Raw genomic sequence first — 144,179 nt, 5'->3', positions numbered from 1 at the left:
CTGAGTATGTTCTTCGTGTAGATTGGTGTGTGATTGACCAATGTGCATGGTGGCACGTGTGTTCTTTTCTGTTGGCTATGTCGTCATGGCATCTCTAACAATGATGGTGTTGTGGTTGCTGTTTAATCGAACTGGTCCTTGAGGCTGATGTCAGCTCCACCTGAGGTTCCTGGACGTGGCTCCATTAGTGGACATGCTCCCTGGGCGTGTGGGGCGTGGCCACAGTGGATCTTGCCTTCTGGGGTAGAAGTGAGCGGGGCGAATTCCTCTCGCGTGGGGTGCTTGGGACGTCATGTTCTAGGCCATGGTTTAGATGAGAATGGGGGGTAAGGACTTTCCCATTTTCCCTCTTCACATTAGTATTGAGATATCAAACTACAGTTGAAATGAATGCAAACTGTTTATGTGACATCACTCTTCCTCACCAGTTGCACCAGTTTTCTTCATGATTTGAGGCTGTAGGATGAAAATGAGGAAAGATGCACGAGATTCCACTATGCCCCCATAGGTGGAAAATATTGAAATGGTGGAGATTACATCCTACTTGCAAAAACGTTCTTATAAAACTTTGGCGACAGGAAGGAATTATATCCATTAGCTGTACATCAGGGCGCCATCTTATTCCGAATATTTTAGACATGGGAGGAGATTATATTCGGCAACTTTAACTAAATGTGCCATCTTTTGTAAAGGATGAGAGAAAACACTAATTGTGATGAAAGTCTCAGAATTCATTGTAGGAAGGAGGACTTTATATTCACTGACCGTAACTGAGTCTGCCAGCTTTTTGAGGTATTTGGAATCAGGCATAGAATATATTCAGCGGTTGTATCTGAATGTACCACCTGTTTGTGACAAATTAGAGAAAATACTATTTGCACAAAAACTTCTTAGAATTATTTGGCATCAAGAGGATACATACAGTAGCTGTAATGGGTGTGCCACATATTCACGGCAGACAAGATAAATAATATTTTCAGAAAAAAAGGCCTAGACTTATTTGGAAGCAGGAGTGTACATCCCGTCCTTTCATTGGGTTTGCCAAGTATTTGTGATGGATACAATGAATCGCTAGTCATAGATAAAATATATTTGAAATTTCTGGGGGTGGAAAGTGTTATATTCACTTGATTTAACTAGGTGTGCCACACTTCTGTGACAGATAAGAGAAACAAACGCATTGCAGAAAAATATCTACTATCTTTGGTGGCAGGAGGAGGTTCTTTCAGTGGCTGCAAGTAAGTGTGTCATTTTTCGTAAAAATAAAAAATACTACTTGTGATTAAAATATCTTTGAATTCTTTTGAAGGCAGTATGACATTGTATTCAGTAGCTTCAATCGAGTCTGGCATGTTTTCGTGGGATGTAACGCACTCGAAATCTAATGACATTAGTGGAAGATAACATACAGTGGCTGTAAGAAAGAGTCACCCCTTTTTGTGATGGATGCGAGAATATGCTACTTGCAAAGTAACACTCTTGGAATTCCTTGGAGACAAGGGAACACATTCCGCGTATCAAGGATTATTTGACTTCTAAAGAACAGTTAGATATTAAAAGATAACACACTGGGATACTCTACACTTAGTGGTGGTATTGGGCAATATTATCTCGCTATTCTCTAATTTTTGAAGATTGAGTTAGAAATTGGGGGAAGACCTTATAGGCCACAATGTCTACGAACATTTTGGGGAAACTGACAGCAACAAAGGGTTAGATGACTCTCTTCCACAATTGTCGAGCTGAGCACCCCCTAGCAGATGTTTTATGGCTATTATAACAAATCTCAAAGGATATTGGCCTGATGACGTGTTTGCAAGTGCAGGATGACACCTGAAATTTGATTTTCTTCCTTAACTTTATCAGGGGAGCCGACAGATAAAAGGCTATAACAAAAGTATCTTAAGGGTGTAGCTATACCTAGATCAGAAGCTAGGAGAGAAATTCGAGATTTATAGTCATCTTTTACCTGGGGATGTCTGTAATCATGCTCAGATCCATGGATGAGCATTTCACTTCAGCCAGGGAAGTCACACACCTAATGATGCAGAGCATGGTGTCCCAAAACTGGTCAAAAATCATTAGAAACGTTGCCTTTAAAGGCCCACTGCTCTGGTAGATATAGATGTACAGATAATTACTGGTGTCAATAGTTCCAGGCTCTTGTCCAGGGCTGATAGAGAGGATTTATTGCTAAACATCAGACCAATACTACATCTGCCAGAGGTAGCAATGGAAATGAGACTTTGTTTAGTCCTTCAACCACTTGATGCTGGGAAAGAATTTAATAGAGCTCATTGTGGATTTCTGAACACGGTACTGATTAAGGTACGATTATTTGGCCCTAATTCTGTTAGATGGTTGATGGCCAACTATATAGCCCAAGCTGTGAGAATAAAAAAAAAAACTTTTTAATGGACAATCCCAGGAACATTAGACATAGAAAAAATACTATACATAGAATAACTGGAGAGGTTCTTGATAACGATGGGAATATGTATGGAGTGTAGCAGGATCGTTGACTCCATGTCTTTTTCAGCACTTGTGAACAATGTATGTCCTGCTACAGAGCAGATTAGACTCATGCAGGGCTCTAGACATATTTAGAAATTGCTTCAAAGGACCACCCTGATGCCATTTAAGAAGCTCTTCTTTTCTATTCCCAGAGGACGGGCGGTCCTTTCAAGCATTGATATTTGTTTTGCACTGCAGGAATGTCTGGATGCACAGAACACAGCCATTATGTTCAAATGCCAGTCTGCATTCTTTCCTCCTGTATGGCTTTTTTAGGTTCCCATTTGTTGGTTCGGCCGCCCCTCCAAACCCCTTCCCTGTTCTCACCCTCACCTTTTTACCTGATCTTCTGCCACTCCACACTCCAGACCACTGCTGCCATGTCCGACCGCCTGCCTCATGCTGGCACCTTTCTGCACACACCATGAAAATAAAAATAGGGCCTCCGCTCAGAGCCATAGCTCTTTTTTTCACAGTGGTTTTGTTTTATTTCTTTAAATGTAAATGCTGAGGTTGCACACTTGCCATGTCATGTTTTCATGCGCAATTGTGCCACATTCATTGCACCTTACCAGATGGTAACTATCTGGGGTCCTCATTAAAGAACTTTACCTCCCTCAGGCCTGTTATCTTGGCCCACTGGCCATTACCAGCCAGTTCAACCCTCAGAATATGGCACTATGGCTTAATAAGAAGTGATGTCTAACTTTTTAGAAATAGCATTTAAAAAGAAAATGTTGATGTGCAAATAAAAATAAAATGTTATTCAGCAATGATCAAATAAATTGGTGACTCCTGTTAAAGAGGTAAGTCACTGTAGGACTGTCACTATTTGTGTGTGTTTTAAAGTGCCTCCACAGAACCATTCAACATAGAAACATGTTTTTGTTAAATGGTGCAGACAGGTCCCAGAAAATTTTAAAACATAAATGGCTATCGCCTTGTGGAACCTTTCCTACCCTGCTAAGATGTTAATAATTGTAGAGGTTCTGAAAATGGTAATATTGGGGCTTTTGTGGCTGCACATTGCATATGATGGCAGCAGTTATAAGGATATTGCATATTGAAAAACGATTAAGCATACAGTGGTATTATTGAGGCATTTCATACTGCACTTGAAATATGATGCTCAACCTTCCTGCAGACTCCATTTGCCATTCGTCTGTATCTATGTACTAAGGGTTGGCTTTTTATGCTTTTTATGCAACAGTTGTATCCCTGGTTTGCCATTATTTGAATGTGTGACTATGAATACCATGTGTTTGCCCTCTGTGGGGGTCCTGCTGGTGTTCCTCTGGTATCCCTCTGCTTGTCTATTGCCAATTTGCATGCATTTATTTTTTACTCTGCCTCTTTTTGCCAGGTATCTGTTTGTAATCCTACTGTTCCTGGTTTTGGCGGACTCATGAACATTCATTGGAACCACTAACATGGCCCTCTGATTAAGGCTTTTATCATGTGTTTGTTTCTCTTTTGCTGGTTATAATTAAAGCCCTTATTGCAGCAAATGCCTATCATTCTAGGTGTGTTTTGCAAACATCTACTCCATTTCTAGGCGAGTTTTCTGTTAATCTGTTTCCAGTTATCTTGTTTGATCAGAGCTACACTGTTTTGTTTGCCCAACAGTAATGATATCACAAAAAAGTAGATCTTCGTAATGCATGCGCTAAGGATGGAAGAGATATTCAGATTTCCATTTTTATATTGATTTTCTTATCTTTTGCATTGATTAGAAAGAAGATTCTTTTTCAAATTCACAATGTTTGTCCAAAACAAAGTATTCTCTTGGAGTGTACTTTCTTAACATAAAGTTCTGTTGATACATCACATTTTCAAGAAGGCCCTGAAGTCCAAGGAAGTATCCCCTTCCTCTTCTGCTCTTGCTAAAACAACCGTCCAAAAAATGGAAGTTAAAAACACCTCAGATAAGAGCTCAATTTAAGGGATTATGCTGAGGCACATACAATCACATCAAGCTAAATCACCAGAAGGAACAATTCAAAATCACATAAAATATTACTTACCTCCTGAGGATCCACATTTAGTGGTGAATCACATTCCTATAATGTCTAATTTTGTCTGTGCTTCCTCTTTGCATTTCTATTTGGAGTTTTGTTCAGCATCAACTTGCATGACTACCACAGTGTAAGGGGGCAGGTGAATAGGCAGATCATACCCACTGCCCCTACTCAGATGAGTATGCAAGTACTGATTCCAACCGTTGCACCTCGCCAGTACCATACAGGTGAGAAACGATAACAGCTGAGACAGCCCTACCGCCTGAGAATCTAGGTAGTTGTTACTATCTATAAATATAGAGAGAGATAGAGAATGACCAGATGATTATACAAAGTACACATGGTCGACACCAGTACATAAAGACATGAAGAGCATGTAGGCATGAAGAATACTCACACATGGACATGCATGACATATGCACACAAACATGAAGGATATATGTTCGTAGACATGAAGAAAATAAACATGTGCATATGCAGCCCTAACAACATTAACATGTATGAGAAGCAAGGCACAACATGTTGAAGAATTAACCAAAGTGCAGCCATTTTCCTAAACACAAGCTGCAGCAAGTTTCAAAAGTAGCAAGGCCTCTGAAGTGCTGAATTTACAAATCATGTGCATTCGAGAATCTTGTGCAGAGCACAAGCAGTAGCTTACAATTAAATCCACAATCAGAAACTAGGAAGGGAGCAGTGGATGAACGAAAAGCAGGAACGAGATACTGGTTTCCATGACGAGCAGTGGTAGATTCCCTCATTTAATCAATTTTAATAAGAGCATAAACAAACCATTGGTGTCCAGGTGCATGAGAGCAGTAAGCCAAAACACCTTATAGAAAGTAATTGACTAGTACCATGAGTGGCCACAAAGAACACAACATGCACTTTAAATCTTAATAAATAGAAGGAAATCCACTCTCAAACACCCAAAATTTTGACCCAGATATGAAAAACACTAGCCATTCATTATGAGCCAAACACGGATAGGACACGTGTAGAACTCCCTCAGCATGCATACAGACACTAGATGGCACCCAAGGATAGGGAAGGCCTCATTGCCTCAGGAAGATTAGGAGTATTTTTTAATTGGAAATATGGCAGACTACAGAGTTCTCTTCCCCCACTATGTCTCACTCATATCTGGACATTTCGTCAAAGGTGGCCAAGGTTGGTAGGTTGGATTGTATCCGTATAATACTGCCTTGTTATGAATATTGGCCTAAGCCCATTCGGGTTGCACGGAAAACCGCGTTTGAAATGCTCTGATTTCTGATCAACTTCGCCACCATTTTAAGAATCATCCGCCATTTTGATTTTAACTCTTGCTTTGTGTCCTAAAATGGTGGATTGCGTTTTCAACTACAGCTGGGCAGAACGACCTTTGAGTTGTGTCAACATTGAGGCTGTTTGTTCTGTGCAAAGAAACCTTGTGACTCATATGAACTGCAATCCAAGTGTTGTCTGCACTCACAAGCCTCATCCTCATATAAATAGCGGAACAATGTAGAGCAAACTCAAACCGTGTGCTTTGGTTGTAAAATATTGTGTTCTTTATTGAAGCTAGGCTTACTATGTGCCGGAGACCCACCACTGCGATTGTATCTTCATGGACAAGCAAACTTGTGAAATATGTTAAACACTATTGTCATTTTAGTCATGTGAACTGGGCACGAACCCTAGCATGTAAATTATTAGTTTGGAGAGGGGCTGAACAATGATTGGAAAAATATGTAAAAGAGCCCACATTAAGATGTCCAGCACTCTCACCCCTCACTGTGTCTGCTGGTACACACTGCGAGGTGTTGAGAGCCAGATAGCTATCTGTTTTGCTTTGAAATCTATACAGAAATGAAGATACTTGTATCTTTCTACCCGTGATTGGCAAATTTCATTTTGTGGTACTAAGCCTCGATATTTCTTTGGTCTTTTAGATGGCGCCTGAATAGGGACCCTCAAGATTGATGTCTCCTCGCTGAAAAGAAGATGCGGCTATCGGACCGGGATCGGAGAGTGAGAAAAAGGGGGCCCCTTTGTATGAGACGTGACACTACGACAGTAATGCACGATCAGATCCCTGGACGGTGAGCAGGCGTTCGAGAGGGCATCTTGACGAGGGTCCCCATACCGAGGCGTGCTGTTTGCTGAAATCACCAATCATGAGGATCCTTTGTAATCCGATCGGACCTCCATAGTCTTTGAAATCAGGTGAGTCATGCCCCGATTCCTAAGAATCTTAATATTGGTTGCAGTTTTGCACTCGCGATTACAAACAACGCCAGGTAACACCAGTGATCTGACATGCCAGGGAAATTGTCTGCTTGTTTCAGGGGTTTATTCCGCAGAGACAGACAATCTTTGGGACGAGGTCAACCCGCGCCACCTGTTGGCTCACCAGCTTGTTTAATGTACTGTTAGGACAGCCTCAATAGTATTGTATTTAACGATATTTGGCACAGACAAACTAGACATGCTTCTGAATTTCAGTGGCCAGTTCATGATAGTTTTGAAATTGCCCGTATAGAGTACTTAGAGTCTATATTGTTGAAGAAAAAGGCTAGGCCTGCAGCATTTGATGTAATTAAGGAATGGAGAAAGGAAGCTATGCAGCAACTTAAGAATAAAGAGAAACATGCATGTCGACATATGTCTAATACTGAAAAAGCATTATTGTATGATCACCAGAAATTGTCAGAATCTGTTAGATGTATGGATAGGACTTTGCAACTTGGAGTACAGAAAATACATCCGTCTCAGGATTTTCATACCTCAGACGAGCTAATTAATAAGCTATTGAATGAGCGTAGGTCTGTTGCCATTGCACCACCTCCTTATGTGACTCTCCCTATCGTTTTACCTCTTCCCACTGTTGCACCTCCTCCCATTGTTGTTCCTTTTCCTCTCATTGTTGCTCCTCCTCTAGTTGTTGCTCCTCTTCCTGTTGCTGTTTCTCCTGCATCCTCACCCTTACTGACAGTTGCTGTTCCCTTAATTCCGTCTTTACCGCCAGCAGTAGTGTCTCCACTACCTATTGTACAAGATTTGTCTAAATGTTCTTTTCCAAGTGGTTCTGCTCCACGTGTAGCGATTGAAGGAGCGAGTGCTGATTCAAGAACAGTGACTCGTAGTACAGTATCTAAAACTAGACAAAGAGAATTTTATGCATGGGCTAAGAAATGTATAGTAGAAGGTGAAAAATCAGCTGTCTTAACTGCTATTTCTGACCAAGAAAGTATTCCCGAACAAAATATTTTGATAGAGGGGATGGGAATGCATTTGGTTGATATTTGGAGTGATTTGAGGGACATGAATGTCCCACAGGGGTTGAGGGATTTGAATGCCCTAGCTCGCTCAAGGGACACTGCAGAGAAAGTGCATGAGCATGTTGAGAATGTATTTGAGTTTAAGCGGGGGTTAGATCGGTTACAGAATGATGAAACAGATGATAATAGAGTGGAAGCCTCATATGTGCAGAAACGATTTCTTCCTTCATGTAAACCAATGAGTGAAGAGACGCGTATTAGCACAAGAGACGCGCTTACATGGATTTCGGATGTTTCAATTTCTCCCATTGAAGTATATGACAAGTTTAGTCAGTATGCTATGGCTATGCAAAGGAAAGTGTTACAGGTAATGGTAGAGTACCTTACAGGATGAGTTTATGAATAAAAAGGTTTGTTGTCCCGCAGATTTGATGGTCATTTATAAGAGAGCATTTTCGCCCGATACTGCTTTGGCTACTTTGTCACTTGATTTAGCCTTCTTACTTAATGAATGTTCAGAATTGCCTACTTATCAATTGCCAATGAGGGAGGTTCCTCCGACATTTGTTCCCAAAGTAGAAATTCCAGCTAATGCCGCAGCAGGCACAACAGCCCCTACTATTGAAGCTCATTATGTCTCACAGTTTGCTCATGCCTCATTTTCTAGACAGGAAGTGAATACCATTAGACAAACGATTCCAGATATCAGGAAAAATCCAACAGGATTTTACAAAGAAATTTAATCTCTCTTGCATTTGTCAGTTTACACGCTGGGTGATATAGATTTGATGTTCCCTGTGATCCTACCTGCTAATTTATGGAAACAGATTAGAACTGTAGATGATCAGGCTTGCAAGGAGGGCACCGTGTTGCTGCTTATCCATCTAGCAGAACATGGACATAAGGCTTCATTAAAAAAGTGTTTCAATATTGTCTACAGGAGGTCGCCTATCTAGGCTATCTCCTGTCAAAAGAGGGGAGAAGACTGACACCTGAATGGATACAAAGCATCTCTAGCATGTCTGTCCCCAATACACTGAAAGAGGTCAGAGCCTTAATAGGCATGGCTTCATACTGTAGACAGTGGCTCCCTAACTTTTCATTAATGATAAAACCAATGTTGGCATTGACAAAGAAGGGCATTTCTTTGCCTTTACCGTGGAACATGGATTGCCAGAAATCTTTTGATCTGCTCATGGCTGCGTTGTGTTCAGCACCAGTTTTGGGTACACCAAAATATGACAAGGCCTTTATTTTGTATATGCATGAATGTGATGGATGCTCTTTGGCTGTGTTAATGCTGGAGTATGGGCGAAAGAATAGACTGTGCGGTTGTTTTTCCTCCACGCTTGATCCTGTTGCATGCACTTTGCCAAGATGTTTGAGAGCTGTTGCTGCTGCCGCTGCATCTGTAAAACAAAGTGAGGGTATGATTCTGGGTCACTCCTTAACCGTGATGGTACCTCACTCTGTAGACGTCCTATTAAACAGAACACAGACGCAACATCTCACATCAGCACGATATCCAAATTAAGAGATGTTGCTCCTTAAATCTGGCCGAACTATTGCCTCTTCCGCAAGAAATTGATTGCAGTGACAAAATGTCACATGGCTGCCTCTATACCACAGACAGACTAATGGCAGAATTGCTCTAAGTTATACACCATTAAACGATCCACAAGGGGAGCTGTTTTGCAATGGCTCCTGCTTCAAACTCCCGGATGGTACATCCACTGCTGCTGACGCAATCTCTACATTAAGCACTATTGTGGAAACCAAAAGAATTCTGCGTAACTCCGCGCAGGCCGCAGAGATTATTGCATTGACTCGAGCTTGTGAACATTCCGAAGGGCTTAGTGTGAATATATTTATGGACAGTCAGTATGCCTTTGGGGTGGTTCACAACTTCGGTCGATTATGGGCAGACAGAGGTTTCTTGACCTCGCATGGAACTAAGATATAACATGGTGCTCTGATATTTCGGCTACTTTCAGCACTTGCGCTTCCTACTCAGTTAGCAATAATGAAGTGCGCAGCACACCAGAAAGTAACAGATGATGTGGGGAAAGGAAACGCTTTTGCTGACAGAATAGCCAAACAGACTGCCACCGATTTGCATTCCAAAATGTATATAACGAAAGAGGTCACTAACACTTGTGTGATAGACGTAGGAATTGGTTGTATAAAAGACATTCAGGCTGATGCCACTCCAGACGAACTTAAACAGTGGGCTGAGGGTTCAGTTTAGATGATGAAGGTTGTTGGGTAGATAATGGAAAACAAAAATTGATGCTTCCAGATGCTTACGTCACCGCTATGGTTACGATGGCTCATGGTCCAACTCACATATGTGCTAAAAAGATTTGTAAATTGTTAGAACCTGTCTGGGTTAATGTGAATATTTCAAAAACTGCTGAGCGTTTTGTTCAAAATGTCATGGTATGCTTACAGCATAATGTTGGGAAGGGTACATCGACACTGAATGGTAGTTTTGGTCCCCCTCTATGCATTTGAGGTTATACACTTTGATTTTATTGAAATGGAGCACTGTCAGAATTATAAATATGTTCTAGTAATTATTTGCACTTTCAGTAAATGGGTCGAAGCTTTTCCTCTAAAAGATGCCACAGCAATGACATCGGCGAAAACCATGCTGAAGGTATATTTTCCTAGGTTTGGTTTGCCGAGTGTCCTTTGGTCGGACAATGGTCCACATTTTATCACTGCAGTTATCCTGCAAGTATGCGCGGGATTGCAGATCGATAAACTGGTCCATTCGCCCAGACACGCTCAGAGTGCTGGACTTGTAGAACACCACAACGGTATATTAAAGAATAAGATTGCTAAAATCTATGCAAATAGCAATTTGAAATGGCCAGATGCCTTACTGATAGCTTTATTGTCCATGCGGACGACCGCACAGTCTAAGACAGGGTTCTCTCCCTATGAGATAATCTTGGGGAGACCAGCCAATATTTGGAATGTACCTAAACCCAATCGGCTAAAAGGTGTAGAGCATTTGCTCCTTTCTGAGAACTGTGACCAGTTAACTCAAAACTTGCATTTGATTTATCAACAGGTGCGAGCAGCCCTCCCAGTAAAGTACCCGAGTCCAGGCCATCGACTCCGACCTGGGGACTGGGTGCTCATAAAATCCTGTCTCGCACCTCGCTGGAGAGGACCGCACCAAGTCCTCTTGTCCACAAAGACTGCTGTACGAGTGGAAAGGAAACGACACTGGATCCACGCAACGCACATCAAGAACACACCTTTTCCTCTCCCCCACAGAAAAGGGGAAGAGAAGGAAATTGTTCACTTTGATGCTCACCACGATCCTGTTTTGTCTACGGAAATCCTTCCTGAGCCCGTAGGGCCTGGGGAGACTGCTGCATTGCCTACAAGTTCTTGTGTGTCTCTTTCTTCACCTTCAGGAAGTGACGACACAATGCTCGTAGATCACACCGTACCTGCAGTCTTGAGGTACGATCTGCGTCCAAGACACTGGACATACAGCACAGCATCGGCTGTGCCCACAAGGAATCATTGTGAGCCAGTCCCTTGTCACTCCTTTGCTGAAAAATAAATAAGAGGCAGGCACCGGCAAAGTTACCTTCAAGCAAGATAGGCCACGTGGTCAGGAGCCACTGACGGATGAACTAAAAGAGCCCAACGGAGAGGCTTCTAAACGGATTCTGAGAAACAATGTCCTTCCCTAAATCCACTATTGGATCTAAGCTATTGGTCTTGTGGCTGATAAAGAATCTGTTCACTGAGAATCATGGTCCCTGTGGACCTACTGTTTTTAATCATAGTACTGGTCTGTTTTTATAGTTGTATTTACACCAGGGTTCTGGTACACTTTGTCTCCACCTTTCGTGCATCTGCACATTCTTCCTCCTTGAGACTGCCAACATAGACAGGGTTATCACAATAATACTCTCCTAATGATCATGAATGCGACCCATGCAATTCTGAACAGAACAAATTGCTGGGTGTGTTCACACTTGCCACAACACGGGGGAAAGGGACTGGGCTGGTATATTCATCCTCTTCCTCTAACTACTGCATGCTATGCCTCGCTTAGGGCACTAGTCTTTGGTCATTGGAATGAGAGTATTTCTGGGAACTTCGATGGGACTAATCTGAATGAATTCAAAAGGCGAGTCTTAACACCTTTGGAATGTTCACTCTTTGCAAATAGAAGCAAACTCAATGTTGCGTATATTAGGCCTTCTGATAGACTCTCTAGACCTTTTCAGTCATTGATTTCCTTCAAGATGGCTCCCGTAGGCAACCGGGATGCCATGCCTCCTTCCTATATTATTAATCATAGCCCCAACTCTGTTTCTTTCTGTATACTAAGGGAAGGTTCTCAGCCAATGGGTACATTCTAGGGTTGTACTAACATTTTGAATCTAACCAGTGAGGACAGACCTCTGTATGTAGGAGATCCTGTTTAGTTTGTTTGTGGCAATGAGGCCTATCCTCGGTTACCAAGAGATTGGCAGGGTACTTGTTATTTGGGTATCTTGTTACCAGGGGTATATGTGGCTACCACCACTGAAGTCTCTAGAGCTCGTCCAAGACGGGATGAGAAGGGTGACACTCCTTCACAAGTCATGGCTGATGTAGGAAAATCCTTTGTGCCATTTTGGGGACAGATAATGAATTCTGAGGATATTAGACCAGCAAGGGTACTGGAAAAGACCATTAATAGGACCACTGATATTCTGTATAACATGACGCTGGAGCAAAAGGCAATTAGATTAGTGGCCCTCCAAAATAGGATGGTGTTAGACGTCCTCTTAGCTGGGCGTGGTGGGGTATGCAAATTGGTGGGATCCGCGTGTTGTGTTTTCGTACCTGACTCCTCCCATACCATATTCAAGGCAATACAAAATCTACATACCTTGAGTACTGAAGTACATGTCCCAGAGGGAAACTGGGATCTTAGTGCTTGGTTCTGGGACTTACTACGATCGTGGGGTTGGAAACTCTTTGCAGTTCTAATGATGGTTCTTGGTATTCCACTGTTTTGTTGTTGTTGTGTACAATGTCTCCCTGCCATATGTTCGATGTTAGGAGGATGTTGTGCACAAACGATAGGTACACTAGGACCAAAGGTGCATACGCCCAAGAAAACTATGAATGCTTTAGTAATGAATGATATTACTATCAAGTAACTCATGGCGATCAATATCTCTGAAGAATGTGATTCAGGATGTCCAGACACTGAGGCTTGGGTTTTTGAATAAAGCAAATGTTTGAATAATGCTGTTGGCTTAGGCCAAAAGGAGGGTTTGTTAAACTGTATTCGTTTAATACTGCCTTGTTATGAATATTGGCCTAAGCCCATTGGTGTTGTACGGAAAACCGCGCTTAAAATGCTCCGATTTCTGATCAACTTCGCAGCCATTTTAAAAATCATCAGCCATTTTGATTTTAACTCTTGCTTTGTGTCCTAAAATGGTGGACTGTGTTTTCAACTACAGCCAAGACGTATGACCTTTAAGTTGTGTCAACATTTAGGCTGACTGACAGCAGACTGTTTGTTCTATGCAAAGAAACCTTGTGACTCATATGAACGGCAATCCAAGTGTTGTCTATAAAGAGCGGAACAATGTAGAGCAAACTCAAACCGTGTGCTTTGGTTGTAATATATTGTGTTCTTACTTGAAACTAGTCTTACTATGAGCCGGAGACCCAACACTGCCATTGTATCTTCATGGACAAGCAAACTTGTGAAATATGTTAAACAATATTGTCATATTTATCATGTGAACTGGGCACGAACCCTAGCATGTAAATGATTAGTTTGGAGCGGGGCTGGACAATGATTGGAAAAATGTATAAAAGAGTCCACATTAAGATGTCCAGCACTCTCACCCCTCACTGTGTCTGCTGGTACACACTGTGAGGTGTTGGAAGCCAGATAGGTATCTGTTTTGCTTTGAAATCTGTACAGAAATAAAGATACTTGCATCTTTCGCCCCGTGATTGGCGAATTTCATTTTGTGGTACTAAGCCTCGATATTTCTTTGGTCTTTCAGGATGCCAACCAATGAAAAGTTCCCCTGCCACACCAACTATCCCAGATAGAGTTGGCCAATTGGCTGGCCTTATAATGATGAAATAGAAATACTGGTTGTAGTAGGATGGGCCCAGGTGAAGCCATAAGATGGGTATCCAATTGAGTTACTAAACCTTATGTATCATGTACATAGTTTGAGCCATTAACCAACCCATTTCTCCCATTAACCAACGTACATTTTGTAAAATGATACATTCAATGAGATGTCATTTCTGATGTAATTCTGTAACAAATCTCACTTGTAATTGTAAGAAAGATGAGAGCTACAAGAGAAAATGCTTGAGTGCTGCCCTGGCTTGGAATCATTGTTTGAATAAAGCTGGGGTTTGATGTGCACCTGAGTCCTCCATCATTGAGTATTTTTCCTGACTGATTGGTGATCCTCGGCAACCCCTTAACAACTGTAAAGCACATAGACAAGTCTACAGATCTTGGGGCATATTGCAAACAATACAGGGTTACATAGTGTACAATTGGGTATTCACGTGCAGCAAGTTATGAAATGAAGGTGCACATGACGGTGCACAGACAACATTAGGATACAAAGCTTTAAAACACAGATTAATGGCTCCGAACCCTTACTACACTGGATCATAAATAGGGAACACGCAGAGAACAATGATTATTATGGACTTAATCAGAGAGAGACTTGAAGATCTGGGATTCCACGAGGGCTGCTGAAAGGGGATGATCCTTGTCCAGAAGGGGGCAAAAAGAGGAGGGAACCTGAGGCAGGTCTCAATTCAAGGAAGCTGGGCAGAATGTGCCTAGCTGACTGGGAGATTATGGCCCATGCTCACCCCAGGAAACTACTGAAAGTAGTATTCCAAAGTGAGTATGAGAATCCCCCAACTGAATTTATATATGTTCTTTGTAACCATTTTTATGTTAAATACCAGGTGTGGGAGGTCTGAAAGGGTGCCACTAAAATACGCCTTGCATTCACACTGTATTTAAAACTGAATCAGATTTAATTTCAATCCAAACGAAAAGAGATTTCTGAGCTTAGTGCACAGTGTAAATCTAACAGAACTACTGTGCAGCCTAAGAACAGTTCTTTGTAAATTAAAATCATATTCAATTGTACCCCAAAGACTTTCACAGACATAGTCAACATAGGGCTGTGGTTCGAATGCAGACACACCACAGCCTAGAGAAGAAATGCTACATAAATGTGAGATCTGTGAAAGCCATATATCCTTTAAAAATAATTGAGAATGAGATGGAGTTTAGTGTGTCACTTCCACTCCCATAGAAAATTAAGCTATTGTACATTGTATTCAACCCTCATTTTCCGTGCACAGTGTGACACATTTTGTGAAGTGTAAGGGGTGTGGTACTCATTCTTGCATCAAACAATCCCAAAACATTTTCCTAGGTTCAGTGATTGAATCAATAGTCTTTATGTTTTGAATTGATAGCCTTCCTTCCCTTACCCAACACCTGCAGAATTCTGATTCAATTATACTACACTTAAATTGCATACTCATATTAGCAACAGACAATACTTTATTTACCTGGGGGGATTGATTTGTATTGAGTTTGCATACTGTGGCTTATGTATCCCTTCTCTTATAACTAAACATGTTCAGAATATTGGTGAAAGCAAAGTGCCTAACATGTTGTCATTAGATATTGTGGGATGTTTTTACCCATGCATCTAAGCCCTACCATAAAACTGTGCAGAACTGGCATGGAAAACATCATGATGGCCAGAACTCCCCAGAGAGTGCACAGGGAAAACATGAAGAATAGGCTGCCACCCATTTTTGCCTATGTTGTGAGCACAGGAGGGCACTGCCTAAAACCACCATTGGGCTACACACACAGTAGCCTGAAACCATTGGGAATGGCAATGCTGATTGCCAAAAAACAACTCAGAACTGTGGGGAATTAATTTTCTTAATCCCAAAAATGGTTGCAATACCGGTACTCACCACTATCAGAAAGCCGGCGTTTTAAAACCACCAGACTTTTGTGTAAAAATGAACAAATGAACCGAAACCAGGCCAAGGAAAGACTTGCTAAGAGGTGGATACAATGTAAAACTATATTCTGAAATGACTTGAAGGAAGTAATTATTTAATGTATAGGTAAAAATTGTAAGTTTGATTTAAACTGGGAACTAAAGTGACATTTAGCTGAATTCTGCCTGACAACTACCCCCAACAGGAGAAACCTGCTCAGCCACTCTTCCCAGGCCTAGCTGCATCCTGTTGCCCCACCAAAAGGAGATGACCCCTCGCTGATTAGATTAGGGCAGAGACACAGAACAATGCACTGTCCTGGGCTCAGGCAAATGTTATATTGGGGGGGTCGTAAAATAGCTACCTCTTGGGAGAAGTGGGAGGAGAAGTGCCTCTGCTAGCAGCTGAGCTTGGGGGAAGTGGATAAACCAGTTATTCCACCATGTGATGTGGGAAGCCACACCCCTTTTTGACCAGGACATAAGTTAAAAAGATGGATAATTCATAGTACGGATTTGTCAGAATTATATAAGTAATATTATTATTCTTGTGATTTTTCTGTGCACGTTTTAAGAGGTGTTAGGACCCTGTGGTGTATTCTGGGGGGTTGCTAGCGGAAAATAGGGTCTTACTCCAAATGCCTGCATGTTAAAAATCTGACACTTCATCAATTAATGTCCATACTCCTTGCGCACATGTGTGTAATTTTTGGTAAATGTCCGATATTGGTAAACCAGTCAAAAAGTGCAAAATGTTGTCATTTTTGAATGCAAGCCCCCAGGAAGATCAGAGGCGGACAAGCATGGACCATAAGGAATATATGATGTGTACATGTAATGTCAACCACTTGTGTATCTGGGAATATGTATTTGAATCAAATATAGATTTGTGGGCAAATTGACCAGGGGAGGATCCTCTGACCCATAAACAGACCTCATCACTCTGACTCACAACCCAATTCCCCCAATCATGGGAGAGGGGAGAATTGGGCCAATGACAAGTAGAGAGGGGCAGGCTCAGTTATGCCAGGCACACATCCATTTCCAAAACACATAAAAAGAGACTGCTGGGACAGGTAGAGAGATTCAATTCCATTTTCTGCGGGACGCTCTGCCGGGAGACTCCAGACTTCACATCCATCAATCTTCAGAGACCAGAAATTTACTTCAGAACTTAAAGCAAGGGCCTAAACCCACAAACTGAGAACTCTTCTCAGCAGGCCTCAGCATCCTTAAAATCATCTACAAACTATTGCACAGCCGGGCGAGCTGTTTGAATTCTGTGCCAAGAACTTTTGCCAGAACCGCAGACCAGACCCAGACCGCTGTGAGCAGAACCAGAGATCCGGATCGCTGTGAGCAGAACCAGTGCCTGATTGACCCGCCGAGCAGAGAGAACCGCCGCCGGACGTGTTGACCAGATCCGTGACGAGGCCTAGTTCAAATTTATATTGTGAGTACCTAGCAGAACTGTGCAGAACCAATCTCTTAGTTAAAATAATCTAATTCAAGCTATTGTAACCTAAGTAGAACTGCCTCCTAGAAATTGTGTCATCTGTCATTTTTAAAGCTGCACAACTGTCACCTGTCAATTCTGCAGCTGCAAGCTGTCACCTGTCTTTTTGAGTTTTACTTTAAATCCGAAAATCTACCTTTATTAAATCGTCCGTATCTCTGGAACCGTTTGGGCTAGGAACGCGAAATTTACCGCGATTTGCGATGTTGGCTCAATTTCTCCACTTGTCAAAATAGCAGCTCCATTCTTTCCTTTGTTAAAATCTGTTTGCAACCTGGTAATAACTCATAGAGCATTGCTAAAGTGAGCCTGAACTTATACCAACAAGCATCTCTCACTCACCCTGAATCTCCAGAGGGAATTAAAATCAGTTAGCACATTTTCCCATCCATTGCCATCACATTTAAAAGCATTTTGGGCCTGTGTTTCAAACTTCTACCTGTTTCCTCTAAGCTTGCTGGGGGGGAACTGAGTTCCGTATTGTATTTGATTGTATTCCTGAAGACTGTGAGGGTAATTCATAGAAATTCGCACAAAAGTGGCGCACGCAGCTGGCGCACAGCGTGCCCGTGCGAATGTCTGCGCCAGCCGCATGCGCTAAAATCGATTTCCGCGCACAGCGTATTCATGGATTTTCGCATCCAAAACCAGCCGTGGCGCAGCGTGGTGCAGTGACACTGCAGCAGCGCCAGTTACGCCCCCAAGAACGCCCTCGCGCAAGGAAAAGCCTTCAAAATCCCCAAATAATCGCACAGGGCTGCGCTAACCCTGGACCAGTTCACAGGGCTGGCAAACAGCAAACGCCAAGCGGGGAACGTGTATTTCAGTGGTTCGCGGGAAGTTCCACACGCAATTGTCCTGTGTATGTGTGCATCAGGGGTGCGTGGGAAGTAACACACGCAAAAGCAGCAGGGTACGTGTATCTCAGGGGTGCGCAGGAAGTATCACATGCGATTCCATCAGGGTACATGTATTCCAGGGCTGCGCAGGAAGTATCACACGCAAAAACAGCAGGGTACGTGTATTTCAGGGGTGCACAGGAAGTATCACACGCAAAAGCAGCAGGCTACGTGTATCTTAGGGGTGCGCGGGAAGTATCATACGCGATTCCATCAGGGTACGTGTATTCCAGGGGTGCGCGGGAAGTATCACACGCAAAAACAGCAGGGTACGTGTATTCCAGGGTTGCACTGGAAGTATCATACGCAAAAGCAGCAGGGTACGTGTATTTCAGGGGTGCGCGGGAAGTATCACACGCAAAATCAGCAGGGTAAGTGTATTTCAGGGTTGCACAGGAAGTATCACACGCGATTCCATCAGGGTACGTGTATTACAGGGGTGAGCGGGGAGCACCACACGTGAATTGTACATGTGGATCCTCCCAGGAGTTCCCTCTACACCCTCCACGGCCCCTGCAGGTGGCCCACACCACAGGGGCCTACCCTGCACATGTCCTGCAGGCACCCCATACACCATGGCCATGCCCCCCAGCCAACCCACATGTCACCTTGCACTACTGCCCACCAACGCATGTCCCCCTGCACCCCCAGCCACCAGGGGCAGCCTCCACCAGGCCCCCACCCATGTATCCCATCACCCCCACCCCCCAGCCACCAGGGGCAGCCTCCACCAGGCCCCCACTCATGTCTCCCATCACCCCCACCCCCCAGGCCCCCACTCATGTCTCCCATCACCCCCACCCCCCAGCCACCAGGGGCAGCCTCCACCAGGCCCCCACCCATGTCTACCACCACCACCACCCCCCAGCAGTGCAGGGGCAGCCTCCACCAGTCCCCCACTCATGTCTCCCACCACCCCCACCCCCCAGCAGTGCAGGGGCAGCCTCCACCAGGCCCCCACTCATGTCTCCCACCGCCCCCACCCCCCAGCCACCAGGGGCAGCCTCCACCAGGCCCCCACCCATGTCTACCACCACCCCCACCCACCAGCAGTGCAGGGGCAGCCTTCACCAGGCCCCCACTCATGTCTCCCACCACCCCCACCCCCCAGCCACCAGGGGCAGCCCCACCAGGCCCCCACCCATGTCTACCACCACCCCACCCCCAGCAGTGCAGGGGCAGCCTCCACCAGGCCCCCACTCATGTCCCCTATCACCCCCACGCCCCAGCCACCAGGAGCAGCCTCCACCAGGCCCCCACTCATGTCCCCTATCACCCCCACCTCCCAGCCACCAGGGGCAGCCTCCACCAGGCCCCCACCCATGTCTACCACCACCCCTACCGCCCCAGCAGTGCAGGGGCAGCCTCCACCAGGCCCACACCCATGTCTCCCACCACCCCCACCCCCCAGCAGTGCAGGGGCAACCTCCACCATGCCCCCACTCATGTCTCCCACCACCCCCAACCCCCAGCCACCAGGGGCAGCCTCCACCAGGCCCCCACTCATGTCCAACTCATGTCTCCCTGCACCCCTACCCCCCAGCAGTGCAGGGGCAGCCTCCACCAGGCCCCCACCCATGTCTCCCACCACCCCCACCCCCAGCAGTGCAGGGGCAGCCTCCACCAGGCCCCCACTCATGTCTCCCACCACCCCAACCCCCAGCCACCAGGGGCAGCCTCCACCAGGCCCTCATTCATGTCCAACTCATGTCTCCCTGCACCCCCACCCCCCAGCCACCAGGGGCAGCCTCCACCAGACCCCCACCCATGTCTACCACCACCCCCACCCCCCAGCAGTGCAGGGGCAGCCTCCACCAGGCCCCCACTCATGTCTCCCACCACCCCCACCCCCCAGCCACCAGGGGCAGCCTCCACCAGGCCCCCACCCATGTCTACCACTACCCCTACCCCCCAGCAGTGCAGGGGCAGCCTCCACCAGGCCCCTACTCATGTCTACCACCACCCCCACCCCCAGCAGTGCACGGGCAGCCTCCACCAGGCCCCCACTCATGTCCCCTATCACCCGCACCCCCCAGCAGTGCAGGGGCAGCCTCCACCAGGCCCCGACCCATGTCTACCACCAACCCCACCCCCCAGCAGTGCAGGGGCAGCCTCCACCAGGCCCCCACCCATGTCTCCCACCACCCCCACCCCCCAGCAGTGCAGGGGCAGCCTCGACCAGGCCCCCACTCATGTCCCCTATCACCTCCACCCCCCGCAGTGCAGGGGCAGCCTCCACCAGGCCCCCACTCATGTCTCCTACCACCCCCACCCCCGAGCAGTGCAGGGGCAGCCTCCACCAGGCCCCCACTCATGTCTACCACCATACCCACCCCCAGCCACCAGGGGCAGCCTCCACCAGGCCCCCACCCATGTCTACCACCACCCCCACCCCCCAGCAGTGCAGGGGCAGCCTCCACCAGGCCCCCACCCATGTCTCCCACCACCCCCATCCCCCAGCAGTGCAGGGGCAGCCTGCACCAGGCCCCCACTCATGTCTCCCACCACCCCCACCCCCCAGCCACCAGGGGCAGCCTCCACCATGCCCCCACTCATGTCCAACTCATGTCTCCCTGCACCCCCACCCCCCAGCCACCAGGGGCAGCCTCCACCAGACCCCCACCCATGTCTACCACCACCCCACCCCCCAGCAGTGCAGGGGCAGCCTCCACCAGGCCCCCACTCATGTCTCCCACCACCCCCACCCCCCAGCCACCAGGGGCAGCCTCCACCAGGCCCCCACCCATGTCTACCACCACCCCAAACCCAAGCAATGAAAGGGGCTGCCTCCACCAGGCCCCCACTCATGTCTACCACCACCCCCACCACCAGCAGTGCAGGGGAAGCCTCCACCAGGCCCCCACTCATGTCCCCTATCACCCCCACGCCCCAGCCACCAGGAGCAGCCTCCACCAGGCCCCCACTCATGTCCCCTATCACCCCCACCTCCCAGCCACCAGGGGCAGCCTCCACCAGGCCCCCACCCATGTCTACCACCACCCCTACCGCCCCAGCAGTGCAGGGGCAGCCTCCACCAGGCCCACACCCATGTCTCCCACCACCCCCACCCCCCAGCAGTGCAGGGGCAACCTGCACCATGCCCCCACTCATGTCTCCCACCACCCCCAACCCCCAGCCACCAGGGGCAGCCTCCACCAGGCCCCCACTCATGTCCAACTCATGTCTCCCTGCACCCCTACCCCCCAGCCACCAGGGGCAGCCTCCACCAGGCCCCCACCCATGTCTACCACCACCCCCACCCCCCAGCAGTGCAGGGGCAGCCTCCACCAGGCCCCCATTAATGTCTCCCACCCCCCAGGGGCAGCCTCCACCAGGCCCCCACCCATGTCTACCACCACCCCCACCACCAGCAGTGCAGGGGCAGCCTCCACCAGGCCCCCACTCATGTCTACCACCACCTCCACCCCCCAGCAGTGCAGGGGCAGCCTCCACCAGGCCCCCACTCATGTCTCCCTGCACCCCCACCCCCCAGCCACCAGGGGCAGCCTCAACCAGGCCCCTACCCATGTCTACCACCACCCCCACCCCCCAGCAGTGCAGGGGCAGCCTCCACCAGGCCCCCACTCATGTCTCCCACCACCCCCACCCCGCAGCAGTGCAGGGGCAGCCTCCACCAGGCCCCCACTCATGTCTCCCACCACCCCCACCCCCAAGCCACCAGGGGCAGCCTCCACCAGGCCCCCACTCATGTCCCCTATCACCCCCACCCCCCAGCCACCAGGGGCAGCCTCCACCAGGCCCCCACTCATGCCTCCCTGCACCCCCACCCCCCAGCAGTGCAGGGGCAGCCCCCACCATACCCCCACACATGTCGGCCACCCCCCACCCCCCAGCAGTGCAGGGGCAGCCTTCACCAGGCCCCCACTCATGTCCCCTATAACCCCCACCCCCCAGCAATGCAGGGGCAGCCTCCACCAGGCCCCCACTCATGTCTCCCACCACCCCCACCCCCCAGCAGTGCAGGGGTAGCCTCCACCAGGCCCCCATTCATGTTCCCTATCACCCCCAGCAGTGCAGGGGCAGCCTCCACCAGGCCCCCACTCATGTCTCCCATCACCCCCACCCCCCAGCCACCAGGGGCAGCCTCCACCAGGCCCCCACTCATGTCCAACTCATGTCTCCCTGCACCCCCACCCCCCAGCTACCAGGGGCAGCCTCCACCAGGCCCCCACCATGTCTACCACCACCCCCACCCCCCAGCAGTGCAGGGGCAGCCTCCACCAGACCCCCACCCATGTCTACCACCACCCCACCCCCCAGCAGTGCAGGGGCAGCCTCCACCAGGCCCCCACTCATGTCTCCCACCACCCCCACCCCCCAGCCACCAGGGGCAGCCTCCACCAGGCCCCCACCTATGTCTACCACCACCCCAAACCCAAGCAATGAAAGGGGCTGCCTCCACCAGGCCCCCACTCATGTCTACCACCAACCCCACCACCAGCAGTGCAGGGGCAGCCTCCACCAGGCCCCCACCCATGTCTACCACCACCCCCACCCCCCAGCAGCGCAGGAGCAGCCTCCACCAGGCCCCCACCCATGTCCCCCACCACCCCCACCCCCCAGCAGTGCAGGGGCAGCCTCCACCAGGCCCCCACTCATGTCCCCTATCACCCCCACCCCCCAGCAGTGCTGGGGCAGCCTCCACCAGGCCCCCACCCATGTCTACCACCACCCCCACCCCCCAGCAGTGCAGGGGCAGCCTCCACCAGGCCCCCACCCATGTCTCCCACCACCCCCACCCCCCAGCAGTGTAGGGGCAGCCTCCACCAGGCCCCCACTCATGTCCCCTATCACCCCCACCCCCCGCAGTGCAGGGGCAGCCTCCACCAGGCCCCCACTCATGTCTCCCACCACCCCCAGCCCCCAGCAGTGCAGGGGCAGCCTCCACCAGGGCCCCACTCATGTCTCCCTGCACCCCAAACCCCAGCCACCAGGGGCAGCCTCCACCAGGCCCCCACTCATGTCTCCCAGCCAGCATGTCACCACAATGTAGATCCCTGGCCCTTATGGTCAGCCTTCAAATGGCAAACACCCACCCGAGTATTGCATCCACCCACTTAGAAATGGCAAAAACATGATAGAAGCCCAATTGTAAGTTTGGAAATGAACACATGTCCGTCACACACACACAATGGGTGTCAGTGAATGTCAAAACCCATATCATGATATGCATGAAACCAATGATACTACACATTGAAGTTTGAAGAAAAAATATGTTTAAAAGCAATATAAATTGAATCAAAAATAAACAAACAATAATAGAAATTTTTTAAAAAAACCAGCAGGTCTGTGAAATAATGCCAAACCACAAATCATAATGCAAAGGAAAGGTGTCCAAAGTCACAGTCCACAAAAGTAAATCCAATGGAAAATTAAAATCGAAAACCATTGCTCCATGGCGAAATCATAATAAAAATTGAAAATCCAAAAGTCAACTATGTACAGATAAACAATCCAGGGTCCATGATCCAAACCGAAGAAATGAAACCTATCTAATAACACTACCTAAAAAAAATAACTATATACAAAAATGTGGCCCATTGTCCAAAAGGTCCAAAAAAATGCTAAACCAAAGGAAACCTAACACTAACTATGTAACTATTTACAAGGGCAGCGGGATAGTCCGACGGGTCACTTCGGGATGTTCCAGGCAAGGGCATCATCGAACTCCTGCTCAATGTCGCGGAGGCACTCCTCCTCCATGGCCCCGAGGGTCCGCAGGGCCGTCCACATGTTCCCCCCAAACTCCCTGCGGATTGCCTTGAGACACTCGGCACGCCTCAGGGCCCTCCGCATGGAGTTCTCCGCCCTGACCATCGTGAGTCGTGCCTCTTCCGCCCGCTGCCGCTCCGCATCTATGGCGTGGCCCAACCGCTGCCACACGGAAGACACTTCCCGTCCTGGGTCCTACTGCACTCCGGCCGATGCCTGCCCCTCCGATGTGGAAGGCCCCGAGCCATCATGGCTCCCACCACGTTGCTGCTGCTGCTGCTGCGCCTCTGCCCGTGCACTGCCTCCTGCTGCCTGCACATCCTCCGCTGGCTGGGGTGCAGTCGTTGATGTGGCCACCCCTGCTGGACGTCCGACTCCTGACTGTGTCAGGGATGCCTCCTCCACCAGCCTGGCCGCACCGTCAGAGGCAGCTCCACAGGGCACCCAGGTGACTGATGGGTGGGAAGATGGCACGGAGGACGACTGGCGCATAGGGGGTTCAGTTGAGGAGGGGGTCGTAGCAAGCCCCATCAAACGGAGGAATCCGGCCTGGGTGACCTGTCCCAGTAGGCCGACGCGGTCAACGAGCCATTCGAGATGACGTGCAGTCTCCTCATGAAAAGACTGCAGGTCACCTCGCATGGCCCGTTGACGCAACGCCACACCAGTCAGGACAGGCTCAACCCGGACCCGGATAGCCACGTCCACAGGCAGAGGAAGGCCAGTTGTCGTGAGCTCATCCCCTGCCTGAAAACGGGTCTGGACGTAGGCATCCCTGCTGGTGCAAGATGATGTAGTGACAGGATCAGGGACAGGATTGCACACAGGCACCTCCGCGGCGACCTGTGCTGCCTCCTGCCCTTGGTCCTGCACTGCACCACTAGCACCAGTGGAATCCCCACCTCCAGACCCCGTCTCTGTTGCTTGCACGGCCTCCTCCTCCACCAAACCCCCCACCAACCTGGATGACTCCGTGCCATCTTCACCCCGTTGGGCCCTGTGGGGTCCCAGCCACCCCTTCTGCTGCTGAGGATTCCAACTCCGACCTCTGCCCGGCAGCTGCGGCCTGGGACGCGGCACCGGACTCCTCACTCCCCGACGAGATCACAACCTGGGAGGGGAGCCGGGCCTTGCGTTTCTGGCTGGCGGTGCGATCCCCACCGCTGTGCTCCACAGCACCTTCTCCGCCCTCTTCATCAGTTGACGCTGCAGACAGGGAGAAATAAAACACAGGCATCAGGGCACTGTACAATGGACACATACACACATGACAGTTGCACATGAGTGGCATTGGCAAACCTCAGACATGGCATCACAACCGGCAACACACATGTCATTTCAACTTGCACACATGAGCCATACCACAGCCACATCGCAACTGCCAGCACCATCCATACACACACAACAGCATGAGCAGGCAAAGGTGAGCCAGACATCACATGCAACACAGGGAGTGCACTACACATGCACGCTCACCACCACACTTGCATGCATGTGTACACCTCAGCCAACTGTTGCAGTGTTCCGATGGGCATCCATGTCACATCTGCCAATCAGGCTTCCACTTCCCGCTGTCACATGCATCCATGTTGCCTCACTGTTGCACCCTTGTCAAATACACACACATGCACATGTACACAGTGCTGATACATGCAGCTGAAAACAACATACATGCGTGACATCACAAAAATGCGCACTTACATACACATTCATCCAAACATGTGTGCCCACACAACTGCATTTGGCATGCAAGCCTACACACACAAGCCCAATCCATGTCTCACACAGGACAGCCCTCGCATGTGTTAGCCTCACGGTCCTGTACACCCCCACCCATACTCGGCCCCATACAAACAGATGTGCAACCGGAACACTCCTGGCACATCATCACACGCACAGCTTACAATCATGATGCATGTACACTTACCGCTCGACTCCAGACGCGTCTGCCTCTCAAGGACCTGGACGTGGAGCGCTGGGGATATGCGTTCCAGGACCCTTATCTGATCTTCCGACAAGTGGCCCCGGCGCCCCTTAGCATCCGCTGCCTTCAAGAGGTGCCGGGCCTTGTTCAGGGTCCTGGACCTGAAGTCCTCCTGCGCTTCTTGACATGTTGGAAGTCGCGGACTGCCACCCCCTCCGCGTAGATGGCAGTCACGATGTCCGTCCAGATCCGAGTCCGTCCTTCCTTGTCGGTGGGCACACTTCCGTAGAGGGCATCATACTGCCCCAGGACTTGCTCCACCAGGACACCAACTTCCCTGGCACTGAAGCTGGTGCCCCTCTGCCTCTCTGGCCGGGGGTTGTCAGTGGTGCCAGATGTTGCAGTGCCCGACATGACAACCCCAGAGGCAGGAGTGGGTGGGCAACTGGGTCCTGGGGCTGGGCTGTGGAGCGATGGAATCCCAGTCGGGAGTCTTCGGTTCCAGCAGGGGTGGTCACAGCAACAGCACCCCTGGCTGATGTGCATGCAGCAAATGGCAGGGCACGTGGGCAGCAGGCAGTCAGGCAGCAGCAGATGACAGGTGGGAGCGTGCTCGGGGCTCTTGGGGGCAGTAATTCGGCCTTGTGGGCAGGAGTGTGGTCTTCCGTGTGCTTACGCGTGGCCAGCTTGATACGGAGTGATTTGGCACGTGAAAATCCTGCACGTCTGCGTGTAAATCGAGGAAAGGCCCTTAGCGCGTATGCACGTCAGCACGCATATGCAATTTCATTGGACCAAAGGCCCTTAGCGTGTAAGCGCGTCTGTGACGTGACGTGCGCGGGTGTTTCCCTCATTACACGTGATGACAGAGCACACGTGGATTTCAACCAATCGTGTGTGAAACTTCCTGCGCACCCCAGAAATACACATACCCAGGCCAATCGCGTGTACGCTCACTTCCCTCCGATTACACGCGATGACACTCTGACGTGCAGTTTTACCACGTGTGCTCGCATATGCGATTTCATTGGCCCAAAGGCCACCATGCGCAGCTGTGACGTCACGCGCATGGCCGTAGAGAATGGCGCGTGTAAAAAAAAGAGATACGCGTCCGAGTGTCAAAGCGCGTAATTGGTGGAAATGGCCTCATCGTGTATGCGCGTCTGTGACGTGTGTATAAAACGTACGCGTAGAACGCCATTTCCTTGTACGTGCTTTTCGTGGAGAGCGAGTGGGTGAAATCTGTACTTCTTGTCGGTTCACACGCGATTTACTTCACAGCGTTTCCAGTTCGTACTCTCTGTTACCTCTGACAGCTTTTTCTCTTTTCCTCTTTTTCCTGGGCCTGTTTCCTCAAACAGCGTTCCCTTCTACTGTTGTCCTGTCTCCTCAGACAGCGTACAAATCTTCTTTTGGCGGGGGTGTTGCCAACGCGCACACGTGCGTATTTTTCACGCTTTTGTTCCTGGCAGACAGTGAGTCGCTCACGTATTTAACATCTGTGCTTGCCCCGTGTGTTGCGTACCCCTTCAGAGGTCATTCTAGGCTGCGTGTGACACACATACGTTCATTCTTGTGTTTCTAGGCGCCACAGCGTAGTGCAGGTTTATTTTTCCACGCACGTGGTCTAGGAGGGGTTGCGTGCACCTTCCTTCCCTTTTTTGGGGTGCCTGTGCGTTGCGTGACCCGTCATCTTTTCCCAGGGGTGACATACAGCCTTGCTAGAGCACTAGGGTACGATTACCATCTGGTACCCAACCCCTTTGACCCCCAATTGCCCAGGACAATAGTTCACATCGACTCCCATTCGCACAATAACATCAGTGCCATAGCTGGGAGGTGACCAAGCCGTAAGGGTGGCAAAGGTGGCCGAGCCCCAAGTGGTGGCCATGGTGGATCCGGTAGGGGACGTGGCCGTGACTTGCAGGGTGCCCCTAGCCCCCCATGTGTGGAGGAGCAGTCAGGGACACCCATGCCACCCCCCTGGTTGAGGTTAACGTGGCTGACACATTCCATGCTCAGCCCTTGTTGGACCAGCCCACTGTAGAATCAGACCTGGCACAGGGTGACTCCATGGCTGACTTCCAGGTCAGCAGGTCTAGGCCACGTGCGCCGGTGAACGTTGGTGTCATCAGGCCACGTGGATCAGGGGCAGCTAGGTCATCTGCTGCCCCGCGTAGGCAGGTTGGGGAGGCTGCAGGGGCAGCTGCGGCTCCATCCACCCCACCTCTCACACACCCAGCCAGGACAGTGTCGGTCCAAGTCCATCATGCTGACATTCCCCCTGACACCATCTCACTTGAGCTAATGCCTGCACCAACTCCCATGCTGAGTGTGCAATCCCACGCTCCTGCCGCTAGTGTCCAGAGCGGCGTAGGACACTCAGGATTCCCACCACCTTCCAAGCGGAAGAGGAAGAGTGCTCGTCCAGTAGAGGCTGATGCCCCAGACACGGCTACACAGTCCGGCCCGTCAAGGAAGCCCAGCTTCAATGAGGCCGAACTGAATGCACTTGTAGAGTATGTGTCCGCACATGACCGCAAAATGGTGATTGTTGCAGGATCCAAGACCACACCTGCACAACGTCAGGCACACTGGCAGACCATTGCGGACATCATAAGTGCCCTTGGAATCGTGAGGCGCACAGCTAATGAATGCTACAAGCGCTGGAATGACCTGAAGCGCAGGGCAAAGAATAAGCTGGCCTCAAGTCATGCCGCAACTCTAGTGACTGGAGGTGGGTCTCCAGCAGACGACATAGAACTCACTCCACATGAGCAGGTTGCTGGGACCTACGTCACGGAGGAACAGATCCAAGGCGTGGGAGAACTGGCAGATTACGAGGCATTGTCCGGTGAGTGCACATGCATGTGTGTGTCATCCATGTGCATGGTGTGTGTGGGAGGGCTTCTGTTTGGGTGCCAGGTGAGGGTGTGTGTGCCTGAGTGGTTCGGGTCACCCATGTGCCTCTTCCTATACATTCTTGGCACCAGCATTTGGGTAGAGCAGCATCCCTTCTGCCAACATTAGACATCCAGCCCAACACCACGCCAGTTGCCCTTGGAGTGTCATCTTGCCACAACATTGTTGCTTATTTACCTCTGTTTATTCAGGCAGATTGTTTGCATACCACCACTTTTACTCGGGATTTCTCAGTCCTATTGTCACATGTCTGACATGGCTATGGTACAGTGGACTGGCTTAGATTCCTGGACATGATTAGTTTAGACATGTCCCTGTGCTATAGGACCATTTTGGGCTGGCAGCTGCAGGTTAAACATTTGAACCATTTCAATGAAAAAATCAATTATATCAGCAAACTGGACTGAATGAACAATTGGTGACCTCCTCTCCCTCTTCACTTCATGGCTAGGGTACATTCCATCTGTGTGATGGCATGTGTATTTGACCTGCCAATCACTGGCCAATGTGTGATGCCACTGCTAGGCAGCATGCAGCAAATGTGTTCATCTTCCATCTTGGTGTCATCAATGTGTGCCATCTGCCTCCCCATCACACGCAGTGACGGTGCATGCATGGGAGGGTTTTAGTCATGTGGGACATGTGTCAATCAAGTACTGTTTCTGTAGCCTCTCAGCCCTAATTGTGTGCCATGGTGCTAATGCCTGTTTCCATTTGTTTTCTTTTATGTCTTTGCAGGGGATGACGCACTTGATACTGCTGGGGTTGTGGAGATGGTGCAGACCCAGGAGGGGTCTGAGGGCCGACCGACCACCAGTGAGGGACGTGGTGTGGTGGTGGGTGAGAACCCACAACTGCTGCAGGTCGTGCTCTCAAGGGGTGTCTCTGGCTGCACCTCCCCCGAGCTGTATTCAGGTGTCGATTCGGATGATGAGACCTATGTGCCGTCGCAGGTGAGTGTTCCTGGGAGGGATTCTGTTCTGTCCGACCCACCTGCACCAGGGTTAGAACCCTCAATGGGGATGTCAGTGTTGGCAGGTACGCCTTTGGTGGTTACGGATGCAGGGTCACACTCCGCGACATCTGATCCTATTCCTGGGCCAGCAGATCAGAGGGGGAATGCAGTCCTGCAGCCTCAGGCAGTGCCGGCACAGCAAGGCGCAGTTTGCCTTGCCCCAGACAGGTGTGGTGCCCGCCGACGTGGTGGCCGTCAGCCACCTGGCAATACCGCGTGGGAGCAATCCATATACGGTATGGCAACCCAACAGGCAGCATCATCAGAGATGATGGCTCAGGCCATGGATAGGGTGGCCACTTCCATTGTCCCTCCCGAAAGGCTGATGGAGCGACTACAGCAGGCAACCGACTCCATCTGCCAGTCACACAGGGAGGACATGTTGGCATCTGACAGGGACAGGCGGGCGGCACTGGCGACTCTGCAGGAAGCCATTTCCACAGAGTTCCAGGGCCACAGGGAAGCCCTGAGGGTGGAACTCCTTCACCTCAGGACGACTCTTGTTGAGCTTGAGGCTTCAACAAACAGAAGGACAGAACAGCAGCTGGAGCGTCTCACACGTACGCTCTCAGCTGAGATGCAGGCAACTAGGGCGGAGGTCCGGGCATCCCGTGAGTTGTTGCATGGGGACCTCCGCACACTTATCCTCCAGAACGAGACCTACCACACCTGCATGCTTGCAGCCATGGAGGAACAGACTAGGGCTTTGCGTGGGCTGCCTCCCATAGTGCCACCACCTCCTGGTGCAGCTGCAGAGGGTGAGGAGAGCGACAGCAGTGATACTCCCACAATAGGGTAGCCGTGTAGGCCATGAGCCCATGGAGGTGTTTTTTTTCCGCAACATCCACACAGGTGGGTTTTGGTGTGCACCCTGTCCTCGGACCTCCTGGGTGGCCTCCCCCACCCCCCCAGGCCCATTAATGGCCATTTTTGATTTTTGTTTTGGTTTTTTATTTATTTTTTTTTGGGGGGGGACAGTGTGCTGCCTTGTGTGGCTCCCGTGGGCATACGCTGCATTGTGGCTGGGCACATGCAGGCTTGTCATGAATTTGGTTCAGATGCTTGGGTTTTTGTGACACACACCCCTCCTCCTTCCTGTTTCCATGGGCTTGCAAAGGGTGTGCCCAAGTGACATTGACGTACATGGTGACATTGGACTCCCATGAGCTGTGTGGGCAGTCTGTAGTCAATACTGTGTATACAGTCATAGAGCATATTGTTGTTGTATTGTACACTGCATGGCGTATTGATATGTGCCTCTGCATCCATCTCATCCTCCTAATTTGCAGGTCCATTCCTCATGTCTTCACAATGCGGTCCACCTTGGAACTGGAGTCCATGTTGTAAGCAGTGCACCTACACTCTTGCGTGGCGCTAACACTGTATACTTGGAAGTGTTCGGAGGGCTGGCATCATCAGGTAGTGATGCTAGCAAATGTTTAAGTCTGTAATGTCATGTTTAAGGTAGGTTGGATGTTGTGTAGGTGATTGGTATTCTTGGTAAGTATTTGGTAATGTGTGTTGTAGGTCCTGCATTACCGTAGTACACGTACCCAGGCCAATCGCGTGTGGAACTTCCCGCGCACCCCGAAGTACACGTACCCAGGCCAATCGCATGTGGAACTTCCCGCGCACCCCGTAGTACACGTACCCACGCCAATCGCGTGTTGAACTTCCCGCGCACCCCGAAGTACACGTACCCAGGCAAATCGCATGGCTGGGGGGTGGGGGTGATGGGAGACTTGAGTGGGGGCCTGGTGGAGGCTGCCCCTGCACTGCTGGGGGGTGGGGGTGGTTGGAGACATGGGTTGGGGCCTGGTGGAGGCTGCCCCTGCACTGCTGGGGGGTGGGGGTGGTGGGAGACATGAGTGGGGGCCTGGTGGAGGCAGCCCCTGCACTGCTGGGGTGTGGGGTTGGTGGTAGACATGGGTGGGGGCCTGGTGGAGGCTGCCCCTGGTGGCTGGGGGGTGGGGTGCAGGGGGACATGAGTGGGGGCCTGGTGGAGGCTGCCCCTGCACTGCTGGGGGTTCGGGATGATGGGAGACATGAGTGGGGGCCTGGTGGAGGCTGCCCTTGGTGGCTGGGGGGTGGGGGTGGTGTTAGACATGGGTAGGGGCCTGGTGGAGGCTGCCCCTGCACTGCTGGGGGGTGGAGGTGAAGGGGACATGTGTGGGAGCCTGGTGGAGGCTGCCCCTGCACTGCTGGGGGGTAGGGGTGATGGGAGACATGAGTGGGGGCCTGGTGGAGGCTGCCCCTGGTGGCTGGGGGGTGGGGGTGCAGGGGGACATGTGTGGGAGCCTGGTGGAGGCTGCCCCTGCACTGCTGGGGGGTGGGGGTGCAAGGGGACATGTGTGGGAGCCTGGTGGAGGCTGCCCCTGGTGGCTGGGGGGTGGGGGTGGTGGTAGACATGGGTGGGGGCCTGGTGGAGTCTGCCCCTGCACTGCTGGGGGGTGGGGGTGGTGGGAGACATGATTGGGGCCTGGTGGAGGCTGCCCCTGCACTGCTGGGGGGTGGGGGTGCAAGGGGACATGTGTGGGAGCCTGGTGGAGGCTGCCCCTGGTGGCTGGGGGGTGGGGGTGGTGGTAGACATGGGTGGGGGCCTGGTGGAGTCTGCCCCTGCACTGCTGGGGGGTAGGGGTGCAGGGGGATATGTGTGGGAGCTTGGTGGAGGCTGCCCCTGCACTGCTGTGGGGTGGGGGTGATGGGATACATGAGTGGGGGCCTGGTGGAGGCTGCCCCTGGTGGCTGGGGGGTGGGGGTGCAGGGGGACATGTGTGGGAGCCTGGTGGAGGCTGCCCCTGGTGGCTGGGGGGTAGGGGTGGTGGTAGAAATGGGTGGGGGCCTGGTGGAGGCTGCCCCTGCACTGCTGGGGGGTGGGGGTGCCGGGGGACATGTGTGGGAGCCTGGTGGAGGCTGCCCCTGGTGGCTGAGGGGTGGGGGTGATGGGAGACATGAGTGGGGGCCTGGTGGAGGCTGCCCCTGCACTGCTGAGGGGTGGGGGTGATGGGAGACATGAGTGGGGGCCTGGTGCAGGCTGCCCCTGCACTGCCGGGGGGTGGGGGTGGTGGGAGACATAAGTGGGGGCCTGGTGGAGGCTACCCCTGCACTGCTGGGGGGTGGGGGTGATGGGAGACATGAGTGGGGGCCTGGTGGAGGCTGTCCCTGCACCGCTGGGGGGTGGGGGTGGTGGGGGACATGAGTGGGGGCCTGGTGGAGGCTGCCCCTGCACTGCTGGGGGGTGGGGGTGATGGTATATATGGGTGGGGGCCAGGTGGAGGCTGCATCTTGTGGCTGGGGGGTGGGGGCGTAGGGAGACATGAGTGGGGGCCTGGTGGAGGCTGCCCCTGCACTGCTGGTGGGTGGGGGTGGTGGGAGACATGAGTGGGGGCCTGGTGGAGGCTGCCCCTGCACTGCTGGGGGGTGGGGGTGTTGGGAGACATCAGTGGGGGCCTGGTGGAGGCTGCCCCTGCACTGCTGGGGGGTGGGGGTGTTGGGAGACATGAGTGGGGGCCTGGTGGAGGCTACCCCTGCACTGCTGTGGGGTGGGGGTGGTGGTAGACATGGGTGGGGGCCTGGTGGAGGCTGCCCCTGGTGGCTGGGGGGTGGGGGTGCAGGGGGACAATAGTGGGGGCCTGGTGGAGGCTGCCCCTGCACTGCTGGTGGGTGGGGGTGGTGGGAGACATGAGTGGGAGCCTGGTGGAGGCTGCGCCTGCACTGCTGGGGGGTGGGGGTGGTGGGAGACATGAGTGGGGGCCTGCCCCTGGTGGCCAGGGGGTGGGGTGCAGGGGGACATGAGTGGGGGCCTGGTGGAGGCTGCCCCTGCACTGCTGGGGGGTGGGGTGGTGGTAGACATTGGTGGGGGCCTGGTGGAGGCTGCCCCTGGTGGCTGGGGGTGGGGATGATAGGGGACATGAGTGGGGGCCTGGTGGAGGCTGCCCCTGCACTGTTGGGGGGTGGGGGTGGTGGGAGACATGAGTGGGGGCCTGGTGGAGGCTGCCCCTGGTGGCTGGGGGTGGGGGTGGTGGCAGACATGGGTGGGGGCCTGGTGGAGGCTGCCCCTGCACGTCTGGGGGGTGGGGGTGATGGGAGACAAGAGTGGGGGCCTGGTGGAGGCTGCCCCTGCACTGCTGGGGGGGTGGGGGTGAAGGGAGACATGAGTGGGGGGCTAGTGGAGGCTGCCCCTGGTGGCTGGGGGGTGGTGGTGGTGGTAGACATGGGTGGGGGCCTGGTGGAGGCTGTCCCTGCACTGCTGGGGGGGTGGGGGTGGTGGTAGACATGGGTGGGGGTCTGGTGGAGGCTTCCCCCGGTGGCTGGGGGGTGAGGGTGCAGGGGGACATGTGTGGGAGACTGGTGGAGGCTGCCCCCGGTGGCTGGGGGTGGGGGTGGTGGTAGACATGGGTGGGGGCCTGGTGGAGCTGCCCCTGCACTGCTGGGGGGTGGGGGTGCAGGGGGACATGTGTGGGAGCCTGGTGGAGGCTGCCCCTTGTAGCTGGGGGGTGGGGGTGATGGGAGACATGAGTGGGGGCCTGGTGGAGGCTGCCCCTGCACTGCTGGGGGGTGGGGGTGATGGGAAACATGAGTGGGGGCCTGGTGGAGGCTGCCCCTGCACTGCTGGGGGGTGGGGGTGTTGGGAGACATGAGTGGGGGCCTGGTGGAGGCTGCCCCTGCACTGCTGGGGGGTGGGGGTGGTGGGAGACATGGGTGGGGGCCTGGTAGAGGCTGCCCCTGCACTGCTGGGGGGTGGGGGTGGTGGGAGACATGAGTGGGGGCCTGGTGGAGGCTGCCCCTGCACTGCTGGGGGGTGGGGGTGGTGGTAGACATGGGTGGGGGCCTGGTGGAGGCTGCCCCTGGTGGCTGGGGGGTGGGGGTGCAGGGGGACATGAGTGGGTGCCAGGAGGAGGCTGCCCCTGCACTGCCTTGGGGTGGGGGCGATGGGAGACATGAGTGGGGGCCTGGTGGAGGCTGCCCCTGCACTGCTGGGGGGTGGGGGTGATGGGAGACATGAGTGGGGGCCTGGTGGAGGCTGCCCCTGGTGGCTGGGGGTGGGGGTGGTGGTAGACATGGGTGGGGGCCTGGTTTAGGCTGCCCCTGCACTGCTGGGGGGTGGGGGTGGTGGTAGACATGGGTGGGGGCCTGGTGGAGGCTGCCCCTGGTGGTTGGGGGGTGAGGGTGCAGGGGGACATGTGTGGGAGCCTGGTGGAGGCTGCCCCTGGTGGCTGGGGGGTGGGGGTGGGGGTGGTGGTGGTGGTAGACATGGGTGGGGGCCTGGTGGAGGCTGCCCCTGGTGGCTGGGGGGTGGGGGTGCAGGGAGACATGAGTTGGACATGAGTGGGGGCCTGGTGGAGGCTGCCCCTGGTGGATGGGGGGTGGGGGTTGTGGGAGACATGAGTGGGGGCCTGGTGGAGGCTGCCCCTGCACTGCTGGGGGGTGGGGGTGGTGGTAGACATGGGTGGGGGCCTGGTGGAGGCTGCCCCTGGTGGCTGGGGTGTGGGGGTGCAGGGGGACATGTGTGGGAGCCTGGTGGAGGCTGCTCCTGGTGGCTGGGGGGTGGGGGTGGTGGTAGACATGGGTGGGGCCTGGTGGAGGCTGCCCCTGCACTGCTGGGGGGTGGGGGTGCAGGGGGACATGTGTGAGAGCCTGGTGGAGGCTGCCCCTGGTGGCTGGGGGGTGGGGGTGATGGGAGACATGAGTGGGGGCCTGGTGGAGGCTGCCCCTGGTGGCTGGGGGGTGGGGGTGGTGGTAGACATGGGTGCGGGCCTGGTGGAGGCTGCCCCTGCACTGCTGGGGGGTGGGGGTGGTGGGAGACATGAGTGGGGGCCTGGTGGAGGCTGCCACTGCACTGCTGGGTGGTGGGGGTGGTGGTAGAAATGGGTGGGGGCCTGGTGGAGGCTGCCCCTGGTGGCTGGGGGGTGGGGGTACAAAGAGACATGAGTTGGACATGAGTGGGGGCCTGGTGGAGGGTGCCCCTGGTGGCTGGGGGGTGAGGGTAGTGGAAGACATGAGTGGGGGCCTGGTGGAGTTGCCCCTGCACTGCTGGGGGGTGGGGGTGTAGGGGGACATGTGTGGGAGCCTAGTGGAGGCTGCCCCTGGTGGCTGGGGGGTGAGGGTGGTGGTAGACATGGGTGGGGGCCTGGTGGAGCTGCCCCTGCACTGCTGGGGGGTGGGGGTGCAGGGGGACATGTGTGGGAGCCTGGTGGAGGCTGCCCCTTGTGGCTGTGGGGTGGGGGTGATGGGAGACATGAGTGGGGGCCTGGTGGAGGCTGCCCCTGCACTGCTGGGGGGTGGGGGTGATGGGAGACACGAGTGGGGGCCTGGTGGAGGCTGCCCCTGCACTGCTGGGGGGTGGGGGTGGTGGGAGACATGAGTGGGGGCCTGGTGGAGGCTGCCCCTGGTGGCTGGGGGGTGGGGGTTGTGGGAGACACGAGTGGAGGCCTGGTGGAGGCTGCCCCTGCACTGCTGGGGGGTGGGGGTGGTGGTAGACATGGGTGGGGGCCTGGTGGAGGCTGCCCCTGGTGGCTGGGGTGTGGGGGTGCAGGGGGACATGTGTGGGAGCCTGGTGGAGGCTGCTCCTGGTGGCTGGGGGGTGGGGGTGGTGGTAGACATGGGTGGGAGCCTGGTGGAGGCTGCCCCTGCACTGCTGGGGGGTGGGGGTGCAGGGGGACATGTGTGAGAGCCTGGTGGAGGCTGCCCCTGGTGGCTGGGGGGTGGGGGTGATGGGAGACATGAGTGGGGGCCTGGTGGAGGCTGCCCCTGGTGGCTGGGGGGTGGGGTGGTGGTAGACATGGGTGGGGGCCTGATGGAGGCTGCCCCTGCACTGCTGGGGGGTGGGGGTGGTGGGAGACATGAGTGGGGGCCTGGTGGAGGCTGCCCCTGCACTGCTGGGTGGTGGGGGTGGTGGTAGAAATGGGTGGGGGCCTGGTGGAGGCTGCCCCTGGTGGCTGGGGGGTGGGGGTGCAAAGAGACATGAGTTGGACATGAGTGGGGGCCTGGTGGAGGGTGCCCCTGGTGGCTGGGGGGTGAGGGTAGTGGAAGACATGAGTGGGGGCCTGGTGGAGCTGCCCCTGCACTGCTGGGGGGTGGGGGTGCAGGGGGACATGTGTGGGAGCCTGGTGGAGGCTGCCCCTGGTGGCTGGGGGTGAGGGTGGTGGTAGACATGGGTGGGGGCCTGGTGGAGCTGCCCCTGCACTGCTGGGGGGTGGGGGTGCAGGGGGACATGTGTGGGAGCCTGGTGGAGGCTGCCCCTTGTGGCTGGGGGGTGGGGGTGATGGGAGACATGAGTGGGGGCCTGGCGGAGGCTGCCCCTGCACTGCTGGGGGGTGGGGGTGATGGGAGACATGAGTGAGGGCCTGGTGGAGGCTGCCCCTGCACTGCTGGGGGGTGGGGGTGGTGGGAGACATGAGTGGGGGCCTGGTGGAGGCTGCTCCTGCAATGCTGGGGGTGGGGGCCTGCTAGAGGCTGCCCCTGCACTGCTGGGGGGTGGGGTGGTGGGAGACATGAGTGGGGGCCTGGTGGAGGCTGCCCCTGCACTGCTGGGGGGTGGGGGTGGTGGTAGACATGGGTGGGGGCCTGGTGGAGGCTGCCCCTGGTGGCTGGGGGATGGGGGTACAGGGGGACATGAGTGGGGGCCAGGTGGAGGCTGCCCTTGCACTGCCTGGGGGTGGGGGCGATGGGAGACATGAGTGGGGGCCTGGTGGAAGCTGCCCCTGCACTGCTGGGGGGTGGGGGTGATGGGAGACATGATTGGGGGCCTGGTGGAGGCTGCCCCTGGTGGCTGGCGGTGGGGGTGGTGGTAAACATGGGTGGGGGCCTGGTGGAAGCTGCCCCTGCACTGCTGGGGGGTGGGGGTGGTGGTAGACATGGCTGGGGGCCTGGTGGAGGCTGCCCCTGGTGGCTGGGGGGTGAGGATGCAGGGGGACATGTGTGGGAGCCTGGTGGAGGCTGCCCCTGGTGGCTGGGGGGTGGGGGTGGTGGTAGACATGGATGGGGGTCTGGTGGAGGCTGCCCCTGGTGGCTGGGGGGTGGGGGTGCAGGGAGACATGAGTTGGACATGAGTGGGGGCCTGGTGGAGGCTGCCCCTGTACTGCTGGTGGGTGGGGGTGGTGGTAGACATGGGTGGGGGCCTGCTGGAGGCTGCCCCTGGTGGCCGGGGGGTGGTAGACATGGGTGGGGGCCTGGTGGAGGCTGCCCCTGCACTGCTGGGGTGTGGGGGTGGTGGTAGACATGGGTGGGGGCCTGGTGGAGGCTGCCCCTGGTGGCTGGGGGGTGGGGGTGCATGGAGACATGAGTTGGACATGAGTGGGGGCCTGGTGAAGGCTGCCCCTGGTGGCTGGGGGGTGAGGGTGGTGGAAGACATGAGTGGGGGCCTGGTGGAGCTGCCCCTGCACTGCTGGGGGGTGGGGGTGCAGGGGGACATGTGTGGGAGCCTGGTGGAGGCTGCCCCTGGTGGCTGGGGGGTGAGGGTGGTGGTAGACATGGGTGGGGGCCTGGTGGAGCTGCCCCTGCACTGCTGGGTGGTGGGGGTGCAGGGGGACATGTGTGGGAGCCTGGTGGAGGCTGCCCCTTGTGGCTGGGGGGTGGGGGTGATGGGAGACATGAGTGGGGGCCTGGTGGAGGCTGCCCCTGCACTGCTGGGGGGTGGGGGTGATGGGAGACATGAGTGGGGCCTGGTGGAGGCTGCCCCTGCACTGCTGGGGGGTGGGGGTGGTGGGAGACATGAGTGGGGGCCTGGTGGAGGCTGCTCCTGCAATGCTGGGGGGTGGGGGTGGTGGGAGACATGGGTGGGGGCCTGGTAGAGGCTGCCCCTGCACTGCTGGGGGGTGGGGGTGGTGGGAGACATGAGTGGGGGCCTGGTGGAGGCTGCCCCTGCACTGGTGGGGGGTGGGGGTGGTGATAGACATGGGTGGGGGCCTGGTGGAGGCTGCCCCTGGTGGCTGGGGGGTGGGGGTGCAGGGGGACATGAGTGGGGGGCAGGTGGAGGCTGCCCCTGCACTGCCTGGGGGTGGGGGCGATGGGAGACATGAGTGGGGGCCTGGTGGAAGCTGCCCCTGCACTGCTGGGGGGTGGGGGTGATGGGAGACATGAGTGGGGGCCTGGTGGAGGCTGCCCCTGGTGGCTGGGGGTGGGGGTGGTGGTAAACATGGGTGGGGGCCTGGTGGAGGCTGCCCCTGCACTGCTGGGGGGTGGGGGTGGTGGTAGACAATGGTGGGGGCCTGGTGGAGGCTGCCCCTGGTGGCTGGGGGGTGAGGGTGCAGGGGGACTTGTGTGGGAGCCTGGTGGAGGCTGCCCCTGGTGGCTGGGGGGTGGGGGTGGGGGTGGTGGTAGACATGGGTGGGGGCCTGGTGGAGGCTGTCCCTGGTGGCTGGGGGGTGGGGGTGCAGGGAGACATGAGTTGGACATGAGTGGGGGCCTGGTGGAGGCTGCCCCTGGTGGCTGGGGGGTGGGGGTTGTGGGAGACATGAGTGGGGGCCTGGTGGAGGCTGCCCCTGCACTGCTGGGGGGTGGGGCTGGTGGTAGACATTGGTGGGGGCCTGGTGGAGGCTGCCCCTGGTGGCTGGGGGGTGAGGGTGCAGGGGGACATGTGTGGGAGCCTGGTGGAGGCTGCCCCTGGTGGCTGGAGGGTGGGGGTGGTGGTAGACATGGGTGGGGCCTGGTGGAGGCTGCCCCTGGTGGCTGGGGGGTGGGGGTGCAGGGAGACATGAGTTGGACATGAGTGGGGGCCTGGTGGAGGCTGCCCCTGGTGGCTGGGGGGTGGGGGTTGTGGGAGACATGAGTGGGGGCCTGGTGGAGGCTGCCCCTGCACTGCTGGGGGGTGGGGGTGGTGGTAGACATGTGTGGGAGCCTGGTGGAGGCTGCCCCTTGTGGCTGGGGGGTGGGGGTGATGGGAGACATGAGTGGGGGCCTGGTGGAGGCTGCCCCTGCACTGCTGGGGGGTGGGGGTGATGGGAGACATGAGTGGGGGCCTGGTGGAGGCTGCCCCTGCACTGCTGGGGGTGGGGGTGGTGGGAGACTTGAGTGGGGGCCTGGTGGAGGCTGCTCCTGCAATGCTGGGGGGTGGGGGTGGTGGGAGACATGGGTGGGGGCCTGCTAGAGGCTGCCCCTGCACTGCTGGGGGGTGGGGTGGTGGGAGACATGAGTGGGGGCCTGGTGGAGGCTGCCCCTGCACTGCTGGGGGTGGGGGTGGTGGTAGACATGAGTGGGGGCCTGGTGGAGCTGCCCCTGGTGGCTGGGGGGTGGGGTGCAGGGAGACATGAGTTGGACATGAGTGGGGGCCTGGTGGAGGCTACCCCTGGTGGCTGGGGGGTGGGGGTGGTGGAAGACATGAGTGGGGGCCTGGTGGAGCTGCCCCTGCACTGCTTGGGGGTGGGGGTGCAGGGGGACATGTGTGGGAGCCTGGTGGAGGCTGCCCCTGGTGGCTGGGGGGTGAGGGTGGTGGTAGACATGGGTGGGGGCCTGGTGGAGCTGCCCCTGCACTGCTGGGGGGTGGGGTGCAGGGGGACATGTTTGGGAGCCTGGTGGAGGCTGCCCCTTGTGGCTGGGGGGTGGGGGTGATGGGAGACATGAGTGGGGGCCTGGTGGAGGCTGCCCCTGCACTGCTGGGGGGTGGGGGTGATGGGAGACATGAGTGGGGGCCTGGTGGAGGCTGCCCCTGCACTGCTGGGGGGTGGGGGTGGTGGGAGACATGAGTGGGGGCCTGGTGGAGGCTGCTCCTGCAATGCTGGGGGGTGGGGGTGGTGGGAGACATGGGTGGGGGCCTGGTAGAGGCTGCCCCTGCACTGCTGGGGGTGGGGGTGGTGGGAGACATGAGTGGGGGCCTGGTGGAGGCTGCCCCTGCACTGCTGGGGGGTGGGGGTGGTGGTAGACATGGGTGGGGGCCTGTTGGAGGCTGCCCCTGGTGGCTGGGGGGTGGGGGTGCAGGGGGACATGAGTGGGGCCAGGTGGAGGCTGCCCCTGCACTGCCTGGGGGTTGGGGCGATGGGAGACATGAGTGGGGGCCTGGTGGAAGCTGCTCCTGCACTGCTGGGGGGTGGGGGTGATGGGAGACATGAGTGGGGGCCTGGTGGAGGCTGCCCCTGGTGGCTGGGGGTGGGGGTGGTGGTAAACATGGGTGGGGGCCTGGTGGAGGCTACCCCTGCACTGCCGGGGGGTGGGGGTGGTGGTAGACATGGGTGGGGGCCTGGTGGAGGCTGCCCCTGGTGGCTGGGGGGTGAGGGTGCAGGGGGACATGTGTGGGAGCCTGGTGGAGGCTGCCCCTGGTGGCTGGGGGGTGGGGGTGCAGGGAGACATGAGTTGGACATGAGTGGGGGCCTGGTGGAGGCTGCCCCTGGTGGCTGGGGGGTGGGGGTTGTGGGAGAAATGAGTGGGGGCCTGGTGGAGGCTGCCCCTGCACTGCTGGGGGGTGGGGGTGGTGGTAGACATTGGTGGGGGGCCTGGTGGAGTCTGCCCCTGGTGGCTGGGGGGTGAGGGTGCAGGGGGACATGTGTGGGAGCCTGGTGGAGGCTGCCCCTGGTGGCTGGGGGGTGGGGGTGGGGGTGGTGGTAGACATGGGTGGGGGCCTGGTGGAGGCTGCCCCTGGTGGCTGGGGGTGCAGGGAGACATGAGTTGGACATGAGTGGGGGCCTGGTGGAGGCTGCCCCTGGTGGCTGGGGGGTGGGGGTTGTGGGAGACATGAGTGGGGGCCTGGTGGAGGCTGCCCCTGCACTGCTGGGGGGTGGGGGTGGTGGTAGACATGTGCGGGAGCCTGGTGGAGGCTGCCCCTTGTGGCTGGGGGGTGGGGGTGATGGGAGACATGAGTGGGGGCCTGGTGGAGGCTGCTCCTGCAATGCTGGGGGTGGGGGTGGTGGGAGACATGGGTGGGGGCCTGGTAGAGGCTGCCCCTGCACTGCTGCGGGGTGGGGTGGTGGGAGACATGAGTGGGGGCCTGGTGGAGGCTGCCCCTGCACTGCTGGGGGGTGGGGGTGGTGGTAGACATGGGTGGGGGCCTGGTGGAGGCTGCCCCTGGTGGCTGGGGGGTGGGGGTGATGGGAGACATGAGTGGGGGCCCGGTGGAGGCTGCCCCTGGTGGCTGGGGGGGTGGGGGTGCAGGGAGACATGAGTTGGACATGCGTGGGGGCCTGGTGGAGGCTGCCCCTGGTGGCTGGGGGGTGGGGGTTGTGGGAGACATGAGTGGGGGCCTGGTGGAGGCTGCCCCTGCACTGCTGGGGGGTGGGGGTCGTGGTAGACATGGGTGGGGGCCTGGTGGAGGCTGTCCCTGGTGGCTGGGGGGTGGTAGACATGGGTGGGGGCCTGGTGGAGGCTGCCCCTGCACTGCTGGGGGGTGGGGGTGGTGGTAGACATGGGTGGGGGCCTGGTGGAGGCTGCCCCTGGTGGCTGGGGGGTGGGGGTGATGGGAGACATGAGTGGGGGCCTGGTGGAGGCTGCCCTGGTGGCTGGGGGGTGGGGGTGGTGGTAGACATGGGTGGGGGCCTGGTGGAAGCTGCCCCTGCACTGCTGGGGGGTGGGGGTGGTGTAGACATGGGTGGGGGCCTGGTGGAGGCTGCCCCTGGTGGCTGGGGGTTGGGGGTGATGGGAGACATGAGTGGGGGCATGGTGGAGGCTGCCGCTGGTGGCTGGGGGGTGGGGGTGGTGGTAGACATGGGTGGGGGCCTGGTGGAGGCTGCCTCTGCACTGCTGGGGGTGGGGGTGGTGGGAGACATGAGTGGGGGCCTGGTGGAGGCTGCCCCTGCACTGCTGGGTGGTGGGGGTGTAGGTAGACATGGGTGGGGGCCTGGTGGAGGCTGCCCCTGGTGGCTGGGGAGTGGGGGTGCAGGGAGACATGAGTTGGACATGAGTGGGGGCCTGGTGGAGGCTGCCCCTGGTGGCTGGGGGGTGAGGGTGGTGGAAGACATGGATGGGGGCCTGGTGGAGGCTGCCCCTGCACTGCTGGGGGGTGTGGGTGGTGGTAGACATGGGTGGGGGCCTGCTGGAGGCTGCCCCTGGTGGCTGGGTGGTGGGGGTGCAGGGAGACATGAGTGGGGGCCTGGTGGAGGCTGCCCTTGCACTACTGGGGGGTGGGGGTGGTGGGAGACATGAGTGGGGGCCTGGTGGAGGCTGCCCCTGTGGGGTGGGGGTGCAGGGGGACATGTGTGGGGGCCTGGTGGAGGCTGCCCCTGCACTGCTAGGGGGTGGGGGTGATGGGAGACATGAGTGGGGGCCTGGTCGAGGCTGCCCCTGCACTGCTGGGGGGTGGGGGTGATAGGAGACATGAGTGGGGGCCTGGTGGAGGCTGCCCCTGGTGGCTGGGGGGTGGGGGTGGTGTAGACATGGGTGGGGGCCTGGTGGAGGCTGCACCTGGTGGCTGGGGGGTGGGGGTTCAGGGAGACATGAGTTGGACATGAGTGGGGGCCTGGTTGAGGCTGCCCCTGGTGGCTGGGGGATGGGGGTGGTGGGAGACATGAGTGGGGGCCTGGTGGAGGCTGCCCCTGCACTGCTGGAGGGTGGGGGTGGTGGTAGACATGGGTGGGGGCCTGGTGGAGGCTGCCCCTGGTGGCTGGGGGGTGGGGGTGCAGGGAGACATGAGTGGGGGCCTGGTGGAGGCTGCCCCTGCACTGCTGGGGGGTGGGTGTGGTGGGAGACATGAGTGGGGGCCTGGTGGAGGCTGCCCCTGCACTGCTGGGGGGTGTGGGTGGTGGGAGACATGAGTGGGGGCCTGGTGGAGGCTGCCCCTGCACTGCTGGGGGGTGGGGGTGGTGGGAGACATGAGTGGGGGCCTGGTGGAGGCTGCCCCTGCACTGCTGGGGGGTCGGGGTGGTGGTAGACATGGGTGGGGGCCTGGTGGAGGCTGCCCCTGGTGGCCGGGGGGTGGGGGTGCAGGGGGGCATGAGTGGGGGCCTGGTGGAGGCTGCCCCTGCACTGCTGGGGGGTGGGGTGGTGGTAGACATTGGTGGGGGCCTGGTGGAGGCTGCCCCTGGTGGCTGGGGGGTGGGGATGATAGGGGACATGAGTGGGGCCCTGGTGGGGGCTGCCCCTGCACTGTTGGGGGGTGGGGGTAGTGGGAGACATGAGTGGGGGCCTGGTGGAGGCTGCCCCTGCACTGCTGAGGGGTGGGGATGGTGGGATACATGAGTGGGGGCCTGGTGGAGGCTGCCCCTGCACTGCTCGGCGGTGGGGGTGGTGGTAGACATGGGTGGGGGCCTGGTGGAGGCTGCCCCTGGCGGGTGGCGGGTGGGGGTTCAGGGGGACATGAGTGGGGGCCTGGTGGAGGCTGCCCCTGCACTGCTGGGGGGTGGGGGTGGGGGTGGTGGTAGACATGGGTGGGGGCCTGGTGGAGGCTGCCCCTGGTGGCTGGGGGTTGGGGGTGATAGGGGACATGAGTGGGGGCCTGGTGGAGGCTGCCCCTGCACTGCCGGGGGGTGGGGGTGGTGGGAGACATGAGTGGGGGCCTGGTGGAGGCTGCCGCTGGTGGCTGGGGGGTGGGGGTGATGGGAGACATGTGTTGGTGATCAGTAGTGCAAGGTGACATGTGGGTTGGCTGGTGGGCATGGCCATGGTGCATGGGTTGCCTGTGGGACAGGGCAGGAGTGCAGGGTAGTACCCTGTGGTGTGGGCTGCCTGCAGGAGCCGTGGAGGGTGTAGAGGGAACACCTGGGAGAAACCACATGGCCAAATCACATGTAGCATTCCCCGGCACCACCGAAATACACGTACCCTGCTGAAATCGCGTGTGAATCTTCCCGCGCACCTCGGAATACACGTACCCAGGCCAATCGCGTGTGGAACTTCCCGCCCACCCCAAAGTACACGTATCCAGGCCAATCGCGTGTGGAACTTCCTGCGCACCCCGAAGTACACCTACCCAGGCCAATCGCGTGTGGAACTTCCCGCGCACCCAGGAACACGCACACACTCTATTTTTCACACAGCGGGTGTCAGTGTTTGTCGGTGCCCCTTTGCACCTCATTTGTCCTAGAGGGCCACTGTATGGCCCATTCATCATGGCTGTATATGGGTGCTTTTTGTTAGCGCACATTTTGGCGCACATTTTTTTCAGTCGCAGGGGCGCTACCGCCTGCTTTCTTGTGGCGTACTTGTTTGGCCCTGTGCGCGTCTTTGACCGTGGGCTGGTTTGCCCTATTCGATTCCATGAATACGGGTTGTAGGCGTGAGTGTGGGCGTTCCGCGCACTTGCCTCCTGTACTTCCCCCGTGACACCCATATTTTCACATGTTGTTCCCCATTCCGAGTGTTACACCCCGTGTTCCGCCTACTTTTGTGATGTGCGCCGCGCTATGTGCGATTTCGCAGTGGCCGTGGCGCACGCTGTTCGATGACCTGTGCGCCGGCGTGCGCAGCACACATTTTTAGCACACATCCAATGTTTTTCTCGCGCACAGACTTCCATGAATCGATGTGCGGTGGTTTCCCTGCGATTTTCGCACTTGCACTGCGATTTTCGCACTTGCACTGCGATTCGCAGGTTTTGGCACCTCTGCATGGGAATTTTCGGCGCACATTATTTCCATGAATCGACCCTTGTGTGTGTTACTTCCATCTCCTTGCATTGCATATAGGGGGGGCGAATTGCCACCAGGGGAAAAGTGAACATATTATCTCTTGTGAAACCATATCAGTTTATTTTCTGTACTGCATTTATTCCACCTTGCATTACCTTGAAACCATCAAGCATTTTCATCTACCTCATCCTCTACACTACTCCTAAGTAACCAAATCAGTGTACCCCTGTAACATTATCCATTGTTGATCACGGTCATATTCTGAAGTGTGATATCAGTTATCAATTTATTTAGAAAGTGTGATAGATATATATTGTTGAATTGTCCAAATAAACCTTTTAAATTTGCAAAACAAACCTACTTCTTGGCTCAGCGGGGTCAGGCGGATTCTAAGAGAGGGGTGTTATACAAGGGTTGTCATCCAGAGTACTGAACTGGATATAAAAATACATCAATAAGGGTTTTCCTCAGCATCCCAGACTAGGCATTGACTTAGCTGTAGTGTTGATTGAATATCGCTTACAATATCAAGTGAAATGCATTTTTTTTGCATTAAGAAATAGCTTTGAAAATATTCATCAATAAGTGGTAGAGTTGTCATTGAATTGAGGATGCTGCATAGAGCTGTTATTGTATTTTGTTGGGTAAGAAATGTTAAAAATATATTTCATAGGTGTTACTGCATATGTGCATTACATCAGAGCAAGACTGTCACAGGCAGGCTAACAATAAATGTGTATGTACGTTTTCAACAGTCATGCATACGATTGTGGCGTCTTCCCCTGAACCTTTATTTAAAGGGGACCACCTTTGATTTCTATTTAAATAAATTCAGCCTTCGCTCATACAGCTTGTCTTTTGTAGCAGAATTGTGGGTTGGGTGTGTATTCCTGGGAATATTAGATTCACAGTTGCCACTTAGTGAAAAGAGTGACATATCAAAAAAATATCTCTACAAGTGGGAAGACTAATATGCCTTTGTATTGGACAACTTTAGAAAAGAGTTCAATTAATAGGAAGAAAATAACAAGGGTTTTGCTAATTCTGCAATCATATGAGGGTGAACGTTCTTGAACATCTTAAAAAGGCAAATATGGGTTGTAATGATTCATATGAATTTGCAACACCCTTATTAACTGTAGTGTGTCTTTATCAATACTATTGCGGATCATTGATAAAAAAAATGGCAAAAAATGATACTACTTTTTTCCCCTGAATTTCTGTTTTGTATAATTTCAACCCTCGTAACCTCATTTTTGTAGATTCCTGATACCTTACTAATAACACTGATGAATTTGAATCTCCACTTTTCCATCTTCTGCATTTTCCAAAGGTTATTTTGCAATTCCCTTCCTATTTGTCGTTTGTGGTTAATATCTCAATTACTTTAGCATATCTATCCACCCAGGTGGAACCTTTCTTATCCTGTTTTTACCAATCCACTGATGATCTTTGAATATTTATCGTCTCCTTATCCTGCTTTACAGTAATTTCAACTGGAGCTGCCAGGATGTGCCTTCTCATTGAATTTATTTCATACTGTGGGGGCTGCTCTACCAATTCTGACACCCTCCTGTACCACTTATAATGTTTCCCTCCCTTGCATAGATCCACCTGTTCTTGAAATAGCAGTGTGTGATAGCTTCCTGTGAATTATGTGTGCATTCCAGATCTCTTGTCTAGAGCAATGTGTTGATCTATTCTCTGACCTAACCCCAGTAAACATACTTGGGATTACTCACCAGTGAATCAGAACCCTTTCCACAGAGTGCCCAGTGTTACTGTGGGTGCATTCTTTGTTGAATACTTGGGCATGCAAATATTCACGTGAATGTGCTCATTCAGAATATCGTCCAAATCATTTGATTTTGCATCTTTATCTTTCAATTGTACTGTGCCACTATTATATTTAATGATCATTGCGATCTGAGTGAACACTAGTTTCTCCTGCTCCATCATGACTGAGCATATGCCATCTTGCCCTATCCTTCTGTGGCAGGTTTACATCCCTTTTATTTGATTCAATGCATCTTATCCTTAACTTATTTGTACCTTATTACATCTTTGCCTCAAAGTGTCTATCCTTCTTGCATCTTTAACTTTAGTATGCCTATTCCTTAGGGTGCCTTGGCATGCAATCTGCAGCAATACATCTTGCTAATAAAGATACAAGCAAAATAAGGTAAAGCCAAGATTTACTTTTCATTCTTAAATAGCTGAGGCATCCATGTTTTGGTATTCAGTGTATGTGTGGTGAACTCCTCATTCTCAAAGGACTGGGGTATTCTTCATCATCATCAACCAGATGTGTTTCTGTATACTTGATACCATAAAATTACATACATTAAAAATCCGTAAATCATTAAGAAACTCTTTCTAAATCTTCCTGCCACTACTCTTCGACTTTTACAATTTATCCAGCACAGGATTGCAAGACGTGTCCTTGGCCTCAAGCCCAGGGATCATATCTCTCCAGCTCTGAAATCTCTTCACTGGCTCCCCGTGGCTGCAAGGATCAACTTCAAGACCCTCTGCATTGTCCACAAGGCTTTCTGAGGCCTGGACTGCTCTACCTACAATTTTCTCTTCCAAAACAGCTTCCTTCTCAAGCTCTCCGCTCATCCACCTACAACTCTCTAAGGGTCAGACACATCTCCAAGGAAAATCTATCTCCTTAGCTTGGGCCTACCTTTGGAACAGCCTCCCCGCCTCTCTCAAACTTGAGCAGAACCACCTCCGGTTCCGGAAGCAACTCAAGACCTTCCTTTTCGCTTCCCCTTTCTCTCTTCCTCTCCCCGGCTGATGCACCTGACAGCTCTGCACACTGGTCACCCTCTGAACTCGGGCCCAGGCTGTGTACTGGTGTAGCATTCAATGTTAATAATACTGCCATTTATAGGAATAGCATAGGTTTTTGCAGCATTCATTCATTGCAGGTGTGTACATATGAGGGGGCAGCCAACTCCCCAAGCTTGATTGCAGTGTTTTTCTTTCCCTTTTTATTATTATTTTTGTCTGTCATGGTGCATTGTAATAAAGTAGAACAGGTGTGGACCGTTGCCTGGTAATAATGGGAATGCGACCCTGGGAGGATAGCCTTGCTGCAAAGGCTAATAGGGAGCTCATGATGGAGTGACAACATGTTGCAAATACCATTTGGCAAGCCTTTAGTGTGCTTGGGTTTGCTGCATGAGAATGATCCTGCAGGGGAACTTTGCAGAGGGTCATAAAATAAATGGCAGGTCACTGATAAAAGGGAATGCTTGAACCCTCCCAAAACTGACCTGCGGTATGGGATTGCTCCCCTTGGTTCTCAAAGTGGGATTCAAGTCACACTGCCAAACCTTGAGATCGAGACCTAAGATAGGTTTTCAACCAGGCCACCAGAGGTCTTGATGAATCCTAAAACATACTTAATAGACCTTAAAAGAGCTCACTTGTATCCTGCTTTTTTGTGGTTTTGTTTGGCTGTCGAGAGAGGAGTGGCAGAACAGTCCCACATATTGTTTGTTTTGAAGCGGTTTTGGGGTGAATTTTGTGGGTTTAATAGAATGTTCAGGCATTCTGAAGCCATTTATTAGTTGTTTGTAGTGTTTGCAGTGTTTGCTGATCACTGCCTGAACCCCTTTTCTCTGTTTGTAGTTGCGTGTGGTACTTATGTTGCTTGCTAATCACACTTTTATCCTTTCTTGCCTGTTTAGTGTTATGTAGGCCCCCTTGCTAATGGTCCTGTTTTACGAGTACTGCCTTAAAAAATTCAAAAAAGTACTCTTGTACTTCCCTGCTCCTCTTCCTCTTTGTTTCACCCTCACAAATAAAACAAATGAATAATGGTTCCTTAATACCGTTTTTGTCCTTGGTGAATAATTTTTGTGAACCCAAGGAGTATTTATGTCCTGTGTGTATTAATCAGCCACTCTACCTACAGTTTGTGTGTTCCAAAAACGCTTCTCACTGTATAAGTCTTCCATAAATCTCTTTGTGTGCTTTCATCACTTGTTTTCCACAATGACACCTTTGGAAAGATGCACTTCTATTTGCAGGGAATGATGTGGGAATAGATGAGGAACTTGACTACTCCTCAACCTCTATTATAGATGTGTTGGTATTCAGACAGGAGGGTAGGTGGAGGTTCAGGAATGGAAAACGGTGGTATTGGACGATGAGGAGGAGGAGCACTACTCCTTTGGAGTGTGTCTTGTCAGTGCAGGGAGACCATGGGCCGGACTCTGGTTGGAGGACCAGGTGAGTGTCAAGGGGAGAATTCAACTACCAATGAGGAAGAGGTTGGTAGCTCCTGTGGTAGCTTCAGGGTCACTTTGCGAGCAACCCCAGAATGTGGGTGAGTACTTTAACCTTGGATTTGTCATTGGGAAAGTGGTATCCCAACAGCTGCATGGAGAGGTAGCCAGTAGAGTAGCAGGGGGATAATGGGCACAGGGGAGAGCAGGAGGTGGTTCTGCCACAGAAGACAAAAGATCACCAGGCAGAAGAGCCAGACATCGGCTCCCAGGGGTGGCTCTGGAGGAAGACACTAGGGCCACTGAAACATTGCCTGCCCATAGGCCAAAGCAGGCTGAGGCTTGTCTTAGAGGTTAAAAGTGCATCAGAAGGCATCTACACACATGACATCACCACACATGGGTTCATGGGTTTGGCATTACTCCAGCTTACCTAATGGTGTGACTCTCAGTAGGGTGAGGCAGATATTGTAATGTGCAACCTCTTCAAGAAGACATTCAGCAGGGCATCCAAATCAAGAACATCTTAGCCACATGCTTGATGATTAAGCACTGTAGACTGTGGTACAATGATGTGTACAGAACCCACTTCTGCAGCACCCTCCTTCAGCAGTGACAGCGTACAGAAGGGAGTGTCAAATGACACTCCAGTTCATCACAGGTTATGTTCTAAACAGGGAGTTCCATTATCCCCTGACTTCTGTGGGCAAGACCAAACATCTTCCTGCCCCCCTACCCATGGCCAAGGACAGCCTGACACATTGGTTACCAACAACTAGAAGGGCTGTTTACCATCATTAGCAACACGTGCCCGTGACGCCATTCTGACAGAAGAGCAGATATACAAAATGCCTGAAAGGCCTTTTTGTTCCTGTCAGTCGCGCAGAGCTGGATCACATGGCGGTGTACCTGTTCCCATGTAAGTTAATGAGCAATAAGGTAGTAAAAGGGTAGACATGGAAAACTGAGAGAATCAAGTAAAAGAAGAAGAGTCGCTCTGCTGGTTAGTGGAGCAACATAGATTGAGGCAGAACGACCACTGAACGCAATGCTAGTGTAAACCAGACTGAAGAAGACAGAAACATAACACTGTGGATAAGTTGTTGTCTACCTCTGCCGGGGGGCAGGGTATTACCAAGTAAATGGAGGCAGAACCCCTACTGAAGCCAATGTTAGCATTTAAGTACTGTAGAAGACAATGTTGTGACACTATGTAGGGGAAAACCAAAGAGAAATGGATGGTGTGCAGTTTGATTTATAATGAAAAGGGTGTAGCTGCACGAGGAAGGTAGTTACTTACTTCCATCAGAGACAGCCCCTGACAAATTCCACAGAGTTTGACACACCAGGAACAATTTCACTGCTTGAAACCTGCAACCAGAATTGCAGAACATTATAGTAGAGTAAAACTGCTTTCAGTCATTTAAAGTGGTGCTTTATCACATTGGAACATCAAACTAAAGATAACCAGTGCCAGTTTCTACAACCTGAAAAACATAATTAATGTTGAAATCAACACCAGCGTATGCATTCATCTGATAAGTCATAACTTAAAAATGTTTGTATGAGTTCCCGAGGAAGCCGAACAAGTTGAACACAAAGGAATGAAGTCATTACAATGCTATTAGATATGATATGATATGATATGATAAGGCATTTGTAACGCTCCTATACACAAGTGTTTCAAGGCGCGACGAGGCGGGGGGGGGAACAAGGGGAGACAGACAACGATCTTACTAGGCCAGGTGTCATTCAGATCGCGCAAGTGTAAGGGTAGAGGGGAAGGGAAAAGTGCATGGGGGAAAGGGAGAGGGGAAAGTGCAGTACAGGGTTATAAGCATACAGCATACAGGATAAATAACAAGGGCCAGCTGGTGGCAAGTGCGAGGTAAGTGCAGACAAGTGCTGGGAAGGGGGGCTGTATGGATAAAGAACCAGTCCCGTAGTGCAGGGGTTGCCGTGGAGGCAGTGCAGGGGAGAGTGGCTGGGCCGAGAACGGTGAATGGCCCAGTTGCAGATTCAGTGCAGTTTCAGTAGTATTAGCAGGGGAGAGGGGGAGAGCAAGAATGGCTTACATTTGGAGGGCATGGCTACCTTCGGTCCAAGATGGATGCAATTCCCTGAGCTCTGCTTGCGAAGGTCAAGGAGCCCTGTCATGATTGGATGTTGAATGGCAGGAAACCACCTCAATGCATGGATTGCAAGGAGTAATGCCCAGGTGCTGGGCAGGATGAGTGCAGAACTGCAAGATAGGCCAGTGGGAGAGAATGCCTGAGCATCGTGCGGAGAAGTGTCTGGGCCCGCAGGCCTCTGTGTCTGTGGTTGTGCCGACCACTCCTCCCTTCACTCAGCAAAGAGGGACAAAGGAAACAACTACGTTAAGTCCCGCGAGATGCACAGCGGAGATGAACAGGCCTCTACAGGCAGAAATGGACAAAAAGCTGTTAAGAAGCTTATGTATGTGAATATGTAGAAAACAAAAGAGGACTAAGGGCAAAAACGATGGCCATCTTGGTAAGGGAATTACAATGAAACTGAACACCTAAACAAAAGGCCTTATGACATCAGAGACATTCAGTAGCAGAGCCAAATATAATTGTCTGCACAAAGGACGAGATCACATATTATTCCAACGGCAACAAGCAAGTCAGCCCCTTCACAAGCCCTTAGCAGGGCACACTCCTGTGGTCAAAACACAGGACATAAAAGAATCCTGTAAAGCAGTATACCAGACACCCTATAGTAGCAATGGCTGGTGTAGTGTTGAATGAGACCATGATGCCCATAGAAACACTTCCTGTAGAGTGCAAGCAGAGAGTGAGACAATAAACATGACCGCTGCCCTGGCAGAGATCCTCCATCAGATGCAGGGGTCAAGTCCTAAAAAGAGATGTGGGGGACTCATTAATAAACACAATTGGATGCGACATCACCAGAAATTGGCATATCAAGGTGAAACATGCACAATTCGTAAAATTGGCTTTGCATAACCACCGAAATTGCACGAGACAAATAGCATTTGCTTTTCGTAAAATCAACACACACACACAAAACCAAGAGAGAATATTTTCCTCTAATAGTGATTTTTGAAAACGTTGAAAGATGTGCATGTTTTGAACTCCAAGAACCAATATCAATGCTTTCCCTGGAACATGCAGTACCGAAATGGGACATATCACCTTTAGTTGTTTGTTATTTTGCATATAGTGCAGTGGTGAAGTATCTGCCCTGCAAACCTAAAGACCATGGTGCGAGCCTCGAGGTTGGTGTTAATTCTGAAATTCAAAGAAGACACTGGGTCTCATTACAACCCTGGCGGTAGCCGTGCCTGTGGAACAGGCATGGCTGCCGCCGGAGTTGCATTTTTCCCAGGCGCCCAGAAATGGGAAATTACCAGGTCATTACTGCCTTGCCGGACCTGGTATTTGCCCATTCCTGGACGCCGGGAAAAATTCTTCCCCATTCCCATTTGAGCCCCACAAGGCACAGGTACCATTATCAACGGTGTCTGTGCATCTGAAATGCTGTGCTCGCGGGTGCATTTCATTCCACCATGTCAGACCTAGCAGAATGAAAGGCACCCACGAGCACAAATCGGAGTTTACCGGTCTGGGTACAACGGTACCCAGACCGGCAAACTCGTAATGAGGCCTGGCTGGGGCGGACTGGGTCAAACTTCTGAAAAAAGTGGGTGGACTCCCTCCACTCGCATGTACCCTCGACTACAGCCCTGATCAGATGTCTGATCCCATGGTCACAATGGACTCGATCAATACCTGCACCTCTGCTACCCATACAGAAGTAGTCCTCTCAGAGGAACTTAAACAATAGGCAGTGGAAAACAAGATGGAAGGTATGGTGCACATGCAAGACGAAGAGAGCCCAATAAGGATCCTGAAGACCGCAGTAGTTGGGACAACATATTTCTTCATGGCATCCGTAGGAAATTAGAGGGGAAAGACCCAATCACATTTCTAGTACAATGACTACTGAAACTGTTGCACATGGACTTTACCCCACCATTAAAGGTGCAAAGAGCACACAGGATTAGGCCAAAAACACAAACCTAGATGTGTTTTCAACGCCATTAATCGCATGCCTTCTAAGACGTAAAAATACCAGACAAATACTACAGCAAGCTAAGAAACAACATCAATTTTTGTTTGAATGCTACAAAATATATATAACAGCAGATTACTCCAAACACACCCTCGACAAGAGAAAATGCTTTATAAATCTAAGGAAGAGCCTTAAAAAAATGGGACCTCAGATATGGACTGCTGGGCCCTGAGAAGAGGATTGTTACAAAAAATGACAAAACAAAAGGATATACAGATGCTGAAAAGTTGCAAGACTTCCTTGTATCTATGGATCAAGAAACTATGGAGGTCTCAATCACATAAAAAAAAGATGAGGAGCGAATAAATGTCTCTTTCTACCAGATGTAAACAACATGAAAACACAAAGCACCTAAACAAGACAATAGTTTTGCAGTTTTTCACCCTTTGTTCCACTTTCAAACCATTGACATACCTCACATCTCATCTGTTCTTTTGGAACAGAATCAGCCTGTCAGATTAATAAAATATCCCAAATATACACATTAACATCTATCTATCATAAACATCTAATGTTAAACCGGAAGCTGGTGTATGGACACCTATCACAGTATACGTCAATACTCACATCAAAACTCATTGGTTGGGGAAATAAAGTGAGCCATTATTCCAAAGATGTATTTGTTTCCAGTTTGTTGGCACATTATTTTCACTTAAAGACACAAAGCATTGGTCTCGACTTTCACATGTTTGATTAATACATGTTTTTGGCCATTCTCTTATAGCTCAGTCTCCATTTCATTTGGCCAATCCCTATTTTTGCAAACCACACTGTGTCCAGACACATCCCCGCCCTCTGTGTTCCTCATCTCACACCTTTTCTAGTTTATGGTGCAATGTATTTAAAACAAAACCAAAACAAAAAAATCACAGCTAGTGGTTTCACAACCCGGAACTCCCAACAACCAAAGAAGGCAGGAGAACAGGTGGGGGAAATTTCGCACAAAAGACAAGAAGGCCTGCTGTTTTGCAACGCAACACTACCATCTGCTGCAACAGAGGACCATGTGAAAGACAAATTGTGCTCACCATGAAGAACGCAGAAAGAATCCTGAAAGGGAGTGAGACATAGTGACATAGACAAGGAAGGGAAATATGCTGAATGGCAAACTAGTCAGCGTCCAATGGGGAGGGGAAATTAGAGAAGATCTGTTTGAAATGCACCTTCTGCGCTGAAGAAAAGGAAAAGAAAAAGAAAATACTCAGACAAGTGGGCCTATCAATCTAAAAACAACTGCCCTCGGGGAATGAGGAAGCAAAACAGAGAAAAAAGGTTCGGGGAAATGCTTCTAAGCAAGAAGCCATCGATTACAAAAAAACATAGGGCCTCATTACACGGTAGGCGGAGGACCAAGGTGCTATTAGCACCTTGGTCCATGCCGGTAAAATACCGGCACCGCTTTTGAGGAAATGTTTAGATCTCCAAATGGGTAAAGACACATGCATCATATATTGTTATTTTGGATGTCTGAGCAGAAATAATTGGTACCCATTATTAAAGAAGAGGTATGTCCAGCAAACAGTGGAAACTTCACTATTGAAACACTGGCAAATATTCTTGTAATTGCCACTTTGTATGTGAGTCATTAAGATACTGTCAAATATGAGGCACAACTAGGAACCATTTGGACATAGCACCTTGGAAGCTCAGGGAATATGTATGTATTACTTTCAAAATATACATACAAGTAGGCCTAAGCAACTCAGGTTAACCTATTTGCACTTAGCACAGCATGGAGGCTGCAGAAACATGCAGCCACCTCTGACCACATTGTAGTCCCCACAAAATGATGCACACTGTTTTTCTTAGTCAGCTGGGGCATTACAACCACTGCAAGCAATCATTCTGCTCTGACTGCCAGGAACATGCTTGTAATTTGTTATAAGCAAAAAATGTGAGCCTGCTTATAACACTGAAAATGGATACCACGGTACATGTGAACAATATTACTGCGCAGGGAAGGTATGAACAAGCATATCCTATTCCTTCCCAACCTGTGTGCCTTTGAAACTAACATTTTGGAATCTGTTTACAATATCATTACTGTTTTTTCATGCTGTGTTCCACTCATTGGACACTACATGTTAAAACATTTGAACACATTCCCAACTGCAAAACATTTGCTTTAAATGTAACTTCTCAGTGAGGGAAACTGCCTCTCAGTGTTTGAGCATGTGTCTAGTTTTCGTTTCCAATTTATAGCCCTTCAGATAAAGGGGACTTGCAGGACTGAATTCCTGGCATATTTTATTCTGCAGCCAATGGAGTTTAAAGTGGGAGAATGCCTTGCTTTTTCCCCATGTAAAGGTCATGTCCAGGTCTACATGTTTTCTTTTGTTTCCCATTTGTCTTGTAACACTATATGATTAAGAGGTCTCCGGGACATCGAAAACATATAGAACCATCATCTCAGCACAATATTTAATTAGTCCAATAAAAGGTTTCAAAACTGGGATTTTGCTTTATGGACATATAAGAAATCCACAAACCCACAATCACACAGGGGGTGAACTGATGTAAATATGTGGATATAAATGCAATTTTTCTCTGGAACCTTTCTCCAGTATCAATATTGTTTTTTGATACTGGAGGATATGCAATTTTCTAAATGTGGTGATTCATTATGTGATGTATGAGTATTTGAATACTGACCAGTAAACTGCATCGTTGTCATAGAATTGAGAATGCATCTTAGAAGTGGACTTGTATTATTTAGGACCAGCAAAAGGTACCCCTGAGTGAGTTCTGTAGACAGACATGATAAAACTCTCATCAATTGTTGAAAATCAATGATCCTGTAGGCCGCTGTTCCAATTCGCTTATTGATTGATGTGCTTTACACCCTGAAATAAACTGGACTGAGAATGGGAGAATGTGGCTGGCTGACATACCCCAAAGCGGATGTTGGGGGCAGGTGAGAGTTGGTGTGCTGCTGCATACTGGGACCTCTGTGCTCTCTCCCCACCTGTCACCTCACCCTGGTGCGGGACAGTTTGTTGTGGTGCATTGCGGTGCAAATATCCCAGAAACGGTGTATCCTAGGGCCTTGAAACATGGTTGCTCGTGTCGAGACCGGTCCTACTACGACCACATTGAAGTTTCACCAATTTCAGGCAGCCGTCTCATGTGTGAAGGTGCTGAACTCCGGGGAAAGTGGTGGTATTTCCAAATGTCATGTAGCCAGTAATGTCCGGAGGGTCCTCCCAGGTAACTATGCAAGAGTTGGTGCAGATTGGGGAAACACTGTGGAATTGCATAAGGAACAACGCTTCGCCAAGCCACAAACCCACAAACAAATTTTGACTTTTGCTGAAATCCAGGGAACGGGGTAGGGTGTCCAAATGTCATTAAATCAGTATTGGCCCGAGAGTCCTAATAGGTATCTATGCAAAATCTGGGGCAGATTGGTGAAACAGTGTGGAATTGTGTAAGGGACACCAATTCACCAAGCCACAAACCCCGCCACAAAACAATAAATATACACTTTTATAAATATAGATAGTATAGAAATGTTTGACATATATTTCATAGATATCATGTGGCTGCATATGTGTGCTAATTCTAATTATGTAAACAAATCATCATAGTTTATGTAACTTATAGTGGAGACTTCCACTGCATAAAGTAAGAATACCACCTTTGACTTACTTTGCTCAAATAAATTCAGGTTTTGATCACAAATAGTCTGTTTATTGTCCCAGAATAGTGGGGAAGGGCTGTATACTAGGTTATAGTTGATTAGTGATTGCCACTTTGTGAAAAGAAAGACATATCAATGCATATATACAACTATTCAGAGCCATGTGTGGCCCTCTGGTTGTTAGAGCCAAATAAATTGAGGCAGAACCTCTAGGTTGTGTGTGCAGTAGTAGGACTTAGTCAGTGGCTCAGCTGGTTGATATACTAGGTTTAGGAAGAACCTCAACCTGAAGTAATAGGATTAGAAAGTGGCTCCGCTGGTGGTAGAGTCAATTAGTTTAAGGCAGAACATGCTGTTAGTGTATAAGTTACTAGGACTTAGAAAATGCTCTGAACTAAGAATGCAAGATGTAGCTCTACCCCCTGCCTCACATGTGCCCTCACTACTCTGATTACAGTTATGCACTCATCTTGGTGGAGCCAAATAGACTGAGCTTGTGAGGATGATACAAGGACAAACATGTAAACTATGTATAGAATATTGTGTGGCTCCATGGTTGGTGGTGTCAAATACATTGAGGCATACCCTCCACTATTTCCAAAGTTGGTGTGAACCAGACTAGAAAAGAGAAGAGGGATTGTACTATATAGGGGATGTTGTTTGGCTCAGCTTTTTGGTAGAGCCATGTAGTTTGAAGCAGAACCTTCATTTTTGGAGGGAAGTACCATAACGTAGACAAATGCTCCTCTGGTTGGTAGAGCCAAATGGATTGATGTTGAAACTCCACTTTGTGAGTGTGGTAGGAGGACTTAGACAATGGCTCTGCTGGGTGGTACTGACAAACAAATAATTGTCCTCTGAGTGTGTTAATCACTGTACTAAAAAACAATAATGATCATAGTACTGTTCAATGTTTTTTATACTATATTTTACCTGTTTAGATGTAACTGTTTTCCTCTTTTTGTAGAGCCATGTATATTGAGGCATACTTTCCAATTTGGAAGCATGGTACTAGGTGTTGGACAGTGGCTATGCTGGTTGGTAAAGACAAATAAATTGTCCTCATAGCTGACAGAATGTTGCACTAAAATGAGAACGGGAATTATAGTACGTCCAAAGTCATTTCATAATGAATGTCATCTGACTAGATGACATTATTTCTACTTTTGGTAGAGCCGAATAGATCAAGGTAGAAACTCCAGTTTGTGAGCAAAATATTAGCAATTTGACAGTGGCTATGCTGGTTTGTACCTGGTAGAGCCAAATAGAATGAGGATGAAGGAAAACATAAACATTTGCCTGTGATATTCCCTCAGGTGACTGAGAGTCACTGAATAAATTAATTAAGTGTTGCCTGATTATGAACATTTGCATTGCCAACACTACAGCTACTGCACAGTTGAAGTCACAAACAACTTTCCCATTGACACCCGATTAACATGACTGTATATGGTTTGCACACAAATCTTTATCATCCGAAGAGTCTGTTTTGCGGTGTACCAAGTGATGGCCTTGATGCTTCTTTCCACCGTAGTCTTCGGCAATATGGTGGTCATTTATTTTCATGAAAGTAAGCACTATATCATGGTCTGAGCCCAGCCCAGGCAATGCTAAATATCAGTGCACACTGCAGCTTGGGGCGGTTTAGGCATTCCAAAGCTTCTTGAACTGGGTACAGATTCTTGAACTCCAGAATCCCAGTGGATTGTCCTCACTGTATATTCAAAGGCATCAACCATTTGGTCTACATTTGGCCCTCAAAGTTATCATGGGTACCCCCAATGCATGTGGCAAGCCCTTGGAGAAAAGGGGTCTCTAAGTATGGCTCTTATGTTTTTCATTGTATGAAAGGTCATCGTGCTGCTCCTCAACTAATGTCAGATGTTAAAGAAATTGAGGGTGCACTGTCTAATGACCTTCTTTGCAGCAGTGGGATCCTGCACATTGTTGGTGATCTCTGACCTTTGGATGTCTCTTCTTGTTTGATCCAGGCTTTCAAATACTGTTTTAGTGCACCCTTAAACATGTATAATGCCTCATCTTGTGAATGACAACCCCCAGTGTTTTATGCATTCTACCCCCTCACATGCACTTTTGAAATTTACAATATCAACTTCAAACTATGGGTCGCCAAAAGAGGCCAACAGACCCAACAGCATTCATCACAACCATGCATGGATTACATGCCCCTAAAACTACTTTGCCATACTCCCCCACCTACATAATTCATGTGAACCTAAGAATGCTTTAGTGTACTCCCACACCTGCACATTTGGTTCTCCTCGCTTTGGCCTTCTCCTGATTTGTTGTGTTCACCCGGCACCCACAAATCAAGTGCCTGATCGCCCTACAAAGTTCTTCTCTTTTTGCCAACTCTACCTAGGTTATTTCTCTATTTAACTACTCTGACCTACATTATACCTATTCCTAACATCCCCAAACTGCACAAAATCTGATCCTTAACCATCCAGAACTCCATAGTATTGCTCTTGCGTCTTCAAATATCAGTCACGATCTGTCCAGATGTTGCACCTGTTGGCCTTTATCTAGACATGAGTTTGAACCGAGTCGATCCACTTTTCTCAAATTTCAGGAAAACCTGAAAAGTTCTGTCTAGTCAAACGTGTAGAAGTACTAGGGGTTTCAATTGTACATGAACCATGCCATCCATACTTACTTGTGAGTCATGCAGGATTCCCACAGAATGCAAGGCAGGCAACTGAGCAGTGGAATGCTGCAGCACTGCAGGATTGGGGAACAGCAGCTCACAAGGTATGCAACGGACTGTGCACTATATAGCAGCTTAGTGGTGAGCAGTTATATTGGCCTGGGCAATCATCAGACAAGTATCATCTAGGGTAGAGGTGCACTGAATAATTTCAATAGCTCAATAGTTCAAATATTTGAGTAAATAATATATTTATTTATTTATTTATTTATTTATTTATTTATTATTAATGTGTTACAGTTTATAGATAAACTTTTCACATAAAAACATAAATATGTATGCATATTCCAATAACAAAAATGAAAAATCAAGATAAATAATATATATGTATATAGCGTTTACCCTATAAGGGTGAGACAATTTAGGTGCTCTTGCTGAGATCTTGGCTACAAGATCATGAAATAGTGAAAAGAAATGGTCCTCCGTGGGCATCAGAGGGCAGACAGTAGGGAACGCTTTTAACCGTAATATCTGGTGGATTGGAAAGGTTATGGTCCCGAGGATAGATCCTGGGAACCTCTGTCTAACATTCATGCTCCTGCTTTATTAAGGCGATTTCACTCGAAAAGGGGAGAGGCTGCTCCTTTGGGGTGTGGCACTGTCATGCCTGCTGGACATATCTCTGGACCAGGAACGACCTCTCAATACAGGATGAGTTAGGCCCATAGAACCACTAGACCATTCGACTCGAAATGGAGGTTGTTCGATGCATTGCCCGGAAAACGACGTCTGCATTTTTCACGTCGTTAAAATTCACGGGACTTAGTTCCGTCACGTGTATCACGGCAGTGCATACGTAAGCAGCGTGGAAACGCCGATCGCTGCTTCTGATTAAGTCAATTTTGGCGTTTTGTAGCTGAACTCTGGACCTGCGTTCTCGCATTCCCTTCAGCAACTTCTTTGGCCTTTTTTGAGTGTGTTTTCCTCCACATGCTAATTCCTGGAGCCTTGTATCCTATTCGCGTGCCAAATCTCCAAGCGGACGCTGTCTGCAAGCGCGGCTGTCTTGAGCTGCGTGTATCCTGTTCGCGTGCCAAATCTCCACGCGGACGCTGCCTGCAAGCGTGGCTGTCCTGAGCTGCGTGTATCCTGTTTGCGTGCCAAATCTCCACGCGGACACTGTCTGCAAGCGCGGCTGTCCTGAGCTGCGTGTATCCTGTTCGCGTGCCAAATCTCCACGCGGACGCTGTCTGCAAGCGCGGCTGTCCTGAGCTGCGTGTATCCTGTTCGTGTGCCAAATCTCCACGCAGACGCTGTCTGCAAGCGCGGCTGTCCTGAGCTGCGTGTATCCTGTTTGCGTGCCAAATCTCCACGCGGACGCTGTCTGCAAGCACGGCTGTCCTGAGCTGCGTGTATCCTGTTCGCGTGCCAAATATCCACGCGGACGCTGTCTGCAAGCGCGGCAGTCCTGAGCTGCGTGTATCCTGTTTGCGTGCCAAATCTCCACACGCGGACGCTGTTTTCAAGCGCGGCTGCCCTGGGCTGCGTGTATCCTGTTTGCTTGCTAAATCTGATAAAATTGATTGCTGATCAATTTGCAACCAAACATAAATTGTTCAAATTCCAGAGGGGAAAAACATCAAAAACATTTATTTGACTGATTTGTAGAAAAATAAAGTTAAATTAATCAAGAAAAAACAGTCAAAATATGACATACATTTTGTTTTCTGAAAGTAATATAAATCACAAGCATAAGAGCTTTTAGATATAAAAAGTAAACTTCACATAGATATGAAGATCACATGTATTAACAATGATTCATCTTGTCAGTAACAATTGGGTTTGTTGATTTTTCTAGCAATAAGATATCACAATAGGCTCAGGTCTTTACAGTTCTTGAAGAGAGCAGTTCTCTCAGGCAAACCTTGCCTATTTGTTTTCTTTTTTTATTGCGTTATAGTTCAAAAGAAATGTTCACAAATCATATAAAGGAAAAAATATGAATAAACCTCACCTATATGTTTTACTATGGGTTTCCCTTCTTCAGGTACGGATATATGATGGTATATTTGAATTTCTAGAAATAAGGATGAATATGTATAAGGATCATGTAAATCATTATCTCTTCAACATAGTAAAAAATTTACTATTACAGATGAGTTAAACGTTCTCACTGACCACATGGTGCATGTGGCCATAGTTAGTTGTGTGCTGCATACATTTTCGGCAGTCCAATCGCTGTGTCTGGCAGTGAAAATTAAAAAGACATAAGTATTTTGAAGTATGACGTCTATGACACTTTTGTGTGGGATAAGTCGCTAAAACAGCGCTAGGTCCCACATAGAGAGTGGAAGACGTCAGCTGACTGGTTTGTCTTAATGTCCTCACACTCTGAATTGTGAACTCACCTATATTACAGGATCCTTGTTTTAATGGTTGAATTTGGTAGTCCTTTTTGTCTGGTAAGCATCCGAATCATCTGCTATTTGACTTTCTCTAGCAGCATTGGAATGTGTCTGTGGTCAAACACGTGAATAATTCTAATGATTGCCATCTCTAAGATACTTTCCTTGCATTCTATACCTGTGGCGAATGCGGCTGCTAGTAGAAACATTAATTGCGGATGGTTTGTGCTCCGTACTCACCAATGTCTGGTAGTTGTCATGGACGTTGCATCGAGCGGATTGTGGATTGGGATTCGAGCTCTGTGGCGTGTTACAAGGAGCGATCGGGACCAATTATCCCTAAAAGTCAAGATATTCAGGTGTAAATCTATGTTTGACGTGCCAGACAAGAACACAAAGTTGCATGAGTGTCATGCCTGCTGGACATATCTCTGGACCAGGAACGACCTCTCCATACAAGATGAGTTACGCCCATAGAACCACTAGACCATTCTACTCGAAATGGAGGTTGTTCGATGCATTGCCCGGAAAATGACGTCTGCATTTTTCACGTCGTTAAAATTCACGTGACTTAGTTCTGTCACGTGTATCACGGCAGTGCGTACATAAGCAGCGTGGAAACGCCGTTCGCTGCTTCTGATTAAGTCAATTTTGGCATTTTGTAGCTGAACTCCGGACCTGCGTTCTTGCATTCCCTTCAGCAACTTCTTTGGTCTTTTTTGAGCGTGTTTTCCTCCACACGCTAATTCCTGGAGCCTTGTATCCTGTTCGCGTGCCAAATCTTCACGCGGACGCTGTCTGCAAGCGCGGCTGTCTTGAGCTGCGTGTATCCTGTTCGCGTGCCAAATCTCCACGCGGACGCTGTCTGCAAGCGCAGCTGTCCTGAGCTGCGTGTATCCTGTTTGCGTGCCAAATCTCCATGCGGACACTGTCTGCAAGCGCGGCTGTCCTGAGCTGCGTGTATCCTGTTCGCGTGCCAAATCTCCACGCGGACGCTGTCTGCAAGTGCGGCTGTCCTGAGCTGCGTGTATCCTGTTTGCGTGCCAAATCCCCACACGGACGCTGTCTGCAAGCGCGGCTGTCCTGAGCTGCGTGTATCCTGTTCGCGTACCAAATCTCCACGCGGATGCTGTCTGCAAGCGCGGCTGTCCTGAGCTGTGTGTATCCTGTTCGCGTGCCAAATCTCCACGCGGATGCTGTCTGCAAGCGCGGCGGTCCTGAGCTGCGTGTATCCTGTTCGCGTGCCAAATCTCCACACGCGGACGCTGTTTTCAAGCGCGGCTGCCCTGGGCTGCATGTATCCTGTTTGCTTCCTAAATCTTCACGCGGAAACGCTGTCTCCAAGCACGGCTGGCCTGGCTGCGTGTACGCTGTCGCGTGCAATCCTGCACGTGGTTTTCTGAACTTCTTCAAACCTTTGGTGCCTGTGATAGTTAACAGGTGAACATCTAATTTTGTTCTTCGTGGGAAAGAAAGTATTTCATGAACTATTGGAAGGTGATTGTGCACAGTACTTTGGACGCTATCCTGTGGTGCACCAACCCGGTATCTAGCGTGAGCCTCGTGCCTAATCTTCCCCTCCTTATCGTTGTTTCAACTCCTGGTTTTCTTCAAGAGACTTTCGTTGAATTCTTCAGTTTGGCCATAAGGTTAGTGTTTTGAATTAATGCTAATACTGTGCTATCATAGTGATTTGAGTTTGTAGAATAGGACTTAACGTAGACCTTCGTGGATACGAGTTTCTTATGATACTTTATCTATCCTAGGCATATCTTACGATACAATACCCACGCCCTTTCCAGTGATCCATCTCTCTGCCTGTTTTATCAGTCAGAGAGTTGTATCATTTGGAAGGTCTTATTTGACCTACCTACAATCAAGTCGTGTGAAAAAGGATCCAGAAGAGCCCTTCCAATTGTATCCTTTTTTGGTTACCGTATCCTTTTCAATTGATAAATTGGTGATTTATGACAGAATCAGAAGCCATGGAGGGTACGGATCCTTTAACTGTTTTGGCTCAGTTAATCACTGACTTGAGAAATGAAATGATTACGGCACAGGACATGCTACGGCATCGAATGGATGTTATGCAAGATGCCATGCATGCCTCTCCTCAGGGAGCACAAGTCCCAGTAGCCACTGCATCTGGATCTGGGACTACGACACCATCATTATCACAGGAAACTCTTAAAGTGGTTATGCCCACACAGTTTCCCTTGGCTCCCCCGGAAAGGTTCACAGGTGATCCTAAAACCTATAGAACTTTTGTTAATCAGTGCCGACTTCATTTCCTTTGCCGGCCTAATTTGTTTCCCGATCTAACTACTAAAGCAGCATTCGTGCTTTCCCATTTGGGGGGTACAGCTGCTGCTTGGGCAAATCCTTTATTGGAATCAAATAGCCCTTTGTTGTACGATTGCGATGATCTTTTGGCTGCTATGAACAAAGTTTTTGATATGTGCTACGCTACTCAAGCCACAGATCTGGAGTTGCTGAATCTACAACAAGGCACTCAACCTTTGTTGGCTTACATCGCATGATTCAACCAATTAATAGCCAAAACCCAATGGCCAGGAGACAAGAAGACGGCTGTTTTCTACAAGGGTCTTTCAGAAGAATTCAAAGATGCCTTGTCCACGGTCCCAGTGGTTCCTACAGGTTTTTCAGAATCTCTTGATTTAATTTTACAAATTGATGCTTGAAGAAATGCCCGCAAAGGAGAGAGAAAACCTTTCCTTCATGCACCGGTTCATTCTGATACACCGGCAGCTTCTTCGAATGATCCTGAACCAATGCAAATTGGTGCGGTGAGAGGCCGGTTGTCTAGAGCAGAAAGAGAGAACCGAAGAAAAAATAATTTATGTATGTATTGCGGTTCATCTGAGCATTTACTAGTGGCATGTCCTAAAAAACCAGTTAAGCCTTCGGGAAACGCCAAAACTCGACAGTAGCAGGAGTCCCAGTGTCGAGTGTTACATCGGACTCCATTACATTTCCAGCACATGCACCTATAGCTGTTGAGATGACTTTACGTTTTGATGATCAAGAATTGGTTTCCAAGGCTATGGTTGATTCTGGAGCCACTAATAATTACATCGATATCACATATGCCAAGAAATGTTCTATACCCCTTGTAGACAAGAACAAACCTGAAACTGTTAATACTGTGGATGGATAAGTCTTGATTTCCGGTATGGTAACTCAGGAGACTGTACCTATTCAGATGACTTTATCAAATGGTCATTCAGAGGAAATAGTCTTCGATGTCATTGCGGCTCCTCAGTACAAAATATTACTTGGACTTAATTGGTTGACTCTTCATAATCCCGCCATTGACTGGGTTACGGGATTGATCCAATATCCTTCCGTTTATTGCAATGTACATTGCTTTACCAGTCAGGTGGTGTCAAATAAATCACATATTTTGGCCTCTATGGATGGAATTTCGACTATTAGTGTGGTACATCAGAGCGGTACACATATACCAAGTGAATATGCAGATTTTGCTGATGTGTTTGACAAAGGTCAGGCAGAACAGCTGCCTCCACATAGGCAGTATGATTGCCCAATTGAACTAATTCCTGGAGCTAAAATCCCTACTGGTCGAGTTTATTCTTTAACTCCCAAAGAAGATGTTGTCTTGAAAGAATACATCGATAAAGCTCTTGATATGGGATTTATACGGCCATCTCAATCGCCGGCTGCCTCTCCTTTATTCATTGTTCCAAAGAAGGAAGGAGATCTAAGGCCTTGCATTGATTACAGGGCTATTAACGACATCACCATAAAGAATCAGTACCCTTTACCACTGATTAATGTTCTGTTAGATCAATTAGGAACTTCCAAGACTTCTCTAAATTGGACTTGCGCGGTGCTTACAATCTGGTTCGCATTCGCGAAGGAGACGAATGGAAGACCGCTTTTAAGACGCGGTATGGCCTTTATGAATATTTAGTGATGCCTTTTGGTCTTTGTAACGCTCCCGCCACATTTCAGTTCTTCATGAACGATATCTTCAGAGATATGATGGACCAATTCGTGGTGATTTACTTGGATGACATTTTGATATATTCATCGTCTTTTCCAGAACATGTTAAACACGTGTTAGCTGTCTTACAAAGACTGAGAGAGAACAAACTTTTTGTTAAAGCCGAGAAATGTGTCTTTCATACACAAGAAGTGGAATTTCTGGGTTACGACATTACCAATCAAGGTGTTTGAATGAGTCGTTCCAAAGTGAAGGCCATATTGAATTGGCCTGTTCTACACAATGTCAAGTCATTACAGTCATTCCTAGGTTTTACAAATTTTTATCGCAGATTTATTCGTTCTTTCTCAAAACAGTGGCCCCATTGACAGCTTTAACTAGTTCCAAAGTTCCATTCTCTTGGAACCAGAATGCACAAGCTTCTTTTGAGAGGTTAAAGGAAGCATTTACCACTGCACCTGTACTTCAGCATCCTGATCCGGATTGTCAGTTTATCGTTGAAGCAGATGCTTCCAGTGTCGCTACAGGAGCTGTACTTTCACAAGTTTGTGCAGAAACCAAGGAGGAGCATCCAGTTGCTTTCTTCTCACGTAAGCTACCTCATATGAACAAAACTATACTGTCACTGAGCATGAATTACTTGCAATCAAGGATGCTTGCCAAGAATGGCGACATCATCTTCTTGGGGCCAAACATCAAGTGCTGGTGTATTCGGATCATAGAAATCTTCAGGCATTCAAAACTATGAAATGTCTTACAGCTAGACAGGCCAGATGGCATGTCTTGTTTGCTCAATACGATTTTCGAATTACTTATCGCCCTGCCAGACAACATGTCAAGTCGGATGCTTTGTCTCGCATCGGTGAAGAGGTGAAGGAAGAACCATTGGTGCAAAATAAGTTGTTGGCAGATCACGTGATATGTAGTTGTTCTGCCCAACCTTCCCTAAAAAACGAGTTACAGGAGTGTGTGAAACTAAATCCACAATTAATTCAGGAATTGAATATTGATATATACAATGTTTTGCCTTTCAAACAAGGAGTACTCTATCTACCAACTGGTCCCACTCGGAACAAGGCCCTCAGTTGGGGTCATGATTCCTTGATTGCCGCCCATACTGGACAGAAGAAGACCCTAGAGTTGCTGAAAAGATGGTGTTGGTGGCCGTCTATAACACAAGATGTTATAAATTATGTTTCAACATGTTCTGTATGCAGTCAATGCAAGAACACTCCTGGCAAACCAGTGGGTTTACTCCAGTCCCTACCTGTTCTTAAAAAACCATGGGACATGATATCAATGGATTTTGTGGTAGAACTTCCAAGAAATAAAGGCTACGATACCATATGGGTGGTGGTGGACTACTTTACAAAACTGGCGCTTTTTATCCCCTGTATTGGTGTACCAACAGCTGCTGGTCTGGCTGATCTATTCATCCGGCATATATTCCGTTTTTTTGGCCTACCTTCAGTGATAATCACTGACAGGGCTCACAATTTGCATCACGTTTTTGGAGAGCACTAAATTCGGCATTACTAATTGATGACAGGTTGTCTAGTGCTTATCACCCTCAAACGGATGGACAGACTGAGAGAGTCAATAGCACTGTGGAACAATATCTGCAATGTTTGTGCCTGCAGTTTCACTCAGATTGGCTCAATGTTCTGCCGGCAGCGGAATTCGCCTATAATAATTCCTACCATAGTGCCATAGGTAATTCGCCTTTCTATGCTTTGTATGGGCAACACCCACGATCCATTCCTTTGGATTCCAGTTTGTCTTTGGATACTCCTGCAGCAGGACGTAATATTAGAGATCTAAAGAGTCTACAGACGAAAGTTAAGCAGCAATTGGAGCAAGCTAAAAAACGAGATAAGACCTAGGCCGATGCTCATAGAATCCCTGCACCTGTCTACAAAGCGGGTATGAAGGTATGGCTGTCCACAAAAAACTTGAGGATACCCGGTAAAAAGAAATTGTTGCCTAAATACATCGGGCCATATGAAGTGCTCCACGTTATAAATCTGGCTGCTGTCCATCTGGCATTGCCACAACGGTGGCGATTGCATCCTGTATTCCACGTGTCACTCATCAAACCGTGCTCGGATGCTACTAGATTGCCTATACGGCCTGTTGCTATTTCTGTGAAAGGGTCAGACGAATATGAAGTACAAGACATACTGGACATGAGGCTACGGTCTGGGTGTAACGCTAACCTGATTCCCGTAGAGGCGCCGGTCTTGACTGGGCGTATACCGTATCTTCAAAGGTGATGTGTAACACACGGCTGGCTCTTTGGGCTGGACCTCTGTGCACTGTATGTCTGACTTGAAGGGTAAGATGTCTGCAGATAGAAAATATGGGATTAAGGAACTGGGTTATTGAATGTCTCTCTCTTCTTCCCTTTCTCTTCTCCTGTAGAACCCCAAAGGTTAACGCTCTCACCTTAGGTAAGTGAACGCCGTGCTCTCCATCTGCCTCGGGGCAGGGTGCTGTAACCAGTTTCTTCACTGGATAAGGGGAGCAGGCCTCTTGACTTCAGAGGACTGCTGTCCGTCGTTCACTGCACGAACGGTAAGTTTCGAGTAATTCTAATGTCTTTAAAGTCTTTAGTAATGATGTTTCTTGTTTTGCAGGGTTCCGGCGATGGCGGATGACGGGCTGAAGTGAGTTGAAGATGGAGCCCGTGTGATGAATAGAAGCGCCTGGAAGCACGTAAGTAAGCGCTTGTTGCCTGCTTCACGATGCGCTCTAACTGTCTTTTTATTTTGCAGGTACAAGTTCGGAGCGGCTGCAGGGTGCCGGAATACCCACTGGGTTAGATGTGGAAAGGAGTAATGGCACGTGAGTATTAAAGTTCCCCAATGTCTTTAAACGCACCTTGTTTTGTCTTTCAGATGCGGGATGCAGCGCCGAAGGCCTCCGGAGCGTGCAAAGAGTTGGTAAGCTTTTGTCTTTCAGATGCCGGAATGCAGTGTGAAGACCTCCGGAGCGCACGAAGAGTAGGTAAGCCTTTGTCTTTCAGATGCCGGAATGCAGCACGAGGCGTTGGTGACAGCCGATGGACCAGGTAAGTGAAGAGCTGTCACTGAAGACCGTAATGCTAACCTGTTCTTTCTTGTCTTTATAGGTGTTGCTGAAGACTGGATTCAGGATGGTAAGCCTTTTTCCTTAGGCCCAGGATCAGATGCAGAAGACACGATGAGCGTTCTGCTGCAGAGGATGCAGAATAATGCAAAGCAAGATTCATCCATCGGGTGTGGTTTAAATAGCCTCCTGTAGTGCTTAGGTGTCTCCTTCCACAGCCACGCCTAGGTAAGAAAAGAGTTCCTGCTTTCCAGAAGAGTTCCAGTGTTCTGAATCTAGGGAGTGGCTCCTGCCCCACCCAACAGGAAAAGTAGTTCCAAACAGAAGAGGATCAGAGGCTCAACTGGCAGGCAAGTAAGCAGCATGGTCTGCTGCAGGTAAGTCCACCCAAGCATTATGAGCCCGGCGCTTCCAGCGCTGGGACTGGGCATATTTATGAGCCTGGTGCCACTGGCGCCAGGACTGGGTCCAAAAGGTCCCAATTGGGACTGGTTGGCACTCGGAACCTGGGTTATGGATCTGCTTCCAAGGGAGTTGGGAAAACCCTGACCTTTTGGAAGCAGAGATCATGACACTGGGAAACCGTATTATCTGGTGGATTGGAAAGGTTACGGTCCCGAGGATAGATCCTGGGAACCTCTGTCTAACATTCATGCTCCTGCTTTATTAAGGCGATTTCACTCGAAAAGGGGAGAGTCTGCTCCTTTGGGGGGTGGCACTGTCATGCCTGCTGGACATATCTCTGGACCAGGAACGACCTCTCAATACAAGATGAGTTACGCCAATAGAACCACTAGACCATTCTACTCGAAATGGAGGTTGTTCGATGCATTGCCCGGAAAACGACGTCTGCATTTTTCACGTCGTTAAAATTCACGTGACTTAGTTCCGTCACGTGTATCACGGCAGTGCGTACATAAGCAGCGTGGAAACGCCGATCGCTGCTTCTGATTAAGTCAATTTTGGCGTTTTGTAGCTGAACTCCGGACCTGCGTTCTCGCATTCCCTTCAGCAACTTCTTTGGCCTATTTTGAGTGTGTTTTCCTCCACACGCTAATTCCTGGAGCCTTGTATCCTGTTCGTGTGCCAAATCTCCATGCGGACGCTGTCTGCAAGCGCGGCTGTCTTGAGCTGCGTGTATCCTGTTCGCGTGCCAAATCTCCACGCGGACGCTGTCTGCAAGTGCGGCTGTCCTGAGCTGCGTGTATCCTGTTCGCGTGCTAAAACTCCACGCGGATGCTGTCTGCAAGCGCAGCTGTCCTGAGCTGCGTGTATCCTGTTCGCATGCCAAATCTTCACGTGGACGCTGTCTGCAAGCGCGGCTGTCCTGAGCTGCGTGTATCCTGTTCGCGTGCCAAATCTCCACGCGGACGCTGTCTGCAAGCGCGGCTGTCCTGAGCTGCGTGTATCCTGTTCGCGTGCCAAATATCCACACGGATGCTGTCTGCAAGCGCGGCGGTCCTGAGCTGCGTGTATCCTGTTCGCGTGCCAAATCTCCACAAGTGGACGCTGTTTTCAAGCGCGGCTGCCCTGGGCAGCGTGTTTCCTGTTTGCTTGCTAAATCTGATAAAATTGATTGCTGATCAATTTGCAACCAAACATAAATTGTTCAAATTCCAGAGGGGAAAAACATCAAAAACATTTATTTGACTGATTTGTAGAAAAATAAAGTTAAATTAATCAAGAAAAAAGGTCAAAATATGACATACATTTTGTTTTCTGAAAGTAATATAAATCACAAGCATAAGAGCTTTTAGACATAAAAAGTAAACTTCACATAGATATGAAGATCACATGTATTAACAATGATTCATCTGGTCAGTAACAATTGGGTTTGTTGATTTTTCTAGCAATCAGATATCACAATAGGCTCAAGTCTTTACAGTTCTTGAAGAGAGCAATTCTCTCAGGCAAACCTTGCCTATTTGTTTTCTTTTTTTAATGTGTTCAAAAGAAATGTTCACAAATCATATAAAGGAAAAAATATGAATAAACCTCACCTATATGTTTTACTATGGGTTTCCCTTCTTCAGGTACGGATATATGATGGTATATTTGAATTTCTAGAAATAAGGATGAATATGTATAAGGATCATGTAAATCATTATCTCTTCAACATAGTAAGAAATTAACTAAAACAGATGAGTTAAACGTTCTCACTGACCACGAGGTGTATGTGGCCATAGTTAGTTGTGTGCTGCATACATTTTCGGCAGTCCAATCGCTGTGTCTGGCAGTGAAAATTAAAAAGACATAAGTATTTTGAAGTATGACGTCTATGACACTCTTGTGTGGGATAAGTCGCTAAAACAGCGCTGGGTCCCACATAGAGAGTGGAAGACGTCAGCTGACTGGTTTGTCTTAATGTCCTCACACTCTGAATTGTGAACTCACCTATATTACAGGATCCTTGTTTTAATGGTTGAACTTGGTAGTCCTTTTTGTCTGGTAAGCATCCAAATCATCTGCTATTTGACTTTCTCTAGCAGCATTGGAATGTGTCTGTGGTCAAACACGTGAATAATTCTAATGATTGCCATCTCTAAGATACTTTCCTTGCATTCTATACCTGTGGCGAATGCGGCTGCTAGTAGAAACATTAATTGCGGATGGTTTGTGCTCCGTACTCACCAATGTCTGGTAGTTGTCATGGACGCCGCATCGAGCGGATTGTAGATTGGGATTCAAGCTCTGTGGCGTGTTACAAGGAGCGTTCGGGACCAATTATCCCTAAAAGTCAAGATATTCAGGTGTAAATCTATGTTTGACGTGCCAGACAAGAACACAAAGTTGCATGAGTGTCATGCCTGCTGGACATATCTCTGGACCAGGAACAACCTCTCCATACAAGATGAGTTACGCCCATAGAACCACTAGACCATTCTACTCGAAATGGAGGTTGTTCGTCGCATTACCCGGAAAACGACGTCTGCATTTTTCACGTCGTTAAAATTCACGTGACTTAGTTCCGTCACATGTATCACGGCAGTGCGTACATAAGCAGCGTGGAAACGCTGATCGCTGCTTCTGATTAAGTCAATTTTGGCGTTTTGTAGCTGAACTCCGGACCTGCGTTCTCGCATTCCCTTCAGCAACATCTTTGGCCTTTTTTGAGCGTGTTTTCCTCCACACGCTAATTCCTGGAGCCTTGTATCCTGTTCGCGTGCCAAATCTCCACGCGGACGCTGTCTGCAAGCGCGGCTGTCTTGAGCTGCGTGTATCCTGTTCGCGTGCCAAATCTCCACGCGGACGCTGTCTGCAAGCGCGGCTGTCCTGAGCTGCATGCATCCTGTTCGCGTGCCAAATCTCCACACGGACACTGTCTGCAAGCGCGGCTGTCCTGAGCTGCGTGTATCCTGTTCGCGTGCCAAATCTCCACGCGGACACTGTCTGCAAGCGTGACTGTCCTGAGCTGCGTGTATCCTGTTCGCGTGCCAAATCTCCACGCGGACGCTGTCTGCAAGCACGGCTGTCCTGAGCTGCGTGTATCCTGTTCGTGTGCCAAATCTCCACGCGGACGCTGTCTGCAAGCGCGGCTGTCTTGAGCTGCGTGTATCCTGTTCGCGTGCCAAATCTCCATGCGAATGCTGTCTGCAAGCGCGGCGGTCCTGAGCTGCGTGTATCCTGTTTGCGTGCCAAATCTCCACACGCGGACGCTGTTTTCAAGCGCAGCTGCCCTTGGCTGCGTGTATCCTGTTTGCTTGCTAAACCTTCACGCGGAAACGCTGTCTCTAAGTGCGGCTGGCCTGGCTGCATGTACGCTGTCGCGTGCAATCCTGCACGTGGTTTTCTGAACTTCTTCAAACCTTTGGTGTCTGTGATAGTTAACAGGTGAAAATCTAATTTTGTTCTTCGTGGGAAAGAAAGTATTTCATGAACTATTGGAAGGTTATTGTGCACAGTACTTTGGACGCTATCCTGTGGTGCACCAACCTGGTATCTGATTTGAGTTTGGGACAGTTTCTTATGATACTTTATCTATCCTAGGCATATCTTACGATACAATACCCACGCCCTTTCCAGTGATGCATCTCTCTGCCTGTTTTATCAGTCAGAGAGTTGTATCATTTGGAAGGTCTAATTTGACCTACCTACAATCAAGTCGTGTGAAAAAGGATCCGAAAGAGCCCTACCAATTGTATCCTTTTTTGGTTACCGTATCCTTTTCAATTGATAAATTGGTGATTTATGACAATGAGAGCAGGTGAGCACTCACTGCAGACGGTTCAAATTTCTCAAGCATGAGAAGCCAGTTAAGATCTGCTGTAGGAGCCCAAATAGTAAATGACGCTTGAAGGTTTGGCTACTGGGAAAATTAGTTGGAGGCAGGAGCTCATCACAAGTTGAACACAGACTCTTAGAAGGCAACATACTTTAATGCCAATAGCAAGCCCCTACTCTCATGCCCCAGTGTAACTGACTTGAAACACATTGCTGCTACTGCAAGACATTCCCTGGTGAGATCACACACTTCCGGACTCCATAATGTGGGGGAGGAGGTAGATGGGGCAGTAATAGGAAGGAGTCTTATCATCTGTCCATGGTTCCCTGCATTGCCAAGAGTGCAGTTGCCACCTAACTCTCCACCTTCCATTGGACCTCTTAGCCGATGCATTTCTCATCTCTATAGATGCCTTTCTTGTATGTCGGTGTTTGGTAACTTTTAATAAGACTAGTCTAATATTTTGAATAGAAACTAGTAACAAATTAATTCAAGCTCCACTATTTCAGGACCAAGTGATTATGCATCTGGTGCGTTGAGTCTAAGTTTACCCATCATTGTTTTAAACTACTTTCCTAAGTGCTCTGTGGTGGTATGCCCTGCTGAGTACAAGTTCCTACAGTGAAGTCACATCCACGAAACAGCTTAAACAAGATAAATGAGCAAACGTTCTGTACATTGCATAGTTTATCAAACAAACGAGGTTATTACAGTCCCTGCGCTGTCAAACAAAGCCTCTGCTGCGTTGCTTTTGTTCTTAAATAACACGCAATTATAGCAGTTTTTCTCTTTTAAAATACAGTTTCTTTGAAGCTCTGATCTTCCTTCACCCCAAGCGAGTCTGTTTTCTTAATGTTGGCCAATCCCCCAGCAGATTGTTTTGAGCACGATAAGAGTATCTGCTGGACGAGAGTTTGTATAATCAATAGAACGTGCAAAGGACGGCAATAATGAGTGTTTCCCAAGCAGGAAGCGTTCTTGACTTCAGCTCAAGCACAGTCACGAAAATCACTCGGCTCTAATAATTCTTGTCCAAACAGATGAAGCCCGAAGCCGGTGCAGCAGCGGTGAGTCATCTGCCAGGGTTCACATTACAAGCTCGGCCGGTCCCAGGGTATGAAGTGAGGACAACCGCACGAGCGCAGAAAGGACACGAGGTTGCAAAACGCCTGCCATTTAGAGCGAATTGCAGCTAAGCAAAAATGTCACAGATCTTCATATAATCATTGGCATTTTCCACACATGCCCTGTTGAGAAGTAATCCCCAGGATGGCTGCGCGCAGGAGCAAAATAACAGAGACCCTATTCCCAATCAGCTGTCAAACTTCCTTTTATAGCCTACATGTTCTTGGATGGCTGTCTTTGTGGAAATATGATTTTTCGATTGAGCAAAGTACAATTACAATCTAAACAAAGCGCGGAGACCAAAGGGAATAATTGAGCCATATAAGGTTTGAGGAAAGTTTCCTCTTTTAAATGTTTTTTCAGCTGCAGTTCTAGCCCACACGGCACCGCACAGCACATGTCATGAACGGTTCGCCATCCGGACACTTTGCGGGCAACAGAGATGCGAGTGCAAATTCGACTTTTAAAGCCACATATGTCCTTCAATGATGCGATTAAAAGGCGTTCTAATTGACTAGAAGGAGAACAGTTAAGATTAAGAGAATGCACAGAAACAAGCACACGTTTTCATTGTTAGTTGTGTAAGAGTTGTATTTAACACCTCTCGGTGGGACTTACTAGATGTAGCTTCATCACGAAATGGTGCAAATAATAAAAACATATTATTTTTAATATCACTTAAATAAATAATTTACCTAATGTTGTAATTCATATACAGCACATGCAACCCCAACTTAAAAAATGGCAGTATTTATAAAACGTGGGTACTGAAAATACTATGTTTTACTATTACCACGATATTCATTCGCTAATGCGGCCCACATGTGTGCTGCAGAGTGCACAGGCTGGATTACATAAACTGCGTTTGGGGGTGCAAGTCAATGTTGTTGAGTTTTATTCCATTTTTGTGTTATTTTTCTATAATATTGCCAAAAGGCAAAGGAAAATATTGTAATGTCGTGGTGTAGCAGATACATTTTGACTTGTTTTACTAAGTGGCTTTTCCTGATAGAATGCCCCCCGACAGACAATGCCATCCCACAATTCTGGAGACAATAAAAGCTCTAATTTATAGATCAATAGTTTGTTTTATTAAAATAAATGCTATTCAATGCAAAGGGGGTCCCCTTAGTTTATGCAGGGCAAGTCGCCACAAGAAATCAGATATCGATTACATGGGCTTAATTACCCAGTTAAACTTGGCCCACCCGTACAAATCTCACTAAATACAATATATGGATTTAGTCACAAAACAGAACTATTAAGAAGGTTTCTATTTATAATCCTAAATATTGCAAGGCCACCTCTAAACAAATGCATCTTATTGGCCAGTATATTAAAGCTCTTTTCAAGTCACATTCACAAGATCAGTTGAATCAATAGATGACCAGTTCAACATATTATATTTTCTCCAGTATGAAAAACAAGCAATGGTACCAGAGAAAGGTTGCATAGAAAAATAGCATATATATACATATATATACATTAATACGCCGCCGTTGCAAATGTGGCATTATGAGTTTCGAAACCATGTGTGCATGATTGCCATGCATGCTAAAATTATTTGCATAAGAATTCTGCAATTCTGGGTCTGAAAATCAATGCTATCAATTTAGAATGCACAGGATGTCAATGCACTCACCCATGATAGGAAAACGGTTTTGTGATTTTATAATACAAGGATGAGAACGACGCTCATGCCCTTTTTGCTGTGCAATATCAAGTGTGAAAGGAGGGCATTTTATATTGGGGCTATTTCCCATGGGAATGGCCTTAGGATGGATTACTCCCAATCAATTAACCCATCACTTCTTTATATCTATCTGGTCCAGAGATCACACACTATCAAGCATTTTCTAATTAGGCTATGGCACAGGCATCTTCATATCACAGCATAATGTAACTATATCTTTGAGAACTCTTTAGCTACTCTTTAACTTCTCTTACAAAATGCTAGAGAGTCTGGTGCAGGGTGCCGTTGCCAGTTCCTTCACTGGTGAAACATAGGCCTCTTGACGTCAGAGGATCGCTACCGTCGTTAACTGCACGAGCGGTGAGTTTCTGGACACCTTTTTAGTCCTTTTAGTCTTTAGGTGCGCTGGCACGTTAATATAGAACAGGACTCTGTATAATGCTTTTTCCTATTTGTCTTGTAGGGCTCTTGAGATAGGAGATGGAGTGAAGAGAGCCGAAGTTGGAGCCAGAGCCTTGGAATGAAGCGCTTGGAAATGCGTAAGTAAATGCAAGCGCTCTAACTGTCTCTTTTCCCTTGCAGCTGTGAGTTCGTGCTGAAGAGATGCTGGAAAACGCCGGAGTATTTGCAGGCGTTCTACTGTGGCGAGAGCGATGGACGTGAGTAAATACCTGTCTAATGTCTCTTTGTTTGTCTTTCAGATGCTGGGTTGCAGCGTTGAAGAAGTCCGGAATTCGCGGAGTGCCGGTAAGCAATAACAATGCTTTTTTCTTCACAGGCGGAGGTGCAGCGTGAAGAAATGTTCGCTGCCGATGGATCAGGTGAGGAAAGCGCTGCATGTAAAGGTTGCAGTGCTAACCTGTTGTTTCTTGTCTTTGCAGGTGCTGCTGAATACTGGATACAGGAGTGGTAAGTATTGTTCTTGCAGGTTCAGGATCGGAAGGAAGAAAGGCTGGAACAGACTCGGTGAGCGTTCTGCTGCAGATGCAGAATAACGCAAAGCACGTTTGTTCAATCGGGTGTGGTTTAAATAGCCTTGGAGTGATGAGGCATCTTCCTCCACGGCCCCGCCTAGGTAAGAAAAGAGTTCCAGTTGTATCCAGGGAGTGGAGCTTGCCCCACCCAGGTAAGAAAGTAGTTCCTGTTCACAGAGGATTCCTGTGTGGCTGGTAAGTAAGCAGCATGGTCTGCTGCAGGTAAGTCCACCCAAGCATCTTCATACATATTATGAGCCCGGCGCTTCCAGTGCCGGGACCGATGGCTTTGATGAGCCTGGTGCCACCAGCGCCAGGACAAGGTCCAAAAGGTCCCAGTGGGGACCGGCTGGTGCCTAAGATAACGGTTAGGGGCCTGCTTCCAAGGACGTTGGGCTGTTCCTGACTCCTTGGAAGCAGTGATCATGACAGGTATGGTCCACCAGGTCGAAGGCGGCTGAGAGGTCGAGTAGCATCAGCAGAGATGCTTCCTGTTTATCCAGTCACGCAAGGAGCTTGGATTTAAGCTCTCTGAGAGCCGTCGCAGTGCCGAAGCCCACTTGAAAACCCAACTGATGGTCATGTAGAACTGAGTATTTATTAAGATGAATAGCTCTTTGATCATAGGCTACACGGTCCAGAATTTTTAGAAGAAAGCTGGTGTTAGCAATAGGCCTATAATTTTTAGCGATATTCACACCGAGGCCAGGTTTTTTTTATAATCGGCATAACCCAGGTGTCTTTCAATTCCTGAAGGACACTCCAGGTAGCCAAGGAAGCATTGATGAACATGCAAATCACATTAAGTAGTGTGGGTGGGCATGTTTTAATCATCATGGCTGTGTGGATATCGTTTTTACATTTAGTAGTTTTGAGGTGATTCATTATTTTAGCCAATTCCAGTGTGGTAATTGGTGAAAAAACAAAGACGGGGATATCAGGACATCTTGTGTGGGGCTCCTGAATTTCTATGGTGGTATTGTTTAAATTGGATTTTTTCATATTTAGGTCCTTAAGAATATTATCAAGTTTGTCTTGCATAGCATTTTGCATGGTATTACACCAGGCATTGTCCTTGTTAATCAGATCTTCATTCATGCGATCCGTACTTTCCTGCTCCTTCAATATTCTAAAGAATTTGTTTAGAGACTGATTGGGCGTGTGTTATTCTATTGTTAAAAGACTCTTTTTTTGCCTCAATAATGGCAGCTCTATATTTTTTGGCTGCTGTTTTATAATTTATTAGGGAGACTTGAGTTCGAGTGGATTTCCAGAGATGGAAACATTTGAGAGTGTGTGATTTTAAACTTTGGAGTTCATTAGAAAACCATGAGTTATGTTTAATGCCTTCCTTCCGTTTTTTTGTTTTTGATGGTACTAAAATGTTGGCAGCTATGCCCAGATTGTCTGATATAGCTTTAGCCAATGCTTCTAGGGTATCCTATAATAACTATAGGGAGTTGATTTAATTATATTGGGGAGTTTTCACACTCACTTTGAAAAGTTATTTTGTGGGGCTGAGACAAAATGTGCCATTAGGAGTTCCCACAAAAGAATTCCCACGCAAGCTATCTTCCATCTTGGAAATCAAATCTGCTGCAGGTACTGTTTTCCCCACAGATAAGACCAACATCTCCAGTTCATGTCCAGGTTCTGCACTCATCTATTTGGAACAGGTGTTTTCGCTCTTTGCCGATTTTAATTCCAGAGTCAGAATCCCCTTCACTCTCTGTTTCTGCCTTTTTAAAACCTTATGATGCTTATGTCAAACTATTTGATTGGTCAAATATTTCCATTGGCATGCCTCATAGTTTGACACTCCTACCAAATACACACACCAAAACGTCATTAGTTGAATTTAATTTCTGGACATATGAAAAGAAAAAGGATGGGACAACGTCTGCTCTTAATATTCTAAAATGAAAAATACATGTTATTCCATAATTCATAGTAGCATCCTGTCACCTCAATGAAGCGTGGATTACTGTATTCCCTCCAGCCTAAATGTGTGTCTGGATATGCAGTATAACTATTTGGCATACTTATTTATTAAGGCATGAATATTGATACATTTGAATACTTTTTAAGGTAATAAATTGAAATGTATACTGATTATATTGAGGAGAATGTCACAGGAATAATGCACCGAGCCTCATGTTCCGAAGTTATGTGGCTGCAATGTTATTAGCCACATTCTTTTGGGTATGTAAAATATATCATTGCAAATCATAGATGCATTTAAACTGTAAACAGGGTCTCATGTTTTCTATGATGAGTTATGTAGCAGCTTTACCGAAGGCTCTGTGTGACGCCATTAGTCAATGATGGATAGGGGCATTATGACAGGCCCCTTTGTTCTCCTGCCATTAGGCACAGACCACCTTCATGCATTCATGGAAACAGAGTTCAGAGGGTGTCCAATTAATGCAAGGATTCTGTTTATGGGTTGGCTATAAACCTGACTCTGTGGTCACTCCAAATATGAATCTCTGTGAAGAGCTTACATTTCATTTTCATGGTATTTTAGATAGTATTTTGTAAGAATATCCTCCCTAGATCAACTTGCAAAGGTGGCTACTGCTCATTAACTCAGAAGGCCTGTTCATAGCGACTTAAATCCTGTGGATTTAACGAGTTTCCCTTTGTATGTGATGGATAAGATGGATAAGCCTTATCACAGGGCAAAATGTCAGATGACAATCAGGCTTACTTGCAAACCTTAGGTTATTGGAAGTTCAAACTTAATGTTCTATTACTTTTATCAATAAGGATTTAGCATTGCCACAATGAAAACCCTTTATTTTTCATAGATAAGACTTTTGCACCACATTGCCATCTTTGTACAATAATTCAACAGTTTGTTAGAGAGACCTATGGAATGTTACATTAAAAATACTTTGAATAGAATGATGTTTCATGTTGTCTTCATTTGATGAATAGGAGGAAAACTTCATAAGTGTGCCATTCAGAACGCTTGAAATCAATCATCTCATCACTTGACTTTTGTAATTTTAACTCAAATGTCTCTGTAGCACCGGCTGCCCTCAACATATTTATGATTCACTTGGGCCTCTTTGTATTTGTAATGGGCAGATCCATGATTTGTAAGTAATGAGCTTTCCACAAGTTAGGTGCCCTCCTGTCTCGACCATGTTTTCTCTGCTGAACCATGAATTGTAATAATGTGCATCTGAACCGTGCTCCTCTAGAAAACACCCTGTTCCCAATCTTTAGAGCAGACTGACCTTAGGCTCTAGGAGCAACATAGATAAGCTGCACAGCAAATGTTACCATGTACCAGAGAACAGGATATGCCCCCATGCACTCCTTTGCCCTGCTTCCAGACAGTAAATTGTCAGTTGGAGGACAGGGGAAAATGCAAGTATGTTGTCTTGGTAATACCAACTACATGGAAAGGTCATGAACCCTGTGGTCCCCATCACATGAGGGGGCTGGACAAGTGTATCAAATGTTATTCCTGAATGTATATATGAGTGTGTCTCTGATAACCCGGGGCTCTCTCCCACCACGGTGTTTGTACGCATGCATCATGGGCTGCTGAGACCCAGTCAATTGACTGTAATGAGCGTTATTCTTTGACCTTGTGACTGGCTATTTCCATTTCTTTGTAGTAAGCCTCACTTTCGGTCTTGCAATAATGCCATGAAGCTGCTTCTATCATTTGATGCACTTCAAAAGTAAGAGTTGTCAAAGCCAATAGATTTGACATTTGCAAGTTGCGCATTACATTTTACATTTACAAGCATGACTTTGTGTCAGCCTCATAAAGAATGGAACCAATAAAAACATGTGCAAGCTGAAGTTCCGGTCCCCATGTTCGAATTACTAGGGCAGAAAGCCCTCAGGTGGCTGATTAAATACTTTTAACATTTTATAACAGAGGTTGAGGCATGATGCCTACAACTTACACAGCCTCCTATGAATGCCCATAACATTCTTCTGATCTATGTGACATCCAGCATGACAACATCCATGTTACAACTTGCATTTAAGTCCAAGGCTCAAATGATGTACAAACAAATGGTGTTGCCCTTAGCAACCTGTTTACTACACATACACAAAGTAGGACTGTATTTCTCCAAGATAGAATACATACTTTATTACATTATTATTATTAGTATTATTATTATTATTATTATTATTATTATTATTATTATTATTATTATTATTATTATTATTATTATTATTATTTTTATTATTATTATTAGTAGTAGTAGTAATATTATACATACCTAATATATGAGACCATGCACAGGAAGGTATGCACTGCCTCATAACTATTGTTTGCAGCAACATGGGACTATTCTGAAGTACCAAGACAGAGCAACAGTTCCCCATCATGCCCGTCAGTTCTCCGGCATCCATGTTCTTGTAAGCTTGCTCTTTATAACTGATGTAAGGAATATCTGATATTCCCTTGCCGCATTCAAGCAGCATTCATGCCTTATCATTTACCTTTCAAACAACTGCTATACTCAGTTCTTGCCTGCAAGTGTCACACTTAATAGCCCAGCTCAACATTCATGCATACCTCAAACCATTCAAACAAGTGAAGCCGCTTGTGTCAAAATGTAGGAATACACACACAGATCGATATGCATGTTGTTTCAGCATAGAAGAGGGAAATTATCATACATGACATCACATATTATGCTTTTATTACCGTGCCTGCTTACAAATATTCCATTCAGCCTTGAATTCTATTCTAGGCTTTGATCTCTGTGAGAGGAGGGGAAAAGGAGAGAAACATATGTGTAAATCTGAAAGCAGATTTCAACTATGTGTATAGGGAGTTATGGGAATTACCAAGAAGGAAAGGGCCGAGGAAAGGGCGCATGGAGATACCAGAAGTGCTTCATGATTGCTATGTGGAAAGAGTCAGCTACAACCTGAATGGAGAACTGACTGGACAATTATCTCTGAGGGCAATTTTTGGGATATATTGAATAATGGGCCATTTCACAAATTGAAGTCGAGAGGAGATGATGTAATGGTCTCCCATCAGGCTTGGGTGGTTCATTGTTCTGCCTTATATAGTGTTGGTCATGTGGTTGTGGTGACTGAATGATCACCTTTCGCGTATCTCCAGCAGTTAGCATTCCCAGTGGCAGGAAATATTATTCTTGAGGGGGTAAGGCGGAAATTGCATCAGCCAAAAAATATCAAGCCAGAAAAAGGGCAGCAGGCTCTGATAATGTACCAGCAGACTTGTTTTTATCGGAACATGATGTTTGGGCACATATCTTGACTTTGGGTTTCAACCCTATTTGTGTAGGGGGTGTGCACCCTGTTTCTTGGTCACAAGCAATAGTTCAACCAAGTTACAAAAGGGGCTGAGGGAGCTACTGGCATCATATAGACTTATTTCGCTTTTAAACTCTGTGTTCAAGATTGGAGTCTTAGGTGGATATTTTTGTTGCTTTCATGGATCTGAGCATCGTCTTTGACAAGGTTAATCATAATAAGCTCTGGTTTATGCTCAGATCCATGAATTGCCCAGGTGCACTGGTGGATCTCTTGGAGAGATCTCATTCTTCCACAGTGGCCTGTGTGAGGTGTGGGGTGCAGGGATGGTGTATGGCTTTTTCCAAGTGGAGCGAGGGGTGCACCAGGGTTGTGTACTGGCTCCCCTGCTCTTCTGTTTGTATATTAATGGTCTAGATGACCATTTACTTAATTCCACCCCAGATGTCTCCTGGATGGGTTGTCTACTCGTGCCATTACTGGCTTATGCAGACGACGAAGGTTAAGGCCCAAAAATTGGCAGTCATGATCTGTAGTAGGGGTAAGCGCCCACCAAAATGTCAGGCCATGTTCACCAAGGGGGTTCAGATCCCCAGAGTCTCTAGTTTATGCTATCTGGGGGTTAGATTTCCTTCAAACTGTAGTGCAAAAGCTCATGTTATGAAGCAGACTGCAGGGTTCAAACAGGCTATAGTGGTGGGGTTGCATGTGTTATGGGCATGTTTAAAGTTAAACTGGTTTAGCTTGTGCTTATGGTTTATAGTGGGAAAGCTAATTCTGTTGCTAGGTATGGCATGGAGCTGTGGCGACATAGCAATGTTGAGTCCATTCAGGTAGTGGAGAATACCTTTCTGAAACGAGAACTGAGGCTTCCATGATCGGCCCCAAACTTTGTAGTGCACCAGGAATTGGGTTGCAGGTTTATTAGTGACCTCCGCGCTGCTCAGCCTGTAAGTCACTGGCTCAGAGTTTGAGGGAATAGCAAAGCCGGTTTAACCCATGAGCTAATCAAATACCTGGTTCTTATGAATATCCCCTGGCTTAGGTATGTAAAAGCAATGTTGTCAGAAGTAGATATGACTCAATGTTTTTATATTAGAGCTGTCATGTGACGCAATGTTCTGAGATCTTTAAAAGTAAGGGTATTCCAGCATATTCTGGATATGAGGAAGTCATCTGAGATCCTGAGGCCTGCTAATAAGAAACATGCAATTATTGCAAGCCCAGGTCTCCAGAAATATTTCCGATGGGTACAGAATCCTTCTCAGCACATTGTTATAAACAGGGCACTTTTAAACTGTATTCATTTAAGAGCAGTGGTAGCAGCCTAGTCCAATGCCAATGAAAATCAATCATGCATTTTCTGTGATGTACCAAAGGACGACTTGGCCCATTTTTTACTGTTTTGCCCTGCTTTCTTGCACATCAGAGAGTGCACACTTAAACCACTCTTGCGGGGCCAGGTATTCCTTCAGTTTGAACCCGCTCGGTGCGCCTTGTTACGGGTGGATTCCGTTTATGTGGGTTAGGGTTTATTATCATTTTTTAAAGAATGTGTTAACTTTGAGGACATTTTTTATGAAAATTGTTTGAATTGAGGTTTTTTGTATTTTAAAAATAGTACAAGGTTTTAATGATGCTGGTATGATTTTAATTTGTCAAATGTGTGATGTGAAATTATGGTGTCAATTGTTGTTTTTATGGGAACGTTTTGTATTTCCGAAATAAAATTTCTACCTAACTAACTATCTGCAGGGGCATGAATTAAACATGTTTGAATGTTTGTTCTGGTATTATTTAAAAGAGTTTGTGGTTGACCAGCAACTGGATGTACAAAGGGTAGGAAGCTAAAACGTTCTCTCCTGATGTTTACAGACAACACTGTACTAATAGTCCACCAGTAAATAGCAATGCATAAACTACTGGAAACCTTAATTCCTTATTTTCAAGCAGCAGGTCAATAAAAGAGCAAACCAAAAGCAACGGATATGGGCCTAGCTAAATCCACATTAGAGGGTTTGTGTAAATGGCAAATATTTAGAGTTTCTCAGTTTGTTTACCTGGGCTGAAACTATGATAATAAAATGAGGTGGAGCCGCCGGGGAAAACGATAGGGAATAATTTGGGCCAATCTGCGAGCGTGGTTCTGAAGTTCAATAGGACATTTGGGAAGGAATTACCTCTGCACAGGTACTCGTTTTCTTTAAACAGTCTTTAACATATCAAGCTGCAGTCTGGGGCTCTATACCATGGGCCAGGGTGACTGTGGCTTAAAATGTCTTCTTTAGAAGTGTCTTCATTATCAAAGGGAACTCTGACCGTACCACTGCAAATAGATACTGGGGTGTTTCATATTGCTGTATTGGATTGTCGTCTATTACAGAATATGTATTTGGTTAGACTATGTGATAACCCAGAAGCTGGAGTATACAAGCAACCTTTAAATATCCTTTGTATTTGGATGCTTTTATCAACATCCCGTGGTCATCCAGGGTGAAGAAAAGCTGACATGCATTGGGCCTTGAAACCCTTTAGGAGCCTACAACTGCGATTATGAGGGATTCCGTTAAGGAAGTAAGGGAGAGATTTTGGGATATGAGAAGTGTGGCAGTGTTGGGTAACCTGGACTAACACCCCCATCCTATCCTCCTATTTGAAACATAGGGAAATATGTGGTAAAGATGCTTATGTGGCCTCAAGTATACAAAAGGAGGACAGGAAGATATGTATGCAGTTCAGATTGAGATAGGTCCCTCTAGGCTATCCTTCTGTTAAGTGGAGCAGGGAGCCTGAGACTAGACTCTGTTAATGCAGTAATAAGACCACTTAAACTGTGGTGCAGATGTAAGGAATCTGTGGAATACTCTGAATCCACTACACATGAGAAGGAGATGGAAGTATTATTTTTTTATTTTTGTAAACAAAATTATATGAGAAGGAACAATTCTCTTGATCACAAAAGATCGTACAAAAGATAAGAAAGTAGATTTTACAGGAAGCAATGAGCTTCTTATAATGGGGTGAGTTTGAGTGAGTTTTGACAAGGTTGTGGAGGGAGTAAATGGAACAGCCACCTGGGACAATACTTGGGTGGACATACACAGATTAGGGACAACCAACATCACACATTTGCAGATTATCAGAACAATGAGCTTTGTTAGGGATGTGACCATAATGGATGAAGTGCTAGGATGGCGGCAGTAGATAGTGAGGGACAGAGGCAGGGTAATGGTTAGGGAACATTTTTAGCTAGAAGGCAGATGAGAAGTAGGTTAAGAGGGTAACTCAGAGGCGAGGAGCAGAGTTTTTAGTTTGGTTTGGAACAAATCGGTGTGTACTCCATGCAAGTGGAGCAAGAAGAGAGAAAGAGTGGAATTGAGAGGAAGCACAGGGAGAGTCAGGCGCCACAAGGGTAGTCAAGGAGGCAGAGCTGAGATTACAAGAAGGCTTGTAGAGTTGGATAGATACAGTGGTGCCTTTCCGTGGATAGATTTGTGAACCAGGAGCAAAAATGTAAATCTGGCCTATTTTGCATCATCAGCCATCCAGCCTGGTGTCGGTATGAGGAAGTAGGTGTGAAGTGAGGGAGTTCAAAGAAAGTCCTGGTAGCAGAGTTAATGATCTTGTCGAGAGGAGAGAAAGCATAGTTGGGGAACCAAAGGGAATGCTGGCACAGTAGTCCGGTTTAGAGAATACAGGAGTGGTTAAGAGATGCTTGGCAGTGTGGAAAGGAAGGTGTCTGATTTTCCTAATATTTAGGAGTTTCAGGTGAACCGCTGTTGCAGTTTTGGAGATGCAATTAGAGAAGGTGTGAGAAGGGTACTAGATGACACTGAGGTTTCTAGCTGAAGAAGAGTAGGGGACAATGTCAGGTTGGGACTGAATAGGCAGGGGAAGAGATGAGAGTGAGTATTTGGCAGGGAGGTAGAACCCCTCTTTTTTGGTTGTGTTCAACATCAGAGAGTGCAAATCCATCCAATATTTAATAGCAGGGAGACAGTTGGACATTCTGTGAGAGAGATTAGAGGAGAATTCATCCCTGAAGAGTCGGTACGAGAATCCAAAGGAAGAGATAGTGCCCCAAGAACAGAGGTGTAGAGTGTGAAGAAGAGAGGACCCAAGACAGAGCCCTGTGGAAAACCAACATTTAGAGGAGTGAGTTGAGAGGAGTTGTTTCTCCAGGAGACAGAGAATTGGTAAGGTGCAAGGTAAGATTCAATACAGACAAGGGCTTGATCGCGAATCCCAAGAAGAAAGAAGGTATTAAGAAGATCAGAGCGATCATCTGTGATAAAGGCAGCGGACAGGTCAAGGAGAATTAGGATAGAGGATAGATTGGAATGCTTAGCAGAGGATATGAAGTTGGAGATTTTTATGAAAACTGTTTCTGTGGAGTGGCTGGAGCAGAAACCTTGTTGTAGGGGGTCTCAAAGGTTGTGTATGTCTAAGAGTCTAAGAAATGTGTAAAACAATTAAACACAACCCTTTCAAGCACTTTAGCATAGTGCGAAAGGATAGACACAGGGCAAAAGTTAGCAAGTAGATTTGGGTCAGCCCCTTACATTTTTAGGAGAGGGTTGACTGTAGCTGTTTTGAAAATAGAGTTAAAGCAAGCAGAGTATAAGGACAGGTTGAAGAGTTGCCTGCTATTTCACTGAGGCCTGGCACAAAAGAAAGGCCCTTGCTCCCAAGATTTGCAAGGCTAACACTTATAGCTGTGAGAAATGGTACTAGGGTTGTTTTATGGAATTAATCATTTGAATTGCTCTTGGCTCATTAAGTTTATGTCTTGTTTTTGTTGTTTGTTGTCTACCCATTATATATTTAGATTATATGTCTTTGATTATATTGTATTCGGTTACATTGAAATGTTTTATTTTTCTGACACAGTGAAGTGATGATAATGATGAGTAAGAGATAAAGAGGTATTAAGCAAGAGAGAAAGTGAGATAGAGTCAAGTAAAAAGAGGGGCGTGTGGAGTGGGAACAGAAGAACACATATATGAAGCAGTACAAAGGGGAGCAGAAAGAGGGAGACTGCTGTTAAATTTAACTGAGACAGTCAGACTTGGGCTAGGATGAAGGATAAAGACTATTCGAAAGGAAGATGACTGCAACAAAGGGGAAAGTCTACTGTGAAGAAGATAGACTGTAATGAAGACTTGTGATGGAGGACAGAAGAAGGACTGTGGTGAAGAAGATGAAGGCTGTGTTGAAAGAGGATGACTATGATAAAGGTAAACGACTATAACGAACCAGAAGAACTGTAATGAAGGACTGTGATGAAAGACACAGGATGAGATGAGGGGGACTGTGACAAAGAACTGTGATGAAGGAGAAGAAAGGCTATCAAAGAAAAGGACAGGTGAAGGAGAAGAGCAGTCATGAAGTACTGATGGAGAGCAAGTGATGTGATGAAGTACTGATGAAGGAGATCGACTGTGATAAAGAACTACTGTGAGGAAGATGAAGTTCTGTGATGAAGGACTAATGAAGGAGAAGTGCTGTTGTGTAGGACTGGTGAAGGTGAATACTGTGACTAAGGTGAAGTACTGACAAAGAAAACTGACTATTGTAAAGAAGAACTGTAATGAAGAAGATTGACTCTGATGAAGGAGACGTACTATGATGAAAGAGAAAGACTATGATTACGGAAAATGACTTTATTGAAGGTAAACAACATGATCAGGGATGATGAAGGAGGAATCTTATGAAAGAGGATTGCATCAAAATTACTTTTCCTCTGTAGTGGTATAAGGATGAGTAGTGGCTAAACTACCTGCTCAGCCCCCACACTTCTATAAATCAACAGTGATCCTAATCATATAGGTAGCACAGGCACAGCAACAGTGTTATAACGCCTTCTCCTATTGTGCTAACGTGGGCAGATGGAAGGCTATACTCTCAGAAGGGGTATGAATGTTATCCATTAGTAACAGACAAAGAGCAAAGTACAACAGTCTAAAATCAAAGTTGATTAATTAATTCATTTTGTCATGTGTATAGCGCCTTTCACCATAATGATGGTCCCAATGCACTGTTGGTTGAAAGCCCTTGGAGAGTCCGGAGTAAAGAAATGTGGGATAATTGTGAGGGGATATTGGGTGTGTGTGCATTTAAGCCATTAAAGTTAAGTGACGGTGGCCAATATCCTGTTAGTCAACCATGTCTGAATGGAGTGGGCATGGGCACAGCGGAGCTATACAAAGAACTACAGGTGGAGGGTTGTGTGTTAGGAGATAGTTATGTGGGAAGCAACAGTTCACATGTTCTTATTGCAGAGGTGTTGTGTTGTGCAATAGCGTTTTTGTTAAATGTGAGTGCAAGGTGTGTGGAGTGGGTCCATGTCTTATGCTAAGTTGGGAAGGTGCGGTGTGCGAGAGAAGAAATGGGTTAGCTGTTAAAATAACAGTGTCTAGATCCAGGGTTCTATCTATGTACATGAAGTAGTGCTACTTTTAACAACGTTCTAAGTGCTAGATGCATGCCTAATACTAACCCTCTGAGAGGAGTCCAATCAAGGTAATATATATATTTTATGTTAAAGGGACGTTATGGTTAAGTTGCGCTACTAAAAACCTATGAAATTCAGTGAAAAAAACATTGTTAAAGGGACGTTATGGTTCCAAGTAAAACCAAAAAAACACTTGATTTTGCCAGTTATGGTAAGCTAAGCAACCAGAATTTGTACCACCACTGCTTAGACTAACACCCAGGACATCAGAGATGACATCACAAATGATATTGATGACATCACTGATGACATCACATGTCTGGCTCCCTCTTTTTTCGTTCACTGACATATCTAGGCCAATAACAGGCAGGAACTAAAAATTCAAAAAGTACTATATTTGTAGACTTATACTTCAAATATGGTTGTACAGTAATTCACTTGCGGTTCACTCACAGCATATGAAACATATACATAGGGGAAACACAGATTTGGAAGACAGCAATGCTTTATATGTATGAAGATGATAAGTAAAGTTATCAATACTTTCTTATAGTTCTGCTTTTTTTATTACTTTACTTTCCCTGGATATGCTCATATTTGTATAAATTGTATGCACACTACTTTCCTTAGGGTCCAGCCACATTATATGATAGTTATACATAGGGAAGTAGTAGCTTTTAAGCAGAGCAATCATTTCTGTGCATAAAGTTAATCAATTAGGGTATGAAGATTGGCTGGTAATACTGTTGTTTTTTTGTTTACTTCCTTTCCCCTGTATATGCTCATATTTGTATGTGTTGTTGTCTATTTGTGTTTTGTTTCCAATAATGCAATTATGTAGTAAGTGGGTTTTATTAGCTACTTATTAAATGTTTCACAGTAGGCAAATCTGTAATAAGAAAGCATGTATCATTTTATTATTCAGCATGGTAAGATTATTAATATTGCACCTCTATCATGTATGTTGCACACAATGCCTATGTTTCTACATGACTAGCTTAGTATACTGGAAAGAACCTGATAATAGAATGGTATGTGTATCAATGCATTACTTAATGCACTACGTACCTCATGATATTTATTCCAATAATCCTTCACACGTTTTTATGAACATTACTATAAGAATCCCTTTTACACACTTTTCATAAAAAGTAAATGCACATGTGATGCCATCAGTGATGTCATCAATGACATTTGTGGTGTTATCTTTGATGTCCTGGGTGTTAGTCTTAGCAGTGCACCATGGTGGCGCGAGTTATGGTTGCTTAGCTTACCATAACTGGCGAATTTCAAGGGTTTTTTCGGTTTAACTTGGAACCATAACGTCCCTTTAACAACGTTTTTATCACTGAATTTCATAGGTTTTTAGTAGGGCAACTTAACCATACGTCCCTTTAACAAAGTTTTTTCACTGAATTTCATAGGTTTTTAGTAGGGCAACTTAACCATAACGTCCCTTTAACAGTTTTTGTACTGAATTTCATAGGTTTTTGGAGCTCAACTTAACCATAACACCACTTTAACAGAGTTTTCTCACTGAATATAGATATAGATAATATACATTTTATAAATGTTTACTAGGATTTCCTTAGTTTACATACATATAACATAGAAAATACTGAACCCCCGGCCCCCGCTAGTGATTTTGATGTCCACGGACCGTGCGCATGTCTGCGGACGGACGCGGTCACCATCAACACTATCCTAAAACTCAGGGTGTATCTTACATTATTGTATCATACAATAAAAACACTGAACATGTTCAAAAAGCAGCACATAAATACATTACATTTAATAATAAATAAGAAGTGGAAACTGTATATGTAAGAAACCAACCATCCACTGAATTAGCGTTTGCAATGTAATGGAATTTACCAAAACAAAATAAATATGCCTCCAACAGAATTACCTCACAGAAACTGCACAGCAAAAAGCAAGAGCACACCTACACAGCAGTAACACCAAAAGTTTGTAAGAAACTATTAAGTACACTACATTTGTTTCATATATTTATAAACTTTCTTTATTAGGTACACTAAAACTAATATATATATATTTATTTTACACAGAAATGGACAGTAGTTTTGAATGGCTGGAAGAAAATTTCCCACGGGATGAAATGAGTGAAGAGAGTGATACTAATGGTGGACACAACATTTCTCTATATAAGCAAATTAATAACCATTACTTTATGTGTACTTAACAATTTTGTTTGTTTTAACAGACCATACATAAACTAAATAAAATTTACAGAGAGACATTAGAAAATACTCTGCAGCAAATGGAACTAAAAATGGATATGTTTTTGAAAAATGTCATTCTTATAAAACACTTTGTGGAGGAAGACATAAAAGAAAACATTAAATATCAGTGTCCCACATATACCCGTCCCCCTCTCCATGTCCCAGCCAACTATCCCCAAACCCTCCCCAGCAAGAAGAACATTAGGATGAGACTTCCATCCCTTCCTCCCCTCCCATACATCATGTCCAAACCACTATTCCCTGTATTTGTTTCAGTTTCTGCTTCCCCCTATCTTTAGTAATTTTTATACTGTGTTACAATAAAAACATTTTAAGTGTGTTCTTAGTATATGCCTGTGTCTTATTTTTTTTAAAAAGACAGTTAATGTGTCCGCGGACAGCATGGGTGTCCGCGGACAGCGTGGGTGTCCGGGGTGTCTGCAACTAACCAAAATGGGGGTGTCCTAAGGACACTAAAACTGTTCGTACTGTTCGTAATCAAAATGGAGGTGTCCTTAGAACACACAAGATGTCCGCCTGTCCGCAATTAACCAAAATGGGGGTGTCCTAAGGACACTATACCTGTTCGCACTATCTGCAATCAAAATGGAGGTGTCCTTAGGACACACACAATGTCTGCCTGTCTGTATTAACCAAAATGGGGGTGTCCTAAGAACACTATACCTGTTCGCACTGTTTCGCAGTTAAAATGAAGGTGTCCGCAGGACACTAAATCCGTCCGCATGTCTGTATCTATTCAAATTAAGGTCTCCTAAGAACTATGTCCGCAACCACAATAAATATGTCCATAGAACACATATCCTGTATGCCTGTCTGCAAAGTTTTGACGCACATGTATTTTATTCAGGGACTTCAACACTGTTCGTAGAACACCCACACACATGCGCACCACACCCTTGGGTCCTACGAACATCGCACCTGTCCGTAACTGTCTTCCGCAAGTGTGTCACACTTTTAATTAGTTCGGGGACCCGAGCACTGTCCGTAGAACACCGGCACGCATGCGCACAACCGACCCCGCGCATTTGGTATCCTACGGACAGCCGTCCCATTCACGAACATTCCCACGACGTCATCATGTGACCGCACCCACGTTGAGCATGTTCCTTACTTGCGGACACTGTCCGGGCCCCTGAACATTTAAAAAGTGTTTTTTAGCAATACAAGGTATTTTCCAGTAAAAGTTCACCATTGCACATGTCCCAGACAATGTCCCTGGCGATCTACATACTTTTTGGAACTTTTTGAGCCCTTTCTTGGTGTTCGACGTGTCCACGGACAGCATGGGTGTTCGCGGAGCGTGCACCTGCACCCCTATAAAAGGCCACACCCCAAAGGTCATCCGCATTTTTTCTTTCTACTACTGCAGATTGACCTGTTTTTGCTGCTTTTGCTGCTCTTGCTGCTTTTGCTTCAACTAACCTGATGGCATCCATGGCTGGTGCTGGTGCTACTGCTGTCTCAGCACCATCCCACCCCCTCCACTACCACCACCTCCCCAAGGGCCTGCAGAGGGGAATAGGTGTGGGGATGCAGAGGAGAGAGATGAAGAGGATGAAGAACATGAGGTAGTGGAAGTCCCTACTACTAGCACTTATTGTGATTCTTGGGTGTGGCGGTTATTAACCACTGTTGATGGATTGCCGAACGATTGTGCGAACAAGGTGATCTGCACTCAGTGCTGCATGGTACTGAGTTGTGGCAAGCCTGGTTTGTATAGCTATGGTATGACATCAATGAAGCGACACCTAAGGTCGTTCCACGGTGGTACTATTCGTAACGTTGTACCTTGCAATAAACGTAGTAGGTTGAAGGTAATCCAGCCCCCGGGCAGTGAGGGGGGACCTCCCCCTCACATAGCCCGGGGGTTGGATTACCCCTGAGTTCCCCTGCTTCCGCTCATGCCACCACAAGAGACACTCCTGTGGGACAGTGCATCCCTCCAGCTGCCTCGCAGGCCATTCATGATGCTGTTGACCCTTACCTTTCGAGGGTCAAAATACTGTTCATGTACTGCGACGCAGTACTCTGCAGGGAGGAGAACCTTCGGAGTGCTTTCGAGATTGCGGTCAAGGAGCACGAGAAGGACTGCTACCTACCTGAATAAGGCCCACCCTACATCTTCCTCTCTCCACCTGCCCTTTCTTATCCCCATGGTTGGTGTCCCTTCCTTACCCTCCTTTCCCCTCCTTTCCTTGTGTGTCGTGTTTAAAAAAACAAAAAATATATGAAGCAACAAAAACAAAAAAAAAGGCTCTTTTCAGAGCTGCCTTTCACAGTACAAAAATAGAAGTGACAAATAAATAGTGCAGGTCACTGTGCATTTTTTAATAGTCTGCGGACTGTCCGCATACTTTTAAGAATTTTGAGGTGCTGTCCTATCAGAACCATTGCACTTTTCTCTGGGAGGAAGTAGTGGTTCTGAAAAGAGCTTTTATGTGGTGTTTTTTTTGTGTTTCAAAAACTTCAAATGGGTAACACCTACTTCAAAATGGATTGCTGAAATTCCAAAAAACGTTGCAATGCACTTTTTATATTTCGCAGAAAAATCTGATTGCCGGCATAAGTCTGATGTACTCCATCTCTGCGAAAAATGTGTGTACTACGAAACATAATGTTTTCATTCTGAAAAGAGGACATACCAACATCTCTCAAAAAGGCACAGACAGCCTTGTTAACATTGCTCCTTGCTTTCTCCATTTATGGACCAAATGAAAAAGAACACAGCCACATTTGTCTCTGCGCAATACGGGAAAAAATTACTCTGGAGTTTGGATACATGTCCATGACTTTCCCAAGTCCTTCTTTTATTGCAAATTGCAAAGAGATTCCAGACACATGTCCTAAACTGTTCCCTCCACAATGAATAATAACAATAGCTGAATGACGCTGCGTCACCAAAGTAGCACAGAGAGGTACCACATCCAGCCACTTCATTCTATGCACTCCATGCCAGTGCACTTCCACATGAGTGAATCCAAGATGAGCAGCCACTCCACAGCGATCTGCATGCACCTCCAACCAATTTATCCATGAATCTCCCAAAATACAAACAATCTGCTTTCTGAAACACACAGCCACAGATATCTGCTCTCCTCTCAGGTAAATTACTTTCTGACAAACTCTCTCCTTACACAACACACCCAGTAAACCTTATTGACCAATCCCTTGCTCTGCTCAGTCTCATTTGCATGCCTCTCAACCCCAAAATCCCTGTATGTAATACACGATGTCCGCGGACAAATCAAAAAATTTGAGAGTGAAGAATGAACAATTAAATAGTGTGCCCTCACTGCCCGGGGGCTGGATTACCTTCAGTTTCACGTCGGCGTGCGTAAAGCACGTCGGCGTGAAACTGAAAGTAATTTTCACTGCAGCAGCCATTTCGGGCTGCTGCAGTGAAAATACAAGGTGAGTCTTCACCTTTCTCCGCCTCGATCTCTGGCTGTATTTCAAGACGGAGATCGAGGCGGGTATCGTTGGAAAGGGGAGATTCTCCCCTTTACAACGATACCCATTGTGTGACATTGCTGCCTGCGGATCGTGCGCAGGGCACGTGATCCACGGGCAGCAATGCCACCGGATCAAATGGAGATCCGTTTGTGACATGGGGGAGGGAGGGCTGCTTACAAGGTAAGTGGCCTCCTTCCCCCGTGGCCTCAAAGCATGGGGCCACAGCACCAGAGACCCCTGGGGGCAGATGATCACTGCCCCCATGGGTGAAAATAAAAATACAAAAAAATTTAAAAAATCGAGGGATGGGGGAGGTGGGAGGGGGTTTGGGGCCCTGGGGCCCACTGGGCCACCAGGAACAGAGGAAAAAGTGGTGTCCCTGGAAAGGGGAGGTTCTCCCCTTTCCAAGGACATCACTTATATGAAGCATTGCTGGTCACGGATCAGCGCAGCGCGCTGATCCGTGACCAGCAACCACTGGACCACCAGGGAAACGTTTGTGATGTGAGGGGGTGGAGGGCTGCTTCAAGTAAGCAGCCCTCTCCCCCCCAGCCCCCAACCCTCCCTGGGGGCAGATATCTGCTCCTAGGAAGGGGCATCGGACACCTGGGAGGGATGCATGAGGTGGGGCCTCCCCTATCTGACGCCAGGGAGGGTTGCATGAGGTGGGGCCCTCCATTTGGGGTGGGGTTGGGGTGAGGGCCACCCCCCATTGCAGTACATCATTCGCTGCCAATTTAGGGTGCCCCTCAGCCCCCCTCAAAATGCAGCCTACAATTTTGTATTATTTATTTTGTTTACCCAAGTTCGCTTGGCGTAGATGGCCACATTAGTATGCCAATCTGCCCCCAGGGTGCCCAAACCCTACTGCCCCATCTATTGGGGGTCCTGCCCCACCTTTTGTGGTGGCCCTCACCCCCCCAGCCCAAATGGCTGGGGGGGACACCTCATGCAGCCCTGCCAGAGCCTCCTAGGAAGGGCTGCATGATGTGCCCTCCCCTCCATTTGGGGTGGGGTTGTGAGTGCCACCCCCCAATGCAGTATAACATTCATTGCCAATTTAGCATGGCCCTCAGCCCCCCCTAAAAAGCAGCTTACGATTTTGTATTATTTTCTTTGTTTACCCAACTTCGCTTGGTGCAGATGGGCACAATAGTGTGCCAATCTGCCCCCAGGGTGCCCATACCCTACTGCCCCATGCATTGGGGGGCCTGTCCCACCATATTTGGGGGCCCTCTCCCCCCCACCCCAAATGGAGGGGGGTGTACCTCACGCAGCCGTTTGTAGGAGGCCCAGGGAAGCTGCATGAGGGGCCCCTGCCACCCATTTCGGGTGAGGGGGGAGAGGGCCCCCAAAAAATGGTAGGACAGGCCCCCCAGTGGGTGGGGCAGTAAGGTTTGGGCACCCCGGGGCCAGATTGGCACACCAATGTGCCCCTCTGCACCAAGGCAAGTTTCGTAAAAAAAGAAAAAAATGGAAAATGGTGGAACGCTTTTTAGGGGGGCTGTGGAGCACCCCAGAGGGTCTGGGAAGTTTCTAATAGGATGGGGCATTGAACCCCTTCCCCCCAGCCACAATGGAGTGGGTGCCATGTCATGCAGCCCTCCCTGGGACCAGATATCTGCTCCTAGGAAAGGGCTCCTGAGCCCAGGGAGGAGTGCAGGACAGCCCCCCCATTATCTGCCCCTGGGGAGGGCTACATGAGATGGGCCGCCCCTTCAATTTGGCCATGTGTGGGTTCCCACGGGTGTCCTCTTTTTGAAAATGCGTGGGGTTCCCTGTTTTCCTTGCTGGCTTCGACACCCTAGGCCCAAATCTGTAGGTTGCCCACATGAACAAAATGGGCAGTGGCAAAAGGCTTGGGGATACCAGTGGGTTACCCTTTTCCTTTTGCGCCCCCGGTAGGTGCACCCACACATGTGAGGTACCGTCTTCATCGGGACACCTGTGGGAACGCGGGACAGTAGGCGATGTGTTGTTGGCAGTGTGTTTCGGTGAGTGGCCAGAGCGAAATATCCGAGAATTGTCTTCATTTCCAGCCAATTTCAGAGACATTTCCCTGTGTCCACTCACCGAAACACGTCGCCAACAACAGATGTCAGACCTTCTCACGTTCCCAAAGGTGTCCCGAAGAAAAAGCTACCTCACATGTGTGGGTGCACCTACCGGGGGCGCAAAAGGAAAAGGGTAACCAGCTGGTAACCCCAAGCCTTTCGCCACAGCACAATTTGTTCATGTGGGAAACCTACAGATTTGGGCCTAGGGTGTGGAAGCCAGCAAGGAAAACAGGGAACCCCATGCATTTCCCAAAAGAGGACACCCGTGGGAATGCGCAGAGGTCTGACTTGCGCGAAGCGGCCCAGAATTTATTACCCAGAACCCCAAAGTGAACATTGTGTTTTTTCCCCACCAAATATCACACTTTGTCAGGGATTTTGGCTAATAAAAACTGGGGCAATTTGCGCAAGGCAGACCTCTGTGGATTCCCACGGGTATCCTCTTTTGGAAAATGCATGGGGTTCCCTGTTTTCCTTGCTGGCTTCGACACCCTAGGCCCAAATCTGTAGGTTGCCCACATGAACATTATGGGCAGTGGCGAAATGCTTGGGGTTACCAGTGGGTTTCCCTTTTCCTTTTGCGCCCCCGGTAGGTGCACCAACACATGTGAGGTACTGTTTTCATCGGGACACCTGTGCGAACGCGGAACAGTAGGCCATGTGTTGTTGGGAGCGTGTTTCGATGGGTGAGCCGAGCGAAATATGCGGAAAATGTGTTTTTTTCCCCACATTTCGGACTTTGTGGGGGTGTCTGGGTAATAAATTTTGGGGCGATTTGGGCATATCATACCTCTGCAGAATCCCACGGGTGTCCTCTTTTTGGAAATGCATGGGGTTCCCTGTTTTCCTTGTTGGCTTGGACACCCAAGGCCCATATCTGTATGTTGTGCCGGTCGGCAGAGCGTCTCAAATTCCGGTGTGAAAACAGACTTGGGGTTACTTGTGTTTTAGGCTTTTCCCTTGGCGGCCAGGTAGGTACACCCACACATGTGAGGTAATGTTTTCATCGGGACACCTGTGGGAACGCGGGACAGTAGGCCATGTGTTGTTGGGGGCATGTTTCGATGGGTGAGCCGAGCGAAATGTGCGTAAAATGTGTTTTTCCCCCACATTTCGGACTTTGCGGGGGTGTCTGGGTAATAAATTCTGTGGCGCTTTGGGCATATCATACCTCTATGGATTCCCACGGGCGTCCTCTTTTCGGAAATGCATGGGGTTCCCTGTTTTCCTTGGTGGCTTGGACACCCGAGTCCCATATCTGTATGTTGTGCCGGTCGGCAGAGCGTCTCAAATTCAGGTGTGAAAACAGACTTGGAGTTACTTGTGTTTTAGGATTTCCCCTTGGCGGCCAGGTAGGTGCACCCACACATGTGAGGTACTGTTTTCATTGGGACACCTGTGGGAACGAGGACTGTAGGCCATGTGGTTTTGGGGGCCTTTTTCGATGGGTGATCCGAGCGAAATGTGCAGAAAATGCGTTTTTTTTCCCACATTTCGGACTTTGCAGGGGTGTCTGGGTAATACATTCTGGGGCAATATGGGCATATCATACCTCTGTGGATTCCCACGTGTGTCTTCTTTTCGGAAATGCATGGGGTTCCCTGTTTTCCTTGTTGGCTTGGACACCCGAGGCCCATATCTGTATGTTGTGTCGGTCGGCAGAGCGTCTCAAATTCCGGTGTGAAAACAGACTTGGGGTTACTTGTGTTTTAGGCTTTCCCCTTGGTGGCCAGGTAGGTGCATCCACACATGTGAGGTACTGTTTTCATTGGTACACCTGTGGGAACGCGGAATGGTAAGCCATGTGTTGTTGGGGGCGTGTTTCGATGGGTGAGCCGAGCGAAATGTGCGGAAAATGCATTTTTTTCCCACATTTTGAACTTTGCGGGGGTGTCTGGGTAAAACAATTCTGGGGCGATTTGGGCATATCATACCTCTGCCAATTCCCTCGGGTGTCCTCTTTTCGGAAATGGATGGGGTTCCCTGTTTTCCTTGGTGGCTTGGACACCCGAGGCCCATATCTGTATGTTGTGTGGGTCGGCAGAGCATCTCAAATTCCGGTGTGAAAACAGACTTGGGGTTACTTGTGTTTTAGGCTTTCCCCTTGGCGGCCAGGTAGGTGCACCCACACCTGTGAGGTACCGTTTCCATTGGGACACCTGTGGGAACACGGGACGGTAGACCATGTGTTGTTGGGGGTGTGTTTCGATGGGTGAGCCGAGCGGAAAATGCGGAAAATGCGTTTTTTTTCCCCACATTTCGGACTTTGCGGTGGTGTCTCGGTAATAAATTCTGGGGCGATTTGGGCATATGATACCTCTGCGGATTCCCACGGGTGTCCTCTTTTCGGAAATGCATGGGGTTCCCTGTTTTCCTTGGTGGCTCGGACCATCCGAGGCCCATATCTGTATGTTTTGCCGGTCGACGGAGCGTCTCAAATTCCGGTGTGAAAACAGACTTGGGGTTCCTTGTGTTTTAGGCTTTCCCCTTGGTGGCCAGTTAGGTGCACCCACACATGTGAGGTACTGTTTTCATCGGGACAACTGTGGGAATGTGGGACAGTAGGCCATGTGTTGTTGGGGGTGTGTTTCGATGGGTGAGCCTAGTGAAATGTGCGGAAAATGCATTTTCTTCCCACATTTCGGACTTTGCGGGTGTATCTGGGTAATTCATTCTGGGGCGATTTGGGCATATCATACCTCTGCAGATTCCCACGGGTGTCCTCTTTTTGGAAATGCATGGGGTTCCCTGTTTTCCTTGGTGGCTTGGACATCCGAGACCCATATCTGTATGTTGTGCCGGTCGGCAGAGCGTCTCAAATTCCGGTGTGAAAACAGACTTGGGGTTTCTTGTGTTTTAGGCTTTCCCCTTGGCGGCCAGGTAGGTGCCCCCACACACATGAGGTACCGTTTTCATCGGGACACCTGTGGGAATGCGGGACGGTAGGCCATGTGTTGTTGGGGGCGTGTTTCGATGGGTGAGCCGAGCGAAATGTGCGGAAAATGAGTTTTTTTCCCCACATTTCGGACATTGCAGGGGTGTCTGGGTAATACATTCTGGAGAGACTTGGGCATATCATACCTCTGCGGATTCCCACGTGTGTCTTCTTTTCGGAAATGCATGGGGTTCCCTGTTTTCCTTGGTGGCTTGGACACCCCAGGCCCATATCTGTATGTTGTGCCGGTCGGCAGAGCGTCTCAAATTCCGGTGTGAAAACAGACTTGGGATTACTTGTATTTTAGGCTTTCACCTTGGCGGCCAGGTAGGTGCACCCACACATGTGAGGTACCGTTTTCATCGGGACACCTGTGGTCACGCGGGACGGTAGGCCATGTGTTGTTGGGGGGTGTTTCGATGGGTGAGCCGAGCAAAATGTGCAGAAAATGTGTTTTTTTCCCACATTTCAGACTTTGCAGGGGTGTCTGGGTAATAAATTCTGGGGCGATTTGGGCATATCATACCTCTGCCGATTCCCACGGGTGTCCTCTTTTCAGAAATGCATGGGGTTCCCTGTTTTCCTTGGTGGATTGGACACCCGAGGCCCATATCTGTATGTCGTGCCGGTCGGCAGAGCGTCTCAAATTCCGGTGTGAAAACAGACTTGGGGTTACTTGTGTTTTAGGCTTTCCCCTTGGCGGCCAGGTAGGTGCACCCACACATGTGAGGTACTGTTTTTATCGGGACACCTGTGAGAACGCGGGACAGTAGGCCATGTGTTGTGTTTGTGTGGTTTTCATAATGTTTTGACCCATTTGCTGGTGCCCTTTGTCACACAACCCTTTCATTTCCAAAATGTGATCTACATTTAGTCGCTGCTTTAGGCACCATACTCTTTTGAAACCTGCACAAGTCACCTACCCTTGAAAAGGCCTGCCTGTGCTCTTTCAAAAAATGTATGCTTGCCGTTCCTCACCACATTGGTTTTCCCTATTTACACATGCTAAGTGCGTCTGTTCAGGCACTGAGCGTAAAACTCCTGTGTACCATGGCTCAGTGTTTGGCTTGTGGTATTGCTTGTTTTGTAAAACACTACAAAAATGTGTGCTCTCCTAACTGCAAGAGTCAGGGGAATGTAGCGGAGCATTGCTTTTCTCAAAATTCATAGAAGCCATTACCGTACCAAGCCAACCATGTCCAACACATACCTTTTTTTTCGGTCATTTTCCCGCTTTTCCCCCAATCTATGGCAGTTTCCCCTACCTAGTTGTTGCCTGACCTACGCAAATCACCCCTTCCTAAACTTGGAATTTTGTCTACTTTTCAAAAATATATGCCTTTCTGTCCGCCAATTCGGCTTTCCTACCCTTTTCTTCCATTCCGTCCATGCATGTCCAATTGGCAAAAATGGCTAAAATCGCCTACCTCTCACAAAACGGTTGATAACCACATCAAACTATTGTTTTTCTATTTCCACTCAACCTGTTCTTGAAAGCCAGTGAATTGGGGAACTCAGCACAGCAAACCATTTGTTCCTAGCTCTTACAAGGAAAAAACCACAGGCTTTTTTGTACATCATTTTATTGGCATTTTTTGAAAAAACCAAAAATGTTTGCCCTTTTTGCTTATTTTCTCTCACCCCCCTACAGCAACCTAGGATACCTGTGTGGCGTTACGACCGCCTACATGTGGGAAAAAAGGAGCCAAATTTGGCCGACATATCTCATGTAACAAAAAAGTTACAAGCCATTGAATGGCCACATACCAAAATCACCAAAAAAGGCCCTGGCACTGGGGAGAAATACCCCTGGCACTTAAAGGGTTAAAATAAACAACATTACCAGAATCAATGTTCTCATTATTACAAAAGAATATGGCAGCTCTAAGCATGAAAGCAAACATGCCTCGGTTGATTGCACACCTAGCTATATTTTGCTGAGGACAAAAAACCGAACTATTGTCCCATGTTGCCCTAATTACTAAACCAGAAACAATAACCTTGGCATTTGGAAGTACTTTCATTACTGCCTGAACCAAGTGTTCCAGATCTTCCAACAAAGTAGGGGCACTTACATAGCCCAAATGCAAAGCACCACAGTGCAAAACAACTATATGTGGACTGTTCACCCTGCCCATATCTCCACCAACTTGTACAATTCCCTGCACATTGAAACCAGGCACAGTGCTCCACACCACCTCCACTCCTTAACATCAAAACTGTTTGCCACATTTCTGCATTTAGTATACTGCTCCAAACCATGCACAGACATTTCTCCAACCACCAACACCCTGACTTTCTCCATCTCTGCCATCTTCACAACACACAGCCTCTTTCAACACAAACCACAACCTCAACATCTGATTAGCTGATCCCTACAGTCCTATTTCCATGCCAGATATGTTGAGAAGTCCCGTATGTGGCATGCCCTGACAACAAAACAAGCTTCCAGCACAGAAACTTTGCCTCCTCTATCAAAATGTAAAACGAAACAGAAAGTTATTAACAAGATTTCAGCTACCACTACTGCTAAAACTGCACCTATAAATATTGATTTAGTGGCAAGTAACCATACCAAATAAAATATTTTACAAAACATGTTCTGCCACAGAGTCCTTCAGAACCTTATAAAAACAGGAGAGAAATCCTGCACAACCCTTAAAACCTACCGTAGAAAATTAATCCTAGAAGCTCTCATAGACAGTGCAATCCTTCTCAAAAGGAAGTTATTTATTTTAGTTTTAAACAGAATGAAACCACTAACAAAACTAACTACTAAACTACAGAAAGACTTCTCAATAAACATATCAACAAAAATAGCTTCTTAAACATCTGTGGAGGTGAATGGAGTCACACCACGAGCACAGAGACCTATAACTTCATTAAAGACGCACCAAAAAAAGCAAACAAACCCAATTGCCATACATAGCAGAAAACTTAGTATCACCTCTCCATTCCACTGAACCAAAACATCCAGTCTACAAATGGCACATCAATGTATAACATTGCCAAAAAAATCTTTCAACTCTTTACACCAGTTCCTCAATAAGTATGCAAAAAGCAAAGACAAATTCAAAATAAAACTACTACAAAATATGGATGCCTGTCCAGTGCGCAAATACACAGGACTACAAGGACTTTCATTAGCCTGCATTTTAGGACCTATTTGCAAAAGCACCTTCCATCATATAAAAACTTTAGTATTTCTTTTTTGTATGTGTGTAATAGAAGGTTGTTATTTGTACAGTAGCAGATAGTTTGTTTTAAAGCTATTGCATTTTGTAAGTGTAAGTGTCTTTCACTTCCAAAATATTTTCTCTGGATATACTCTATTTCTTCGAGTAGTTGTTTGGCTGTATCATATAGATGTTTGTTATTTAAATAGGCAAGTGCTAAAGCAGCACTTTTAACATAGTAGAGTTTATAGACCGGATATCAACACATCATTCAACTATAAGAAATCTGGTCCATAAACTCTACTATGCTAAAACCAGGCTATGCTCAAAGCCCTCGATACTATTGCACCGCTAAAATTGCGTAAACAAAAACCTTGCACTCATCTGAACTCCTGGTTCACCCCCCATCTTAGAGACTTACGAAAAGAAAAAAGAGAGGCAGAGTCCCTCTGGAAAAATATACCTTCCCTTGGTAACAAAAACAACTTAACTCTGGCCTCCGCCACTTACAAAGCGGCTATTTTTGTATCCAAAAAAGATGTCTACAACAAACGTATCATGCAGGTCCAATCAAACACGAAGGAACTTTTTAAGATCCTCAAGGAATTAGAGTCCCCTGTTGCCCCTCTGGTGACATGCTCCCCTGACGCTGCCTGGTGTACTAATATTCAAAAGGCACTTTTAGATCAAATTGCCTTACTTCAAACAAAAATAAATGCTAAAAAGACAACCTAACCGATTCTACCCTGAACACACCATCGTTTAACCTCCCAGTCCCTATACACCCTCTAAAACCTTGCAGCTTCTCTCCGCTATCCATTCAAGAAGTGGAAAATATTATCAAAAAGCTCAAACCATCAAATTGCCAAGGTGATACCTGCCCTGCACCTATCATCAAGGAAGCTGCGCATGACTTTGCGCCTTTTATCACTACCTTTATAAATGCCTCCTTCAGACCCGGCATCGGCCCAGATAACCTTAAGGATGCCTGGGTTATCCCATTAATCAAAAAACCCTCCCGTGACCCAAGCAACCCCGCCAATTATAGGCCTAGCACTACGGTACTATACCTACTAAACATTCTGGACCGCGCTGACTACTTGCAAATTCAGGACTATCTTGAATCAAACCAATTACTCAGTGTCTGTCAATCTGGTTTCCGTCCTAGACACGGTACAGAAACTGCCCTAATTGACTTAAAAACTCAAATTGACGACCTAAAAGATAAGGGCAAGATGGCACTCCTCTTCTTGCTCGATCTGTCAGCGGCATTTGACTTGGTAGATCATAGAATTCTCTGCCACCATCATAAAATTGCTGCAAACTTTTCGGATTCAGCGTCATCCTGGATTAGTTCCTTTTTGGCGAATAGAACCATGAGGGGCTTTTCTCCTTTAGCCTCTGCAGAACCTGCCCCTGTCCCTTTTGGAGTCCGTCAAGGGTCTTGTGTCTCTCCCACATTATACAATGTATTTACCAAGCCACTCTTTGACATACTTGACTATCTGGGTATCTCATATACCAACTACGCTGACGAGACCCAGATACTCATCCCTATCTCTGTTGACTTTGCCCTTGACGCGAAGGCACTTAATGATGTCAACTCAATCATCCAGGCTTGGATGGCTCATCATGGGCATTGCCTCAATGATGAGAAAATGGGGCTACTCATCCTTGGATCGCACTCCAAACTGGCCAAACTTGACGCAGCCTACAAATCATTTACCATAGACGGCAACATAATTAAAGTGTCGAACGTAACAAAAACTGTAGGCATTTCTCTTGACGCAACTCTATCTCTAACTAGACAAACAAATGCTGTAGCGTCTCCCTCGGCTTATACTTGCAAACTCATCACAGCCTGCAGACCCTTCCTGAGCACTGAGAACTGCATCATCCTAGATAGAACTCTAATCATGGCAAAAATAGACTATTGTAATGCTCTCTACCTAGGGACCAGCCAAAAAAACATTGACAAGTTACAAGTTACACAAAACAATGCCATCAGGGCAGCCCTCAACATCCCTAGAAGATCTCACATCTCAGACACTAGACGCAAACTACATTGGCTCCCCGTCGTGCAAAGAATATCACTGAAAACCTTAGCCTTAACCTACAAGGCTCAGAACAATCTGGCACCAGCTTATCTGACTAACCGTTTCTCGCAGCATGCCACGAATAGACCGCTGAGAACAGCCTATGTCAACGCACTCTCTATACCTAGATTTAAGCTGCAGTCTGCTGGGGGATCAAGATTCCCAGTCCTCGCAGCTAAACTCTGGAACACCATCCCTTCCACACTCAGATCAGAACCTACGTTCCACTCCTTAAATCCAAAATCAAACTCTGGCTTCACAAGCATGATGAGTCTACTACACTTTTATTATAGGCTCCTACCATAGCTACACTAGCACTTCATACCCTTTTTACTTCTTTATGTTCTTTCTACCACTCTTTCGCCATAGCGTCTCCTACATTCGGCTTTAGCATCCTTATTTGTTTTCTGGAGTAATTATTTGTAACTTGCACCGTTATGTAACCTGCTTTTAAGTTTTATTGTATCATCTTTGTTAAGATTGTTCCCCTGGGGGAACATGTTATGCCTGCTTGTAACCACCTTGTTGTAAATTATGCGCCCAGATACCTCAGGGCAAGGTTGTGCTTTACAAATAAATACAATACAAATAAATACAAATACAGAAACTGGTCAATTTAAACTTCTAAATCCTGCTACAAAATCCAATATTTTAGACCATTATACAATTCATCCTTTACACTCTAAAGACACTATAGATAATGCACTGGAAATGTACCAAATGCGACAAGCCAAAGGATCTCCAATCAGCATATGGGAAAAAGTATAGAAGCACATGCCTTTCCTCTACTCTTTCCTACTGGAAAAGGAGGTACGATGATAGACCCACACAGATAACAGCATCAGAATATCGCTCTTTACAAATGTATTCTGACGACCCCAGATTCAGAAAAAACGTGGAATACATATTCCACCTTCTCTTTGAAAGTGAACTAGCAACTCTATGCTACGGAGTTGCACACACATTAAAATCACGTATCCATTTTCAAAATATGTCAGCTACACAATTATTACAAAAAGTGCAAGAAAAAGATGAGGTTTTACAGTCAGGTATTACAAATCTTTTAGCAAACATGTGTGGTACAAAAGAATGCTGGTTCTGACGTCACAGAGATGTACACTGTATGATAAGAAACCTTGGCCCACCCACTTGGTTTGTTACATTAAGTTGTGCAGAATATGCATGGGAAGATTTAAACAATTTTCTACGCATAGCAAACAAAAACAAAACAAACATAGATATAAAAGCAACAGGAGAACTCTGCTCTCTAGATACTGTAAATGTATCAAGATATTTCCATCATCGCTTCATTGCTATGCTACACTTTATTTGTAATAAGACTGTTCCTCCCCTCGGAGAAGTGCAACACTTATTTTGGAGAAAAGAATACCAAGCCGGAGGAGCACCACACATCCCCATGCTATTATGGATTAAAGATGCTCCTAAATTTGGTCAGGACAGTGCTGCCACTGTTTTGCAGTTTATCCAAAAATATGCCACTTGTGAAATTCCTTCACCAACAACACATAGTGACCTTCATTCACACATTTTACAATTTCAAAGACACAAATGTGGGAAATATTGTCATCGCAAATATAAAAACAAAGGAAAATACTACACCAAATGCTGCTTTGGTTTCCCTAGACAAGTTACAACAACAAGTCAAGTAAACAACTTACAAGGTAATTCATAGAATTTCGCACAAAAGTGGCGCACGCGGCTGGCGCACAGTGTCCCCATGCGATACACTGCGCCAGCCGCGTGCGATAAAATCCATTTAATCGCACAGCGTATTCATGGATTTGAGCCTCCAAAACCAGCCGTGGCGCAGAGTGGCGCAGCGACCCTGCAGCAGCGCCAGTTACGCCCCCAAGCACGCCCTCGCGCAGGAAAAGCCATCAAAATCCCCAATTCATCGCAAATGTCTGCGCTAACCCTGGACCAGTTCACATGGCTGCCAAACAGCAAACGCCAAGCGGGGAACATGCATTTCAGGGGTTTGCGGGAAGTTTCACACGCGATTGTCCTGGGTACGTTTATTTCAGGGGTGTGCGTGAAGTTTCACATGCGATTCCATCAAGGCACGTGTATGTCAGGGGTGCGCGGGAAGTTTCACACGCGAATTCAGCAGGGTCCGTGTATTTCAGGGGTGTGCGGGAAGTTTCACACGCAAATTCAGCAGGGTACGTGTCTTTCAGGGGTGCGCGGGAAGTTTCAAACGCAATTCCATCAGGGCACGTGTATATCAGGGGTGCGCGGGAAGTTTCACAAGCGAATTCAGCAGGGTACGTGTATTTCAGGGGTGCGCGGGAAGTTTCACACGTGAATTCAGCAGGGGACGTGTCTTTCAGGGGTGCGCGGGAAGTTTCAAACGCAATTCCATCAGGGCACGTGTATATCAGGGGTGCGCGGGAAGTTTCACAAGCGAATTCAGCAGGGTACGTGTATTTCAGGGGTGCGCGGGAAGTTTCACACGTGAATTCAGCAGGGGACGTGTCTTTCAGGGGTGCGCGGGAAGTTCCACATGCGATTGTCCTGTGTACGTGTGTTCCAGGGGTGCACGGGGAGTACTACATGTGATTTGGCCGTGTGGGTCCTCCCAGGTGTTCCCTCTACACCCTCCACGGCCCCTGCAGGCAGCCCACACCACAGGGGACTACCCTGCACCCCTGTTCAAGTACCGCAGGTAGCCCATCCACCATGGGCATGCCCCCCAGCCAAGCCACATGTCACCTTGCACTACTGATCAACAACGCATGTCTCCCAGCACCCCCACCCCCCAGCACTGTGGGGCACCTGCCAGCAGGTCCCCACTCATGTCCAACTCATGTCCCCCTGCACCCCCACACCCCAACATTCAGGGGCACCCTCAACCAGGCCCCCACACATGTCTCCCTGCACCCCCACCCCCCAGCAGTGTAGGGCACCTTCCACCAGGCCCCCACTCATGTCCCCCTGCACCCCCACCCCCCAGCAGTCATGGGCACCCTCCACCAGGCCCCCACTCATTTCCAACTCATGTCCCCCTGCACTCCCACCCCCCAGCATCCAGGGGCACCGTCCACCAGGCCCCCACTCATGGCCCCCACTCATGTCCCCCTGCACCCCCACCCCCCAGCAGTCATGGACACCCTCCACCAGGCCCCCACTCATGTCCAACTCATGTCCCCCTGCACCCCCACCCCCCAGCATCCAGGGGCACCATCCACCAGACCCCCACTCATGTCCCCCTGCACCCCCACCCCCAGCAGTCAGGGGCACCGTCCACCAGGCCCCCGCTCATGTCCCCCTGCACCCCCACCCCCCAGCAGTCAGGGGCACCCTCCACCAGGCCCCCACTAATGTCCAACCCATGTCCCCCTGCACCCCCACCCCCCAGCATCCAGGGGCACTGTCCACCAGGCCCCCACTCATGTCCCCCTGCACCCCCACCCCCCAGCAGTCAGGGGCACCATCCACCAGGCCCCCACTTATGTCCAACTCATGTCCCCCTGCACCCCCACCCCCCCAGCATCCAGGGGCACCGTCCACCAGGCCCCCACTCATGTCCCCCTGCACCCCCACCCCCCAGCAGTCAGGGGCACCCTCCACCAGGCCTCCACTCATGTCCAACTCATGTCCCCCTGAACCCCCACCCCCCAGCATCCAGGGGCACCGTCCACAAGGCTCCCACTCATGTCCCCCTGCACCCCCACCCCCCAGCAGTCAGGGGCACCCTCCACCAGGCCCCCACTCATGTCCAACTCATGTCCCCCTGCACCCCCACCCCCCAGCATCCAGGGGCACCGTCCACCAGGCCCCCACTCATGTCCCCCTGCACCCCCACCCCCGAGCAGTCAGGGGCACCCTCCACCAGGCCCTCACTCATGTCCAACTCATGTCCCCCTGCGCCCCCACCCCCCAGCAGTGCAGGGCACTTGCCAGCAGGCCCCCATACATGTCCCCCCAACACCTCATGACGATCCATAATCATGGCCCCCATGCCCACTCAATACACTGCCTACGCCACCCCAGTCTGAACACACCACCAGGTATGACATCCACCCGACAAAGAAATCACCAGCACATGATGCATCCCAAATGGCTAGTCTGCACATCAACGCATATCCGTCAAAGCCACACAATGACAGCATGTCAATGATAGAACACACATTGTGACATGCATGAAACCAAAGAGAGAATACCACACATTGAAGTACCAAATTATAATGTATTAAACAGAAAAGCAAGGCAACGAAATGGAACAGAAGAAAATGGAAATAATAAATGAAATCCAGCATGTCCAATAAATGAAAAAGATGCATGAAATCCAAATGAAAGGCAATCCAAAAGCAAGTCTCCAAAGTGTCAGTCTGAGAAAATAAATCCAAGGTTCCAAAATAAGAAAAAACCATTGATCCATGTGAAAAAAAATCAAAAACCCAAATCCATTGTCAAACTATGTACAAGGTGAATATCCAGGGTCCATGTGCCCAATCCTTTAAATGAAACCTATAAAATAAAATACTACCTAATGAAGAACTATATACAAGAAGTTGGGGCATTGTCCAAGTGCCCCAAAACAAAACAAAACCGAAAGGAAACTTAACACTAAAGAACTATTTACGAGGGCAGCGGGCTAGTCCGACGGCTCACTTCTGGATGTTCCGGGTCAGGGCATCATCAAACTCCTGCTCAATGTTCCCGAGGCGGTCCTCCTCCAACAGCCTGCGGATTGCCTCGAGGCACTCTGCCCGCCTCAGGGCCCTCCGCATGGAGTTCTCCACCCTGACCATCGTGAGCCGTGCCCCTTCCGCCCGCTGCCGCTCCGCATCTATGGCGTGGCCCAACCGCTGCCACACGGAAGACACTTTCCGTCCTGGGTCCTCCTGCCCTCTGGCCGATGCCTGCCCCTCCGATGTCGAAGGCCCCGAGCCATCTTGGCTCCCACCTCGTTGCTGCTGCTGCTGTGCCTGTGCCGTGCCCTGGCTCCTGCTGCCTGCACATCCTCCACCGGCCGGGGTGCAGTCGTTGATGTGGCCACCCCTGCTGGACGTCCGACTCCCGACTGTGGCAGGGATGTGTCCTCCACCAGCCTTGCCGCACCGTCAGAGGCAGCTCCACAGGGCACCCAGGTGACAAATGGGTGGAAAGATGGCACTGAGGACGACTGGCGCATAGGGTGTTCAGTGAGGAGGGGGTTGGAACAAGCTCCAGCAAACGGAGGAATCCTGCCTGGGTGACCTGTCCCAGTAGGCCGACGCGGTCAACGAGCCATTCGAGATGACGTGCAGTCTCCTTATGAAAAGACTGCAGGTCAGCTCGCATGGCCCGTTGACGCACCGCTGCACCAGTCAGGACAGGCTCAACCCGTACCTGGATAGCCACTTCCGCAGGCAGAGGAAGGCCAGTTGTTGTAAGCTCATCCCCTGCCTGAAAACGGGTCTGGACGTGGGCATCCCTGCTGGTGCAAAATGATGCAGTGACAGGATCAGGGACAGGATTGCACACAGGCAACTCCGCGGCGGCCTGTGCTGCCTCCTGTCCCTGGTCCTGCACTGCACCACTGGCACCAGTGGAATCCCCACCTCCAGACCCCGTCTCTGTCGCTTGCACGGCCTCCTCCTCCACCAAACCTCCCACCAACCTGGATGACTCCGTGCCATCTTCCCCCGTTGGGCCCTGTGTGGTCCCAGCTACCCCTTCTGCTGCCGAGGAGTCCAACTCCGACCTCCACCTCTTGGACCTCCCCCCGGCAGCTGCGGCCTGGGACATGGCACCGGACTTCTCACTCCCTGACGAGGTGACAACCTGGGAGGGGAGCCGGGCCTTGCGTCTCCAGCTGGCGGTGCAATCCCTGCCACTGTGCTCCACAGCACCTTCTCCGCCCTCTTCATCAGTTGACGCTGCAGACAGGGAGAAATAAAACACAGGCATCAGGGCACTGTACAATGGACACATACACACATGACAGTTGTACATGAGTGGCATTTTGAAACCTCAGACATGGCATCACAATCACCAACACACATGTCATTTCAACTCGCACACATGAGCCATACACAGCCATATTGCAACAGCCAGCACCATCTCTACACATACAACAGCATGAGCAGGCAAAGGTGAGCCAGACATCACATGCAACACAGTGAGTGCACTACACATGCACACACACCACCACACTTGCATGCATGTGTACACCTCTGCCAACTGTCGCAGTGTTCAGATTGGCATCCATGTCACATCTGCCAATCAGGCTTCCACATCCCGCTGTCACATTGTCGGGGGGAAATTCTGCCGGGGTCGGCCGGGCCGTCCGCAGACCTCCGGGCAGGGAGGCCCCAACTCCTCCCGTATATCCCAAAAGAGATAGAGTATGAGACACACGCAAGAAGCAAGGTGATTCTGCTGTTTATTAGACAAAACGGCAGGGATGGGTCAAGGATCGTACGTGTGCGTCCGCTCGCAGGCCCGTTTTACCTTAGTATGACGCGCTACTTGCGTCACCTTAGAAAGTTAGCAAAAAACCTATCTCCACTCTGGATTGGTTACTCGAGTGGTAGGATTAGTATAGCATACATATAGAGAACGGTGTTAGTGGTTGAGGGTTAGTCAGGTGATATACTTGGGTTGTCCCTTCAGTTTGATACATGAAAATTGTTACATGAAGACCCCTGAGGATTGGTCAATGCTAATGGCGTCAGTGATAAGAGCCCCATGTTCTGATTGGTCCGCTCGCGAGCCTCCCAGTCTGGGACCATCGCTGTTCCCAGCTCGCGGTGTACCTGTCATTTGCAACAATGTTTCACTATGGGTAGGTGCAGACAATGTGAGGATTTATTCATATGCTGGAAGGCCGACTACTCCCACTGTCGCAGATGTCCATTGAGTCTTTTAATTGTATCTGCCTGTGTCTTGAAACGTGGGATTCAGGCGCCTTCTTCCTCCTGGCCTTGGCATCCTGTCAGGTTTGGCTTGGTCACGTGAGGTGGGACCGTGTTTGAGGCAGAATTCTGCACAATTAATATTGTTTTTCCCACTGTGTGCCTGGTTTAGTTTGCAGGTGCGACCTTGACGTCGGCTTGCGGCGTGCGAGATTGCAACATTGTACCCTTGGCTGTGTGCTTTCGCCGGGCTCATTCTGCAGGGTCAGCAACTGAGCTCTTGCTCATTTGATGTTCATGGGAGCTTTTGCTTGCGGCCTACTTGGGCCTGGTGCATAGGTGGAACCGTTGGTGCACTGCGCTTTAGGTTACGGTATCATATTGCTCTATCCCCAGTATCGTGTCTTCGTTATATTCTTCATTATGGTACATGGTTTTAGAAGAAGAGTGAGCAAGCCTTTTTAGATAAGTTCATTATGCGTCTTGCGTTTCTGCATTTTGAGAGCCTATGTGGAAAATAATAAAGATGTACGTCCGTGGGTGTGTCCGTCGCCTGCATCATAGCACTGAGTATGTTCTTCGTGTGGATTGGTGTGGGAGTGTCCGGTGTGTATGTTTTGCACAGGTGTGCTGACTGTTGGCTAGGTCGTCATGGCATCTCTAACGATGTGTTGGTTTAGTCGAGTTGATCTATGCCGCAGGTGTCGGCATGGGCAGGTCGGGCTGCTGGGCAGGTGGGTGGGCACATCCGTATCTTCCTGTACCAGGGTATTTGGTCGTCTGGTAGATAGGCAAACTCCTCTCGTGGCGGGTGTCTAGGCCGTGATCCTCTAGGCCAAGCGCGAGAGGGGATTGGCGGGAGCTTGTTCTTCCATTCTCCCACTTCAGTCCCCCCTCTGGTCGACTTGTCGACCACAAACATATCCTTTTCTTTATCTCCTCTCACTCTCCATATTTTAGTTATTCCTCCCAAATGTCCATAGTGGTTAACATGGTCTTCAAATGACCAATACATATATGCACAGGTTCCTCCAGGAGTGCAGTATACCCACTTCCCTATGTAGCTCCTTGGGTTTCTTGGGTTTTCGAGCTTCACAGATGGTGGGTCCAGATGGTTGGTGATTATCTGGTTGCACAGAGGGGGCAGCGTGTGGTATGCTTTTTCTCCACAGGCCCAGTAATGGTCCATTATTACTGCTGTTCCTGCTCCCCCTTCAGGTAACTCCATCACGCTTGCACAGTTGGTGTTATATCCTACGTCCACCTCTCCTTTATGTTGGTAGCATACCTTAGGCGCAGTTAGCGGCAGTATTGTTATTGGGTCTTCATCCTTCTCTATCCACGTGAGCATGGGTACGTACTTGACCCAAGTCATCCAACACCTATGGTTGTGTCTATCAATAGTTGAAATATTTTCTCTTGTTACCATGTTGCTGCCAACCACTCCTATGTCCCATTTGTTGTCCATGTACACCTTCCCTGTTATTGTCACCAGTGGTCTTTCCCAACATCCTAGTTTACCAGGAACTTCAGTGGCGTACCAATCACATGGTAGGTACTGCAGTGTTACTTTCTTTGTTTCTCCTTTTTCAGGACCACTTGTTATGTATCTGAATGCTTCAGCATGTAAACTGCTCTTGTGGTAACTCAAATAAGTATTGAGGAAGTTGTTTTCATATGGATATTTATCTCGTGTTTTCCACACCAGCTGAACCACTGTTCCTTGAAATCTTCTTTTCGTCTGGAACAGTGCCAGGTATATTATACATCGTGCTACCTTTTCATCTATTTCCGTGGCAACGAATGTTCGAGAAGCGCTCATGGCGTATGGGATCAATGAGCAAACGTAGCAGCTGTCTTCTGTTGTCTGCTTACCTATGTGGGTCATGTGTTGGTACCATGTGTTGTTTGAGATGTGTGCTGAGTCTTGTATGTAGTTGTCAATACCTTTATTATCTGAGTATGTGCTGCGTTTAACTCTATTTCCCTTGTGTGGGATTTTACTAGTACCACCTGACGTAACACCTGTTGCAGCTGGGGGTGGGGGTGCATTAGGTTTGGGTACAGCAATAATATTGATAGCATAGCTGTACTGCCATACAGAGGCAGCCAAGAAACCGGTGATCATTAAAATCCCTATCAACTTTATTACATATGCTAATTTCACCGGCATTTTGCTCTTACCTTGCTGCAGTCCGGCAGCTTATTCTTGCGACGTTAAAGTTGCCCGCCTGAAAATTCTCAATATGCTTGTTATTATTGTTAGTTGTTGTTTATTAAGCTCTCCCTATCAAATAGTCATTCAGTGCCCAGGCGAAGAGCTGTTCCCACGCCAATCTAAGCGATCTATCTCTTAGGGCAGGCAAGTATGGTTGGAGGTGGGGCATTGAATGTTCTATGGCCAAGAGGAATGTTGTGTAGTAGACACGTACCCTCCTTCTTTTCAGGTACGTTGGCCTTTTTATTTCATATACAAATTGGTGTGACAATTCTTCTGGGTAGTTATTATCTGAGGGTACCATCTTCTCCTGGGCAGTGAATTTGTTATTTATCTACTTTCTTAGCAGTACAATAATACGCTGTACCTGCATGTGTGAGAGAAAAGAAAGAGAACATTCAAGTGTTTACATGTGTATATGTGCAAGACAGTGTCCTTCAGTTCAGTTATTACTGCAGTGGGTAGGGGGTCAATGGGCAGAGGGTTTGGGCTCAAATGGCGGAAGTCTCTTTACTCTTTGATCGTGTGACCATGGGGTGGGCGGTATGGGGATCACCCCTTTCTTTTCTGGTAGTTGTCTCTGGGGAATCTGGGGGGTGGCAGGGTATGGGGACACTTTGGCCGTTAGTTGTGCTAGAAGTCTCTTCCTCCATTGGTGACGCTGTTGTTGTTCTTCCAGTGGCCCTGTTGGTGGCGCTGGGGCGGGTCTGGGATTTGTAGATCTTTACGTCATGTAGGTGATTCCAGGCACGTTTGTCTTGTAGCTTTACTGCTCTTGTTGATACCTCCTCTACCAGATGAGGGCCAGTGAAGCGTGGGCTGTTCCACTTTCTGTTGAAATTCCGTAGTAGTACGTGGTCACCTTTAGCAATTTTGCACAGTCTTTCCTTTTCCAGTTCTTTGTCCGCGTCTGCCTGTTGATCGCTGTTAGACCCGCCCCGCGTGCGCTCGAGCTGTTGAGACACAAACACTACACTAGTAATCAAAGAAGACACATATTGGTACATTTCATCACCAAGAACAGTTGCAGTATTCTCGTGATCTGTGAATGCTCTTGATGTTGGTGTTAGGGGAAGGCGCATTTGACGTCCGGTAATCACCTCGTGAGGAGTGAGGTGGTGGTCGGAACCTGGTCTGTTCCTTAGCTCAAATAGGGCTAGCGGGAGGCAATACAACCAACTCTTCTTTGTTGTTTGCTGTATTTTTGCAATTGCCTTCTTTAGTAGGCCATTCAGGCGTTCGCATATACCGTTGGCCTGTGGGTGATATGCACATGCAAATTTATGTTTGATGTTCAGTAAGGATGTGATGTGCTGGAACATTTCGTTTGCGAAATGAGGGCCATTATCTGACCGCAGTACCTCGCACACTCCCCACCTGGGGAAGACCTCCCTCACTAGGAATTTAGCTGCTCTGAATGCATCTGGGTGTGAACAGGGCCCTGCTTCAATCCACCTTGATAATGGGCATACTACTACAATCATATACCTATTTCCTTGACATACGTTGATTATATCAACATAGTCAATATGGAGATGTCGGAAGGGTCCCTCTGGCCGGGGTATAGTACCTTTTATCACCTTCAGCGTGTGACCGGCCGTGAACTGTTGGCATGTGAGACAATTGCTGATAAAATTTGACACATGGGAATTTAATTCGGGGCAGAACCAATCTTCTCTAATTTGTGCTGCAATTACTTCCTTGCCTGTGTGGGCTGGGTGGTGTAGTTGGCTCAGGGCGGTGTTCAATAGTGCCAGTGGCATTACAATCTTTCCAGTGTTACCCTGGCGCCATAGTGCGTCAGTTGGTGACATTGTGCATCCTCTTTTTACTCATGTTTCTTTTTCTGCCATTGGTGCAGCCGCTTGTAGCTCAATTATCTGTGTGGCTGGGAGATGGGTGTACCCTTCTCTCATCAACATCTCCTTAGCCATTCCCCTCCCTCTCCCTCTCTCTGACTCTGGCGGGTTCCATATCTCACCAAAATATGCAGCATACTTCGCATGTGCGTCTGCTGCTGCATTCCCTCTCGAAATGTGGTCTTCACCATTAGTGTGTGCGGTACATTTGACCAAAGCTAATTCTTGGGGGTCATTTATAACTTCAATTAGTTCAGCCAATAAGAGAGCATGTTGCACTGGAGTGCCGTCAGCTCTCCTAAACCCTCTTCTTCTCCATTTTGACAGCCCTGAGTGGACAGTGGACGTAACATATGCGCTGTCAGAATATATGGTCACTCGTTTGTCAAAGCTTTCCTTTAACGCCAAGATCAGTGCGACCAACTCCGCTGCTTGGGCAGAGTAATGCTGTGGTAGTTGTACACATTTCATTACCACACACACCGGTACCTCCATCATTTTTACCACCGCTGCCCCAGTCCTCCTTATGCCATCCCTTTGGTCAATTGTTGATGACCCATCAATGAACAGTAGCTCACCACCCTCTAATGCGTTCTCTTCAACCTTTCTAGTACATGAGTACATTTCAGTGATTTGTGTACAATCGTGTGCATAATCTCCTTCCTCAATTACTTCTGCTAAGAACCTTGCAGGGTTGACCGTGCTACATCTAACAATTGATAGTTCAGCTCTAGATAAGATGATCTCATAGCCTGATGCCCTCTGCGTGGTTAGGGTGGACTTAGGTTTATTCAAGATAGCAAATAGTGCATGTTCCACAAATAGCGTGGTTGGGCACCCCATGGTGATTGCTGACGCTTTCTCTACCGCAAAAGCAGCTGCGGCGAGACCTTGTTCGCAGGGGAAATGACCTAACATCACAGGATCTAAGTGGCCGCTGTAAAATGCAACTGGTTTGTAGCCCATGCTTGTTTTTTGAGCCAACACTGCTTTCATTACTGCTGAGTCGCAATGTGAAAATATAAAGAATTGTCGCTCATAGTCTGGGGTTGCTAGTACCGGAGCAGTTGATATCGCATCTTTTAGTTCATCGAAATCCTCATCCATTTCCATAGTCCACCCCAACTTTTTATCCCCTTTGTTAGCTTCCTTTAACGCCTCAAGCAGGGGTCCTATGTATGAGCTGTAATCAAATACCCATGCTCTACAGTAGTTACACAACCCTAGGAATTGTTGCAGTTCCCTCACTGTTTGTGGCACTGGTGTTTTTGAAATGGCCTGTGCCCTTTGTGGTGCAATCTTTCTTCCATGTTGGGATATCAGCTGACCAATGTAAAGTACCTGTTCCTGACAGTACTGTAACTTTTCCATGTCTACCTTGTAACCTTTTTCGGCCAATATTGTCAGCATCTTTAATGAGTCCTCTCTGCATGTTTTTTCATTTGTGCTGCAAATTATTATGTCGTCGACATACTGCAACACTGTGCTTTCCACTTCAATGTTACCTAAATCCATCTGTATTACTCTGTTGAATATTGAGGGTGATTCGCAGTACCCTTGTGGCAATCTGGTGTGTTTCCACTTTGTGTTTCTGTAAGTAAAGCTTGTCAGATCTTGTGAGTCTGGGTGCAATGGTATTGAGAAAAAAGCATTTTTAAGGTCGATCACTGTAAATCGTGATGCTTCTGCTGGAATGCCACACAATATTGTGGCCGGGTTTGCGGCTATGGGGTATTCTGCTTCCACTATGTTGTTTAAGGGCCTGAGGTCCTGTATGAAGCGCCAAGACCCTCCCTTAGCCTTGCGCACTATGTATACAGCCGTGTTACATGGTGATTCTGAGGGGACCAATATGCCATTATTTATAAGGGCCGTTATTGTTTCATATATACCTTCATCTGCCTCTTTTGATAGTGGGTACTGTTTCACTCTGGGGAGTATTGCACCTTTTTTCAATTTTATCCTTACTCCCCCTATACTTTTTATGCACCCCACGTCGTAGGGGCTGGTAGTCCATAATGATGTGGGTACTTTTGACATATCCTCCTTAAAGAAGGGAACTGGGGTGGATGTGGGTGCCTCAAGTGCCATTGCCATTTTTTGTGCCACTTGCTTGTACGCTACTCTTAGCCATATTTCCACACTCATCATAAACATCATTTCACCTTCCTCCTTTTCTTCTGAGAACAGTTCCTCATCTGACACCTGGGTGAGTCTACATCCCTCTGCTAGTGCTATCACTGCTCTCCATGCTCTTCCTTCTCTGTCCTGGGTATGCACCGCAATGTAATCAGCTGTTGCTATAATGCTTTCTATGTCCACTGAAATCACCTTTCCTTCTTGTTCATTTGCTGGTGTTTCTGGTCTGAACAAATAGGCTGCTAGCCTCCTCCAGATCTTTCCTTCTATCCCTGGCATCCATGCAAATGCCATGTCTGTCCCGTACTGGAATAGTTCACCATCTACTGGCTCAGCCCTAATCGCTGTCTGTCTGCAGTATGCTTGCATAATCTGTCGTGCTGTGAGCATGTTAATTCCTGGAGTAGAGCAAATTATGCCGTCCTCCGTAAAGGAGATCGTCATATTCAACCTGTTCATGATGTCTCTCCCCAGTATATTTACTGGTGAGGCACTAGAATATAAAAGTGGAACTGACATGTCGTAATCCCCTATTGATAAGGGAATGTTATCAGTAAAGGGAACCAACCCCCTAGCCCCAGAGAATCCTTGGGTGTTCATGGCTTCGCCTGACATCTTAAATTTACCTTCCCTTATGCAAGACCGGGTCGCCCCGGTGTCAACAAGGAATGATAATTTTTTGTCACCTATCGTTACCTCTATGCGTGGTTCCTCCGCACTGTTAAGGGTTACTGACAGGATGGGACACACCAAGGCCGTCTGTGGGCTGTCCTATTGAGGGTACAACGATTGACCGTTTCCTGTGTAAGGGTTATGTCCCAGGACCGTCACCCTACCCAGTTGTGTTTGTTGTGTTTGGGGTTGTTGTGTTATCGCTACCTGTTGTTGTGGCAGTGAATATGTCTGTGGCTGTTGTTGTGTTACTAATTGTTGCTGTTCATTTCCCTGTTGCAACGTCTGCTGTTGCTGTATGCCCTGCTGTTCCTGTGTTGGCCTTAGTTGTCCCTGTTCGCTCCATGATGGTGTTCCTGGTCTTACCCTACACGTGCGTGACATGTGCCCTACTAATCCACAACTCCAACACAACGGTGGTTCCCTACTCTGCCATGGGAAGCCTCCTGTGTTGTCCTGGTATACTGGTTGCCCGGTGGGGTAGGAATTTCTAAATCCTCCCACCTGCTGTTGTGTGTTATATCCGTATCCTCTCCCTCTCATTATACCTCCTCTTCCCCTGTTGTAATTATAATACCCAGCTCCTGGCATTGAGTATCCTCCTCCCATGTTGGTCGTGTATGGTTGGAGTGGCGGCACCTGTGGTGTTATAGTCTGTGAGGATGGTACTTGGGAGGGATCTTGTGCAGCCACTACTTGTGTGGGGCTTTGGGTCATTGTTGTAGGTGTAGTTATTAATGCCCCTTCCATTGTGTATTTAGTAAGTTTTTTTTGTACTCGTTTAGCCTCTTCCGTTTTCCTGTCCTCTTCTTTTTGTTTCATTTTTCCTTGCCATGTCCTACAATGATGCACTATTGTCAGTTGTATTTCTGGCCATGCTTTTGCTTCCATTCCCACTACTTTCTTCAGTTGTTTCTGAACTCCTTCTGGGAGCCCTTGCACCAGTATATGATAGAATATTGCTGGTGTTTTGTCCCATTGTTCTCTAGTTTCCATGCGCCACTTCTCTTGTATTTCCTGGATATAATCAACAGGATCTTCGTTCTCACGCATCTTGTGTGAGGTAATTGCTCCTATGTCTGATGTGTCTGGGTACTGTACCCTCAGTGCCTGCCATAGTGCATGTCTGCAGTTTGCGAATGGTGCCCCATCGTGCGATGTGTTTGTTATTGTTACCCCAGTGAATCCCGCTCTCTTCCAAATGTCATCCGCTGCATCCCCTAATATGGATATTAGAAGGCCCTTTACATCCCCCACTGCCAGTTTCTGTCCTGCGGTGTGTTTTTCCATTTCATATATCCATTTACCTGCACCTCCACTTAATGATGGGAGCCTGCACTTTATATTTTCTTTGTCTGTATGCTTCCAAGGGACGTATTGTGGTCTGACCCCTCCCCTCTCCAGAAGTGGCATTAAGTTGTGTCTCGTTATATCCCTTGGGTTCCATAAAATTGAGTCCCCACACCCCTCCTCTTCTTCCGTCTCTCTTACATCGTCAATGTCGTCCGTAGTTCCCCTGCTCGTAACTCTTCCTTCTCCATCTTTTCCCCTTCTGTCATCATTTCCTATATTTAATGTGGGCGTGTGTATTCGTTCTCCCTGCCTGCGTCTAGGGAGGTCTCTAAGCCTACCTACATAGGGTGTCATTTCGTTTGTGAAGGGCGCGAGTTTGGTTGTTCGTAGTGGGCGTGGGGTGGTTGACCATGTAGGGTGGGATGGTGACGGTGTGACTTCATGTGTCTGTCTTTCCGCTATTCCTCGCTCTTCCTCCTCACTTCTCTCCAGTTCATCCCTTCTCATACAGATCCATGGTGAGTCTGTATTGGTCCGAGTGGTGTATAGTTTATCTAGGCTTTCCCTGTCACTATTTCTTCCTTCCTTCTCCATTCCTTCTTCTTCCTCACTACAAAAGTCATCTGTATGTGGCGGCCCCCACTCTGTCTTTCTCCCCTTGCTCGTTACTGTTTTTAAGTCTATTAGGTCCGTGTCTCCCTTTTCTCCTTTACCAACCGCTCCCCTGTGTGCTGATGTTGTGGCTACTTCTGTATCTCTATATACATACCTCCTTACTTCACTCTCTCCTCTCCTATCTTCTCTTTCCTCTTCATTTCTCTCCTCCATCTCTCTACCAATTTCCTCCCTTTTCCTTTTTAATTCCTCCATTACTTCACTACTCATCTTTCCCAATACCCTTTCATCCTCTTTCTTCCTTTCCCATCTCACCCTCTCGCGTTCTAATATACTCTCTATCACCCTTCCTTCTTCGTATTTCCTAGTCGATTCTGATAGTAATCTCTTCTTCCACATTGCCATTTCTTTTTCTTTCTCTTCTTCTTCCTTTTTCCTCTCTCGTAGTACTGCTCTTGATACCCTTTCTGCTGCTGCTTTTACCCTTTCGGCTTCTCTCCTTTGCTCCTCAGTTCGTTCCCTTATTCTTTCCAACTCGTTCTTACCTTCTTTCCTTTCCCTTGCTCTCTCTCTTTCCTCCCTCTTGAGCTGTTTGATCAGTTCATTCTGCTCATCCCTTAGCTCTGCTAGTCGTTCCTCCAAAATCTCTTCCTTTTGTCGTATCAGCTCTTCCCCCCTCATTTCACTCTCCCTGGTATTATCCTCGTCCATTTTCCTCACTACCTCCCTCTCTTCTTCTGTTAACGTACCTCGTAATTTTAATAGTATCTGCGCAGCTACCCACTCATCATGTCCTATTGCCTCAGTTTGTTCTTCTCCAGTCCTTCCCTCCCCCTCTGGCATCTTCCTATAGGCTGATCCCGTCGTACTAGTCCGCTCCCCTCCCTTTTGGACACCTGTCACTGCATATGGTGGCGGGCTGTATGTCGGGTTCGAGTTCCCCTCAGCCGCCCTTAGTTGTTCTCTTCCTATTTCTCCTAGTTCTCTTAAAGGGTAAAACCCCCCTCCCTCTGTTTTCACTACCTTTGCTAGGGTTATATCGTCGCTCGGTTCCTTTTTTATTTCATTTTCTTTTGGGTTGTTATTCTTTTCTCCTCCCTCTTGTCCGTTCCCCGTGTTCTTTGGGCTTTCACTCTCCTTTTCCCCATTCTCTCCTTCCTCCTTGACCTCTTTTCCTTCCGGTGTTTCCCCCACAGTGAACATTCCATTTGGTCCTGGTCGGGACCCCTGGAACATCCTCCATAAGTTAAACACCTCCACGTGGTGTGTCAACTTCTTCCCCTTGTATGTGTTATGCAGATGGTCCAATAGTGAATGTTGGGTATATGGATCGAAGCTACCATTAGGCGGCCATGGTGTTATCATTTTGTTATCCGTCCCCTGTGTCCATTCTATGCTATATTTGATCAGTTTCTCCCTATGGGGTGACAGTGTTTTACATATGTGTTGTAGTGGGGTAGTGAGGGTGTTCCCCCACCCTCCCGATCCTGCCCCGTATGACATAGTAGCGCTCCACTTGTTATCTTTCCCCTATCTGGTAGCTATTACTTTACTAACACTTACGATACACAGCCTTATACCTTTACCTGGCCCCGTAAGTTTGGGGACTTACGATAGTCCGCTGAGGAAAATTATTAAAATATAGTATTTACATTTGTATATTCTGTTCTTTCTTTTCTTCCTTTACAGAACACCCTTACGGCCCCCTGCGGCTGAGGCGCACGTAGCCTCCTGCGGCTGCGTACCCCTTGTGACGTTCTTATATAGCTGTCCTATTTTCATTTGCTCCTCCTCCCTCTTCTACACTTGCCGTGGCCGGCGTTCTCCGTGCGCAGCCACGTCCCCCGTTTCGCCTTCCACCGATCAACTCATTACCGTTTATCTCCGTTTCCACTCCCTTACCACAATTCTCTTCCCCGCCACTCTCAGAAAGAAAGATGCCTTGTGCTCGGGATATCCTATGAAAGCCCTACTGGTGACATCACCGATCTCTTCAAATTACTAGTAAGTTCTTAATACACTTGCACTCTATCCCCGTTAACCCCACAGCTGTCTTCCTGTCACGCCTGGAACAAGGTAATCAACAATATATAATCGGACTGCGCACGCTGCGTCGCCTCGCGTGTGATACGCCCCTCGACAGGAGGGCTTAACCAGCCAATTATCTTCCGTATTGGGCAACTAACTAGCTACCGCCTACAGGGAAACGTCATCTACCTATCGAGTTTCTTGCTCGAACAATAGGGATCCTCATCTACTCATTGATCAATAAATGCCAAATCGTAGGAAACCACACACACACCCTTACACGTAGTCGCGGTCTAGGCCAATCAGTGTCTACGAGCGGCCACACGTGATGTTTTCGTGCTCCGCCCCCCTCTCTCGCGTAGCGTAGCCGACTGCTCTCGCACTCGTTCGGCTACCATTCATTTCATTGCCAACACTAAATTGTCAAACCTTCGCCGCGCACCTGTGCAACACCTCCCACCTCCCGTATTTAATTCCTCCCCCCTCCCTCACAATTTCACATTGCTTGTTGTGCGTGGCATGCTCACCAAGTTCTCTTGATGCGGGGCCGCTCGACTGCGTGCACCCCTCCAAGCGGCTCGCCACCTCCCCTCGTCTGGACCACGTCTGGACACTCGCCAACCGCGGGCGGGATACTTCTCAACCGGCTCCCGAAGGCCAATCTCCGGATTGCGCTGTCCGGTCTTCTCGCAGTTCCGCGATGGTCCTGTAGTCCTCAGAAGGGGGCAGCGGCAGAGGGGCCGCGCCGCCGGGCCTCCTCGCAACGGGAGCACTTGGAAAAATAAAATAAAAAGCAGATCTTAAACAGATCTCAGCAGTGCCTCCAACTTGTCGGGGGGAAATTCTGCCGGGGTCGGCCGGGCCGTCCGCAGACCTCCGGGCAGGGAGGCCCCAACTCCTCCCGTATATCCCAAAAGAGATAGAGTATGAGACACACGCAAGAAGCAAGGTGATTCTGCTGTTTATTAGACAAAACGGCAGGGATGGGTCAAGGATCGTACGCGTCCGTCCTGACACACACACAATCGTGGGGCTCGCAGGCCCTTTTTACCTTAGTATGACGCGCTACTTGCGTCACCTTAGAAAGTTAGCAAAAAACCTATCTCCACTCTGGATTGGTTACTCGAGTGGTAGGATTAGTATAGCATACGTATAGAGAACGGTGTTAGTGGTTGAGGGTTAGTCAGGTGATATACTTGGGTTGTCCCTTCAGTTTGATACATGAAAATTGTTACATGAAGACCCCTGAGGATTGGTCAATGCTAATGGCGTCAGTGATAAGAGCCCCATGTTCTGATTGGTCCGCTCGCGAGCCTCCCAGTCTGGGACCATCGCTGTTCCCAGCTCGCGGTGTACCTGTCATTTGCAACAATGTTTCACTATGGGTAGGTGCAGACAATGTGAGGATTTATTCATATGCTGGAAGGCCGACTACTCCCACTGTCGCAGATGTCCATTGAGTCTTTTAATTGTATCTGCCTGTGTCTTGAAACGTGGGATTCAGGTGCCTTCTTCCTCCTGGGCTTGGCATCCTGTCAGGTTTGGCTTGGTCACGTGAGGTGGGACCGTGTTTGAGGCAGAATTCTGCACAATTAATATTGTTTTTCCCACTGTGTGCCTGGTTTAGTTTGCAGGTGCGACCTTGACGTCGGCTTGCGGCGTGCGAGATTGCAACATTGTACCCTTGGCTGTGTGCTTTCTCCGGGCTCATTCTGCAGGGTCAGCAACTGAGCTCTTGCTCATTTGATGTTCATGGGAGCTTTTGCTTGCGGCCTACTTGGGCCTGGTGCATAGTTGGAACCGTTGGTGCACTACGCTTTAGGTTACGGTATCATATTGCTCTATCCCCAGTATCGTGTCTTCGTTATATTCTTCATTATGGTACATGGTTTTAGAAGAAGCGTGAGCAAGCCTTTTTAGATAAGTTCATTATGCGTCTTGCGTTTCTGCATTTTGAGAGCCTATGTGGAAAATAATAAAGATGCACGTCCGTGGGTGTGTCCGTCGCCTACATCATAGCACTGAGTATGTTCATCGTGTGGATTGGTGTGGGAGTGTCCGGTGTGTATGTTTTGCACAGGTGTGCTGACCGTTGGCTAGGTTGTCATGGCATCTCTAACGATGTGTTGGTTTAGTCGAGTTGATCTATGCCGCAGGTGTCGGCATGGGCAGGTCGGGCTGCTGGGCAGGTGGGTGGGCACATCTGTATGTTCCTGTACCAGGGTATTTGGTCGTCTGGTAGATAGGCAAACTCCTCTCGTGGTGGGTGTCTAGGCCGTGATCCTCTAGGCCAATCGCGAGAGGGGATTGGCGGGAGCTTGTTCTTCCATTCTCCCACTTCAACATGCATCCATGTTGCATCACTGTTGCACCCTTGTCAAATACACACACATGCACATGTACACAGTGCTGATACATGCAGCTGAAACCAACATCCATGTGTGACATCACGAACATGCCTACTTACATACACATTCATACAAACATGTGTGCCCACACATCTGCATTTGGCATGCAAGCCTACACACACAAGCACCATCCTTGTCTCACACATGAGAGCCCTCGCATGTGTTAACCTCACGGCCCTGTACACCTCCCCCATACTTGGTCCCATAAAAACACATGTGCAACCTGCACACTACTGGCACACCACCACACGCACAGCTTACATTCATGATGCATGTACACTTACCGCTCGACTCCAGATGGTTCTGCCTCTCAAGGACCTGGACGTGGAGTGCTGGGGATATGCGTTCCAGGACCCTCATCTGAACGTCCAACAAGTGGCCCTGGCGCCCCTTAGCATCCGCTGCCTTCAAGTGGCCCCGGGCCTTGTTGAGGGTCCTGGACCTGAAGTCCTCCCAGCGCTTCTTGACATGATGGAAAAGTCGGACTGCCACCCCCTCTGCGTTGATGGCAGTCACGATGTCCGTCCAGATCCGAGTCCGTCCTTCCTTGTTGGCGCGCAAACTTCCGAAGAGGGCATCATACTGCCCCAGGACTTGCTCCACCAGGACACCAACTTCAGTGGCAGTGAAGCTGGTGCCCCTCTGCCTCTCTGGCCGGGGGTTGTCAGTGGTGCCAGATGTTGCAGTGCCCGACATGACAACCACAGAGGCAGGAGTGGGTGGGCAACTGGGTCCTGGGGCTGGTCTGTGGAGCGATGGAATCCCAGTCGGGAGTCTTCGGTTCCCGCAGGGGTGGTAACAGCAACAGCACCCCTGGCTGATGTGCAGGCAGCAAATGGCAAGGCATGTGGGCAGTAGGCAATCAGGCAGCAGCAGATGGCAGGTGGGAGCGTGCTCGGGGCTCTGGGGGGCAGTAATTCGGCCTTCTGGGCAGGAGCGTGGTCTTCCGTGTGCTTACGCGTGGCCAGCTTGATACGGAGTGATTTGGCACGTGAAAATCCAGCACGTATGCGTGTAATTCGTGGAAAGGGCCTTAGCGCGTAAGCGCGTCAGCACACGTACGCAAATTCATTGGCCCAAAGGCCCCCAGCGTGTAGGCACGTCTATGACGTTACGCGCACGTGCGTTTTCCGTGGCGCGTAGAAATAATAAGCACGTCAGAGTGTCATAGCGTGCAATTGGTGGAAAGGGCCTCAGCGCGTATGCGCGTCTGTGACGGGCGTGCGTGGGCGTTTCCCTGTACACAGGTGCATGTTACACATCCAATGACTGCACGTCAGAGTGTCAGCTCGTAGTATAATTGGAGGATAGGGCCTTAGCACATACACGCGGAAGTGACGCTGGACGTGTGGGCATGTTTAAAAGGTTCGTGTCGAACGCCATTTCCTTGTACGTGCTTTTCGTGTAGAGCGAGTGGGTGAAATCTGTACTTCTTGTCGGTTCACACGCGATTTACTTCACGGCGTTCCAAGTTCGTACTCCCTCTTACCTCTGACAGCTTTTTCTCTTTTTGTCTTTTTCCTGGGCCTGTTTCCTCAAACAGCGTTCACTTCTTCTGTTGTCCTGTCTCCTCAGACAGCGAAAACAAAAGATACAAATGAATAGGTCCAAGGGTGCTAGGCTCAGAACAACGCCTCCACATGTATTATCAAACTCTGCATTGCTAAGGAAGGAATCACTCTTCAATAGTATGTTATAGAGATAAATCTAATTTTTTTATATTATAGTTGTGTGCAAAAAGGCATAAATCCAACATTTAGAGAAATTAAGACATCAAAATGGTTTGCTAAAACAGAACGATCAGACAAAAAAAATTGAAAGATATTTACAACACACAGTGCCGACAAAACATTTTTTGGGACAATCTCCAAATTGTGTGTGTGCAACAAACCCGACTCCTATTAGGGTTTGCCAAGAAATTCACATATTACAGTGTACATATTCAAGTCAACATTTGTGGAAAACACATAGAACAATGGTGGGTACACAAAATTATTTTTCTTGCGTAAACAGCATTAATGTGCTGTAATTTTGGGGGGAGTAGTGCGTCTACACCAGGTGTTTCAGCCGTTTCTAGGTGGGCTAGGTGTGCCTCATCTTTAACACGGCCTTCATCAGGACGGAGTTCTGTGTAGATTGACGTCTGTGCTGCAGGGGAAGGAGACTACAGTCAGGGGGGTTGTCTGAGCCAAAATTATTTAGTTTGAGTGAATCACGTGTGGTTGATGTAAAATCAAAAAACACACATAGCTTACCTATGGGTTAATAGATTTCACAGGCGCTGAATTTGAGATCTGCTAGCCGCATGGGCTGGTCTCTGTATGATCATGTTGCAAATGACAGAGAACGAGAGAAGCAAAGGGAGGTTGAAGCTAAACATGTCCCCGTTTAAAAAGGCATAAAAAAAGTGTTTTATTATATGCAGGGAAAAAAGTCTTACCTCTCACTGGAGGTCGGAAAATGCTGATCCAGGGTGGTATCAGTGGGAAAACAGACCCGGCTTGCACAGCTAAAGAATATATATGGCTCAAGGTGAGTGTGGTTACCTAGTAACAACTGTCTCATATATAGCAGTAAGTGCGGGGTTTATTTTAAAGTACCTGTGAGGGTTGCAGCATGGGCAGCCTGTCTGCAAAAAAGTACGAGCTGGAGCTCCTCAGGCTGCTGAGTCACAGATGAGACTGCAGGGGCCTGACTGCAAAGCGTTGGTGACGCTGTTGCTAGGTCCCTGTAAGTATTTATATGTTGGCCATCTTGGAACGGCCCTAGGATCGAGTGAGAAACAGAATGATGGATTCTGCTCCATCCGGGGGCACAAAAAAAGCTCAATCAATTAGGGGGGTGATTGGTGTCAACGCGTGTCTAAAAAGTTAATTTAGACAATATTGTTGACAAACGGTTGTCATGGCAACCGTAAACATTGCGGAGTGGCATTGGTTTTTTATACTCTGAAACAACATAGCTAATGGCCCCATGAGGTTGTGATTACCGACAATACTTCATTTCAATATGTTGTGGCATGGATCACAAAATGTTTATGTGTCTCAGGAATCTCAGCAGAGAAAAACCGTAATTAAGTAAGTGGACAGTTTGTATTGTATTACTAACAGCCCGAGAGGGTGAGAATTAGGGCGTGTCGCCTGTAAACTTAATACATAGTTTCATAATGACAGACAACATTTGGAATTAACAAAGAAAGTATAGTTTTTCATGTAGGTGATTTCATACATTGATCAAAAAAACACAGAGTGCCATAATGTCTACTGACTTCTGCATTTCATGAAATGAAAAATGATCATAGTGTTAAGATGTTCATAGCTCATACTCAATTGTTGGGCACATGTCATTACAGGAAAGACTTCCATTCAACTGACACATTTAGACCAGCCTGAACGGAGTTAAGTCTGTGGACCCACTGTTGTTCTAATTGGGTCAGCGTTTTGTTCAGATCTCCCCCACGCTTTGCTGGTTTCACTTTTTGGAGGACAAACCATCTTAGATCAATATCACTATGGTTCTTACTGATAAAATGCTCTACTAGGGGCTTGTCTGCTACCTTGTTCCTGATACAGGAACGATGTTCAGAGATGCGCATTTTGATGGCACGTGTGGTTTTTCCTATGTAGAGGAGTTTGCAAGGGCATTGTATTACATATATGACACCCTTCGTGTTGCAGTTTGTAAAATCTTTCATTTTCCATTTAACTTGTGCATGTTCGAAAGATTTCTTTTGTAGGGTCAAAGGGCGTGCCACACATTGACCACATTTGTGATGTCCAACTATCGGAGGTAAATCCCATAGTGTGTTCTGTGTTTGTGGGGGTGGCTCTATGAAGGTGTGTACTAGAGCGTCTCTTAGATTTCTGTTTTTCTTGAAAGCAAAACATGGCACATTGTGCAGGGTGCCGCAGTGTTTCACCAAATGCCAGTTCTTCTTGATGGTTTTTTGGATAAATAGGCTCAAGGGTCCAAAAGTGGTGACATACCAGTCTTCCCAAATCTTTTTTCGGTTTGTTTTCCAAACAGATTTCTCTAGGTGTATGTTTGGCTCTCGTTTTGGCTTGGTTGATGGCCTTTTTTGGATAGCCTCTCTCTGCAAGTCGTTGGGTTAGTCCTTCCGCATGTTGATGGAATTTGGCCAGGTCTGAACAATTTCTTCGTATACGCAAAAATTGTCCGTACGGTAAATTGTACTTTAATCCCATCGGATGATAACTTTGGAAGTGCAACAAAGTGTTGCGGTCCGTGGGTTTTCGAAACAACTCAGTTTTTAGTCGATTCCCGGTCTTGTCGATATGCAGATCCAAGAAATCTATTTGGTGGTGATCCCAATGCATGGTAAAATTAATGTGAGTATTTCTTAAGTTGATCCAACTGTGGAACTGTTGTAGTTCCAAAGGTGTCCCCTGCCATATAATAATCACGTCGTCAATGTATCTCTTCCATAATGAGATGTTTCTTAGGAAGGGGTTGTCTGGCGTGAAGACGTGGTTCTTTTCGTAGCGGGCCATATATAGATTGGCAATGTCCGGGGCGAAAGAAGCGCCCATACTCACACCTTTAGTTTGTTTGTAGATTTGGTTCTGAAACAGGAAGAAATTTTCAGACATTGCCAATCTAGTGCACTCAAGGATGAAATTTGTGGGGGTAGAATCTAAGTCTTCTCTGGTGTTCAGGATGTCACGAATGGCTTCTAGACCTTCTTGTTGTGGTATCGATGTACATAGGGCCTTGACATCCATTGTGACAAGGAGGCTATCGGTGGTGAGGATGATGTCGTCAAGTAAGTTAATAGTGTTTGTGGTATCCTTTAGGTAGGAGGGCATTTTGATTACAAAAGGTTTTAGAAAATAGTCTGTGTAAAGGGACAAAGGTTCCAGGAGGGATTCGCACGCCGATACAATCGGTCTACCGGGCGGTTTTTCTGAATTTTTATGCATCTTTGGGATGATATAGAAAGCTGGGATGCGTGGGTTGGTTTTGTTCAAGAACATCTTCTCATCTTCACATATCCAACCTTGCATGAGGGCGTGTTGAGTGAGGCTTGCAATTTCGTCTTGGAGGACCTTGGTAGGGTTGTGTTCCAAAGGTAGGTAAGCTTCTCGATCGCCCAGTAGTCGTAGGCACTCAATGTTGTAATCAGAGGTATCCCAAACGACTATGCCGCCCCCTTTGTCTGCGGGCTTGATTGTGATTGATCTGTCGGTTTCCCAATTTCTCATAGCAATCCTTTCTTCTTTGTCAACGTTATCGCTGTAGAAGTTGTCTTTTTTAAAACCAGCTAGGATGGTCTTGGTGACTATCTTCTCAAAAGTTATGATCTCGACGGGAGTTGAGCCAGGTGGAGGATAGAACTTGGATTGTTCTTTTAAACCTGTGGTGTTGTCACGACCTTTTGAGATTGAATTAGAGACAGTTGTTACTAGGTAACCACACTCACCTTGAGCCATATATATTCTTTGGCTGTGCAAGCCGGGTCTGTTTTCCCACTGATACCACCCTGGATCAGCATTTTCCGACCTCCAGTGAGAGGTAAGACTTTTTTCCCTGCATATAATAAAACACTTTTTTTATGCCTTTTTAAACGGGGACATGTTTAGCTTCAACCTCCCTTTGCTTCTCTCGTTCTCTGTCATTTGCAACAGGATCATACAGAGACCAGCCCATGCGGCTAGCAGATCTCAAATTTAGCGCCTGTGAAATCTATTAACCCATAGGTAAGCTATGTGTGTTTTTTGATTTTACATCAACCACACGTGATTCACTCAAACTAAATAATTTTGGCTCAGACAACCCCCCTGACTGTAGTCTCCTTCCCCTGCAGCACAGACGTCAATCTACACAGAACTCCGTTCTGATGAAGGCCGTGTTAAAGATGAGGCACACCTAGCCCACCTAGAAACGGCTGAAACACCTGGTGTAGACGCACTACTCCCCCCAAAATTACAGCACATTAATGCTGTTTACGCAAGAAAAATAATTTTGTGTACCCACCATTGTTCTATGTGTTTTCCACAAATGTTTACTTGAATATGTACACTGTAATATGTGAATTTCTTGGCAAACCCTAATAGGAGTCGGGTTTGTTGCACACACACAATTTGGAGATTGTCCCAAAAAATGTTTTGTCGGCACTGTGTGTTGTAAATATCTTTCAATTTTTTTTGTCTGATCGTTCTGTTTTAGCAAACCATTTTGATGTCTTAATTTCTCTAAATGTTGGATTTATGTCTTTTTGCACACAACTCTAATATAAAAAAATGAGATTTATCTCTATAACATACTATTGAAGAGTGATTCCTTCCTTAGCAATGCAGAGTTTGATAATACATGTGGAGGCGTTGTTCTGAGCCTAGCACCCTTGGACCTATTCATTTGTATCTTTTGTTTTCCTAGTTAACCCTCCTGGGTAGAATAGGTTCCACACCAGGAGCCCTATTTTTTGATTCTCCTCAGACAGCGTACAATTCTTCTTTTGGCGGGGGTGTTGCCAACGCGAACACGCGCGTATTTTTCACGTGGTTTTTCCTGGCAGACGGTGAGTCGCGCACCTATTTAACATCTGTGCTTGCCCCGTGTGTTGTGTACCCCTTCAGAGGTCAGTCTAGGCTGCGTGTGACACGCATACGTTCATTTTTGTGTTTCTGGATGCCACAGCGTAGTGCAGGTTTATTTTTCCACGCACGTGGTCTAGGAGGGGTTGCGTGCACATTATCTCCCTTTTTTGGGGTGCCTGTGCGTTGCGTGACCCGTCATCTTCCCCCAGGGGTCACATACAGCCTTGCAGGAGCACCAGGGTACGAATTCCATCTAGTACCCTACCCCTTTGACCCCCAATTGCCCAGGACAATAGTTTACTGCAACTCCCATACGCACAACAACATCAGTGCCATGGTTGGGAGGCGAGCACGCGGTAAGGGCGGCAAAGGTGGTCGAGCCTCAAGAGGTGCCCGTGGTGGATATGGTAGGGGACGTGGCCGGGACTTGCAGTGTGCCCCTAGCCCACCATGTGTGGGTGACCAGTCAGGGACACCCATGCCCCCCCCGGTTGAGGGTAACGTGGCTGACACCATCCCTGCTCAGCCCTTGTTGGACCAGCCCATTGTGGCACCAGACCTGGCACAGGGTGACTCCATGGCTGACTTCCAGGTCAGCAGGTCTAGGCTACGTGTGGCGTTGCATGTTGGTGTCACCAGGCCACGTGGATCAGGGGCAGCTATGTCATCTGCTGCCCCGAGTAGGCAGGGTGGGGAGGCTGCAGGGGCAGCTGCGGCTCGATGCACCACAGCTCTGAGTCTCCCAGTCAGGACAGTGTCGGTCCCAGTCCACCCTGCTGACGTTCCCCCTGACTACATCACACTTCAGCTAATGCCTGCACCAAGTCCCATGGTGAGTGTTCATTCCCACACTCCTAGTCCACAATCCACCGGGGCCCCTGCCTCTAGTGTCCAGAGCGGCGTAGGACACTCAGGATCCCCACCACCTTCCAAGCGGAAGAGGAAGAGTGCTCGTCCAGTACAGGCTGATGCCCCAGACACGGCTACACAGTCCGGCCCACCAAGGAAGCCCAGCTTCAATCATGCCGAACTTGATGCACTTGTGGAGTATGTGTCTGCACATGAAAGCGAAATGGTGATTACTGCAGGATGCAAGACCACACCTGCACAACGTCAGGCACACTGGCAGACCATCGCGGACATCATAAGTGCCCTTGGATTCGTGAGGCGCACAGCTAATGATTGCTACAAGCGCTGGAATGACCTGAAGCGCAGGGCAAAGAAAAAACTGGCCTCAAGTCATGCCGCAACTCTAGTGACTGGAAGTGGGTCTCCAGCAGAGGACATTGAACTCACTCCACATGAGTATGTTTCTGGGACCTACGTCACGGAGGAACAGATCCAAGGCGTGGGAGACCTGCCAGATTACGAGGCATTGTCCGGTGAGTGCACATGCATGTGTGTGTCATCCATGTGCATGGTGTGTGTGTGAGGGCTTCTGATTGAGTGCCAGGTGAGGGTGTGTGTGCCTGAGTGGTTTGGGTCACCCATGTGCTTCATCCAATACATTCTGCGCACCAGGATTTGGGTATTGCAGTATCCCTTCTGGTAACAGTAGACATTCAGCCCAACCTCACTCCAGTTGCCCTTGAAATGTCATCTTGCCACAACATAGTTGTGTATTATTCTGTGTTCATTCAGGCTGATTGTTTGCATTCCACCACTTTCACTAGGCATTTCTCACTCCTATTGTCACATGTGTGACATGGCTATGGTACATGCCATCTGTGTGATGGCATGTGTCATGTATGTGTATTGGACATGCCAATCACACGCCAATGTGTGATAGCACTGCTAGCCAGCATGCAGCAAATGTGTTGGTCTTCCATCTTGGTGTCATCAATGTGTGCCATTTGCCTCCCCTTCATACGCAATGACGGTGCATGCATGGGAGGGTTATAGTCATGTGGGACATGTTCCAATGAAGTACTGTTTCTGCTGCTTCTCAGCCCTAATTGTGTGCCATGGTGCTAATGCCTGTTCCCATTTCTTTTCTTTCATGTCTTTGCAGGGGATGACGCACTTGATACTGCTGGCGTTGTGGAGATGGTGCAGACCCAGGAGGGGTCTCAGGCCCGACCGGGCACCAGTGGTGGTGGGTGAGAACCCACACTTGCTGCAGACCATTATCTCAAGGGGTGTCTCTGAGTGCACCTCCCCTGAGCTCTATTCAGGTGTCGATTCGGATGATGAGACATATGTGCCATCGCAGGTAAGTGGAGGAGGTCCGGGCATCCCGTGAGTTGTTGCATGGGGACCTCCGCACGATTATCCTCCAGAACCAGACTTTACACACCCGCATGCTTGCTGCCATGGAGGACCAGACTAGGGCTTTGCGTGGGCTGCCTCCCATAGTGCCACCACCTCCTGATGCAGCTGCAAAGGGTGAGGAGAGCGACCGCAGCAAATCTCTCACAATAGGGTAGCCGTGCAGGCCATGAGCCCATGGAGGTGTTTTTTTTTCCGCAAGATCCACACAGGTGGGTTTTGGTGTGCACCCTGTCCTCGGACCTCCTGGGTGGCCTCCCCCACTCCCCCTGGCCCATTCATGGCCATTTTTGATTTTTGATTTTTGATTTTTGATTTTTTGATTTTTGATTTTTTTGACAGTGTGTTGCCTTGTGTGGCTCTCGTGGGCATACGCTGTATTGTGGCTGGGCATATGCAGGCTTGTCCTGAATTTGGGTTAGATGCTTGGGTTTGTGTGACACACACCCCTCCTGCTTCCTGTTTCCATGGGCTTGCAAAGGGTGTGCCCAAGTGACATTGACTTACACAGTGACGTTTGACTCCCATTTGATGTGTGGGCAGTCTGTAGTCAATACTGTGTATTACATTCCTAGTGCATATTGTTGTTGTATTGTACACTGCATGGTGTATTGATATGTGCCTCTGCATCCATCTCATCCTCCTAATTTGCAGGTCCATTTCTCATGTCTTCACAAGGCGGTCTACTTTGGAAATGGAGTCCATGTTGTAAGCAGTGCACCTACACTTTTGCGTGGCGCTAACACTGTACAGTTGGAAGTGTTCGAAGTGCTGGCATTATCAGGTAGTGAGACTACCAATGTTTTGAATCCGTACTGTCATGTTTATGGTAGGTTGGAGGTTGTGGAGGTGATTACTATTATTGGTAATTATTTGGTAATGTGTGTTGTTGGTCCTGCATTACTGTGAGCATTTCATGTGTGGCCAGTTTCCATTAGGGACACTGTAGTTTGTGACACTTGTGTCATGTTGTGGGGATTCATTTGTTTGCTCTCACATAGCATGACATGCCATGGTGTGTTATGTGGCGGTGCCGGGGAGGGGTTGGGTGACATGGCACTGTTCTCATGTTGTATTTGGCAAGTGGGTATTCATTGTTGCTGCATAGAAATGTGTCTTTTGATGACACTGCATTGGTGGTGTTTGTGTAGGTAGGAATGCACACATCTTGACACTTCCAGGTGGAAAATCTCAGGCTGCTATGGTTCTGACAGTTGACTCTCCCTTAATTCATCAGAATTGTCAGATTGAGTCATCATTGATTGTCAGATGGTATGTGCCAGGGCTGTGTGCACTCCACAGGGGTGTGATTTCTATGTGAAGTAATTAGCCACCAGCTGCGTACGGACTGCCTCACCCAGTTTAGGGTCGACATCCTGTAAATGAAGCTGTCGTGGGTGGACCCTGGATAGTTGGCATATACTGAGGTGATGATTCCCTTGGCATCACATACTACCTGGGCGTTGATGGAATGCCAGTGCTTGCGGTTTCTATAGATGTGCTCAGATGCCCTAGGGGGACGTAGAGCCACATGGGTGCAATCAATGGCACCTAGCACTTTGGGGAATTGTGCCACCCAGTAGAAATCCTGGCTGACAGCATGCCTTTCTGCAGGTGTTCTGGGCAGGTATATGTGCCTGCGGACTGATGGGCGTGCAGTGATGATGGCCAACACCTGGTGTAGGCGCCGTGACTGCGTGGCCTGTGACACCCCACCCACTATGGCATTTGTCCGCTAAAATGATCCGGTAGCCAAAAAGTGCAGTACATTGAGGACCTTCTCCAGGGGGCTCAGTGCTTGGGAGCACAGGGTGGGTGATGTGATGTCATCCTCCCACTCACTGACCAGGTCGAGTATTATGTGAGGTGGAAACCTGTACCTCCCATACACCTGGTCATCAGGCATACCAAAAAGGCTGGTTCTGGGTGTGAAGATTCTGGCCCTGGCTATCCTCCTCCTCCTCCTGCGGTATCCCACGGCCACTGCTGCTAGGAACGGTATATTCATCCTGGCGTCTGAGCTTGTTTGTTGTTTGCGCACACTTTTATGCTGCGCGGGACGTGCGCCAGCTTCATGCTGGCATACGTGTTTCCGGATTTGACCTTTTTTTTGGGCGCGTTGTAGGCGACCGTGTAAATCTTCCCGTCCACCCCAGGAATACACGTAACACGCTCTCCCAGGGCCCGTCGCGAGTGAATATTCCCGCACACCCCAGGAATACACGTAACACGCTCTCCCAGGGCCAGTCGCGTGTGGAAGTTCACGCAAAGCCGTAATACACATACCCTGCTGATATCGCGTGTGGAAGTTCACGCGAACCCCGTAATACACGTACCCTGCTGATATTGCGTGTGGAATTTCACGCGAACCCCGTAATACACGTACCCTGCTGATATCGCGTGTGGAAGTTCACGCTGAGCTATAATACATGTACCCTGATGAAATCACGTGTAAGACTACCCGCGCACCCCTGAAATACACGTACCCAGACATGAGTGGGGGCCTGGTGGAGGGTGCCCCTGGATGCTGGGGGTTGGGGGTGCAGGGGGACATGAGTGGGGGCCTGGTGGAGGGTGCCCTTGGATGCTGGGGGGGATGGTGCAGGGGGACATGAAGTGGGGGCCTGGTGGAGGGTGCCCCTGACTGCTGGGGGGTGGGGGGTGGGAGACATGAGTGGGGCCTGGTGGTGGGTGCCCCTGGCTGCTGGGGGGGTGGGGGGAGACATGAGTGGGGGCCTGGTGGAGGGTGCCCCTGACTGCTGGGGGGTGGGGGAGAGACCTGAGTGGGGTCCTGGTGGAGTGTGCCCTACACTGCTGGCGGTTGGGGGTGCTGGAAGACATGAGTGGGGGCCTGGTGGAGGGTGCCCCTGGATGCTGGGGGGTGGGGGTGCTGGGAGACATGAGTGGGGGCCTGGTGGAGGGTGCCCCTGGATGCTGGGGGGTGGGGGTGCTGGGAGACATGCGTTGGTGGGCAGTAGTGCAAGGTGACATGTAGGTTGGCTGGGGGGCATGGCCATGGTGGATGGGCTGCCTGCGGGACATGTGCAGGGGTGCAGGGTAGTCCCCTGTGGTGTGGGCCGCTGCAGGGGCCGTGCAGGGTGTAGAGGGAACAGCTGGGAGGAAGCACACGGCCAATTCACGTGTAGGACTTCCCGGCACCCCCGAAATACACGTAGGCTGCTGGATTTGCGTGTGGAATTTCCTGCGCACCCGGAGTACACGTACCCTGCTGAAATCGCGTGTGGAACTTCATGCGCACACCGAAATACACATACCCTGCAAATTTGCGTGTGAAACTTCCCGCGCACCCTGGAATACACGAACCCTGCTGAAATCGCGTGTGAAACTTCACGCGCAACCCGAAATACACGTACCACGGACAATCGCGTGTGGAACTTCCTGCGCACCCCGAAATACACGTATCCAGGCCAATCGCGTGTGGAACTTCGCGCGCACCCCAAAATACACGCACACGCTATTTTTCACACAGCGGGTGACGTGTTTGTCGGTACCCCTTTGCACATCATTTGTCCTAGAGGGCCACAGTATGGATCATTCATCATAGCTGTTTATAGGTGCTTTTTGTAAGTGCACATTTTGGCGCACATTTATTTCAGGCTCAGGGAGGCTACCGCCTGCTTTCTTGAGGTGGACTTGTTTGGCCCTGTGCGCGTCTTTGACCGTGCGCTGGTTTGCCCTATTCGATTCCATGAATATGATTTGTAGGCGAGCGTGTGGGCGTTCTGCGCACTTGCCTCCTGTACTTCCCCCGTGACGCCCATATTTTCACGCGTTGTTCCCCATTCCGAGTGTTACGCCCCGTGTTACGCCTACTTTTGTTATGTGCGCCGCGCTATGTGCGATTTCGCTGTGGCCGTGGCGCACGCCGTTGGATGACCTGTGCGCCGGCGTGCGCCGCGCACTTTTTCAGCACACATCCAATATTTTTCTCGCGCATGGACTTCCATGAATCGATGTGCGCTGGTTTCCCTGCGATTTTCTCACTTGCACTGCGATTCGCACGTTTTGGCACCTCTGCGCCAGAATTTTCGGCGCAGAATTAATTCTATGAATCGGCAGGTTAATGTCTTCAGTTAGCAATAGTGTCAAAGGTAAATCACCTAAGAACACATATTATATAAAAAGAAAAGAAGAATCAAAATATATCAATGATTACAATGCAATCATTGCCCTCCTATGGAATGCAAACATAGATGTGCAGTACATTGCAGACAATTCCACTGCAGTTGCTCAATATGTCACAGCCTACTTAACCAAAGCAGAAAAATCAGAGCTTCAAGACCTCTGGGATGACATATCATCTGACAAAACACTGTCACAGAAATTGTACAGGGTAGGCATAAAAATGCTCTCTCATAGAGAATGTGGTTGCTATGAAGCTGCAGACCGTTTAACCGGTTCTGCCTTGTTTGGAAAATCTGAAAATATAGTATGGCTAAGTCTTGGTCCTGCTAAACGTAGAAAAAGAGTTCCCAAATCATATGATGACATAGAAACAATAGCCAAAAAGGATCCCAAAAGCCAAGACATTTTGAAAAACAATTCACTAGACACATACTACCCAAACAGGAGTACCACTTTGGAAACCGTGTCCCTAACAAGTAGCCCAAAACTTCACATACAAACATAATATTAAACCAGATGAGAAGAAAGGTAGATACAGAGTGGCAAATTGTGAAGGCAGCTTAGTGAAACTTACCAAATGAAGATTAATTAATCATATCAAATTGTCATTAAAAACTCCTCAACATAAAGAACTGTATTACATGTCCCTGCTACAACTTTTTTAAACCATGGAGAAAAGAAGAAGAGTTACTAGATAGCTATGACTCCTATGAAGACACTTTCAAAGCAAATGAAAGCACTATAACAGATGTAAACTTTACACAATACCAAACAATGTTGCATAATGAACAGCAACACCATGAAGAGCTCCAGGCCCAACTAGATGTGGACACTCCTTACTGTAGTAAACCTTCTGTAACAGGAAGCCAAGAACCACTTGGATATTCGCTAATAGCAAATGAGGCAGAATTAGCCATGAAAGAAGTAGAAAACACCATGTGTCAGTATGAGCAATCTACAGAAGACTTTGCTGTACTGAAATCACCACTAAGCAATGAGCAGCGTAGCATTTTCCAAGTAGTAACAAAACAAATTGAACATGGTGTACAACATGAAAGTAAAAACTGTACATGCCAAGACTACAAACCTATACTGCTATACGTGAGTGGTCAAGCTGGTTCAGGCAAAACATTCTTAATAAAAATCATCAGCCAGTTCCTCCAACAATTGACAAACAACCAACTGTCAGCTGTTGTCACTGCCCCCACAGGTTTAGCTGCCTAAAACATAGGCGGTGTCACTTTACACCGATTACTACTCCTTCCAGTAGAACACCAAAACAAATTAGACTATTACAAATTTCTACAGAAGCTGCAATGGAACTACGCAGAGTTTTGAAACAAATTAAAATGCTACTAATAGATGAGGTGAGCATGGTCTCCAACCTAATGTTGGCTTTGATTCACCTCAGATTACAAGAGGTACTCAAAACAGACTACGAAGAGGTATTTGGATGAAAACACATTATTGTTTTCGGAGAGCTTCTTCAATTGACACCAGTGAAAGGTGAACCTATTTTTAAAACCTTAGGGCACAAACTGTGCCGTAAAATTCTTGGCAGCATAGGAAATGTCAACCTTTGGCAACATTTCCAATACAGAGGATTAACTGAAAACATGTGCCAGTCTACAAACCTCACATACGCCAACATTTTAAAAAGTATTAGAGTTGGTGTACTATCTCAAGAGGCACAATCGATATTAAAATCTAGGCACATCCATGCACTCTATGGCCATAACTCATGTGCTACTGATGTCATGGAACAATTATCACACAATTGTATGTCCTTGATGCCAACTCTTGCAAGCTGTTCAAAATTCAATAAAACAATGTTGAAAAAAGAAATGCAACCAATAATTGTAATTTGCTCCACAGATAAATTGGACGTACATTGTATGATACTACCCATGTGTCAACAAGCCACAACAAGACTAAATACCTTAGAAAACTCTAGCTCCAACACAGCTGGTTTGGAGAAATTATTAAAATTATCTTTAAACTGTAGTGTAATGCTTAAATGTAACCTTGACATGGAGCAAGTACTAATTAATGGAGCACTTGATACAGTTTCTGGCTTTCAAACATACCCACGTGACAACAACATTCAGTTTGGCAATATTCTCTTTGACAAACTATCAGAAGTTAAAAAGATAGGACGCTCAACAGCCCACTACCTTATTTTCAAAGGCATGTATATACGCAGAGAAAAATGTTCACTAACTCTAGCATACGCAGTGACCATTCACAAATCACAAGGTCTTACCCTAGATAAAGCATTGATAGATATTGGTAGCACAGTCTTTAAAGAAGGCATGAGCTATGTAGCACTATCACGCTTACGTACACTTGACAGACTATTTCTAATCAACTTTGATGCAAGTAAAGTAAATGCTGATATTCTTTGCATTCTAGAATACAACAGACTGCATTCACTCTACACCCCCCATCTAAAAACCTATCCTGTTCCGCAAAAAGCAAAACGTTGTAAAAGAAAATTACTTCAGACTGAAATGATACAGGATCTCATTACAATTCCTCCAAAGAAATTAAAAGAAGCTAATACTTCATCAAGCACCACAACCAAAGAAGAATCTACTGCTCAAAGTAACTCAACTACTTCTTCAAAGAAGCAACTCACACTTCGAACAAATGACTTCGACACAGAACTGTCAGGTCCAATCAAATTTTCAAATACAACTGGTGTAAATTGCTACACAAATGTAGCAATAAATATTCTATTCCAATTGCCACCAATTATTGACAACATTTACTTACATGGTACAGACCAATTGTGTTTGCAAATGTTAGTCCTTCATAGAAATGCACCCAACAATCCTGACAACACTTAAAGTGTTCATGGAATAAGGCAGGAATTGGACTACTGTGCTGGAATGGTCAAATTCACTATAAACTCACAAGAAGATCCACACGAATTTCTAATGTACTTACTACAAGTACTGGAAAACAAAAACATACCTATAAATGAAATCTTCCAGATTTCATACATATGGAAACATACATGCACTGTCTGCAGCCATGTGGCACAGGAGCAACTCCCTAATGAACACTTTGTGTATGTATCCATACCTAACTGTGAATCCATTCCATTTCAGCAACTTGTACAAAATGCAAACCATGGCAGATTATAATCAGTGATGTCATCAATGATATTTGTGATGCATTCTTTGATGTCCTGGGTGTTAGTCTTAGCAGTGCACGGTGGTGGTGCGAGTTATGGTTGCTTAGCTTACCATAACTGGCGAATTTCAAGGATTTTTCGGTTTTACTTGGAACCATAACGTCCCTTTAACAAAGTTTTACACTGAATTTCATAGGTTTTTAGTAGCGTAACTTAACCATAACGTCGCTTTAACAAAGTTTTTTCATTGAATTTCATGGGTTTTTATTAGTGCAACTTAACCATAACATCCCTTTAACAAAGTGTTTTCATTGAATTTCATAGGTTTTTATTAGTGTAACTTAACCATAACGTCCTTATCAATAGATGATCACTAGCATCCTAGGTCCTCAAAGTGGGAACCCCGGGCGGTAAAAAAAGGATTTTTCTTCCCAAACCGAGACGCCTGCGGCATCCCGGTGTAGGAAGGACATTTTTTTACCAAGATGGCCACCATGGAAAGGGAAGGCGGAGTGTATAAAGAGAACACAACAGGGCATCAGCGGGGGGTGTGGGGAACAAGAGGTCAACGAGGGGCATCATAGGAGGGGGGGACGAGAGGAAGACACGGGGCTTGAGCGGAGGGGGAACAGGAGAAAGACACAGGGCATGAGCGGGGGTTGGGGGGAACAGGAAAGAGACACGGGGCATGAGCGGGGGTGGGGGGGACAGGAGGGAGACACGGGGCATGAGCAGGGGGTGGGGGTGTACACGAGGGAGACATGGGGCATGAGCGGGGGTGGGGGGTACACAAGGGAGACACAGGTGCATGAGCGGGGCGGTGGTGGGAACAAGAGGGAGACACGGGGCATGAGCGGGGATGGGGGGAACAGGGCAGACATGGGGCATGAGCCGGGGGTGGGGGACGAAAGAAGGGAGACACGGGGCATGAGCGGGGGGTGGGGGGAAAAAGGGAGACATGGGGCATGAGCGGGGGGTGGGGGGAAGAAGGGAGACACGGGGCATGAGCAGGGGGTGGGGGGAAAGAAGGGAGACATGGGGCATGAGCGGGGAGTTGGGGTGAACAGGGGAGACATGGGCCATGAACTGGGGGAGGGGGGAAAAGGAGGGAGACAGACACGGAGCATGAGCGTGGGGTGGGGATGAACAGGGGAGACACGGGGCATGAGCGGGGGGTGGGGGGCAACACGAGGGAGACACGGGGCATGAGCAGGGGGTGGGGGGTAACACGACAGAGACAAGGGGCATGAGCGGGGGTGGGGAGAACAGGGCAGACACGGGGCATGAGCGGGGGGTGGGGGGGACACTGGGGATGAGCGGGGAGTGGGGGGTACACGAGGGAGAGAGACACGGGGCATGAGCAGGGGGTGGGGGGAACAGGAGGGAGACATGGGGCATGAACAGGGGGTGGGGGTAACACAAGGAAGACACAGGGCATGAGCGGGGGTTCGGGGAACATGAGGGAGACACGGGGCATGAGCAGGGGGTGGGGGGAACAGTGCAGACACGGGGCATGAGCGGGGGGGTGAGGGGAAAAAAGGGAGACAGGGGGCATGAGCGGGGGGTGGCGGGGACAGGGGAGACATGGGGCATGAGCGGGGGCTGGGGGGTACAGGAGGGAGACACGGGGCATGAGCGGGGAGTGGGGGAGAAGAAGGGAGACACGGGGCATGAGCGGGGGTGGGGGTGAACAGGGGAGACACGGGGAATGAGCGGGGGGTAGAGGGGGACAGGAGGAAGACATTGGGCATGAGCGGGGGGTGGAGGGGAGAAGGGAGACACGGGGCATGAGCGGGGGGTGGGGGAAGAAGGGAGACACGGGGCATGAGCGGGTGTTGGGGGAAAGAAGGGTGACACGGGGCATGAGCAGGGGATGGGGAAAGAAGGGAGACACAGGGCATGAGCGGGGGTGGGGGGCAAGAAGGGAGACACGGGGCATGATTGGGGGTGGGGGGGAAGAAAGGAGACATGGGGCATGAGCGGGCAGTGGGGGGGAAGAAGGGAGACACAGGGCATGAGCGCGGGGTGGGGGGAAAGAATGGAGACAAGGGGCATGAGTGGGGGGTAACACGACGGAGACACGGGCATGAGCGGGGGGTGGGGGGAACAGGGCAGACAGGGGGCATGAGCAGGGGCTGGGGGGACACGGGGCATGAGCGGGGGTGGGGGGACATGGGGCATGAGCGGGGGGTGGGAGGTACACGAGTGAGAGAGACACAGGGCATGAGCGGGGGGTGGGGAGGTACACGAGGGAGACACGGGGCATGAGCGGGGGGTGGGGAGAACAGGAGGGAGACACGGGGCATGAATGGGGATGGGGGAACAGGAGAGAGACACGGGGCATGAGCAGGGGGTGGGGGGAACAGGGCAGACACGGGGCATGAGCGGGGGGTGGGGGTTACAGGAGGGAGACACGGGGCATGAGCGGGGGTGGGGGAACATGAGGGAGACACAGGGCATGAGCGGGGGGTGGGGGGGACACTGGGGATGAGCGGGGAGTGGGGGGTACACGAGGGAGAGAGACACGGGGCATGAGCAGGGGGTGGGGAGGTACACGAGGGAGACACGGGGCATGAGCGGGGGGTGGGGAGAACAGGAGGGAGACACGGGGCATGAATGGGGATGGGGGTTACAGGAGGGAGACACGGGGCATGACCGGGGGGTGGGGGAACAGGGCATGAGCGGGGGTTGGGGAGGTACACGAGTGAGAGACACACAGGGCATGAGCAGGGGGTGGGGGGGTACATGAAGGAGACACGGGGC

This window comes from Ambystoma mexicanum, chromosome 4q (genome assembly GCF_040938575.1).
Source record: "Ambystoma mexicanum isolate Mex_15411 chromosome 4q, UKY_AmexF1_1, whole genome shotgun sequence".
Lineage (NCBI taxonomy): Eukaryota > Metazoa > Chordata > Amphibia > Caudata > Ambystomatidae > Ambystoma > Ambystoma mexicanum.
Note: the sequence above shows the minus strand (reverse complement) of the source record.